The sequence below is a fragment of the Pleurodeles waltl genome, chromosome 9 (genome assembly GCF_031143425.1).
Source record: "Pleurodeles waltl isolate 20211129_DDA chromosome 9, aPleWal1.hap1.20221129, whole genome shotgun sequence".
NCBI classification, from domain to species: Eukaryota; Metazoa; Chordata; class Amphibia; order Caudata; family Salamandridae; genus Pleurodeles; species Pleurodeles waltl.
In genome coordinates this window covers 236,638,054-236,782,232 of record NC_090448.1, presented here as the reverse complement: position 1 = coordinate 236,782,232, position 144,179 = coordinate 236,638,054, and positions in this window count along the sequence as shown.

The window sequence follows — 144,179 nt, the reverse complement described above, 5'->3', positions numbered from 1 at the left end:
AAACTCACCATTGTTGAATACCCACACACTGGAAAAGAAAGATATTTACTTGAATACTTCAGTGTCATGAGCTAAGTGCAATAGGTATGTCCAGAAGTGGGTGGCATGCTCGCTGTGTCACTGGAATGAATCTACACCCGTGTGAAGAGCCCCACTCAGGGTGAATGTGGTCCTGGATTCGGCTGTTCTCCAGTTCAGGGAGAGCCTGGTCTGGCAGTTCAGGCTGGACTGCTCTGACTGGAACAGGGTCAAGACTAATTTGCTTATGGCTGGGTCCAAGCCCAAACTGAGGTGGTATAGTGTGTAAAAGAATGATGGACTTCGATGTGTCCCGAGTAATTAACAGACTGATAAATTCAAGCATTCCATCCATCACTTTCTTGTATAGTTTAAGGACAGGTAACCCTGATATCAATGCATGGCTACCTGATTTGAAAAAATGGCGAGTTAGTGGAAATAAAAGAACAACAAAATAGGTGGGGAAAACACTCATAATGACTGGAAAATGATCCTAATAGCCATGTCAGCAAAAAGGTACTGACCTTTCTAAGACTAGTAGCTTGGGATCTGCTTCTTCTACAAAACTGAAAAATTAGGGGTGCACATCACGGGTGTTATATAGTACCCTACCTGGGAGGCACTCACCTAGAACATGCCAAATAATAAGCATAGAAAAGAATCTGGTAATGATGAAGGATGCAAGACACAATACCTCAGCACAGTGCCTGAGTGGGCAGACCTGTAGACACCAAATGCATTAGCACACTTATATGAAATTATTTAGGAAAAGGAATCAATCACAATCACAGTCAGACCCCGCCCTGGCACATCCTGGACATGACCCTCCTCCGTCATTGGCCTCAAGATATGTACTTTTGCTGTATCCTTTCTCATTATAATGCAATATTGTCATTACTCTAGTGTAATCTCATGGAATTTAAGGGTTCCACGTGATGACGCAGAAAAAGAGGGTCCAACATATATTCATACATATCATGTAACCAAAAGTATATAATGTAGTGTGATTTTAGTAAAGAAAATAATGTACGAGGGAAATTGTGCCCTCGGGGTAGTTCGCCATCGTTATAAACGAGATTTATTAATCATGAAGAATTGGAAAATTTAGTAAACCGCCATAATTGCCATGATTTCTTATTTGAAACTGTTTTGCTTAGCTTAAATTTAGTAGAGGCTTTGGCCTAGTTGCCTGGTTTCAAATTCTAACTGCGTGGCTTTTCCTTGAACTAATGAAACATATATTCTTGCTTGAAGTTGTATTTTTCCAGCAGAGATGACTAATACACTTATCTCCAAGGTTTCGTACTAGGCCGGTTTCATCCCCTTTGATACAAGGTCAGTCTCTGCAGGTGCGGACAATGAAGGTACAGATAGTAAGATAATTGGCAAACCATGTTACAACTTGTGTTCCAAGGCTCCAAGGACAATGTATGCATAAATGAGAGCTAGTAAAAAGATAGTTTTCATTGGACAATTTGAAGCCAACCTATGAACCCTCCAATGGAAGACCCTTCAAAATTTGGAATGTTCCTTATTTAAACCCACTGGACAAAGAGAAGTCAGCCATTTTTCTTGATGCCAGACTCCATTTTGGACGACACCCTGATGCCCTTTTCTCTATCTGAGAGAAAGAGACTTTAAGAATTCTCACCCTAGAGACTTTAACTTTGATTTGCCCCGTCTTGCCCATGAAGTAACTTTGCCCCATTCTCCTTGCCGCTGCAAGGAAGCTTGCACTTAACTTTGCCCCTTTAAACCTGCCCCATACTGATCGAACCGGTACCTGAGAGACGAAGTCTTTTCTTGAATGCTGATTGTATATGGTAAATATGAAAGGATAATTGTATTATGCATTGTGTTTTTCCTTTTAGGTACCAACTGCTATTTTGATAGTGTCTAAGCTAGAAGTTTTCAAAATTTGTGTTGACTAAATTCGTTTTGCATGAAGCCCCACATGCCAATGCTAATTAGAGATTAGTCGAGGTATTCATTCGATGTACCATGCTAATTTGAAATCTTGTCATGCTGACCAATGTATGAAATTAGTCAAATACAGTTACTCATATTAGTGATTTGCATTGCCATAACTGAATGTATCATTATCCCGATTTTGCGTAGATTGCGTTTCTTCCACCGCTTTGGACAGCTAGTAATGTTCATATACATATATCATTTGGTTTTGAGACTTATATATATATCGTGCTAGCTTTGTTAATATAGGGAAATAAATTCACTAACTTTTAATAAACTGGTCTAGTTATTCATGACTGAAAGGTCATGGTGCGCCGAAATACCAACTGTTATTGATTTCTGATTTGTTATTTTGATCTATTAATTGGGTATTGATTGTCGATTATAATAGTTATTGATTATTGATCTGAGTGACCCGACTATTCTAGGTTGAGGAGAGCCCGACTCGGTTAAAAGATTCACCGACCTCCAACGTGTCCAGGTACAGGTAATTTATAAGGGCTGGACGCGTTATCAGTAGATGGTAGCAGAGATTGATGGTTTAGCCCTTTGGGACCCCATCCGAGCAATAGACGGAGTTAAGTTAGAATTTTCTTTGATAAAACAAGTTGGACGGATGATGATGCCCTAAGTCCCCAATGACTTTCCCGGAATCTCGGAGCTTGCGAATGGAGGACATGGAGGTGTGAGAATGGTTTCGGCGGTTCTAGTGACGGTGTGAGTGAAGTTAGGGTTTTTGCGCTTGCACAGCTTATTTCCGCAGATTAATTGAGAAGTTTGTGAGGATTTTTAGGGGGTTAAAAAGATATTAGAGGAGTGTTACTCCAAAGTGAGAGAGTAGGGAAGTCGTCGAACTTCACGTGTGTGTAGCGCTTCGTGCAGAAAAATTGTCCACGTGGTTGTTGATGTTGAGACAGGCCCTGCGAGGTCAAGAGACTCCGGAGTATGTTGAAAAGTGTATGAGACACTTGTTTGATGTTGTGATCTGGTCGGTTTAATAGGTTGATCGGGCGTGGTCAACAAGTCGGTATGAATTCTGAGGAATGAAAGAAAAATTTTCGACTTTGAGATTTGACGAATTCTAAAGTGCACTAGAATAGTTCATTGATCAGTTGAGGGTAAAGTTTGAGGGTCTAATTTTGCTTGCGAAAGTGGGAAACCGAGAAAGATGGAATAACTGCCGAGGCTAGCGAAAAATCCCTAAGGTTTCTGAAGCGATTGTATTACCCTTCCTGTAGTAAACCGACAGATTTGTTTTCTTCTTTTGGTTAGTGCTCGCGTTATTTTGCAGAAATTAGTTTGTGAGTGGAGCCGAATGAAAGAGGACAAGCCGCGGGACTTTGTCAGCCGCAGTGTGTGAGTGTGACGTCACTAGGAGCCGCGCTGGGATAGGTCGGTTGGTGAGAAGGGTCGCGCACGGATTGGACACAGTCCGTGAAGCGCAATTGGAAGGGGAAAGGCAAGCGAAGAGTATTCCGGGAATTAAAGTCACTTATTGATTACATATTTTAGAAAAACAAAAGACGGAAAGATGAAATTTTTCAAAGCATTTAAGAGTGCCATGAGGGGAGACGTTTACATTAAAGCAAATGTAGGAGAAGAAACACCGCTTGAGGGTACACCAGCTTACATTGTGATTGAAGAAAGGGGCGTAGCACCATGTCTATGGCTAAAGCAATGCTGCAAATTAACAGAGAAGCATGGAAGTGTAGCGTTCCCTATCCATGGGTCGTTTAACCTAAGGGTTTTGGAGAATCTAGGATTTGCGTTGTACGACATGAAAGTATCTCCAAGACCAGCACAGTTTGAGGCACTAGCAATTTGGGAGCTAATAGCTAGAAACCAACAACAAAAGAAATTTGAGACAAGAATAAGAAAAGTAGAAAAGACACTAGCGGATGCTAGATGGGACAGCACACAAAAGGTTTGGAGATCAGATGTATTGCAGGGGATTAAATTGTTTCCAGCAATTACTGATGAAGTGGAGATGAAAGGAAGGAAAGCTACCTATAAGACAAACAGGAGTCTGTCTAGAGATAGAGAGAATAACAGGAACTCGAAAAGATCAGACGAGTCAGACGATGAGGAGTTCATTATACAATTGCTGAATGATCGCCCGCCACCATATGTGGAAAGCGAAAAAGGCTCAAGCATTAGTACTGCCCCTCCAGAACCAATACAGGGTAATGTAACACCGAATTTGAGAATATCTCAGAGGCCGAGCAGCTCCGATATGCCTTTCTCACCACAAATATCACAGATTCAGAGAATATACCCAGACGTGCCTAAATTGAAACCTGCTGATAATTATCAGCCACAGGTTCAAAGGCATTGCTGTGATGGGCATAACATGGAAATGACTTCTGATTGAATAGCGCAGGGAGGACAAAACTATCAAAGACCGACGTAGATTCAAGCCGAATCACCACAGTTTTTGATGTCTCAAAAGCAGGCACAAGAAGGGCCGAAGTATACTCGAGTTACAGAGAGCCAGTTAGGTATGCCAGCAATGATGAACCATAATGTGGGGATTAACATGCCACAGAATTCGGGGAACAGGCAGAATCCAGACGCGATATCTCTGCCTATCACGGTAGGTCCACCAGTACCACTGTACATACAGGCAAATTCAAGCACATGCGACCAAGGGTTAATGATACAGAGTGGGACAGGGAGAAGATGCATAGAAACAACTCCAGAAACAACCCCGATAGCGACACTGCCAAATGGATCTGGGTCCTTGTCGGGATTTAGTCCAATTCCAATTTGTGCTCCGTCAACCGTGGTAAGGTCACATCCACCACTATTAGTACCGTTAACTTCAGAGACTGAAACATTACAGAAACCTTCGGTGGCAGTTGATTTAAGTGCCACATTAATGGGACTGAATGCGCAACAGTTAACACAATGGTTCAACAGCCTGAACTCCCCACAGAGTACATCCAGCGGGAAGGGAGAAGAATACCTGAATAAAATAAGATTGGGCATGGAGGCAGATGAACTGGTAGAGGGAACTATGGGTCTGAATAGATTAGAATCATACACAGAAGAAGAGCTGAGATATATGTGCCCTAGAATTACAAGAGAAGTGATCAGCATACATAAGAAGTTACAAGAAATTGCAGACAGAAATGAGATCGATATAGGCAAGACTAAACACTTTAGCAGAAGTTACAGGTTAGATTTTGAGACAAAAGACTTTGAACACATGAGATCCGCAGGGATGAAAACACACCTTAAAGAGATACTGCAGAGCGCACAGGTCTGGAGATGTTTAGACAAGTGGGAAAGCAGGTGGGTTAAGAAAAAGGACAAAAAGAAAGAAAATACCCCAGAGCGAAATGAGAAAGCACAACAGAATGAAGACCTGATAAGTATGTTACCAATGAGAGAGACAGTAGGGGGAAAGCTTGTACATGTACCATGGCACAGGTGCGATATTAAATCCTTTACGGATGATTTCCCTAAATTAAGGGAGAAACCGATCGAGTGGTATCAACAAACAGATAGATTTGTGAAACTTGCAAAAAGTCTCTGGGAAGACCTAAACACTTTATTTGAAATCGTGGTTCCAGCAGATGTGTGGGAAGATTGTAAAAGGGTTGTAGGTTGGCCGACGAGTAAACCAGAGAGAGTCAGGCACACAGGTGCGCCATCACCTACAGTAATGAGTTTGTACCACAAGGTGATCGAGCACTTGAAAACCAAAGTTGCGTCGAAAAATGTGGATTGGCAGAGGATTGACAGAACAGCCCAAGAGGTTAAAGAGTCTATACATGCGTACTATGAGAGATTGTTGAAAGCGTTTAACAATTATAGTGGCACGGAAACGATTGAGGCAAAGGACATGCTCCATTTTGTGTTCAGATTTGTGGAAGGATTGAGAGCCGAAATCAGCCAGATGATTAAAACACATTTGATTTGTTGGCAGTCAAAGTCGATCGATGAAGTATTGAACTACGCAAAATACTGCAGTGATGAGATTGAGACAAAGCAGAAAAGGTTGAAAGAAAAGGTGATGGTGATGCAGCTTAGAGCAGCTCAGACAGGTTTCCAAGGTTTGCAAGGTTTTCAACAACAGATGCCACAGCAGCAGCAGCAGGGAAATGCTATGTTTCAGCCGCAGATGAGAGGCAGAGGCCGAGGAGGTTTTGTGAAAAACGGTCCTGATTTGAATACTGTTAGGATTCCAAATGGTATACAGGCAATGAAGAAGGTGATGCCATGTCACACGTGCGGAATCGTCGGGCATTGGAAACAGGAGTGCCCAATGATGGTGCAGGAAGGTGTAGGTCAGCAAAACAATGATGTCAATGCATTTCAGAATATGAGAGGACTAAAGCTGAGAGGTCCAAATCCAAATTATCAAAGTAATGTGAACCAGATGCAGGGTTTACAGCCCATGCAATCGCAACAGGTGCAAATGCCCTGTGTGCAAATGGCACAGTTGCAGCCAATGCAACAGCAGTTTCCTATGGTACCTAATCAGCAAATGCAAATACCCTTAGCACCAATGAATCAGCAACAAGCAATGCTTCCTCAACAGGTCACGGGTCAAGGAATTAATCAAAGTGACACAGTACACCAATTCCCATTACATAGTGAGAATGGAATAAACGATGCATGGGAGAGTGAAAGTTCAGATGAGGAGGGAAATTGTATGCTTGCAGCATCTTTGGAAGTTGATCAAAAGGGTCCGTATGTGGAGGGAAGAGTTATGGGTCACCGCGTTTCATTCTTGGTTGACACAGGAGCTACACGTTCTACTGTTAGGAGCATTGAAGTACCAAATTTGCCACTTTCAGGGAGAACAGTTCAAGTAGTGGGAGTAGCAAATAGGTACCTGACGAATCCAATCACAGATCCAGTTCAAGTCAGAATTGGTAACTATCAAGGGTCACATAAATTTGTGGTGTGTGACTCAAGCCCGATATCGCTATTAGGAAGAGACTTATTGTGCAAATTGGGGTGTTCGATTATGTGTTCAAATGATGGAATTAAAATTCAATCAAACAGTGATGGGGAAGAAGAGGACAGTGTAGGAGGGGATGAAGTGGAAACTGTCGATGAAGAGTATCCCCTGATTACTCTTTATCCAATGATCACTGAAGCAGACATTCCTGCTGAGTTACAGGAAACAGTCGGAAAGGAAGTGTGGGATATGACAGGGAAAGAAGTAGGATTGCTCAAAGGAGTGGAACCAGTGAAAGCAACTGTAAAACCCAATGTAACTTTTCCCCAGACCCCACAGTACCATATGGCGCAAGACACCCTCATGAAAGTCGCCCAACTCATTGATGAGTTTGTAAAGCAGGGAGTACTGAAGGAAGTGTTAAGCAGTCCGTGTAATTCACCAATCATGGGTCTAATAAAACCAAGTGGAACGGTCCGAATTGTTCAGGATTTGAGGAAAATAAACGACATAATAATCAAATGTTGTCCCGTAGTACCAAATCCAGCTGTGATAATGTTTCAAGTTCCCTGTGATGCTGAGTAGTTCTCAATCATCGACTTATCACAAGCATTCTTTTCTGTGCCTCTTCATGAGGACAGCCAATTTCTCTTTTGTTTCAAATTCCTAGACAGAGTCTACAGTTGGTGTCGAATTCCTCAAGGGTTTTCGGAGTCACCATCAATTTTAAATCAGATTCTAAAGAAAGATTTGGAATCATTGGAATTACCGTTTGAGTCAACCTTAGTACAGTACATTGACGATTTACTGATCACATCCAAGACAGAAAGTGACTGTACAGCCGACACCATTGCCCTATTGAACCATTTGGGAAGGAACGGACACAAGGTGTCCCCTTCAAAATTACAGTTCTGCCAGAAGAAAGTGAAATATTTGGGTCACCAAATAGAGAAAGGGTCACGAAAAATTATGGAGGAAAGAATAACAAGTGTACTTCAAATGAGTCCCCCAAAGACGAGGAGGGAGGTGAGAAAGTTTTTGGGAATGGTGAGCTACTGTCGCCAATGGATTCCCAATTTCTCAACCCTAGCAAAACCTTTACTGAAACTGACCCAGAAGGATGCGTTGGATAAAATAGAGCTGAAAGGAGATGAGATGGATGCTTTTATTGAATTGAAAGAATGCGTGTGCAGGGCTCCAGCTTTAGGTATGCCTGATTACACAAAGCCTTTCACATTGTTTTGTCATGAACGTGATGCATTTTCCTTGTCTGTCTTGACCCAAGCCCATGGTGGCGTAAACAGACTAGTAGCATATTTTTCAGCTACTTTCGATCCGGCCACAGCAGCACTGCCAGGGTGCCTGTGTGCCGTAGCTGCAGTTGGTATCAGCCTAACTCAAAGTGAAGGAATAGCGATGGGACACCCTTTAACAGCCATGGTCCCTCACTCAGTCGAGATACTTTTGACACGTTCCCGAACACAGCACATGACTGGTGCTAGACTCACAAGGTATGAAACCATAATTCTGGGATCACCTAATGTGCAGCTGAAAAGGTGCACTACGTTGAATCCAGCAACCTTGTTTCCCAGTGAAAATGCCGAAATTGAGAACGCTGAAGACATCGAGCACGACTGTCTTCAGGTGACTGAATTTTGCACCAAACCAAGACATGATATCAAAGATACCCGATTGGAAGAAAATGATCAAGTTATTTTCGTTGATGGTTCATGTTTGAGAGATGCACTGGGAATATTGAAAGCAGGATATGCTGTATGTACGGTAACAGGTGTTCTGGAAGCATCTTGGCTTCAAGGAGTTTACTCTGCACAAGTAGCGGAATTGGTAGCCCTTACTAGAGCTTGCCAACTCTCCGCGTTGATGAAAGTCACCATTTACACTGACAGTCAGTACGGATTTGGAATAGTGCATGACTTTGGACAATTGTGGTCACAGAGAGGCTTCATGACCTCTTCAGGATCACCAGTGAAAAATGGTGAAAGAATAAGAGAATTGTTACATGCCATCCAGTTACCAGGAGAAGTAGCAGTGGTAAAATGCAGTGCACACTCGAAGGGACAAGACTATGTTTCTCTGGGAAATGGATATGCGGATCAAGTCGCAAGGTTTTGCGCATTGAACTGTATATTGCTCAGGGATGAGTAGAACTTGATAAATGAGCCAGAACTTGAACCAAGCGAAATCTTTGTTCTAAAAGTTGTAGATACAATGGACAAATTGAAATCCTTACAGAATGATGTCAGTGAGCATGAGAAACTCTCATGGACCAAATTGCAGTGTGTAAAGAGACTAGACGAATTATGGGTTTCAAGTGAATGGAAATTTGTCCTGCCAAACAGTCTTTTGACACAGTTAGCCAGATTTTACCATGGACAAGCCGATCTTGGGAGGGATGCCATGATTAGACTATTTAAAACTGATTGGTTTAAGCCCAAATTCCGTCAAGTTGCTGAAGCAGTTTGCCACCGTTGCGTCATTTGCCAACAGATGAACGCAGGGAAGGGAACCGTAGTAAATTTGAGCCACATTGGAAGAGCAGGGGGTCCCTTCAGCAGGATGCAAATGGACTTCATTGAGATGCCTGTGCATGGAGGCTTGAAGTATGTGTTAGTGGTTGTGTGCATTTTTAGCCATTGGATTGAAGCATACCCTACACGCAGGAATGACAGTCTCACAGTTGCAAAACTGCTCTTGAGAGAGCTAATACCACGTTTCGGATTCCCGATCTCCTTAGAATCAGATAGGGGAAGTCACTTCAATAACGAAGTAATAAAATTACTTTGTGCAGCGCTGAACATTGAGCAAAAGTTGCATTGTAGCTACCGCCCTGAAGCCTCAGGTCTAGTGGAGCAAATGAATGGCACACTGAAATCAAGGATGGCGAAAATATGTGCATCAACAAACCTAAAATGGCCTGACGCATTGCCCTTGGTGTTAATGTCAATGAGAAACACCCCTGACAGAAAGACTGGACTGTCCCCGCATGAGATCCTCATGGGCAGAGCAATGAGACTTCCAACAGTTCCTGCAAATGCTCTTTTGAATATTACAGATGATATGGTGTTAGACTACTGCAAAGGTCTAGCTGATGTGGTCCGCTCTTTATCTCACCAGGTGGAGGCAACCACCTTGCCACCGATCCAAGGTCCATGACATGCCCTGAAAGCAGGTGACTGGGTCGTGATAAAGAAGCATGTGAGGAAGTCGTGTTTGGAACCCCGTTGGAAAGGACCTTTTCAAGTGATTCTGACAACTACCACCGCTGTGAAGTGTGCAGGAGTTCCCAACTGGATTCACGCCAGTCACACAAAGAGGGTGACGTGTCCCACAGAAGAGGAAGTTGAAGCGCTGAAATCACCTGTGTCTGATAACAAAGTGCCAAGCGCCGAGACAGAGCGAAGAGGAACCAGAAGCGAACAGGTAGAAATAGAGGAAGGAGAAATATTTTCTGAGGACGAAGCAACCGATTCATTTGGGGAAGACCAAGGAGGAGCCTCAGAGAGTGACGAAGGTCCTGAAGGTGACAAAGAGCCTGAAATAGCTGAAAGCGACAGAGAGCCTGAAGCAGGTAACAGTAGCAAAGAGCTCGAGACATGTGAAGGAGCAGGAGAGCCTGATCAGAGGAGGGCTTTCCCAGAAGCAGACGATACAGGAAAAGAAAAAGAGAACCTGATTGACTTCCCAGAAGAAGACAAGGCAGGGCAGAACGAAGCTGTTCAAACTCCTTCAGAAGAGGTTGCAGGTTCATCAAGTGGACACAGTGCAAAAAGAAGACAAAGCATATCGCCAGTAAAATTAAGAATCAGAGAAACGTTAAACGACAGTGAAGGGCCAAAGGTGAAAGAGAAAAGAAAGGAAGTGTCTGTCGCAATAGCAGCACCAAGTGAAGAGAAGGACTTGGCCAAGGAAGAAAGTACCAGCGAGAGAGAGTTGAAGAGAGATGCAAAATTGAAAAGAAAAAGAATACAGAGCAAAAGATATTCTGGTCCGGAGTGGGCATACTTGGCCACTAACGATTGGTCAGACGAGTTCGTATCCCTCAGTCTCGAGAACGAAGAGGCAGAGCTTCACTTTGGCACTTGAGGAGTAAAACTCCATGAACTTTACCAAATAAAGACATTGATAACCTGATTGACTTTTCAACCGGCTAAGACATTGCTAACTTGATTGACTTTGAAACCGATTTTGAGACAACGCTGCTAACCGATAAGAGACTAAGCTGCTAAAAGAAAACTGTGTGAACATTGAACTCGTTCAGCCTTGTATATATCTGCAAATCCGCTTTGACAAAGTGTCTTCAACTTTCTGATTCTATACAGATCATGAAAGGCTACACTACACAGGGGCATAAAATGAAGTGTTGTAAATACATGTGTATAGGTCTAATAACCGCATGCGTACTAATCATTGTAGCAATAGTTCTTGGAATGCATGGGAAGAACAAGAGTGAGACGAATTATGCTTCAACTTCTAAACCTACTATTATTACTGAACTAACAGCTCTGAAGAGACTCGAACAAGACGAGAGACATCTGCATGATAAGAAGGAACTTTTGTCTAACGTTTTCTATCGCTTGTTGACTGAGTATGTTGAGACGATGGATGCGAAAGATTGTTATGTGTGTACACAAATACCTACCTCAGTAGTGGAAGGGGTGACGTATCATAGCATGCCTCTTACGTACAGAATTACATGTAGTATAATAATGTCCAGATTTTATGGTCAACAGTACATTCATTATTTTTACTCTAATTATGATGTTACATTTGCATATGTCCCCATAATCGAGTACCTGGATAAAATAGCTAGAGATTATTATTTCAAGCTAATGAGAGACTTCTTTGAGCCGTTGTCACCTTTTCACACAGCTCACGCGCATAGAGAGAACCTTACATGCTTGCTTTCACCGGTAGAAATAAACTTCTTAGACCGCACTGACGATAGGAGGAAAGAAATGAAGGAGGAATTAGAAAGGGAATTACACAAAAGGACATCTGTAGATAACTATGCTTTTGCCGCAATAAAGACACAAGGGAAGATAGCTTTAGATACATTGCACGAGGGAGATTTTGTATACATATACATAAATCGTATTATGACACAGTTTTTGTGGGAACGAGTGAATGTAAACACACGTTTTTGTTTCAACCTAAGTAGACGTTCATGCTGAATGGACAAGACCCAGTTATTCCTGGGATATATTATATCTGTGGACTTAACGCCTATTATCGTCTTCCTAAAGGATGGTATGGGAGATGTTATTTGGGAATAGTGTTCCCAAAGATTTACCAACTGGACGACTTAAAGAAATTTCCAAAGCTGTCTGAATCACATCATGTACAGAAAAGGGAGGCAGCTTCTGGTGTGGTAGGAGACATATTTGGAGCACTGATTCCTTCAGTGGGAGTCATATTGAATTCAATCAAAATACGAAAGTTGTCTACTATTGTGGAGACCATGCTGACAACATTTTCAGGAGCTATAATCCTGATGGATGCTGAACTCGCTGCAGAAAGAGCTGTGACTCTTCAAAATCGGCTTGCCTTAGACATTCTTTTAGCAAAGGATGGCGGCGTTTGCAAAATGCTTGGTACACGTCACTGTTGTACATATATACCAGACAGCAGTGGAAAAATTAGAACGATGCTTACAAATGTAACTAATGAAAGTATAGATTTAAAGGAATTGAAAGAACCAGGAGTCTGGGAGAAAGTTGGAAAAGGATTTGCCTCTGTGGGAAATTGGCTCAGCAACGTTTGGAATGGATTGTTACTAAAAATAGTGAAGGGAATGTTAATAATATTAATTTGTTTATTAGGCTCTTGGGGAATATGGAAAGCTATCAAAATATTGAAAACAAGGCGCAAAAGGAGAAGAGAAGAAAAAGAACAAAGCAAAATGGTAGAAATATATAGAGAAAAATCTAAAGGGATTAAAAGAAAAAGGGAATTGACTGAAGTGCCAAATTACTATACAGAATTTTAATGGAATAAAATTTGTGGGTAGATTTGATGTGATGACATAATTAGTCATCAGAGGAGGGATTGATGACGTAGAAAAAGAGGGTCCAACATATATTCATACATATCATGTAACCAAAAGTATATAATGTAATGTGATTTTAGTAAAGAACATAATGTACGAGGGAAATTGTGCCCCCGGGGTAGTTCGCCATCATTATAAACGAGCTTTATTAATCATGAAGAATTGGAAAATGTAGTAATCCGCCATAATTGCAAATGTATGCCATGATTTCTTATTTGAAACTGTTTTGCTTAGCTTAAATTTTGTAGAGGCTTTGGCCTAGTTGCCTGGTTTCAAATTCTAACTGTGTGGCTTTTCCTTGAACTAATGAAACATATATTCTTGCTTGAAGTTGTATTTTTCCAGCAGAGATGACTAATACACTTATCTCCAAGGTTTCGTACTAGGCCGGTTTCATCCCCTTTGATACAAGGTCAGTCTCTGCAGGTGCGGACAATGAAGGTCCAGATAGTAAAATAATTGGCAAACCATGTTACTACTTGTGTTCCAAGGCTCTAAGGACAATGTATGCATAAATGAGAGCTAGTAAAAAGATAGTTTTCATTGGACAATTTGAAGCCAACCTATGAACCCTCCAATGGAAGACCCTGCAAAATTTGGAATGTTCCTTATTTAAACCCACTGGACAAAGAGAAGTCAGCCATTTTTCTTGATGCCAGTTTGAAGCCAGATGCCAGACTCCATTTTGGACGACACCCTGATGCCCTTTTCTCTATCTGAGAGAAAGAGACTTTAAGAATTCTCACCCTAGAGACTTTAACTTTGATTTGCCCCGTCTTGCCCATGAAGTAACTTTGCCCCATTCTCCTTGCCGCTGCAAGGAAGCTTGCCCTTAACTTTGCCCCTTTAAACCTGCCCCATACTGATCGAACCGGTACCTGAGAGACGAAGACTTTTCTTGAATGCTGATTGTATTTGGTAAATATGAAAGGATAATTGTATTATGCATTGTGTTTTTCCTTTTATGTACCAACTGCTATTTTGATAGTGTCTAAGCTAGAAGTTTTCCAAATTTGTGTTGACTAAATTCGTTTTGCATAAAGCCCCACATGCCAATGCTAATTAGAGATTAGTCGAGGTATTCATTCGATGTACCATGCTAATTTGAAATCTTGTCATGCTGACCAATGTATGAAATTAGTCAAATACAGTTACTCATATTAGTGATTTGCATTGCCATAACTGAATGTATCATTATCCAGATTTTGCGTGGATTGCGTTTCTTCCACCGCTATGGACAGCTAGTAATGTTCATATACATATATCATTTGGTTTTGAGACTTATATATATATCGTGCTAGCTTTGTTAATATAGGGAAATAAATTCACTAACTTTTAATAAACTGGTGTGGTTATTCATGACTGAAAGGTCATGGTCCGCCAAAATACCAACTGTTATTGATTTCTGATGTGTTATTTTGATCTATTAATTGGGTATTGATTGTCGATTATAATAGTTATTGATTATTGATCTGAGTGACCCGACTATTCTAGGATGAGGAGAGCCCGACTCGGTTAAAAGATTCACCGACCTCCAACGTGTCCAGGTACAGGTAATTTATAAGGGCTGGACGCGTTATCACACGTTAGGCTTGTTATGTGAAATTCCCAAAATCACACAATTAAGCCACTTCACATATTTTTAAGGGGTTCTGTTAGAAATCCTGGTAGGAGGATGAGAAGAACGCGACTCACACTACAAGAGCAGCTTCTGTTTGTTGCAATTTTGATTGTTGTGGTTTTTTTTTGTGACACATTTTGGAAACAAGGATGCATTTTGAGCTCAAATGCTGCTCTAAACGCTAGATTTGTGTACATTTCTGAAATTTCCCACTATTACCCAAAAGGAAATTATATGAATTTCACACACCTATAAATCTGATTCAGGTGAGGCTTCTCAGAGCGTTATTATATTCTGCAGTATTTTGTAACTTACTGCCACGACGCACGCAGCCTTGCACAAAATCAAACATACTGTCAAAATAATCCTTCAATTGTTTCATCTTTGATGACAAACTTGTGATGTGGTATGACAGGGCTCACAAAGCAACAGGCTTGCTTCAAGGATGAGTGTTATTGGCCTGCCAGCTAAAGAGATGTTTTATGATTCAAAAATGTCTGAAAGTGTCATGTGAATAATGGTGTGAACTGAAGTTTTACTGTCCTTATCAAGCCTAGTTTAGGACTGCATGCAGCATCCATCTGCTTCCAGAAGCTAGAAGGTACAGCACCAGTCTAGAAGTCACATACGAGGCCAGGAAGATGCAGTGTCAAGCTAGAAAGGGAAGGCAGTTATCTAAATGTGCAAACCAGTGGGTTTTGTGATGTCAGAGTAAATTCACATGATCACTTTCAATCTAATGCCATTGCAATAACAACATTCATTCTTAACAGCATTTAAAAATATAACATACTAGTCAGTGTTTGTTAAGACTGGGGTTACTGGCTGTCAGAGTATGCACCCCGTACAAGCAGGAACCACTACTTCTATGTAGGGTAAGCTAGATACACACTTAGGGGTAAATTTACTAAGATTTCACTCCATGTTTGCATCCACAAAAAGTGACCCAAATAGACGCAAAATCTTTTTTTACCTATTTGCTTTCCAGCACAAAACCTGTTTTTTGCTGGAAAGTACTTTAAAACTAATACAAAGCAGTGCAAAGCACCAAGGGGGCGTTACATGGGTGAAACATAGGCATTCCCATGCAACCACCAATGTCTTTTGACACAATACCCTATCAACAAACAATAGTAGAGAGGGTTTTGCACCAAGAGTTAACGCCATGTGGAAGCAGGCATTAAAAGGAGAAATGTTTTCATTCCGCCTTTCTTTCTCAACTTTCCATGCTTGCTGCACTGTGAAGCACACATACAACATAGGAAAAGTTTTATAGTGTGTCTAGTGTTTTGTACTGGAAGGGTACATTTCCATTAAAAAACCTATGCTACACACACACACACACCCTTGCACTATGGAGCACAGCAGCAGATTTCTGTCCCAGTGCTAGGAAGAGGGAAGGAGAGTGCCATATTTCTGTAAAAATAGCTCCTGCAAAGCAGATCATAAGAATCTAGTAAATCTGGGCCTAAGAGATAACTTGTGCTCACCCTCTGGTAGCTTGGCACAGAACAGGCAGGCAATCTAAAAAGGAAATTTGTAAAGTATTTGTGCAAAAAACACACACACATACACACACAATAACACAATGAAAACACCACAAAAAGACTTCAAGAAAACTTTTAAAACTATATTATGATTTTCAAGGGTCCAGGACTGATTTGGAACCACTTGGCAGAGCAAGGCATACAACAAGTAAAGTCCAGGTGCTGATTTGAAGATGAAAGGGGAAGTCTTTGATTTCCTCGAGGCTTCAGAAACAGGAGGCAAGCCAACAAGCCCTTGGAAATCACTTGGAGCAAAAGGTAGAATCCAGCTCCCTTTCAGCAGGGTCAGAGAGCAGCAGGCATCTGGGCAACAAGCAGAAAAGCTATCCTTCCAGAAAAGCAGTCCATTTGAGTCCTTTAGGCATCACAGCAATTCTTCTGACACAGCTTCAATTCAAGATCCAGAAGTGTCTGATTTGGTATTGTAAGAGACCCAGTGATTTTACCCAAATGTGCCTTTGAAGTGGAAGTGACTTCAAAGCAGCTCCTTGAAGTGCATAGGAACCCTTTCATCCCAGCTCTGGCTACAGACTATCAGTAGGGGGTAATCAGTGCTTTGTGTGGGACAAAGACACTGCCCATTGAAGTGTGTCAGCTCGCTCACTCTCTTCCTTCCAAGGAAGAGCTATCAGAATAGGGATACATTCTTTGTCACACTCAGTCTTCCTATGTTCGGGGCTGTCTAGAGGGAATGCACAAAGTGTAGCTGTCACCTACCCCAGGCTTGTATTGGAGACAGGCTGCAAGGCACACGGAGCAGTACTAGTAGAGATGTATCTACCTTCTAAATGTTAAATCTGACTTTACCAGTAAAGAAGGTTTATCATTACCATTCCAAAGATATGAAACATGAGTAGCTTCTCCGTTCTGATCAGGAATTACAGTTTAAATGTGTATTAAGGAATTCCTAAAGCAGGGCTGTGAGAGGAGTAGTCCTCCCAGTGGTGAAAAATGACTTTGGGAGTTTTTCACTACCAAAACATGTAAAATGTAAAAGGTAATGCCCTAAATTTTACTTACATAGCACCCTGCCTATATGGATGTATAGGGCCTACCTTAAGGGTGACCTAGGTGTAGTAAAATAGAGAGTTTAGGTCTTTGCAAGTAATTTGAAAAGCCAAGTCAATGTGGCAGTAAACTACTCATGCAGGCACTGCAGTGGCAAGCCTGAGACAGGTGAGAAAGGCTACTTCTGTGGGTGGCACAAGCAGTGCTGCAGACCCACTAGTAGCAATGAATTTACAGGCTCTGGGTATATGGTATACCACTTTTCAAGGGACTTATACATAAATTAAATAAGCCAAACCAGTGTAAATCAATGTTACCATGTTTAGGAGAGAAACATGCACACATGCAATGGTCAGCCGTGGTAAAGTGCTCAGAGTCATAAAGCCAACAAAGACAAGGCCAGAAAAAGAGGAGGAGGAAGGCAAAAAGATTGTGGAAATCCTGTCAAAGGGACATTTACAATAGTACTGCTGTGTACAGCTTTACTATCTAAGCCTCAAAGCACTGTAAAAAATGAGCAGAGTCCCACTAGCAAAGCGGACAGCTGTAGAACCAATAAAGCAATTGTTCTAAACCACATGACCATGCTTTTGTGAGCTGTCTGCTTTTGGTTTTGGATCATAACCATAGTGTCTCTTCAAGTGTTTTTAAGGAATTTGCTGTTTTCTGTTTTAAATAATGTTTGTAAATTACTTAACCTAGTAGACAAAGGTAACATCTGTTAATTGGAAATGTTTAGTGATTGCTTTGTAGTTTGATAAACCGAAACAAGTGCCAGAAATGTGCCTGCACTCCTGTCTGGTGGATTGCAAGGTCTCTGTTTCTTCCAGCAGACACTTGGCATAAGACCGAATTTAGGGCCATATCCAGTGCTTAATGCATGCTTGTGTTTTGCTTTGCTTGACTCACAGTGTTATTTTCTGAGATTGGCACTTAATTCTGAGTGATGATGACCGTGTGGCACAGTATAGGAGACTAGCACTCTGCCAACCAGATTGTGGTGCTGTGTGTTCTTTCACTGAGCAATCTCACTGACTCTCCCAAGGCTACTATGGTACCCTCTAATTTCTCAGTCCCTCTCATCTGATTCTATGTTGGCTTGCAAATGGTCTGGAAGGACTTGCAGTGCCATCATTGAGCAGTGGTTCATGGGTGTGGGTAAGGACAGAGGATGAAGGAATTGTGCCAGTGTTTAAGGAGGTGCAGGGAGGTGTGACCTCACATGGAATCTTTCTCCATCCAACGAGCAGCTGCACTGAAGGGTGATGAGCTTCATTTGCACCAAAGATCCTAGATAAATAAGTCTGCATATACTTTCACCAGATGGTGCTTAAATTGTGCTAAATTTTAAGATAAAAATTGTAGCCTCTCACATGCCGCTGCAAGTGACGGTGATTGCACTCTATGTTCATTTTTGGGAGTACAAGGCATCAGTGATTGCAGTTTGTTTTCTTGCATGATGCAAAATTGTTGCTTATGTGAAAGGACCTTTTTGCTGAATAACATTACGATTACCTAATAGCTTCTTAAGTGGTATTTGTAATTGCATCAACCATTCAGACCTGGGTGGACACACGGTCTCCACCGGGGGCTAATCCCTGCCACCATCCTGCCATTCCACATTCTCAGATGCTGTTGGTAATTGTCTTTGATTGTAGGGGTATGCATACAGTTATTTGGGTTAAGTTAACCAAACTAACATACTATTACAAATTACTGCCATAACATAGCCAGGCTTTTATCTGCCATTGCTCCAGAGAGACTCCCCCTATCAAATTAACACTCCTGTAGATGGTGTGCTAGTTCAGTGTGGTAGGGTCACAAGTAGTATGTATGGGACTGCTGTTGACATTCTGTGATAGTGGCATTCTGTACCCACAGCTGCCCCATATAATACCATCAGCATTTATTGTAAGCTGTTACATTTTGTAGCATTTGCTACCACTATGTAGACCGCTAACATGCTACACTGTGTAGGGTTGTGCTTGGAACAGTGTTGCCTTTGTTTTGACATTGTGTAGCAAATGTTTTCATGTCATGTGGGATGACCACCAAGGGGTTGTTATCATATTGTTGTGATGGATGAAGCATGAAAGAAAGCCAGGCAGTTTACGGTTTCCAGTAAGCTGGCACTGTGAACAGCTCTGCAGGTACCTTTATGGTATTTTTATTAACACAGTGCACCAAGCTGATTACAGGTAATGGTTGTCCATCTGAAATGTTTTTTTATGTTCATGATCCTGAGCAAGCATTGGAAGTCCACTGGGATGAACCTTGATACTATCGTCCGTAATGTGGTTATCGATGTGAGATAGCAATGAGTGGTCATATTATGTAGTGAGTTGGAACATGTAGTTGTAGACTAAGTTAACGTCCTCCAGTGGCCAGTGGTATGTAGCCCTTCTCTTTGGACATTCCATGCCTGTCAGTTGATGATGGGTTTTTTATTGCTATGGACTGGAACAGTACAGGGTGATAGACATGACATGTAGTGGTTTTGTCTTGTGTGAGTGTAAGAGGGCCAAGCAGTATAAGAAAATTACTATGCAGCCTGTTAGAAGTACAATCAGCTGCATGACCTCTGATTCTTATGCTATTAGTATTTCTGAAGGCCAGATCAGTTATGTATGAATGTACATTACTATATACAGTGCCACAAGAATTATGGGGCAGGGTAGGGCCAGGTTATGCTGTAGGGTTGAGTAATTATGCATAAAGAAAACGCAACATATGCAGTGTGATGTGGCATATTTTGTGATAGTATTACTTTATTATTTTGTCATTTTTACACTTGTTAACGTTCATTGGGCATTGATTGCACCTCATTCGTATCACTTCATCACCAAAATATATCAATAAGCATCATGAAGGTGACCAGTCAAACTTTGCGATGGGCCATTCACTGCTCAGCAACACGTGTTGTTGCATTTTTATTAACTTTTCAACAATTTAACCCGGTCTAACTCTACCAGAAAGCCTTGATTAGTGGTTTATGCTTTTAAGCACTACATTTCTGTTTATAGTTTAACAATTTGTATCTCGACTTCTACGTAATGGATTTTTGTCATTTTTATCTTGTTTTGTTCATAAAAATATAATCTATTTTTCCAACCTGGTGTGATGTTTTCACTGTGTTACTGTTTGAAGTGTAGCACAAATACACATTGCCTCAAGTTAAGCCTGCCTTCTCTGTGCCAAGCAATAGATGGTGAGCGAAGGTTAACTTATGGTGTCTATTGGACTCATCCTGCCTAGGATTGTAGTTCCCGTTTGACATGGTGCATAACTCTGTCAGCCAGAAACACAATTTTTAACATTGATGATCAGCGGTGAGAATAGGAATTGTGTTTGTGCAGTGCCATGCAGTAACATAGTATACACTGCCATTCAATACCTAAGCCCAATTTGAGTAAATTATCCCTGATTGGCATTTTGATTTTTCCAAATGTATTCTCTCTCACCCTGCCTGTTGGATTTGTGATTGCACCTGGAAAAATGGAGTTTGAGCTGGCCAACCTAGAGAGCTACACAGTGGCTCTAGGAGTTTTGCCAGGACAAGTGGCGGCCTGCTAAGAGAAGCATAAAAAAAACAGAGCTGGAAAAGGCTTTAAGGGCATGGGCAGAGGCCCAGCAGGCTCCCACAGACAATAAGGAGGAGGAGGAGCTGGATACTGAGGAGACATTGGACCAAGACTTACAGGAGAGTCTTGGACTGCTACCTGCAGAGGAGGGGAGCAACATCCTACCAGGATTAGAGATTTCACTCAGGGAATGGAGCAGTGTGTCATCCAGAGGCCTGCCCTCAAGGGAGCTGGACGACAGGAGAGAGGAGAGAAAGATTAAGCTGGAGCTTGTCAAGTTAAGATTGAAGAAAGAGCAAGCTTTGGAAGAGAGACAGCTGGCCACAGCAAAGAACAGTATGGTCTATGAGCTGAGTCTCAGACAGCTGGACATCAAAGCCATACAAGTGGAGTATAGCAGTACTGATGGCAGCATACTTTCAGTGTCCATTGGAGAAGGGAAGTTCGCATCTCAAATTAAATTGGTACTCACTTATGTGGTTGGAGATTACATTGATAAGGGTTCTCTGCATATCGCTTTGGGGGCAAGCAGACCCCAGGGGCCGTCAAGGACCATGCCCTGATCTTCCTTAGTTGGGAGATAGACTCATAGGGAGAGCTGGTGATCCCTGAGAGTGGGAGTTGTCACTTCCATAAGGTGGAGTTGAATGGGGTCAAAGTCACTGCTATGAGGGTCACCGGGGCTAGCCACATCATGATAGTGGAAAGGCTAGTTTCCTCAGAGCAGTACACTGGGCAGGTGTGTATGGTGGGCCTGGCCCATGGGCAAAACCTTTTCCGCCCTATGTCCCGGGTATCCATGGAGTGGGGTGGGGAGGTGACTCAAAGGAGGGCCATAGTTAGTCCCCAAAATGCCCATAAACTGCATTCTGGGGAATGAGTTACCAATGGTGGAAGGGAAACTGAGAGGGGCGGCCACCAAGGGACCCTTGACAGTTCAGTTGTCTGGAAGTGCCACTCATCCCTGTACCCTACCTGTACCTAACAGTACAGACCCTGGGGGTCATTCTGACCCTGGCGGCCGGTGACCGCCAGGGTCACCGACCACGGGAGCACCGCCAACAGGCTGGCGGTGCTCCCGAGGGCATTCTGACCGCGGCGGTTCAGCCGCGGCCAGAAAGGGTAAACCGGTGGTCTCCCGCCGGTTTACCACTGCCCTTGTGAATCCTCCATGGCTGCGGAGCGCGCTCCGCAGCCATGGGGATTCTGACACCCCCTACCGCCATCCTGTTCCTGGCGGGTCTCCCGCCAGGAACAGGATGGCGGTAGGGGGTGCCGCGGGGCCCCTGGGGGCCCCTGCAGTGCCCATGCCCATGGCATGGGCACTGCAGGGGCCCCCGTAAGAGGGCACCGCAAAGTATTTCAGTGTCTGCTAAGCAGACACTGAAATACGCGACGGGTGCAACTGCACCCGTCGCACCCCTGCAACTACGCCGGCTCAATTCTGAGCCGGCGTCCTCGTTGCAGGGGCATTTCCTCTGGGCCGGCGGGCGCTCTTTTGGAGAGCGCCCGCCGGCCCAGAGGAAATGTCTGAATGGCCGCCGCGGTCTTTTGACCGCGGTGCGGTCATTCAGCGGCGGTACCTTGGCGGACGGCCTCCGCCGTCCGCCAAGGTCAAAATGACCCCCCCTGTGTTGAAAGACCAGTTTCTGGCTACCACCCCTGAACCTGTGGGAGGAAGAGTGGAGAAAGGGTGCAAAACCCCTGGGGCTACTGTCCCACACTCTGAGAAACCACAGAGGTCTGAGACCCCTGGATGGCCTGGGAGCTGGTTGTTGAGAATGACAGCTGTCAGTGGCCTCTGTTGGTTATTGTACTTATGGACAGAGTTTTCCTTGGGTTGGGGACAGAAGTCTGATCCAAGAGGTGGAATGGGCCACATTACTTTGTTGGCCACGGTGGTACTGTGTGCCTACTGGGATGCATCTTTGAGCAAATTAAGGTTATGTGCTGCACAGATGGGGTCCACAAGGGTCAGTCCAGCATCTCAGGTGAGAACAGACAGGGGATACCACTGAGTTCAGTGAGGTGTAGAACTGGCAAGTGCCTGTCCAGTAGAGAGCCATTGCCCATGTTCTATCGACTGAGCAGGGAAGTTTTCATCAAGGGTTTGAAAGTCTGCCATGTCTTTAGGCTGAAGGGGGATCATGTTGGAAATGGCCCTTGCTGCAGACACCCCCCCCCCCAAATGTTTTGCCTTTTTCCCTCCACTTTTTGCTGAACTCGGTTTTGCAGGCTTTAGGACTCTGCACAATTTACAGTATGATAACTAGTGCTAAAGTGCTTGTGCTCACTCCTTAAACATAGTAATATACACCCAATTGGCACATTTAATTTACTTGTAAATCCCTAGTAAAGTGGTTCTACATGTATCCAGGGCCTGAAAGTTAAATGCTACTAGTAGGCCTACTGCACTCATTGTGCCACCCATTACATAGCCTTTTACACATATTTCTGGTGTGCCACAGCAGCCTGTGTGAGCAGTTTTAAAACTGCCATTTTGAACTGGCAAGATAAACCTCTTATGAGGCCCAAAACTCCCCTTTCATTACCTGTAATTTACCCCTAGGTTAGGCCCTAAACAGCTCAGAGGGAAAGGTGAAGTGTAAAAGGTTTGGCATGTACCTGCTGGACAGGTTTATGTGTCCTGGTAGTGAAAAATTCTTAAATTTGTATTTTCACTGCTGTCGGGTCTGCTTCTCCCATAGGATAACATTGGGTCTCCTTATTACATTAAATAAGTAATAACCTTCAATTGGGGGCAGGTAGGGATGTCAGATTTGGTGGTTATGGAATTACAATTAAAAGCCCTCTTCAATGGTGTAGTCAGATTTCTAATGACAATTCTGAAAATGCCACTTATATAAGGTTGGCATGTTCTTGTCCTAAGTATTTGGTGCCTGCAGTCTAATCCTGGGTCACATGGTTAGCTGTAGCTAGCAGTTGGTCTTTGTGTATTGCTCCCAGACAGTTAGATAAATGAAAGCTAGATGTGGCAGGATGGGCCTCTCTGAGATAACAAGGGGCTCTGCCTAGGCACTCTCACAAATGGTTTGTCACAAGTCTTTTGTGATCCTAGACAAGTTTGGGCCAGGACCTGGAGGAAGGGAATGTCTGACAACCTAGGGGGTGAATAAAGCTCTAGATGCTTTCTCACTTCAAAGTGGGTACCAGGTGTAAATGTTGGACCCTTAGACCTAACTCTTCATTACACTTCTGGGCCTGTGGAAGACAGTAAGGAGGCCTGCTGTGCTGCTGAAAGGACTGTGGCTCTGCTGGACTGCTGACCTAAAGGGCTGCTGCCTTGTTGACCTGAAGCCTGCTGCTCTCCTGCCTGGGTGAGAAGGACTAGACGTGCATGTTGTACCCAGGGCCGCTAGAGTGACTCCAAAGACTTTGTGCGTTTTGGTATTATTTTCACTAAAATCTTTAAACTTGCATATCTTTGGTTCTACTGATTGTTTTTTGCCTTTTTGGACTTATTTCATTTATTAACTTTTACTCTATTTTTCTAATTTGGTTTGGGATTCTTCTTGTTGGTGTCTCCATTTTATTACTGTTGGAAATGTTGCACAAACATTTTACACTTTGCCTCTGAGTTAAACCTCAATGCTCTGTGCCAAGCTACCTGAGGTTTGAGCACAGATTAATTTAGAGCTTACTTGTAACTTCACTCTTATTATGTTTGTAGTTGCTGCTTGAGTAGGGGTTCACCACCCTCAACCAGAAACCCAATATCTTACATTCACAACCTCGTTTCACTTTCCTTCTGTCCACCCACCCTAAACAAATTGTTGTTCCAATTGTTTTGTATTGCTGCATTTTCAGTTCTCTAATTCAATTGGATTTTTGTGGTCATGCTCGAGAATTTAACTGCTTGCACGTTAGCTGTATCCAATACTCTGCCAGGTATGTTTCCCTTCTCTGTGGGCCAAGATCACAATCTTTTTGTATGAGTTTCTGCTGCTGATTAGCTTTTTTCCCCAAAAATGCTTTCATTGTCTTCAAATGACTGCATGGATAGGTGCTAGTTTTCAATGATAAACTAGAGTTTTATTCCACCTAATAATAATTAGCAATATCAATAACACCCTGGCAAAGTAGAGCATAGATAACAATATTTAGAGATTTTTGCTGAACATTTGTTTATGTAATGTGTTGATAAGCATTGGAATTTCACGCTTATGTCAAATCAAATTCAAACTCACAAAATGGCTCAAAGATCCTAATTCCCACAGAACAATTTGCTTTCATAAAACAAATCATAGTTAATTAACGTAGTAATCATGATTTTTTACTTCATTTTTAATAACACACCCTCTATCACTATTAAAGGTGATGTTAGAAGTTGGAAAGCCAACAAATTAACAGGAAAGAGCCAAGCTGGATCCAACTCAATGATCCTGCTTGGCTTTAAGAGCCTTTGTAATAGCTTAAACCTGAGAATAGTTAGCATGTAAATCATGAAACAGTCATATTGTAAAATAACACCCTGACGACAATGCCATTAGTGAACTAAGAGGCAAGTCAGTTGTCATCTGTACCCTATACATGGAAACACACTCTATTTCAATAAATCAAACACAAGAGGTTTTTGTACATTCCACATCCTGTCCTCACTTCATAAATATGCTCCCTTATGTGATAATGAAGAAAAGGGAGGCTCAGTGAAACAAGATATTTGCCTGGGATCACACAATTTAATCAAGTGGCCATGCCAGGATTGATTCCAGGCTTTCGGGATTTACACTATGAAGTTCATCCACTAAAAGCTTTTTTCTCTCCTTTTTAAACATCAAATGTTTATGTGTTATTTTCAATTCTTAGAGTTTAGGATTGCTCAAAAATGTTTTTCTGGGTGGCAGAGGTATGCACATTGTCCAAGCAGGAACCACAATAGTAGCCAAGGTGAGTCAGCAAAAACAGGAGGCTGGAAGGCAAAAAGCTGGCGGAAAACCAGGTCAAGGATTACTGGTCCAACAGTGATTAAATATTATCATGGTTTACAGATTTGAATACTATCTGCTGAGTTGTTTATAGTCATTATGCTCATTTTGATGCACATGACTTGTAGACAAATACTGCATATTAAATATATACATAATAGCAATATACAATTCATTGTGTATGTGTTCTAATTTGAGGTTACAAGGGCTGATATGCTCTTTTTCATTACCTGCACATCTGAGATTCTTCAACAGATTTGTCTAACTCGTAACACTGCCTGGCGTACAGAGTGCAATTTGTTTCACAGTAGGCAGTAGATATCTGCAGTTCTTTTCTCTGAAAAAGCCACATTTCCTTTTGGGCTAAGGTGATCTACCAAGTGTGACCCCAAAAATATTTAGATGAATTCAAGTTTGGTATGACTTTTAAATTCAATACTATTTCTTTGCAGCTAGGATAGATACCAACATGAGTCCTATTCCACAAAGATCCCCAACTCACACATATGCTATGTGCTATGTGAATCCATTATCTCAGAAGGAAGCCTATCGACAGGGTGCTCCAATCTGTGAGCATTTAACTCAAACGTATCCTCCAATGTTTTAGTCCATAAGATTGCTTTGACAAGTATATATTGGAGTCACTAATAAAACAGCCACCTAGCTGAAACCTGGGACTTGGCGGAGAGCAAACCCCAACAACAAGTTTAAGTTTATTGACGCGGTTAATTAAAACCATCGCAATTCCAAAATGCATAATAATATAAATACTTTGCCTACTCATTATATTAATAGAGACCCAAAATAAAAACATAAAAGCTTATTTGACTAAAACATATCATGGTAAAGAGTTGTGCATAGCTAAAATGTTCTCCACTAATTCCAACCTTGATCTTGAACTTAACTTTTAGGACTTTCTAGCTCCCTTACGAACACTATAATAGTAGATGAGTGAAGCTGAATGAGAATCCAGTAGTAGTACCTAAGGCTGTTTCCTGGCTGGAACTAAACTTTCGGAGCTTTACTAATCATAAAATGATGGCCCTTGCACACTCGGCTTCAACTTTATTCACTAATTCTTTCTGAGCCTGTGCCATGAATTTGGTCCCTCGACAAGAAAACGGGATTGAAATTCCACTAAGCCAGCTTATAATAGCCGGTCTTCATGAGCGTATTTTCAGTGTCTTAAAAATGGTTTTCAGAAATAGGGGGTCATTCTGATCTTGGCGGGCGGCGGGATCCGCCCGCCAAGCGGGAACCGCCAGAAGACCGTACCGCGGTCAAAAGACCGCGGCGGTCATTCTGAGTTTCCCGCTGGGCTGGCGGGCGACCGCCAGAAGGCCGCCCGCCCGCCCAGCGGGAAACCCCCTTCCACGGGGATGCCGGCTCCGAATGGAGCCGGCGGAGTGGAAAGGGTGCGACGGGTGCAGTTGCACCCGTCGCGATTTTCAGTGTCTGCTATGCAGACACTGAAAATCTTTGTGGGTCCCTGTTAGGGGGCCCCTGCAGTGCCCATGCCGTTGGCATGGGCACAGAAAGGGGCCCCCAGGGGCCCCACGACACACGTTCCCGCCAGCCAGGTTCTGGCGGTCAAAACCGCCAGAACCAGGCTGGCGGGAAGGGGGTCGGAATCCCCATGGCGGCGCTGCCTGCAGCGCCGCCATGGAGGATTCTTCAGGCCAGGGGAAAACCGGCGGGAAACCGCCGGCTTCCCTTTTCTGACCGCGGCTTTACCGCCGCGGTCAGAATTGGCCTGGATGCACCGCCAGCCTGTTGGCGGTGCATCCGCGGTCCTCGGCCCTGGCGGTCTGTGACCGCCAGGGTCGGAATGACCGCCATAATGTCCGGTGGCCTAGCAAGGCCGGGCACACACAAAAAATATGTTCTAATGATTCTTGTCGGTACCCACACAGTCAACAGGAATGTGTCTGATCCTGCTGTCTCCATGAAGGGATCATATCCTTTGTTTCCATCAAACCAAAGTGGAAAAGCATGAACCGATGTTTCAGCGACTGGTTGAAGGTTGCTGCTAGATATTCCTGTGCCAGTAAAGTTTTGTATGATGTTATTATGGTCCAGGCATGCTGTCTGCTTGCCAGTTTTTGTTTGTCAGAATTTAAAGATTTCTTCTTAGTGACAGCGTTTGCATTCCGAAAAATCTCCTTTGTGTCCGGGTCACGGTCCCAGGCTTCTAGCAAACCTAGTATTTTAATGCAGTTATTTAAGTGATGACCCCAGGTGCTTTTATCATTGTGACGCTGTTGCTCCTCAATTTCCATCCAACAAAGGTTGTTTAGAGTACCAGTCTCAGCTGCACGCATCCTCCAGCATAGTTTGATGAAGGCACATCTACTCTGAAATTCATAGTTTTTCAGACATAATTCTAAACGGACCTGAGCTGGAGATGCTGATCGTGGTGTCCGAAAAACTGTTTTGGAATCCTTCGTCTGGACTTGATTGAAAAAAACTGCCTCCTTCCCCAGCATGATTTCGGCGCCATAAGTGATGGTGGGCATTAGCTGCGCTCCCATGACAGAAAGCAGATGAGTGTATGAAGGACAGCTCAGTTTTTGTTTTAGAACTTTAAGACCATGAGAAGGCTTTTGCTTGAGCGACAGCAAGCCGTGGCTTGAAAGTCAGGAGGTGGTCCATAGTGAATCCCAAGTACTTATATGTGGGTGCAACCTCCACCTGGGATCCGTTTATGAACCATGAAGCAGAATTAAACTTCCTGTCAACTAGGCGGACAACCTTAGTTTTACTCAAATTCAATTCTAGGCCTTGCATTGTTATGTATGTATAAAATGCATCAATTCTGTGCTGTAGCCCAACAGGTGTTTGGCTGAGTAAATCTATGTCGTCTGCGTACTGTAGCCATGCAATTCCTTTCTTGGCCAATACTGGTGGTTGGCTATTTACGGGAGCTAGAGCCTCGGCTAGGTCTGCAAGATATGAGTTGAACAGCGTGGGAGCCAATACACACCCTTGTTTAAGTCCTTTTGCTGTTAATGTTCTGTTGGTGAAGTGGCTGCCCGCTCCAATTTTTACTTGCGCCCAAGTATCTGTGTACAAGTCCATCATTGCGCCAAGGAGGCTGCATGGTAAGCCCCACCCTTTCAGTTTCTCCCATAGGCGGGTTCTTGGTACGCAGTCAAACGCTGCCTTTAGATCAATAAAGCATGCAAGTAGCCTTTTTTTCTTAAGCCTGGCTTTGTTTCCCAGCAGAGCCAGGGTTACCAGGTTGGTGGAAGCACCCATACCAGCTCTGAAACCTGTCTGGCATTGTGGAATTAGTTGTCTGTCATGAATCCATTCTGCTAGTTGTTGCAGTAGGCAGGATGCGTAGAGTTTTGCTTCCATGTCTATCAATGCTATTAGCCTGTAGTTTGAGGGATTTGCGGGGTTACCTGCTTTGTATATAGGGTGAATAATGCTGCCTTTCCATGCATCTGGGAGCCCCTTAGTGCCTTGGATATCGTTAAAAAGCAGCGCCAAATAATACACCCAGAATGAAGGGTCTCCTCTAAACAACGCGTTCGGAATACCGTTCTGACCAGCTGCCCCTTCCATTTTTAGTTTCTTGATGAGGCTGATCAACATTTCTATGTCAATGGTCATTAGTGCGTGCTTTCCTTCGTTTCCGTTTAGAGATAAGTCTGTTTGTGTTGTCACTCTGAAGCCAAAATTAATCGAGCTTAAGTCATTGGCTATCTGTGAGGCCCCCTCCTTCACATGGTGCTCTGTGAGTGAGAACATTGTCTGTACGTGGGCTTCCCATGTAGCTGCATCGATACCTGCATTCGTGTGTCGATTTTTTCCCTTAGTTAGTCCGTTTATTAGTTCCCAGAACTTTTTGTTATTTTTCTGTTTGTTGGACATAAGCAGCTTGGTCCATAGATCCTCGTGATAACTCTGTTTTGCCATCCAGCAGTTTTTCTTATATTTGGCTCTTAATTCGGAAAGCCTTGTGTCATCAGATTTCCTCCCCCAGTGTACGTCCTTTAGGACTTTTTTGATTCTCTAGAGATTTGATTTTTCTGATTGCGCAATGTCCTGTTAAACCATTGCTTTTCTCCTTTGCGACTCTTGATTTTGTTTTTTTACTCTATCACCGAAATTGGGAGACGTTTTTTGATGAAAAATGTATTTATTAGAGAATCGCACAAGTACGTCCTAGCGATCACTCGTTCTCCTTGGGGGTGGTCTTCTAATTCCTGCACTCTTAGTGATTCTTTGAGCTCTTTAGTTGTGCCTGCACTACGGTACGCTTCTTCCATTACTTCTTCAAGGCCCGGCCCCTTCCATTTCAGTTTTTTTGTATCATAAGTCACTGGGGCTGAAATTATGATATTGGCGGTGGGGAGCTGATTCCATTCATTCCGGTTCGTAATAAGTTGTGGAAAGTGATCGCTCTCTGTGCGTTGTTGGATCCTATATGCTGAGACCAGTGGCAATGCGGTTTCATTTATTACTGTAAAGTAGATGTTGGATTTTTTTGTGCCACTTGAAAAGGTTACTTGTGCGGTTGAGGCGTCCTCAGGGAGAGGAGTCAGGCAGCGCAAACTCAGGGTTTCAAACTTTATGCATGTTCTGTTAGGGTATTTTGTGCTGCCTTTTCTCAAATCGAGGTTGAAATCACCAGACAAAATGAGGATTGCGTCCTTGTTTTGTTTCTGCAGCATTTTAAGAATACTGGTCAATGTTTCAATGTTTCCACTGTTTCCATTGTTAGGGTGTACGTATTCGTTGATCAATAGTAAAGTTTTGTTGTTGCCTGATGGCCCCCGATGTTCCAATTTTATTGGTAGCAGCCAGTCAATTCCCAGGTCGATCTGTTTGATCACCCAGTTGATTTTTGTGGAGCAATATGTTGTGAGGCCCCCCTTGGGGTGTCCATGTTTTTGAGGTTGTTTTGCAGAGCCGTCTATCCCAGATTAACCCGAAATTTGTATCGGCTCCATGCACCATGTTTTCTGCAACATGACGATTTCAAACTGCTGAAGGAAACTCAGAGCTGCCCTGTCGGTAACCAGATTTTTTAAACCATGAGTGTTCCAGGAGCAGATGTGGATATATTCTGGGTTTTTGGCAGGACCATTTGTGATTGTTTTCATTTAAATTTTGCCTTCCAGCCTGTTTGACTGTTGAGGGAGTACCAATGAAGATCTGTTGGTGCATGCCAGGATGGAGCGTGCTTTGGTGCTTTACAATTGTTATGTGGTCCCAACTGCTTGGGGAGGTTGCTACTCCCACGGCCCTTTTAGGATTGAGCCGCCCTTCCTTTGTTGTGGTACCAGAAGGTTAGGGTATCTGGGCGGTTCAAGTTTTTGCAAAACGATACCCCATGCGCTAAACGTATCTTAATGTGCTAGAATTTGATCAATAATGGCAGACGTGGCCCAGGATGTCAACATTGCCTCTTTATCTTTGTTGTTTGGATATGGAGTGAACTCCACAGTCATCAATTCTGTTGTTGAAATGTGAGCCAGGGTCAAAATCGCATTTGTTAACTTCAGTATGGTGCCTCTATTTAGAATGTCAAAAGCCCCCTTCGAATTATAGCAAGGAATAAAAAGTAATTTATTTTCCTCTGAGGCCGTATTGTCCTGCGTTATCTGGTGTCCTGCGGTTCTTTTTTGTGCCGCGCTGTTTGTGCAATCATCTGACCTAGGATGGTAACCATGATCTAGAATCTGTTTATTGTTTCCTGCAGGTTGATTTGTTACGGTCATGTTGTGTGCGGAGCTTGTGCATTGAGGGTTATGTTCCCAGGGTTTGCCAGTTTCCTGCCTATCAGTAAACCGCTGAGTTCCCTGTTCTGGGCACTGCCTGATGATTGATCTATTTCCCTGGAATTCTCTTAAGGCCATCTCTCTGTGCAAAAGGCTGCTGCCCTGCTTGTTGCTGGAGCGGGGGGTATTCGGAGACTGTTGCTGTGATGTTGATTGATTGACTAAAGCACTTGGTTCGCCCGTGGAATTGTCCTCGCTGGCTAGCTGTTCTGCCTTGCTCTGTCTAGATTTGCAGATCTTGTTTCTGTTTTCAGTGCTTTCTTTGTTCCTTGGACTGCGTGCCATTTGATTTAGCAAACAATTTCCATATACAGCTTTGCTGGACCCCCTTTGTTTTTTTCCGTGCCTTCCTTTTTCATTTCTTTTCCCGTTTCGTGAGGGATGATTCCTCCACTATTAATTGTTGGGAATTGAGTCCTTCGATCAGCCCGTGGGGGGTCCCAATTCTTGTGTACTAAGGCACGATCTGCCCTCTGTGTTGCTCTGAGACATTCCCTGTCCGGATAAGTGAATATCCTTGATATTATTGCTTTCCTCATGGGATTTCTTTGCATTTTGTGGGTTATCCTTCTTCGTTAGGTTTTTGGGGATCTTCTCGCCACTACTACTAAGATGCTCTTCAGTTCTAAGGGTCTGGATTTTTACCTCTTTCAAGATGTCATTAAGGATATCCAGGGATCTTTGTGAGTTATCGCCTGTGATGGAGCACTGACATGTCACCTACTGAGTGTATGAGTGGGTTTGAGCCCTCTTTATCAGATCGCTCAAGGATTGTAGCTTCTTGTCGATGCTCACAATGTGGATGGCCAGAATGTTAAGTAAATCTACCTGAGTGTCTTGCTTATCTGCTTGAAATTGGATGGCTGCTGATATCGCGTCCATTGTTGCCTTCCACGAGTCTCCAGATGTTGATGGTTCTACATTTACTTTAGCCCCTGTTGTATGGTCTAGTGAATCTTCAAGTTCCTCTAGTTGCTCTGGTTGCTCCATTGCCATGACTGCTGAGTATACATGCGTGTCGAATGTTGTTGTAGTTGTTATATTACAAGATGAGAGATCTTTTCGTGGTGAGCTTGTACTACAGGTAGATCTTGTTTTTGTTTTGTTGTTTGCAATCTGAGTGCCCTGAGGTGTATCTGAGCCAGTATCTGAAAGGTCTATCAGCGGAAATTCCTCAATTATGAAACAGTCTGTGTCGTTCTCTACTTGCGAGGGTTGTTTGGAAAAAGGAGTGCAGCACAGACTCTCACCCCAGTTGTTCCAGTTACTGAGGTTTAAAGTGGAAAAAGTATCATCTAGGTAACATCTGTGAATTTCTGCGCTGATCGTTAAGCCGGTTTTATTTGGCTGGGGAATTGGTATGTTGATTTTTCCCAGGTCCGCACAGGTCCTTTCAATGTCCTGCGCAGTCTTCACGTCAGCTGCACATGTTGTCTCGGAGTCGTCGGCAGGAGCAATACCCATTAAGACGCTGGTGGAATTTGATTCCTTCTTAGTGAGCAAGAAATCTGTGATTTTGTACCCTGCTTTTTTTCCCCTGCTTGGAGATTTGCAAGGTGATTTCTTTGTTTGTGCCGGGTTTGGGGGTACCTTTCTGTAGATTCATTTTTTAGCTCATGCTGGCCTTCCCCTGGGAGCCTTGACTTTGCCTCTTTACTGCTTTTTATCTTTGACGCGTTAATGTCATCCTTACTGCCACCCCTGGGTTGACAGGCAATGTCTGAGTGCTTTCGACTGGTGATTGGTTTAGATGGGTTTAGATTGTGTGAGTGCTAATCGCGATGATCTATTTCTGGCTGCTTCAACGCTGGAAGGGCGGCGTGCAGCCAAGTGGTTTAGGTGATTTCTGCGATTCTGCGATTCTGCTCCTGGCAGCAGTTTGTGGATTTCTTCTCTGGTGCGGGCTGCGCTTCGTGTCCCCCGCAGACGGATGCAGTGGAACCAGCAGGGCCCTGCGGTCCCGCTCCTCTGTGATCCTGTCCTGCGATCGGTCTCTGGGCGCTGGAAGAAGGGGCTGGCTCGGCAGTCCGCTCTCGGAGCACAGTTCAAACAATGCACCGAGCAGCACTGCCAACTCTCGCGGCCAGAGGGAGCCGCACGCCTCGGGAAAGAAAGAAGCCCAAAACAAGCCCAGCCTTTAAGGACAAAAAAAAAAAATCTCAGGCCCCTGGCTGGGGCGGGTTCTGTCGCGCAGGGCAGGGGTTAATGCGATCAGCTCCTCACTATGAAAGGGGAGTACAACGGGTCTGCGTGGAGCCGGTTGTGTGGGGCCACGATGTGAGAAAGGTGGCTGGGGGGGCGGAGCCTGGTCTGGCGGCGGCTCCTATTGCGGCCGGCTCACAGCCCCCCTCCTGCCCAGCGCTCCCTGGTTCTTGGTGTGTGGTTCCAGCGAGTCTGGGAGCCCGCAGTGCTTAGCAGTTGCAGCCGCGGGTCTCCTAACCGGGGTGCAGCCGCTGCTGTGGGTGCCGTGCTCGGCGTGCGCGGCTTGGCTTCGCTGGAGGCTTTGCCGGAAGACTGGAAGACAGGCGGAAGAGAGGCAGCTGCACACGACAACAGAGAAGGGCACTACAGGGTCAACTGCAACACAGTAACATGAAGTACAAAATGCTATCCACACCAGAGGCCACATGCCATATAAACCTATACAAACCACAGCACGACATCGTGCCCACTGCCGAGCACAGCAAATATTTTCTCAACCATACGCTTCAGCACGCGTTTCACACAATTACTGTCCTTTGCCTGTGGAGGAGATGTTTTGGAAAAATGAAACTAATGGCAGCACTGCCACAAAAATCAATAAAAGAGTATTTGCCCATCCTTCTAAATAGGTTTAACCTTTAAACAACTACAGCATGTGTTTAACGTCGTTTGGAGAAAGCCTTCTCCTAGGAATGTTCATTTCTAAATGCAGCACACTGAGCAGCCGAATTTTGATGGAAAATATCACTTTAGTCTGTTCACATCCTTCACTGATGTAATTCTTATCTCCAACCCAGTTTTCAGCTTTAACACCTCCTCTTGAAGAATTGCAAGGTAAGCTCCACATCGTATATTTTTTCATTTTATGGTTTATGTGGCATGCTGCTCATCAACAATTAGAAGCCTCACTGGTGTATACAATGGAACAAAATATGACCTCTGGAAGGCTTGGAGTAGGCAGGGGATTTTCAACTCAAATCAAAAATAGACTTTCTAAAGATAATGAAAAATTTGGCAAACTCTTGAGTATTATTACCTGATTGGTTTAAGGTGCTTGACCTGTAGTACTGTAAAGTAGTTTAAGAATATAGTTTCTGGGCGATTATATAATAAGGACGCCATGGAGAAGAGGAGAGTCTTTGAAGATTTCCTGAATTTGAACTGATCCTTTTCCAAGCTCAGGTGATTAGGTAAGAAATCACGGAGAGAGAGACTTTGAAGAAGAAGGGTTTGGATGCTAAATTTTTTATACCTGAATTGAGGTGGTGTCAGCAGACTTTTATTAGTGACCTCAGAGACCGAGATGGTTGCTAGGGAATGAAAAGACTGGTAATAGAGTTTGAACTGCATTTACACAATACAATGAGTTTTGAACGTAAGGGTATTTTGAAGGGGGTAAATGGAGAAATGTAAGTACAGTTTTGTACTTGTTGACATTTAAGGGGAGGTAAAAGAAGGTCACTGTACAGAGCGTTAAAATAGTTCAGGTGAGCCTTGACTACTACAAGGATCAAGGAAATTTCCTGCATAGAATAAAGCAATAGTAGTAGTAAGATCCTCTTCAGTAGATGGAGGTGAAAAATGCATTGCTGCATGCAAAATTTATCTGTGGAGTGAATGTGAGATTGTGGTCAAAGTTTACCCCCAGGTTTCATTCTTGCTTCACTGAATTGGGAGAGGAAGCCAAGTTCTCCGGCTAAGAAAAGGGTATTTGAAGGCTGTACGAGCCAAAGACCAAAGTTTCAGCCCTTCCCCACTGAGGCATAGACAATAATTTTGCATCCACTGGAGTATGTTTTGGCAAAGCATGAGAGATTTTTCAGGGTTGTCCTCTAGTTTCAGGGAGAGATGGGTGTCATCAGCATACATGTGGTACTCAAACTTGTTGGAATCCAGGATGTCTAAAAAGGGGGCACTATGGATGTTGAACAGAATGGGGTACACAGTGGAACCATGAAAAACACTGCAAGGGATGGTGGCCATTCCACAAAGGAAAGGACCCAATTTTACGTATGCACAGTTTTGTAAGAAGGGGGAGACCCATACCAGTGCAGTACTACCTGTGTCTGCTGGGGTTACCAGTGTGTTCATGAGTACATTGTGGTCAACATTGCTGACAGTGGCAGATATATAGTATCAGTGCACAAAGGAGCCCTTGATTGTGGGCTGATAGAAATTCCTCTCTTATGTTTTACAGAGTGATGTCAGTGCTTCTTCTCAGCAGGAATACTAATTGGAAGTCACTGAGGAGGCATTTAGACTCAAAGTAGAATGAGAGGTGACAGAGTTCCATGTACTTTGCCAACAGAAGGGAGGCCTGAGATGTGTCTGTAATTGAAAGACTGGGGATACCCTTACTAGCTAAGGAACAGTTTATGTGATTGGTAATGATTGATGTTGATGCTGGAAGTCCAAGAGTGATGGCTTTTGCATTGGCTGTATTCCAGGGTGAATTATTGAAGGAGGACAGAATTTACTGATTTTCGGTTCTGTGGCAGGTGCAAACTCATCTATAGGACAGCTTCTTGCAGTGTGGGTAGCAGGGTGGTAGCGCTCTGGGTGATGTTTTAATGACTCGGTGAGTTGATATCCCATGGATTTAATTTTATTGGTACAGATTGTTCCAGAGATGTGATGAAGGGGCAATGGAGTTTTTATGAGTGAAACCAGAAAACAATTTCTCGGAAATGTAGAAGAGGTCCTTGTTAAAGTTGGAGTATGTGGCAATGCATGACTGATACTATTCCTTTTTTGCTCTTGGACATTCAGCCTTGGTGCCCCTGGAATGTATTCGGCACGGAATACGGTCCATGTATGACTTGATTTTCGGCCATCATCTTTTTGGGTGCTCTTCTTGACCTTTTCAGTGGATGCATCTTATCAGTGTATCAATTAATACGTTTTGAATTATGCTAATTCCTAAATGTAGTGGGAACCCTAGTGTCCTGAGCCACAGTCAAGTTAGAGAGCAGATGGTTTAGGATATCTGTTGTATTATTGAGTGGAGGGTCAGGGATTGCTTCAAATGCCCAAAGGCATCTGACTCAAGTTTGTTTAGCTCGTGCCATCGAGCGGGTTGGCCCTTGTGGTGACAAGCCCTGTATATGGCAGTTTCTCTATGTTCTTATTAGGATGGGGAGGTAGATATCAATCACTTGGAATTCAGTGACCATAGTGACGAGTATGCCAAGGCAATGGCCACTTTTGTGGATGGGATCCTTTATTAATGAATTGCTGTAATCCAAGGGTCTTCATGTCTTCGATAATGCTCCAACAATTAGTGCTTAATTGTCAGCCCATATATACTTATCTCCCAGAAATATGGGCCCCTGTCACATATCACTATCATATTTGATAAAAAAAAAGGTTAAGTGATTCCACCTGTTATTTTACAACCATTTGGGTTTGCAATCTTATCTGAATACCAGAACCTCACAGCATCTGGCAACCACAGCTTACCACTGTTGTTGGGTCTGGTTTGTCAGTACAGCAGTTTGTACAGCCTATTATAACCAATTCTTTCAAATATACGGGGTGAGGTTTGGCTTCAAGCAGAGAAGTATTATTCGCTCACTGTAATCAATTGGTTGTAAATAAGTATGTCTCCTTTCAGGAGCATGCATTGCTATACAAGAGGGACAATTTTACATTCCAGAAGTATACTGACTCATCACACATGAAGGACCAGTTCGAAACGGCCTGATTTGCAGGACATTTGTGACCGCAAAAATGCTTCTTTAAATGTACAAAAGGTAAAATGATTTGCATTTCCAATTCGGTATTTGGAATGGGTGTATCTAGGAGTCCCTTCCAAATCCCGAATCAGTATGAATTTTGGTTACAAAACAGTAATACTTTACCACTAGTTTAAAAAAGGTGTTAATCCATTTCAAATGGAAGGGATTCCCCTGGGGACCCCTTCCCCTTTCAGAATGTTAAAAAATATTTTTTAGGAGCTGCTCTTAAAAAAAGAAACATAGACGTTTCATTTTAGTTTTTTAAATGCATCCCGTTTTGCTTTAAGGAAAATGGGATGCATTTAAAAACAAGATTGCTTTATTAAAAAGCATTTTCAATGCAACGGGTCAAGCATTTGCTTGAGTTAGAGCTATTAGCGTTGTGAAGAAAAAAAAACAGCACGATCGCACTATGTAAAATGCAGCGCGATTGCACTGCGTGGAAAATAAACAGATAAAATAGTCCAGACACCACGCTGAAAACATCGAGTCTTGTGTGTTTTTAGTAGTTTACCGGTGGTGAGTAGGTGGGCTAAACACCGAAAAAGGCATGACGTATGCATGCCTGTCACAAATGAAAGCAAGCGGATTTTAAAAGGCAAGCCCACAAACCAATGAAAGTGACTGACGTGACCTGGGGTGGTTGGGAGCCCAAAGAGAGATTACAGAATGGGACGGAGAGCCTTGCGCTCGCCCATAAAAAGCAATCACAGGCATGGTGGCACGCTAGGATGGTGGCAAGTGTTCAGGAGTCCCAAATTGCAACATACCTCCATAATATTCATGTGGTAGGTCAATTTGCGATTTACTGGGAATAACTACTCAGAATACAAAAATTCATACTTTAGGAATACTGATTTCCTAATTGCGATTCAGAGATAATTGCAATTAGGAAATCGGTATTGCTAAGGTTTGTAGATCTGCCCCTCAGTTCTTTATCTTTTCGATGCAGCGTATACAGAAAGTAATGATTTAATGGTTTTTTTTTTCCACAGGTGCAGGCTTCTCTATGACTCCAGAACTAAAAACACAGCCAGACCTATTGGTTTTTCCAATCTGTTGTTAACATTTAGGTTGCTGATTTTTCTGGATATTTTCAGTCATCATAACATTGAAACATCTGTCCTAAATATCATGTTGCTACTGAATATTTGCATAGAGTTCCTATGCTCTCTGTTTTAGGTTAGTGAAATAAGAGGAGGATAAAGACCTTTTCCCATTTGGCAGCTCACTGGATCCTCTGTAACACCCTCTGGGCCATTCTACCAGCTGTATTTAATCTGATACACACTCCTGTGATCGTACTGCAGGACTCCAGAGAGAGGGCTTAGAGGCCTAATGACCAGGAGGGAGAAATAACCAGGATGTATTACGAGTGGATGAAGGGTTCCTACTTATGCTCTCCTCCTTGTAGGGGGTGTGCGACATTCACACGATTTGCTTTTGCTAAGTATGCAACATTTCAGTAGAATAAGCATAATTATGTGAACTGCGAATCCGTTAATTTAACGCTATATTTTAGCATGAAATGAATCCTTGCATCATTCTTTGGTGCGAGGGCACATCTTGCGTTAAAAAAATGGTACTAAAACCACAATTGCCTCGAACAGCTGATCGAGTTCTGGTTGCTCACCTTGTTTCTGAGCTTTCCCTCTATATTTTTACTGTGAACAGCGGCATGGTTATGTAACTGGTGTAATGTCAGGAATTTCGAGTAATTAATATAACATGAAATTCCCAAGATTACACACATTAGACTGGCACACACTTTAAATTTTGTCCGGGCCTATTCAGTAGTCACTTCAATAACAGCTGATCCATTAGTCCATTTTTTAGAGGTTTTCACATCTTTCAATAAATTAACTTAAAATATAAAACAGAACAGACTATTTTTTACAGAAATCTTACTGTGATATATTGGATCAATGAAGGCAGGGGAATGAAATTATTGCTTGGGTTTAGCGGTTTAGGGTGAATTGATTTCACTTTGTTCGAATGAATGAATGAGCTTGACATTTATATAACGTGACTCTTTGCATCATTGACATAAAGCGCTTAGCTACTCACGCCTTGCGTTACTTCATTTAGTTTGCGCTAGTATCAAATAACAGAGTGACTGCCTTTCCAGCATTTTCTACATCCATCAACTTTTCATTACATGGGCCTGAAACACTCTTAGGATCTGGATTGTGAATGGTTACATCATTTTTGGTGCGTCTGAACCCTTCTGCTATCAGTGACACTGAGAGCAGGGGCATTCTTAAACTTGGAAAAGGGTACATTGAAAAAGAGCTGAATGCGTTTTTCTCTTTATTCCGGATAAGTAGCGTGCCTTTAATCTCCTTAATGAGTACGGCCAGCCCCATGAAAGCTTTCCTTTACCAGCCTCCTCGCTGATTTACAACCCAGTCTTGTCTCATAACCCTGAGGGTTGGAAGCTGCGTTTGCTCGGGTGTGCCAGAAAACACGATTCCCATGTGTTCAGGCCGCGCAATCAAGCTTCAGAGCTGGATGACTGGTGATGGCAGCCAGTGTATTATCAAACACGTGGAGGGATTAAAAGACACGGTCTAATATATGTACTAACACATTTTCCGATAGACACAGAATAGGATAAACCTCTTGGTACATCAGGCCCAAGGTAAAATATCCCTTAATACTTGGGCCGCACAAACCACTGTCTGTCTGTGTGTTTGGGGGCCATTCTTTGTGTTTCTGTGCTGTGTAGATCATTGCTGTACCAAATTATGGCATGGGAGCTCAGCATTTTCTTCAACATTTTTTAATACATTAGAAGCTAGACTCATACAGGTATATTTATCAAGCATTTGCACCACCCTTCCACCACGCAAGAGGACGCAAGAGCGATGCAGAACCTAAATGAGATTTATCAGTCCATGCAAGGCCACCTTAGGTGACCCTGAGTGGCTTGATAACTCTACAGTAACGCAAGGCAGCGCAAATCGCTGCCTTGCGTTACTCTGCATTAGGGAGTTGTGCCACAGGTGGAACGTGGGTGTTCTCAGCATCCACCTAATCATACTGACACATTTCATGATGCAATGGTGCCTGCATTGACTCTATGCAACCAAAAGTCCACCAGCGCTAGGAAAAACATGAATGTGCTGCCCCATAATGGTAACTACGGAACACTCTTGCCGTTTCATGCAGCACAGCAAGGTGGCTTCCTGCATTGTACTGCATGCATTTTTGATGAATACGGACCGTAACGTAAACATAATAAACAGCACTCTGAGGGGCATAGAGGGGAAAGGAAAGCATGAGAAAATGGTGATGTGGCAGATTGAGATGGACAGAGAGAGAAAAAGAATTAATGAAATGTGTGTGAAGTGGAGATGTAAACAAGTGGGAGCAAGCAAAAGAAGAAAAAGGAGAGACAAAAGGATGAGATGGAAAACAGAAGAAGAATGCAGGGATTAAGTGAAAAAGGAGCAGAAAAAAAGGAAGTAAGATATAAAGAAGGGAGTAAGGGAGTGGAAGTAAGGAAAGGAGGCTAAAAACAAGGAGAAAGCAGTTAGGGGAAAGAAAGAGCTCAGAAACTGTGAAACAAAAAATGAGGCTGGGGGCACTAAAGAAGAAGAAGAAGGAGGGTGGTAAAATGAACAAATTTGATACGACTGAGAGAGCATCAAAGAAGAGCAGACACAGGGAAGAGAAAAGGACAAAGAAGACAGAAATAACAGTGAGACTGGAAATACATGGGGAGAGAAAATGAGAATGGTTGTAAGGAGTGATAATGGAAAGTGAGATGTGTGGAACAAGTAAAATAACTAAGGACAAGAGAGTGAAAGCAGATAAGAACAAGCAAAGGATCAAGTGTCGTATCGAATGGTGGCAGAATTAACGATGGAAGAGAGACACAAGCGTAAAGCGTAAACATGAGAGTGAGAGAGAGCAAGTGACAGATAGGGAGGAAGAGATAAGTGAAGACAGTGGGCCTGATTTAGAGTGCAATGGATGAGTTACTTCACCACAAACATGACCAATATCCCATCTGCTTTATTACAATTTCATTATTTCCAGTGGCACTTGTAAAATGAAAGATGTGATATCTGTTATGTTTGTGATGGGTAACTGGTCCACCAAACTCAACAACAGGCACAATGCTTAGATATGAAAGAGAAACAGAGTTAGGAACAGCCCTGAGAGTAAAGGACAGTATGGAGAGAGTATTGTGGGACTTCGCTAGCAAAGAAAGGGGATGGTGAGTGAGAAGTGGTGGAAGTGAGGAACTGGAAAAAATGGAAAGGGAGCAGGCACTACTCGAGAATAACTAAAGAAAGGGAGGAAAGGGGTAAAGATGAGTCAGAACAGGGAAAGAGATAGAGAGTGGAAACGGATAGGTAGGAGAGATGGTGAACGGGAGAAAGATGATGAGAGGAGAGAGGATGGAGATACAGACAAGACAGGTAGAATAAGGAACTCAAACACCCTTATAAATGCAACAAGTTAATTCCTTAATCTGTGACAATGCCCAAAACGTTACATCTGTTTAACTGCAAACAACACATTTCCATTGCATGTTGTTGACCACTCTTCTTGCACAACCATTACATCCATTCAGAATTTATGCATGCATAATGTTCATGCGTGATTTGAGACTGTCTGCACAAGTGTAACAAAATTTAGTGCTCCAATAAAAATACAAAGCAGTCTGCTGTAATACTTTTAGACCTTTTGCAATAAATTTCCACTGCGACTGATAGGCACCCTTTCCTTTCCTTAACGGAGCACTGGCCTTTATACAAACAATGAACATTTTAAAGTAAACTACATTTTTCTTAATCTTTGATAATGACATGCACACGTTACACATACTTCCACTAGGATATTTTATTGGCCTAGGTATAACCTTTGCCAGGAAAAAAGATAGGCCCATATTTATACTTTTTTTGCGCCACCTTTGCGTAATTTTGTGACACAAAAGCGGCACAATCTTACAAAACACAATGATATTTTGTGAGTTTGCGCTGCCTTTGCATAAAAAAATGACGCAAATGCAGTGCTAAAAAAGTATAAAAATGGGCCATAGATCGGTAGTACTCCATCATTATTTCTGCATCGAAAACTAACAATACAGAGCATTCTTGTGCGACCCTGTGGATCCATAATAAATGGGACATGACTGCAGAAATATAGAATACTACACCCAATTGCTTTTGTAATTCACCAGTTTCTGACCCATTCTCACCCAGGAACATAGTAAGACGGGATACTCGTGCATTCCTTATAATTCTTGATTTGCCGATACACAATTTCTATTCGAATAAGGAATTATACCGATTTTATAACTGTGGCCACAATATTTACAGCTAAGATGTAAAGAATTTGATTCGCAGATGATTTCTTTACCATTGACAGCGTAACACAGCTGTGTGATCTGCAAATCCAGTTAATAGTGATAAATGCTGCTAACATTTAAAAAAAAGTCGAATTCTGAGGTGAAGCAACACCCTCTTCTCTAGAAAATGTTATTAGAAGCAAATATTGGTTAATCAACATAATTGCCAGGGAACTGCAGTGCTGATACCTTGCGCAAATTACAGTATCCTCAGAGCAGGGTTTAAGGATGAAACAAAGGCTCTTGCTTCTGTTCTGCAAGGAGATCTCATGTACTGTCTACACAAAGCTACCTGCATCAAGGCAAGCCATGGATCACAGGTTATAAACAGCTATGGGGAGCAGACAGAGCACATTAAGAGGAAGGAAGCAGAACTACCTTTAAACCCATGCAAGATTTATGTACTAAGCATCCAAAGACAGCAGTGCCAATCCCTGGTTTGAAGGGATACTAAATCTTCCTGCTCCACTAAATTGGAACCTTAATTCACAGGGGTTGACTGTCTGGATCGACACAAGAGGCGAGGCAGGGAGATGAAAAGGAGGCTGACAAATCCTGTTTTCCACTGATCAGATTTGCATGAACAGAGATAGAGAGAATTTTAATGAGCAACAGTTGCTGCTGCTTTAGATGGTGACTTTCAATGCTGGCGAATCGGATGCGTGCAGGGATGTATGCATATTTCAGCATTTATATCATGCTTTTGCCAAAAGCAATTTAGAAAGAGTGCGGTAGTGTAAATGTGAAAAGGCATCATGCATAAGCATCATACAAAAGAAAGATGTAGGACTATCACAGGTGTCCTGTCCCAATATAGCTCGAGATTGTGAAATACTTGGAGCCCAGTTAGGGCAGGTTCTAGGGAGGGCCAAGGCCAGGTGGCCCACTATAAAGCATCACTATTATCTTCATTATTTTCAAAGGTACATCTGCCGCATGCATTCATATAGGAAATTGTTTATCATGGTCCACACATCTAATGCATTTATTTCTGAGCGGGCAGTCGACAGGAAAGTTCTGTAAGAGATGCAGTTTTTGAACATTTCCATAAATGGCACTGTTTCTGTCTACCCAAGGCAGATGCTCAGCACTTGTTTGTGTTCCCCAGGGACTGGGGAAGAACATTAATGGAGAAACAGTTTAAGCAGAGTGAAATAGGGATTTGCATCATTAACCTGTTAAAATGAAACTAGAAATCCACCATTTTTAGGGACGAGCCTGCGTAGCATGCGCTTGAGCATGCATATCGCTTGCGAGACGCGGTAGTATTTAGAAAAGGGCTCGGAGCCCTGCCCATGTCACGTCAGTGTCTTTCATTGGTTTGTGGGCTTGCCTTTTAAAATCTGCTTGCTTTCATTAGTGGAAGGCATGTCTTTTCCGGTGGTTAGCCCTCCTTGAGCGCAGCGACCAAGTACTGAAATCATACAAAGCGCGCTGCTTTCCGTCCGGTTTGTGGACTACTTTTTCTCTTTTTTTGAAGTGCGATCTCGCTTATTTAGCAGCGCGATCGTGCTCGTTTTTTTCCATTTAATGAGGCAAGAAAAGTCCGGTTGGGAGTTTACAACTGCTAATAGCTCTAACTCGGAGAAATTCGAGACCAGTTGCATTGCAAATGCTTGTTCTGATTGGTGTGATAAACTGAGCAAATTCTGTAAGTCAAAAATACTAGACTCAAAGAATATGAAAAGGATTCATGTAGGAGTACATGGTTGGAGAACAAGAGAAAGCCCAGTCTAAATTTCCGTTATACGGAGTTAATCTTGCTTAATTTGGGAAATTTTTTATTCCTCTTACAGTACAAAATGCTTAGAATTACGCTATTATCCCACATCACGTATTTATGAGCCATTAGGTGCAAAAATTAAGCAGGAGCACACTGGGAAATGCTTATTACTGATTTCTTTGGTAAAAAATAAATCTTTCACTCCGTGCTTCTGGGGTAGAATGACAGACGTTTGGGACTGTGTTGTCTCTTTCTTTAATAAGAGACGTTTGTCCGTCAGATATTTAGGGGCCTGATCCAAGATACATTTGTGTAAAAGCGCAATCATTTAAAGTTTACACTAAGTCTTTTTCGTCAAAGGTGAGCCTGCTTGGCAAGAATGGCATGATCCACTTTGACTGACGGGGCTGATTTGTTATTTCCTCTCAATGGATGCCAACATTTTGACCACCAATTGTTATAGAAGAAATAATATAAAAGTCGTATGTGCAATAAATGTTGAACACTTGTAAATGAAGTACACTGCATTTTTTGAAGCCTAATGTCAAGGAGGCTTTTATGTAAAAATCTCTAGCTGCGCTCTAACCACTCTGCAACTGAAGAGATAAAACAATGTCAACGTATTATGCTCTCTGATTGAAGAATCATACATGCAATTAAATGACAAAGCAGGATTTCATGAAATTGGCATGCATTAGTTGCTCCTGTGATATACACATAACAAATTGCAGCCAGCACCATACTGAACCCTTGTTTGCTTAAAAGCTGCAGAACTCCTTTCTTTCTTTCCTTTTTTTTGCAGCGATGTAGCAATGACAAAATAGAATAGCATGTTACAAAACAGACTTGATTACAGCAATAATAAATACTCTTAAGAATGTAAAAATTGATTGCGCCCATATAAGCCCTCTCAAATCCGTAAAGAAGGGGCTTCAACCAAAAAAAAACCCACTCAATGCAAAATACCAAAACCCAAAATTAATCTTGCATTCCCAATTCCTTCATAGCCTACTAAATTTAACCATGGAGCCCATTCTTTTTGCATTTGACGTTTCCAGAGTAAAAACTCTATCCATTTTAGAGATCTATTCGGACATTATGGGGATTTTATCCCGTCTCCAGTTGACTAAAATCAGAGATCTAGCTACTAACGCACCTATAAATACCAATTGTTGCTGCCCAATGGTCATCTCCATCAATGGCCCCATATAGCAAAATAAGGCCATGTGGGCATCAGGAAGGAGGTGCAAACACAATCTTTGTCTCAATTCCCCCAAAACACCTTGCCAAAATGTATGCCGATGCAGACATGTAAATATTAAGGGAAGCCAATCCCCATTTGCCCGATTACATCTGCAACAACCTAATGCAACCCCAGTAAACATTTTATGAAGTTTGGCTGCGGTGCAATATAGCATCCACTTGCTAAAAAATGGCATTTGCCTCAAATTCAAAGCTCTAACTGCTTTATAACTCATTTGATTGAAAAGTTGCCAATGAAAAATAACAAGGGGACATCTTGTAGAGTTAGCAATGGATTGGAGATGGTCCTGAATCAAGCTCTACTTTTTCTGCCCGAGCAGTAGCTGATACCAGTTTCCTATACCTTGGAGTCAAGAGATAAAATAAGCCTTCCCCAATTTATTAGCTGCTGTCTCATCCCCCTTGGCATAGCCTGAACAGAAATGCGTAATCCGTACGTAATTAAAAAAGAAGGAAGCATTTAGGTCAGAATTTAAATTCATCAGCCTCTGCCATTGTGAAAAGTGACCGATATAGATGAAATCCTGCAACCTGTGCAATCCCAAGTCAGACCAACGAATACATGACTGAATGCCTGTACTCAAACCCAAAGGGACACAATTCATTAATTTCAACTGGAGATGAAAACCATTGATCCCTTAGCCTTCCCTAATTCTCTGAAAGCGGTTCAGGATAACTCACTGAGTCTTATATTTCAATTTTTTAGGCAGCCTAGGAACTTTAAGGAAAGGGAACAAACCTATATCTGACTCCTGTAAAATTTGTTTTCGTTTGAAATTTTCATCCTGAAGGATCATTGAAGAAGAAGATATATTTAACCAATCAAGTGAAGACACCTGGTAATAAAGTTTGAAATTGGGTAAGGCTAGACCTACATCTTTGAGACTCAGCTTTAAAGCTTGAATTTTAAACCCCGGTTTTTCCCCTTGCCACAGAAAATATTTAATTTCCATGTCTACAGCATCGAAAAAGGACTGTGGAACTTTAATCATGAAAGTAGAGAATAAAAAAGGAAAAAGGGGAAGAATAGACATTTTAATAAGCGCCACCTGTACAATGATTGAAAGAGGAAGATCACACCATAGATGTAGCAGATTGGGTGTCTTCTGTAAAGTTGACATAAAATTGAGAGTGAATAGATCTTTTAACTTAGAGGACACTAGGATCCCTAGGTATCCTACAGGTGCTGTAGGAGAATAATGTACCTGCATAGGCTGTTCTTCCTTGTTCCTCCATCTAGGGCTCCAGTCTGCCGGTCCGCCCTTTCATGCACCCTTTCTTTAAATGTGCCAGCTCACCTTCAGAGTTGCTGTGCCGGGCACGTCTTCACTCAGCCAGCCCCCCTTGCTGCTCCACCAGCAGCAGAGCACCAGCGTGGCCACGTTCAGCCTCGTGCTCCAGCCCACCTCAGAGGGTCACTCTGTCGTCATAGACCACCTAAACATTTATCCGGCTGCAGGCACAGTGGCCCATGAAAGCTGCAGGGCTCTAAGGCTGCTCCCAACAATCTTGATACCTCAGTCTTGCTCTCACATCTCTCCCAGCAGCAAAGCCATCAGACGTCGCATTGAAACCAAGCAGCGGTTCCCCACAGAAGTGGCTCTTTGCACACTGTGCATGACGGGAACTCCCTCTACCATTGTCAAACTGCAGCATTCTTATCAATAGCAGGAAAATCATACTTATCATTGTGGCATGTCTGCCAAAAAGAGTCATTCACTACTCTTGTGACCATAGCTCTGCCTTTACTATGGTTCGTCTCCTGTGTCTTCATTTCAACAGAAGGCTACTTATGTGACTTATGGGTGGTGGCAGCAATAATGCTGCATTGCAGTAAAGAATGCTCAACACATATGGCTTGCTCAGCTATGCTCCCATAAGAGAGATTATAGCAAGAGCATGGCACTTCCTAGATGTTCCTTAAAATTTGGTGCCCAGATGAATATTAAAGATGAGTGTATAATGAACTGTTCAGATAAATACGTTCCCTTTCCAGCGTCACAGTTTCAGGGCCATATGTCATCACAGACTACTTGTCCCCTCCTGTGTATCAAGTACACATCCCTGAAATAAACCAGAAATGGTAGATCCACATTGGACAATTGATAACTGTAAAAACCAGGAACATACACAAAATGACCAGTGTGCTCTCGTAATGGCCTTAAAGAGTAGTAAGCCTATTAGTGTAGCAATGATACAATGAAACATATACATAGACAATTTTCATGTTGATATGACAAAAAGGAGAAAGGAAAGGCAAAAATCTCAGCTGATGTAGCTGAACATAGTGATAGAATATATAGGCTAGTGACAGAAGGCATGCAAGCGGCAGGACAACATGTAGATGCTTTATATATTACACTTCAACAAGTGCAGTTAGTGGTAAGTGCATTGCAGGAAACAACTCAGAATTTTAGGAAAGGTAAATAATAACAAGGGAACATCCAGTCAAACTCCAAAGATACAAGTCCAGCTGTGTCCACAGGCCTTAACTACACACACTGCACCATCCGAGGACAACCATTCAGCAGAACATCCAGAGTGGATTATTTGGGAACACTTTACATCTACTGAAGTGGGAACAAACTAAAAGTCTTTTGTGAATGACTTAAAATTAGGGTATTCCCCCCTTGCATTCCTCTCACAAAGGGGGAAAACAGATTGACTATATTGCAGGTTCTCAATTGGGTACAAAAGCCTGCTGCTGTGCCAGTTCTCAACTTTCAGGCATATGGGTTCATGGCCAAATAAACATAGGTATGCCTGGAAATTCCACCTCTCATCCCACTGAGTAGTCCCATTTATGATCCAGACTGTAACAGACACATTCTGTGTGTAAAAAGAGATCTCTGGTTGTGTGTCTGTTGAGTAAATTCTCACACTTGTGGGAATACCTTTGTAATTTTCCCTTAACACTTCCCCAGACATGAAGGCACGAGAATAGATGCCATATGTTCTAATAGTTAACAGACAGGAAAATACATGGTTGTCAGACACCCTTGTGTAGTGCAGGTGCAGTGACACATGCACAAAGGGGAGATCTATTGCAGATTGAAACACACCACAAGGCAGCAGATCATATCATGGATAATGAGTAGAAGGATAAGGGACATACTGAATTAGTGAGGATTGGATCTTTGGTCCTATAAAAATGCTGTAATGGAAATATGCATACTGGGGACTCCACTCTCATTCTACATGCCAGAGAAGTCTTAGATCAAGCTAAGATGTTATAGACGAAAGCTGAAAAGGAAGCAAAGATGTCATGTTGGTCATGGCTCTGTTCCTCAATGTCATCCCTGTATTTGTGGAACATCTTAAAAACACTTTTCTGCATTCTACATGCTGCTACACTCATGCTGAGCATCTGTACATTTAGTCTAATATGGTCTAGAAAAAGAAAGGAGAAGTGTGTCAAGCTCTAAAGTAGGATTTCTTTTCTACGACATACAGGAACAAGGGCAAAGGTCACTAAGTGAAAAATGCTTTTCGCTGCTAGAAGAACTATATGTTGTGTATGTTGAATTAGTTGCTTTTCATCGCTCAGATTAATAGCCTGTTTGCAAATATTTTATGCTGTACAAGTTTACTAAGTACATTATTGAGTTGAAGGTGCGTTCTGAGTTACTCTTCAAGACAATGTCAAACAAAACTAGAGACACTGAGGCCCTCATCACGACTTTGGCGGTCTCTGTCAAAGACCGCCGAAGCCGCTGAAGTCAACAGACCGCCAGTGCTGGTGGTCTGCTGACCTCCATACTAGGAGACCTGAAAAGACTTCTGCCCATTTACGGGTGGAAATCTGACTCCGTAGGCCTGGCAGATGGAGTTGAAGAGGCGATTCCACCACCAGCACCGCCACAGCAACAAGACACCACCCACCGTATTACGATACATAATATGGCATGCAGAATTCTGTTAGCGGTGCGGTGCTGGAGGTGGAAAACGGCAGGACCCATCCCCTCCTGGACGACCAACTCACCGGAAAAGGCAAGTTGATTGTCTGAACAGGGAGGGTGCGGATGTTGGGTGCATGTGTGTGGTGTGTGCGTGTATGTGTGCCTGAATGGGTGTGCGTGTGTGTATGTATGTGTGCGTGGAGGCTGTATGTGTTTACATGTATGCGGAGAGGTAAGGGTATCTGTCTGAGTGTGTGTATATGTGCAAATGGGGGTGTCTGAGTGCGTGTTTGTGAGCGAGCGAGTGGGGGTGTTTGGATGTATGCGTGCGGTTAGGGATGTGTGCCTGCATGTATGCACAGGGGAGAGGATGTCGGGGTGTGAGTGACTAGGTGTGTGTATTGGGATGCATGTGAATGGGAGTGCATGTATGCAAGTCTGCGAGTGAGTGGGGGTGTCTGTGTGCAAGTATGCAGATGATGGGGGATGTGCAAGTGTGCGAGTGAGGGGGTTGTGCAAGTGTGCAGATGAGGGTGTGTGTCTGCAAGTGTGTGGATCAGGAAGTGTGTCCAAGTGTGCGAATGAGGGTGTGTATGTGCGCAAGTTTGCGGATGCAGAGGGGGGAGCATGTGAATGTATGTATTGAGGGGGTGGGGTTGTGCATGAATGCAGAGGAGGTGGGGTTGTGAATGATTGCAGGGGGGTGCCTATGTGTGAGTGCGAGTGGGGGTGTGTATATGTCAGTGTGAGAGTGGTTGGGGCTGTTTATATGGATATGTGCAGTTGGGTAAGGGGAGTGTTTGCAAGTGTGTGGACGTGTGGGGGGTGCATGGAGGTGTGTGGACTTGTGTGGGGGGGGCTGTGATGGCGACAGGATTGGGGATTCCTGTCATCGGGTACCTTTCCGCCAGGGTTTTCATGATGGGGCAACCGCCACAAAAATCCTGGCGGTTTGCTGCCTCATAATGCAGGCAGCGGCCTGAGGCCTGCCGCCAGCCTGGAGGAGTTCACCGCCAGCCATGTCAGTGCACCGGCAGGCCAGGCGGCATTATGGCTGATTGGCTTCAGCCAAACCCCACAACTTGTAATGCTGCGGTAAGACCGCCGCCGCAAGACTGCTGGTCTGATTACAGCCAGCCTTGTAATAAGGGCCAGAGTGTCAGTTCTAAGTGGTTTTGTGCAGGACCTTTGTACTGAATGATCTAAATCATCTCCAAAGAAAACAGTATTATATGTTTATTCTGGTCTCTGTGAAAGGAAAGAAAGATGTTTTAAATCATGAGTAATAGATCACCCACTGAACTGAGCGCATGTATCTGGTCTTAGTAATGGGTTAATTTGCCTTACATTCTTACAAAGAAACAAAGCAGGATATAAGCAAGTAAGTGTGAGGTCATCTCAGAGCATAAGCAAGTGGTTGTCATAAACCTTCAAGAAGAGTGCAACAAGTCTACTGCCTGCAAGCAGTCTGCAAAAATCAAATGTGTTTTCACCGGCACGTGCACCAAATCTTATGGACAGAAATAATGCAGGAGCTCTGCAAAATATAATGGACATGGCTGATTCAGGGCAAAATAAGGACAGAGGAATGAGCACAACTGGTCCCCCTGGCAGAGTAACTCACCAGCTCATGACGCGCTATGAATCTGAACACCAGACCACTTGGCGCTAATGAACATGAATCAAGGGCTGCCTGTGCCTTTTGAAAACAAAAGGAGACACCACTTCACAAGGGGACGGAGCTTCACTCGTGCTTCGGGCCTTCAAACGAAGGAAAATTAGACATCTCTGCATATTTCCCATTTTATAGTACGTGTCCTGGAACTTCAACCTTCATACCCTCAGAGACTAAGCACCGGCTCCCCGCAGCTGTCTGTAGTTTAAAGCCTCAGACACTATAACTGTGCCGAGTAGTCCTGCCCTGGCTAAGAATGGGCACAAAGTGTCCGAGACCGGGAGCAGGGGCCAAAAGGATGCCATGCAAGAGCACGAAGTGGGACACTTGGCAGGTGGGCAGGAGCCACCCCCAGGGCATTATACAGCTTTCTTTTTCTTGCTGATTACATATTACCTGAGTATGACAATTTTAGACGTGACTACGATTAGCAAGGCTGATTCTTATACTTGAAGAGTGACCGGATATAAAGCTGAAGGTTGTAAAAGCCTCATTGAGCACAATAAAAGAAAACTTGGTTATATGTTAGCCATTATTTTCATTGGAATAGGAAATCTACTGTGTTTTAATTAACATGAATTTTGTTGTTCTCAGTAACATGAGAACTTCTCTAACTTGTATGACTGATTGCTGAATCACTGTGTCATTTCAGTTTCTTACCCTGCCACCAAGGGTGGGGACATCACTTGCTTAACACATTCAAGTCTCCCTACACTGTGAACCACAAGGGAATGGACTTGATAATGGCAAGGCCAGTGTTTGAGGAGGAGTGAAGCTATTTCAGATTCAGCTTCCCTCCTGGAAAGAGAATGTATGTGACAACCTGCACAGCACCTACAGGAAACCTATCTTGGATGGACAAGTGGCCTGCAAGCACGCTCAGTGTATTTGACCTGTTTATCTCCTTGACCTTCTTGCCGGCAGAGGCTCATCCTAAATTCAGTATTGATGATACTTCTCTTCGTGAAGCATAAAAGGCAACATATCTGTTCATCAGGGGACATTGGCAGAGCTCAGGGTTTGTACCTATCAGTGACTGTATGCCTCTGTATGTTATTGCTGTATTCCTTATCTATAATACATGCTGTTTTTGGTAACCTGTCTCCAGTGTTCTGTTTCTTGAATCCCCTGGAGTGAATCATAGCAGTCTCCACCCATTGACCGTGGTGGCTTGCTCAGCCCTTTTATCCCTCCTGTGGAAAATGCGGACTGAGTTAGTCTGCCAAAAAGATATAGAGAGTTACAGAAAACAAAGTTATATGCCAAGTCCACCACATTTTAATTGAGACAGTTTAGCAGTCTGCAGATACTGTCACGGTGACATTTCTGAATGGAATTAGCCGCACCGCTGCCAGATGAGGCTGACACACTAGGGAGGATAAGCAAATTGACAATTAACGAGGATCAGTGTCCTGATGACGGCCACAAAATGTTGTTAACCACCCTATGAGGCAGATCGGAACCCTACAACATTAACGTTGCTTTACTAGAAGCCCTTGCACATCATTGGCTAAGTTGGAACGTTCTAGATCCCTCCCATTTCTGTTGTCCAAAACAACTCGCGTCTTTTTTACTGGTTCTCAGAACGTTTGCTGTAATTGTGTGGTTCTACGTTTGTGCTTTGGACCTCAGTTGTAATTTACTGGCAAATTTTAATTCATTCTTTAAAAAATCGATGTCTTTTTGTACACTTCCTCTTGGGTGTCATTGTTACAGGAGACTGAAATATCTTCAAACAAGGATAACATATTTGCCCGGTCTTCCCCTCTTATTCAATGCTAAATTTGATGCAATGATGAGTAGTAGACCATTTAAAAAAGTAGTTCATAAGAAACACTTCCAAAATGTTGTACACATCGGACAAAGCATGCAACATGGATACATCATAGGTATTACCTAAGAATGCTAATAGCAAAGCAAAAAAATCTAACACACGTTTGGTAATATGCTTTAAATCCGTGTTTTGGATGCATTCCACAGACGTGGCATGTGAATTCAACTTATGATATTGTTTTAAATATTGGCATCAGCTAGAACATGCACTTTCAAGTTGTTCCACATTGCCATGCTGGTTTTCATCTGTTAGGATAAGCAGTGATCTAGGTGGAACATATTAGCAGCCGCCAAACTCATTTCACATAGTCAACCTAACAGCCGGTAAATCATGATATAACTAGACCCGCTAAATCTGATTTTACGCATTTCTATGCCAACTAGAAGTGCAGTACGTGTGATGATGCATACCCAAATGTGTTTTATGTCAAACCTGTATAAAAATAGCTATTTCTGTTATTTTTAAAATCAATTGATACCGCATTAAGGATTCAGCATATTTTTAACAGAGATCAATGGGTATGTGTGTATGTATACATATATGATTTGTATGGCAGAATCGTAACTATAAGGAAGTGGACAGGTGTGCAAGAACTGGAGTTGACAGTAGAGCGACAGGAGAAAGGTATGGGGTCTACAGGGTTGAGCACTCAAGCTAAGTGGAGAGAGAAGGTGTCCTCTTCAAGGATGATGGCCAGTTGTAGCTTTGTGAGATTAAGTTTGAAAATATGAGCATTAACATATTTGCCATTAAGGATAAATGATAGGGGGCGCTGCTCTGGACCAGGGTGGGCTTCCAGGTCCTTAGTGGGTGCAGGAAGAATCCTGACATCTTGTAGTTTGCTTCTTGTATTTTCTGTTGTGAAAACTGGAGAACTTGCAGTGGGTGCAATCCGACAGAGTTCTTGATTTTGGCTATTAGGCATGGTGTTATGTTTGTGTTAACTACAGTGCGTAGGTCCACGCAGTTTGCACATTACACATTTGGTAGCAAGTATTACAGTGCATTGACTTTGTGGTGTGGTACATCTCATCAGCTCGTCTGTGTTCAAGATGGGCTCTGGTGGTCATTAAGCTCCGCCGCCCGACAAACTCTTCCCACCCTCAGACTGCCTACGCGCCTGAAACCCCGCTGGCCCTAATAGGACTTCACCGCAAGGTCGGTGGGTGGAAACAGTGTTTCTGCCTGCCGGCCCTGTGGTGAACAGGGACTTAATATTGATGCCGGCTCTTAATGGAGCTGGCGCCAATGTGGCGGTGCAACGAGTGCAGCAGCACCCGTTGTGCATTTGGCTGCCCATAATTCGGGCAGTGGAATGCACAATGGGGCTGTGCTTGGAGGCCCCTGCACTGCCCATGCCAAGTGCACGGACAGTGCAGGGGTCCCCAGGGGCCCCCGAGTCCCCCATTCTGCCAGCCTTTTGCGAACCACCATGGAAAGGCAGGCGGATGGGGACTCCTAATCCCCAGAGCGGCGCTGCCGGCAGCGCTGCTCTGGAGGATGTGAAACCACCCGGACCGCCAGGCTGCCGGCTTGTGGCAGCCTGGCGGTGTGCTGCAACTAATTCTGACCATTTCCCTGTGGTACAGTACAGGATTATTGTGTGTCTAATGTGTTGACCTTATTCAGTCCATTAATTAGGATTTTATAGATCCGGCTTGTTGCAATTCAAACTTGCTTGCATTTAACGTGTTTTAATGTATGAACACCTAAGATGACTGAAAATCAGAAATGCCACTGATAAACAGAACATTGTCCGATGTTTGAAGACTCCATATTGTAAGATACTGCTGAAACAGCTCGTTTTGTTCCGGAACCTCTGTAGGGAGTATCCGTGTTTTTACTTTTAAATGTGATCCACTATGAAAACATTATCATTGTATGTAGGACCACTGCTTGTGCAAACTCTTTAACGAACACATGCTTAAACAACCATAAATGGTGTCCCAAATCCACGTTGCTTTAACAATTCCTACAGCTTGATTGCAACGAATAAGGGAAATTCAGATAAATCTGAAATAGGACTTCGAATAATATATTTCTTTGGGTTAATTAAACATTTTCTGCATTTCGACTGAAATAAATACGTTGACAGTTTTTCAGACACGTGTAAAACAACTAGAGTTATTGTCGGACGTAGGAGATTAAAGAAATGGAGGTGGTACTAAGAAATAGATGGCAGCGATAGCTAGGCATGGTAGTTGCGATCCCACCAATGTATGCACTAAAAATGATATTTCCAAAGATTATAGCAAATAAGTACAATATCATAGCATTTTGAATTTTTCTGTGACATGGTTTGCTAACTTGGGTTTTTAATTTATTTCTTAATGATTTTTTATCAGATTTTGGAAAATCCATCAACTGATCTGACCACAGTATAATTCATTTAATTCATTATGTCCTACTGTGCATGTCCATCATTTCATCTTTGGCACATTTATGTATAATATTCTTTCCCGAGTTATTAAAGCTATTCTTGCTTGAAAGGCTCAAAGCAGTTCTGAAAAATGTCTTGGCACGATGGTGACAGTCTGTTTTGTGACTGCCTTTCTTCCTTGAAATTAGCAATCCCACGATGCCTGGAAACTACATTTCACAAATACGTATGATTCCCTATTATTTAAATTTGCAAACTGTTCAATAAATTGTAATTTCATAACTGTCAGTGCATATCAATGTCATAAACATTTACGTCTGGAGTAAAAAGAGCTATCCGGTTGTAATAAAGCCCATAGTAGTGATTTTTCAAACTTTCTAAAAGTAATATTGGAGTTTACAGTGCTGGATGTGAAAGCCTTATATCTTCTGACTAGCACATAAACCACATTAAACAATTTGAGCTGTAAAGTTGCATGCCAGGTTGAAATACAAGACTGCAAACCAAATAAATATAGAATTCTTCTGTTGTTGTAGCAGATGTTCATTGAAATCTGAAGTTTTCGATGGTTTCCGGTAGTACTCCTGCACAGCACAGACACATTTGGAGACCGAAAAGCAATTGTGCATCTGCAAATCCATGTTAGCAGTTTGTCTCCATACTGTTAACAACATGCATGAAAAATATCACTTAGGTAAGTTTTCTAGAAAATATGTATGTGGCAGACATGCAAATCCAAATCCAGTTTAAAAGTAGGAATGTTATTAGTTGTAATATGTCAAGTTCAGCTATTGAATTCACCCCCGTGAAATGAATATGTTTCATCGGGTGAATGTCACAGTGACATAGGCTTACATTTGCAGATGTAAAATACACTTTTCCTGGTTTTATGGCTTTTGGCGAAGCATTGTCCCTCATCAGGCATATGAAAGGCTGGCGAGTGCTACGGATAAGCATACTTGACACCACACCACATTCAGGCAGGAGACTCATAGCAGAAAATGGCCTTATTTTAGCAACCTCCCGTCTGAAATTGGATTCACTTCAATGGGAGCCAATGGGGTAATACTGCCTCCCGAATTGTTAAACCAAACCTCCGTATTTGCTTTTCTCAAATGCTGGGATATATGGGATCAGTCTGTAACATGGCATGCTGATTCTGCCTTGCCACTAGCAATGTTTCAGTGGCAGTGATGAGAAAGAGAAATGCAAAAGAGATGGGGCTAGTGATGGGATGATTGCATGAATATAGGCGGAGGAGTCACTTTTCCATTTACATTGGCAGAAAACAGGGTATGATGTGCAGGTGATTAGAAGTGAAAAGATAGGTGAGTTTAAAAAGGGAATGGAATGTACAGAAAAAAAGAAGCGAAAGAGTGTGATAAGTGGGCACTCATAGGAAAAGTGTGCCTTGAGGAGAAAATAAAGACATTGGCAGATAAGGAGTGCGTGGACAATGAAAGCAAAGGCAGGCAGTGAAGAGAGGTGAACTGTGACAGGGTTGTGTGGTGGACAAAAGGTATTGGGAGAAGAAGGGAACCGTGACAGAAGAGTTTGACAGTGATGATGAAAGTGGAAAGTGACAGACATGGCATGGCAGGCAGTGACAGTAATGGTGAGCAGTAACATGTGAGGTAGGCAGTGATTCGAGAGGTCTGTAGTGACAAGAAATGTGAGCAGTGGTAAATGACCAAAATATAGGTTCACAGATTCCATAGTGCAGCAGTCAAAAATATTGCCAAGTCAAAAGATCATTGGATAGACTATAAAAGATAAGAATATCTTTTTTTTATATATAATATTGTTTTATTAAACGTGGTATTTAATATTGCTTAATAAAGTTGTATTGAAATAGTTTTGTTAAATTAATTGAATGTGAATACTAGTTATTACTTTTATATGTTTTTACATTTTATAGTATACTGTACGTATGTATAATTATATATATATTTTTAGGAGACCCACATTCAGGCCCTTTTCACCGACCTCTTTGATCCCAATGATGACCAAACGGTGCTTCGAGACCGGACACATAGAGTATTTTCACCTTACCAGCAACAGAAAAGCCTTCCGCCAGATGTTCTCAGCAGGCCTACTTTTTCACATCAAGGAGTACATAATGCAAGCAGCCAGACGTCAAGAACCAATAGTCTTTAAGGGTGACAATTTGTCTATCTATCAGGATGTGTCATCCCACACGCTGGCCCGACATAAGGAGTTTCGTGCTGTTACCCTTCACTTGCATGAACAAAAGATTCCATACCAATGGAGCTTCCCCCTGCGCCTTCAATTCACCTACCAAGACGAACTCCTCCACACATACTCCAGAAGAGGCTGGTGAGACACTTGGCCTATCGCCTTCACGTGACACAGAGACTTCTCCTGCGGCATCAGCACTTTCATTGGTGTTTGGTGGAGAAGGATGAAGATTTCTGAACTACAAAACTACAAAGAAAAAAAGCCCGTAAACAGAAAAAGATTGATGCATAGGTCCACCGTCGTGCTTACTCAGATGACGAAACTCTCGCTTGATTGCTGGGCTTATTAACGGGCTCAAGACTGTCTATTGGAAATGACTGAGGATCACTTACGACTCCTACACGAAAACCTAGAACTCTCCCTACATTGAATGTGCTATCTGTCCTCCACTGGAGGGGATGGGGAATCGAGTTCCACTCCTGGGGCTCACCTCTTAATTCCCATTTTCTCCTCTTTGCTAGGAGACTTCTTCCTGTTCTATGCTACATTCTTATCTGTTATCATGTTGGCCCACACAACCCTCAGCTGCGTGGGGGCGAGTCTGGGCCCTTAAAATTTGGTAATTATGTTTATTTGTTGTTTGACAGATTGACACAACTCTGCCAGTATAACCACGGGAGGACACTGGGGCGGTCATTCTGACCGCGGCGGTCGCCGCCCGCCAAGCGGTTCCCGCCGAAAGGCCGCACCGCGGTCAAAAGACCACGGCGGTCATTCCGGCTTTCCCGCTGGGCCGGCGGGCGACCGCCAGAAGACCGCCGGCTGGCCCGCCGGGAAAGCCCCATCAACAATGAAGCCGGCTCGGAATGGAGCCGGCGGAGTTGAAGGGGTGCGACGGGTGCAGTGGCACCCGTCGCGGTTTTCAGTGTCTGCTGAGCAGACAGTGAAAATCTTTGTGGGGCCCTGTTAGGGGGCCCCTGCACTGCCCATGCCCCACGGCACCCATTCCCGCCATCTTGGTTCCTGCGGTGGTGACAGTCTGCAAGCAGCGCCGCCATGGCGGGTTCCCTGGGCCAGCGGGAAACTGGCGGGAAACCGCCGGCTCCCCTTTTCCGACCGTGGCTTTACCGCTGCGGTCAGAATCGCCAAGGAAGCACCGCCAGCCTGTTGGCGGTGCTTCCGCCGCACTCCGCCATGGCGGTCATGTACCGCCAAGGTCAGAATGACTCCCTGGGTGCTTTAGGCGCCCTTTCAGCTGCAAGTAACATTTCCTATTCACTCTACATACGACATTTAAGTTAGCTACCCTTAACCTACAGGGTCTTAATCCCCCCATTAAATGCAGGGCACTGACTATTTGGCTGCGTCGGCAGGAGATAGATGTCACATTCTCACAGAAGACACCCCTTCTCAAGGAAGACACTAAACGTCTACACTCATTTTGGTACCCCATACAATACCACTCTTCCCATACCTCTAAAACACGAGGAGTGGCCTTGCTATTCTGCAGAAGGCTCTCATTCCAACTCAATGTCACCCATAGGGACACAAGAGGCTGCCTGGTGGGCATTAGGAATACCTTGGGATCTTCCCTAATCATATGCCCCCACCATGGATGGCATCTCTTTCTTCACGGAGTTATTCCCCACCCTTTCACATTTCACACCTAGCACCATTATCCTTAGGGGGATCCTAATGCTACACTTGGTCCATGTATAGATAGGTCCAGTGAGCAGCTCAACAGGGTACACCAGCCTGCTGCTTTGCTCTGGGCACATCTGGCCTCTCCCTGATTGATGCTTGGAGACATTTACATCCTCGAAAGCATGACTACATGTTCTATTCCAATGTCCACAAAACACACTCATGCATTGATTATTTTTTGGCTTCAAGACGTTGGTTCCACAGGTCCTTGATCCTAAGATCGAAGTAAAAGTTCTGTCTGACCACGCATCTGTGCGGCTCAATATTGGCCCGGTGCCCCTTTCCTTCCTTCCCCCCATTCTCTAGTCCTGGGGGCTAAACAAAGTAGCTTTTCAGGATTCCTCCATCTGTGTCCAGATCAAAGGCACCCTTGAACATTACTTCACATGAAATGATACTGGAGACGTGTCTCCTGCGTCCCTTTGGGACACGGTGGAGGTGGTCCTCAGTGGTCAACTAATGTCACATACAGCTGCGTTTGAACTAACTGTCAAGTTACTCAAGCAAAAATTAGAAACTAATCTGTCAGAAGCAGAAAAGCGCCATAAACAACAGGTCATGGATCACACTCAAAGGGGCCTACACAACATAACAGGTGAATTGGAACACCTCTTTATGAAGGAGACGGACAAGAAACTCCTTTATGTCAGTCAGACATTTTATGAGCGAGGGGATAAAGTGAATAGGTTACAAGCCCACAAAATATGCATTCATTCCACACGTAACCATATTCGGGAGATTCGTGATGGGGAAGATCACTCTTTTTATTGAACCCCAGATATAATGCAAGTCTTCCACGACTATTACTCGGCCCTCTATCAGTCTCAAATCCTGTTAGAACACTTACAGGATGCCTATCTGGATGGCTACAATTAATCAGATCTCAGTGAGGACCTGCTACAGCTCGAGTCTGAAATCAGTCCTGAAGAGGTTATATCAGTCATTAATTCGCTATCCACACAGAAGGCGCCCGGTCCTGATGGGTTTCTGGCTACATTCTATAAAGCTTTTGCCCACATCCAAGCCAAGTCCTCAGCACGAGACCTCAATCATTTTTTGACTACAGGATGGGTCACTGATAGAATGATGGACTCCCACATCACATTACTCCTCAAACCAAAGAAACGTCCTGCCAGCTGCGCATCATACTGTCCCATCGCTCTCCTTTACTGTGACATCAATATCTTCACATCTATCCTATACGTAATGACCAAGCCAACAACAACACACGTTTGGCTGAAGCTCTCATGGAGGTAGCAGAACGCACCCACCAACCCCTGATCCATCTTTCCCTATATGCTGAAAAAGCATTTGACAATGTTGATTGGGTGTAGCTCTTTAAATATTTGGTCAAATTCCATAAGGGCCCCAAACTGCTAACCTACATTCAGGCCAGCTTTCGTTATCCTACAACAAAACTGAAGATCAATGACACACCTCTCCCTGCCTATCTTCCTCACAAGGGGGACTCACCAGGGCTGCCCTCTTTCTCCTTCTATTTTCCCAATTTCTATGGAGCCCTTAGTGGCTAGAATCCAAATCAATCCCGACATCCAGGGCATCCCGGTGGGAGATAAACAGCACAAATTGGCTTTATTTGCTTATGATGTTCTATGCTTTCTCACCCATCCTTAAACCTCAATACCAGCCTTAATGAAGGAATTAGATGTCTTCTCTGAAATTGTTGGGTTCAAAGTAAATTTTGCAAAATCCTGGGGTATGGAAGTGGCTGATACATGAGGCAACCGTGAACAACCCATATGACAGGTGTGGTTCCAATGGGCTACACGCAGCATTACGTATTTAGGCATCCAACTTACTTCAAATACCACGGCCCTGTGCCAGGGCAATATACCTACCTTGCTAACCGCCTTATTTAAAGACCTTTATAGATGGGTCAAGCTAGAAATTTCATGGATGGGCAGACTCAACTGCCTCAAGATTAGTTTTTTGCCACGTCTCCTGTATGTCCTCCAGACCCTTCCTATTCGACCTGTCCCTTTTTACAGAGACATCCCCAAACTTTTTTGCCTCCTTCATCCTACTTTTTCTGACCTGTTTCTGTTGGCTTTAGAACTCTGGGCACTTTACTACTGCTAACCAGTGCTAAAGTGCACATGCTCTCTGTTCTGTCTAAAATGCATTGGTGATTGTTTTTTTTTATGATTGACATTTTTGATTTACTGGTAAGTCCCTCTTAACATGAACTATGTGTGCCCAGTGCCTGTAAATGAAATGCTACTAGTGGACCTGCAGCACTGCAGTGGGCCTGCAGCATTGATTGTGCCACCGATATGAGTAGCTCTGTAAACATGTCTCTAATCTGCCACTATGGTGTCTGTGTGTGTAGTTTAAACTGTCAATTCGACTTGGCAAGTGTACCCACTTCCCTTTTACTAGATATAAGTCACCCCTAATGTGGGCCCTAGGTAGCCCCATGGGCAGGGTGCAGTGAATTTAAAAGGTTGGACATGTACTGGTGTGTTTTACATGTCCTAATGGCGAAATACTGCTAAATTTGTTTTTCACTATTGAAAAGGCCTATCCCTCTTGTAGGTTAACATGGGAATTGCCTTTAAATATATTTTAAGTGAAGTTTCCCATTGGGAGCAGATAGAGATGTGGAGTATGGGGTCTCTGAACTCACAATTTAAAAATACATCTATTGGTAAAGTTGGTTTATGAATTGTCTGTTTGAAAATGCCATTTTGAGAAAGTGAGCATTTTCTTGCTTGACCATTCCGGGCCTCTGTCTGATACACATCAGACTGATAGTTGGGCAGTTTGGGAATTCACTCTAGACAGTGACAGAAAGGGAGATGAGATGTGTCCTGCATATCCTGATGAGTCTTCCTGGGCTAGAGTGCGAGGGAGGAGCTGACACCTGTACGTGAAAGGGCTGTGCCTGTCCTCTCACAATACAGTCTCCAACCCCCCTGGTGTGTGTCTGAGGCATGGCAAAGAACAGACAGGGTCTTGTGCACTAAAAAGGCTTTTCTTTGAAGTTTGCCTACTTCAAAGGCAGAAATGAGTATAAGTATTGGACTGCTGATCCCACAACTTTAGAACACTCCTGGAGTGAGGACATTCTGCCAGGGAGAAGGGCTGGATTCTTCAGGTGGACCTGCCACTCTGCCTGTTGATTGCTGTGCTGGCCAGCTGCTTCTGCCCTGGGAGCGAAAGGACTGTACTGTGCTTTGTACATTCTGCTTTCCAAGGCTCTCTAAGCGCTTGAATTGAAGATGCCTCCTGTTGTGAAGTCTCAGGGATATCAAAGACTTCATCTGCCAGTGCCTGGGCTCTTCTGTTGAGAGTCCTGACTTGCCAAATGTTGTCAAATTCAGTCCCTGGGCCTTGTGAAGTGGAAGCTGGTAACCTGAGTGAAAATCCACGCACCAAAGCTGCTGTGGCAGAAAAATCTATACAGTGCCTGTCTCACGGCTGCGAAATCGACGCATCATCTGCTTCAGTATGGATCCATTGTTGCTGTGCATCTGGATTTTCCATGCATTGTCCCTGGGTGTCAAATCATCAACATCACTGCATGGACCTGAGACTGCGTGTCTGGAAATTGATGCATCATTCTCCTGTTGGGAAAGAATCAGCGTATCGCCAACCTGGCGGGGAAAGAATCGATGCACGGGCTCACTTGTGAGTAAGGAATCGATGCATTGCTTACTTTTCTGATGCATTACCTCCCTTGCAGCTTAATTTTTTACGTTTACCAGGTACTTTGGGCTAAAACAACATAACCATTGACTCTTATGGATTAAGACTCTTTTAACTTTAAAAAGTGATATTTTCTTGTGTATGTTGGATTTTTGTCGTTTTGGTCTTGTTTGATATAGGTAAATACTGGCTATTTTTCTAAATTGGTGTGGAGTCCTGTGTCGTGTTTTCTCTGTGTTACTGTAAGTGTATGTACAAAAACTTTACACATTGCCTCTGGGATAAGCCTGACTGCTTGTGCCAAGCTACCAAGGGGATGAGCAGGGGTTATCTGAGCTGTGTATCTCCCTTACCTTGACTAGCGTGAGGTTCCCTACTTGGACAGGGTGTAACTGACTGCCAACTAGAGACCCCATTTCTAACACTTATTCTTTCAATCCCCAAATCAACGCTGGCCTACATCCATCCAAAAATGTTTAGGTTTGTCTGCGACAACAAATCTCCAAGGGTGGCCAGGGTGACCATGTGCAGTACCAAGCTAAACGGGGGCCTAAGGTAACCTGACGTAGGTACATATACACTCGCTGCACAACTGTGTCCCTCACTCGATTGGAATTACAATCCAGCTGATAAACCATGGGGGCAGGTAGAACAGTTCTGGAACATATATGCCATGGAGAACCTCACTGCAGTACTTAGGGGTAGACAGGCTAAATTTGAGACTAGTTGGCGCCCTTTTCTTACATACATCCGCCGCCTAGATAGGTTGGGGGGCCTGCATCTCACCATGTCTAGGACACTCCGAGTTCTGACATGTGGGTCCTTTCATCCCTGGAGTCCGCGGAAGACCCCTCCTAACACATTTACCCCACACTCGGCCCTGGTGCAAAGCCTCAACTGTTCCTCCTACACCACTCCAAATACATTGAGATAGCTGCCCTTTCAGAGGCCTACGTTTTCCACCCTTGGTATAGGGGGACCAATCAAATTATTTTGGACCTCCTTCTATTCCGTCGCAACTCAGCCTTTCACTGCTGAATCATGCCATAACTTGTAACAATAATTGCCTTCTTCTTTCATTTGGAGTACCGATTCACTTCAATGTATTCTGGATACTCTGATTATTTTGTCTTGTTTGTTTACTATTAAAACGAAAAATAAAACTTAAAAAAACAGAGATTGATACAGTAGAAGTGGGCAATGTTGGAAGAGAAGGGCAATGATGGGAGACAGAGACTGAATTGTAGGTAGTGACAGGAGAGGTGTGCGATTATCCTAGACAGGGCTGTAATAGGATTGTGTGACAAGAGGGATATTTTCAAGTAAGGGAAGTGGTAATGTGAAGAGAAGAGTACATATAGTAAGAGTGCTAAAGGAGGAATGGCCCACCCTTCTACCCCCTGTATCCCAATATGCAAATTATTATAAAGATTCTCTTTTCAAACTCACCCAATAGTCTACCATAATTTAATCCCTGCTCTCAGCATGCCACAGTGTCAGGAGATACAAAGATTGAAGATCTCTGTGAGACAGAACCCCTTTTACATGGTTACTTCTATTTCTTTACTGATGCTGCTGTGAATTTTGTTTCATTCTGTGCAGTGGGATACTGCATTCCAGGCTCCAGGGCATGGGCTATACCCACTAAAACATGCTTAAATTGCCTAACTCCTAATTGGCTTATTTACCTTTTTTTATTCTACAATAGTACATGGTGCACAAAATTCATCTACCGCATTGAAAGTTAAATGTCACCAGTGGGCTGCAGCACTTATTGTGCCATCCATTAGTGAAAGCATAACGCTGTAGCCTGGCTTGTGTTGTTTAGACCTGCAGCATGACCTGTCAAAGTAACCCTTTATGACAGGGAAATATCTTCCTTTTAAATATTAATAATTCACCTCTATCTAAGCCTTGCAGCCTTCAAGGTAATTTCATATTACCATATCAGGGACAATGGCCTGCATGTGAAGAGGTGTTTTTCTTCAACCCAGCAGGACAACCATTTGAGGTGGGCCAAGGAACATAATAAGCTACAAAGGGGCCTGCATGAAACAATTAAATATCAAGTGCAACATGGAGAGGACCAGCCTTTGTCCCCCCTAGCCAGGCTGGTACCAAACCCAGTGGAAGGACATCTATCTCCAGAATCGAATCTGAGTGATCCCAGAGAAGGGGGCTGCTCATTACCCTGGGCCACAACTCCGTTTGGGCTTTCAGGCTCTGCACAAATGTAGAGGAGTTTCCCTATTTTGGCATTTGGAAATAAGGTGTACCTATGCCATTTTTGAAGTCGCGCACAGAGAAATCACTGCAATATGGTTAGAGGTAACCTCTGGAACGTTTACCGCATTATCTAGGGAGGAGTCACCCCACCCACTTGCTGTTGCCAAGCACCATCCTTAGAACACATTCTAATAGAAAAATAACTGCGCCTGCTGTTTGAGACCTGTGAGGTGACCTGAAGGGATGGACCTGCTCCCTCTTGTACCAATGATAAAGAAATGGCAATATAAATTGTGTATCTTTAAATTCAGCATTAGCAGAGACATTCACACAAAATATACAATCAGCCAAGAGCAAATGTGTAGACAAATTGGTTTGCATACTTCGAAGGAATAACTGGAGATATAGTCAGACAGTACTAAAAATAAGCCTAGATGGTCCATGGAGCTTTCTAGAAAACGGAACGAAAATTTAAATAGACATAACTAGTCTTGATGCTCCAGCATGGAGTGCTTATAAATTTCTGACATTCAAAAAATATTAATGAGAAAATAAGATTTGTTATCAAATTGATTTATACGTCTCAATGTACCCACTACCCTTGGGTGACCTTTAACCCATCTAGTTCTTTGGCCAACAATAGTAAGCATGCTGATGCTCATAGTTATATCGTTCCATTGTTAAGTATGGGCACACAAGTCCCAGCATGTTTAGTTTGGTTCGCTGAAAAACTAGGAATGTTTGTACAGGTGACAGCTTTTTGGATTATTGGAAATCTTGAAGAATAAGTAATGAGGAAGCACAGGTTGCACAAAACTAATTGCAGAAGCAAGCTGGCAATAGTATTGTTTTACATTTGGATGTGTGGTGGTGATATAAACATTAACAATTTTCAGACAATAAGCACTGCAGTATATGGATGGTAGGTCACCGTGTAGAGGCTGTCATTACTGTCTAGTAAAGTCAGGATAGGCCTCTGTAGTGAGATCTTATCTTACTGAACAAATTCAAACCCTTGAATCCTGATTCTGGTTAATAGCTTTGTTAAAGCAAATTGCTCATGAAATTTTTTTATGGCATAGATCATATACATAGATTCCCAGTGTATAATTTGCTATGCTTTCCCTTTGTTGAAGTAGGGGTGGGACATCATAACTCACTTGAGCCACACTCAACAATGATAATGAATGGCATATTATGTGGTCGCCAGTAGGTAGTTATAGTTAGGATCATATTTCCATAGAAAAAACGCACCATTTGACGAATCTTCACAACTCTTTCCAAAAAAGTTTCCAGGTAATTCTTGTTGCACTCGGAAAGTTTTGGGGTCATCAGTCAAGCAGGGGCCAAGAAATAGGGGGGGAAAAAACGTGTTTTTCAGGTTATTTTCTCTAGGACCTTTGATTCCAACTACAGCCCAAACCAGTGGACGGAAGTACACAAAATTTGTCAGAAAGCTAGCTTTTGGCATGTAGATTACGCTTTCCCTTATTTGGTGTAAATCTGTCCAGTAGTTTTGGAGAAATTAAAAGGAAAACACATTTGTATGTTTGAGGTTGCAACGTTTTTGCGACGATAACAACATATTCATGAATGCCCGTGTGACAAGGAATGTTGTGATTGGCTGGCCACAACCTGACTACAAAGTTGCAGCCGTCATTTTAGGGAATGGGAGACGGTCCCCGCGGCTGATAATTGACTGAAAAGTGTGATAAGGGGTCACAGTGGAGTTACCCTGACCCCAGAAATGTGATATAGGAGTCTTTGAGGGTGAAATTATAAATTTATAATTATTTTTTTCCCACAATGCGTGATATTCGCGAATACATTGCTACACCCAGCGAGGTCCCTCTGTGTCATGTCATGACAAATTCGCAAATATCGGTGACAACTATTGAAAGAGTTATTTGTACTCTAATTGATTCAGTCATAGATGTAGTCAGAAACCCATGCACCTATTCACTCACCCAGTCACAGACTCACACACCCACTTATAGACCCACCCAGACTGTCTTGCACACATTCACAGATCCACTCAGACACTGATGCATCCACTCACAGACCCACTCAGAGCCTCATACACCCACTCACAAACCAGTCAAACCCACATGCAGCCATTGACAAACCTTGTCACACTCTCATACACTAATTCACAGACCCAGTCACACCCTCACGCACCCATTTGCAGACCCACTCAAACCCTCACGCACCCATTCACAGACCCAGTCACATCCTCATGCACCCATTTGTAGACACAGTCATACCCTCACACACGCATTCACAGATCCAGTCATACCCTCATGCACCCATTTGAAGACCAAGTTGCACCCTGATGCACCTATTCACAGACTAACTCACACAGACTCACTCATACCCTCATGCACCCATTCACAGGTCCACTCACATCCTGACGCACACAGTCACACCCTCAGGCACCCATTCACAGACTCACTCACCCTGTTACTCATCCATTTAGAGATTCACTCACACCCGGATGCACCCATTTGCAGACCAAGTTGCACCCTGATGCACCCATTCACAGATCCACTCACACTGATGCACCCATTTGCAGACCTTGTCACACCCTCATGCTTCCTTTCGCACACCCAGTCACACTCTCATGCACCCATTCACATGCAATCACACACCTATTCAGAGACCCCGTCACATACAGTCAGTGAGTTGTATACTCAATTAACCAAACACCTAATAACTAACCCTATTTTACAATCATACAAACATTTTTTCTTGTACACATGCACACGCATATATGTCATCTTTTTTTTAAACTAAGAAAGGAGGTTCTAAAGAGAACTGTTTTCTTTGGGTTTTTTTCTGGAACACTTAAAAAAATGTTTGTGAATTTCAGAAACTTTTACAATTTTTTTTATTTGTTTTAAATAAAATGGTAACTAGACCATAACAAGGTCCTTAAAACTTTCAAAAACTGGAAATGAAAATGAAGAAAACTTAAGAAAAAAAAATTAGCACTTGTGTTTTTTTTTCAGCATTCTTCATCAAAGTGGCCGACTGCTTGCCTGCAGTCAATAGTTTTTACAATCTAGACAGAAGCTCCTGACTGTATGAAATTCTGGAGCAATGTCTGCAAGCTGCGTATCTAACTCTGGTGGCACAACTTCTCTTATAGATAGTCTTGGTCTATGGAAGGTGATGTTTCTGCAGCTCTTTTCTCCCTTACAGCTCTTTATACTGCCTACAGTGGGACGCCTTCAGATGGTAGAGCTTGCTTGTTGTTAGGTATAAGTACTTCTTGCTTGATCCCCTTGAAAGTATTTTCTCACATATTGTACATTTCACCAGTTTGGCCACTGTCTTCTTCTTTCCTGAAGGGATTTAAAAAAAATCTCCAAGCAATTGACCGTTTATTTTAGGGAGGTTCTTCATCAGAAGAAGATTCTTCATCTGGGTGTTTCTCAGACAGCTGAGAAGTACTAGATGCCATTTTATAAACCAAAAAAACAAAATATTGAACAAAACAATGAAAACAGCAGTAGATTCATAAGAGCCAAAAACAGCTTCCTCTCCCACTGCAGGTTGAGACCAAATGGGAAGCCTGGGTGTGGTCTTCCCTACAATGTAACCGAATAGTTTCTTGTTCAAAGAAATACATTTATTTCAAGATCACATGATAATCGTGAACAACGACGTTATCACGACAAACGTTGAGTTTAAACGAAAATAAATCTAATAACATCTTTACAATTTAATTACTCACAGAACTAATAGTTTGAATACCACAACAATGAAATCCTGATGTGAAAGGTTAGGTAGGAAATCTATTTACATGTAGTTCAAACTTTCTGAAAACATACAAAATCTCGAATAAATGCAGGGAACGTTATGACAAATGACCTCAAAAGTAACCAAAAAGAAACCAAATACCATCTTTACAATGGAACTAGTCATAGAATTAATAATGTCTACATCAGAACAATGAAATACTGATGTAAAGGATTATGTAGGAAACATGTTTATATATATACTATGAAGTTTCTCAAAACACACTAAAATCAGGATTAATCGCGATGACCGCTACACAACTTTTTGTTTTTTAAACATGATAAAAGAAACATTGAAAAAGGTACACACAGTACCCAATACAATCCTACAAACTACCAACTACCTTCTCTTAAAGTAACAAAAATTAGAATTTTCCATAAGATTATGGAATCTGTAACTTTTTCTCACACAGCTGAGTACTGCAGAATCAAACTGAGGTGTGTCTGCTTTATTAACATTTCTTCTACTGTAATTTCGATGCACATGGAGTATATCAACCATGTATATATTCATCCTACTGCCTAGGGAAATAACCATCATTTTACACAACATATAATTTACTGGTACACGTGTTCACTTCTATATACCCGTTGGCTAACTCTGATAGACTCACTCATTTAATGTTACATCACTCACACAGTCACTCATTCAGCCATATAATCGCTCACAGATCCATGCACACTCTCATGCACTCACCTACTCAGATACTCAGACATCTGCTCCTAAACTTAAAAGACACACACTTATTAATATACCTACTAAAACACTTACAACCCCACTGTCAGACTCACTCACACACTCATGTACCCACTCAGAATTCCAGTTGAAAAATTACATAGCCACTGAGAGACCCATAATGCTACTCATAGAACCACTCACCTACCTATACATCCAGTCACACAGGCACTTAAAACGTTCCAGTTTGTACTTACTGAATAACATTCTAAAAAGTATAATAAATTCACACAAAAAAGGTTATAAGGGCGTAACAGTTAGGAAATAAAATTGAAAAAACCTTAAAAATTCATGAAAAAACCCAAGATCACAATAATATTATAGTTAGGAAATAAAATTTAAAAAACCTTAGAAATTCACTGAAAAAAAGAAAGGTTACAGGGACCTTACATTTAGCAATTAGAATTAAAAAAACATTAGCAATTCTCTGAAAAAAACCTAAGGTTACAGGGAAGGTATAGTTAGGTTCACATTACACATGTACAAAACCATAGAAGGTTAGCAGTCATAATTACCTGAGCTAACTATAACTTGCGCCCCCCTAATGCACTGCTTATGCCTTCACATATTACATCACTCATGACATGGTCAGTGACATCACTGCGGACATCACTCATGACATCATCCACTGAGTGTAAGTAGTTATCTGAATTTCTAAGGATTTTTAAATTCTATTTCCTATCTATAACATCCCTGAATATATATATATATATATATATATATATACACGCACACACACACACACACACACACACCAATCAGTAGTTGTACATGAATCTGAGTTTCCATAGGAAGAGCATTTTTTTTTGCTGACGACTTTGCTAAATCTAACTGAAAGTTTTTTTTACAACCGTTCATTAACTACAGCTTCGATATTTCTGGGTGATCCGACAAGCTGGGATATTTTCCAAAGGAAAAATTACACAACAAGGAGAAGGCTGAAAAGTATACTGCAAATTTGGCATTTTGCAGAAAGCTAGATTTCTACCCAGAATGAATGCTTTTCAGGATTTGGAGTAAACCTGTTTAGTAGTTTTGGAGAAATTAGGGTTCAGAATTTATAGATATATTGGCATTTGATCTTGGGGGACTCCCCCAGGAGACCTGCAGTCTGTGAATTTAAAAACTGGAATGATCCGATTGATCGTGAACGCTGCCTTCCCTTTAGCCAGCACACTCTAACAAGACACACAGTTGTGCAAGGTGAGCAATCTGATTGGTTAGCAGCAACATGATAGGAAATGTCACATCTGCCATTCCAGGATAAGTTGACTCAGTCCCCATGTACTGAAAATAAAGAAAAATAAGATAGTAGTAAGCAGGGTTAGGGGACCTGGAACCCTGAGCCCTTCTGAGCGGATTTTGAATGGCCCACCCCTTGGGGCTAAAAACAAAAAAAGAGGGGTTGGTAGTCTGTGGCCAGATAGCCACTAGTGGGGGTTTGGACCAACCATGGGAGGTTAGAAGTAGGGTCTGGCCTGGATGCCAGTAGTCAAATCTCATGAAGGCTGTGCACAGTGAAAGGATGGCTGGTTACACGGTTGGGGGGATTGGGTGTGATCAAAACACAGCTTTGCCATGTACAGGTGAAGGCTGTGTGCAGCGATGGGTTGGACGCAGGCCTAGCAGCAGGCCAGGCCCTGTCCTCAGCCCCTTCATTGAGCATAGGTGAAGGACACATGCACCAATGGGATGGGAGCTGGGCCTGGCCGCAGGCCAGGCCCCTGGAGTTGATAATTTGAGCAGAGTGCCTGGCAACAGGCGAGGGACTGGCAGCAAACATAGTTTAAAAAGCTGTTACTTTTCATTAAAAAACATAGAAATTTATGGAAAAAAATGAAGGTGAAAGCTGAGTTATAGATGGTGAAGATAATGACATTTTAGCTTAGAAACTGACTGAAAATAAATTAGGTTGTAATGCAGTAATACACAAGGAAGATAGTAAGATGTGCATTTCATTAATTTTCATAGTGTAATGTTTAATAAAAGCGACTGTCTTAAACAAACTAATAAAGTTTTATGAAAAAATTATCACCATGTCTTTAAGTCTTTTTTTCAACATTGTTTGAGTTATAAATACTACTGTTGTACAAACCACAAGGCGGGTCTGCACTGCAGGTAAAGAGCATAAAGCTCCAGCTGAGACTGCTTTAAAAATATGGTAGGTTCACCTGTGTTCTTGTATGTAATGACCTAGGAGACTTACTATTTTTTTAATGTTGCTCAGTGGCTGCTGCACTCCCCCACAACACAAAAAAGGATTGGTAGTGCCCGTCCCCATTCAATAAGCATGATCAGCTCCACAAATTATACCAAAAGCCCTTGCAGGGCATTATGGGGCTTTCCTTTGGGAAGCAGAGAATCATGAATGAGTGGCTCCTGACACTCATTTAGTATTTAATTGTTTATGATTTTTAATAATTCTAATTTTTGCGTGCCCTGGTGCCCCCTGGGCCACCCCATCTTTTTTTTATCTTAGGGGAATGGGAGAGGCCCCGGCGATCCCGCATCGCCTGCTGTCTCCCCTGCCGGTATTGTGGGGAGAGCCATCCACTTTCTTATTTTATGTGGTATGGATTGGTGCCCACTCGGGACACCCACAAGCTTCATTTTGTTTGGGGCAGCAGGGGGAGCCCCAGGGCCCCCTACTGCCCCTGTCATCTCCACTGGCGGGAGCCGGACATTTTCTCTATCTTTGATAGGTGCTTTGAAGCCCACCCTGGGCACACATAATCTTTTCTCTTTTGGGGGCTGTGGTGGAACACCCAAGGCCTCTGCAGCCCTCGGCAGCTCCCAAGTCAGCACCACACTGGATGCTGGCAGGTGCAAACACCTTTCCTTTGTTCCCACTTGGGCAGGAGCAATATTTTTACTGCGCCAATCAGGTGGGGCAAACTTCAGTTTTCTGTCTGGGAGACTGTACACAGATTGGACCCGTACTCTCCCGGGCAGAAAACAGCAGTGTCCTGGGGATGAGGTCCCTGGGATACTACGGCTGGGTCACTGCAGTCGTATTGGGCCCGAAGGAAGGGGACCCCCATAGCTGATCATTGGCACGAGGAGGGGGAGCCCAATACATGCCTTCTCCCCTTTTGCAACTTACAGACCCCAGGGGATGGGATCCTCAGGGCCTCTCCAAAGCTTGGGAAGGAGGGCCCATGCCCCTCTCGACACACTTCCCTGCTCTTAGTTATCAATCAGCCCCAGTGGATGCAATCCCTAGAACTTTATTAAGGCTTGGGGAGGGGGGACACACAGCCCTCTCCCCTCGTTAAAAAATCAGCTCCATAAGATGGGGTACCCAAGGCCTGAAGAGACTTGGGGAAAGGGGCCACATGCCCACTTCCACTTATTAAAAAATTTGCCCTAGGGGATGGGGTGCCTGGGGCTTGAGAAATCTTGGGGACGCATGCCACACAACCCCTTCCCTTTTATGTAAATACAGCCCCAAGGGAAGTGGTCCTCAGGCCTACAGAGGCTTGGGTAGTGGGGTCTCAGAGTCCCCTCCCTTTTAAAATCCTTAAAGCCATCCCCAAATCCCTGGTGGGTTTGTATTTGGAAAGCACTGGCACTCACACTTTGTTCTAGTTTGGATATTGATTTACAGATTCAAAATTTGCAGCACAATATAAAACAAAATGTCTGGCCCCACTGGGGGTCCCTCTGGGTCCCCCTCTCCAGGAGTTGTGGGGCAGGGTATCCTTATGCTGCCTCCTTATACGTTTTAACTTTTATTTCTGGACTTAAGACTGAGTTCCAAGTACTAAAATGGGTGTCAACACATTGTTGTTGATCTGGTGGCAACTAATCAGATATCATCTTGAGATCTGTTGGCTCCATGGATCCTCCACAGCATGACATATACAACATTTTTTAGGCTTCATTTCTCAAAAACGAATAAACAGATTTACACCAAACCCAAAAAGTAAGCTTTCTGCCACATTTTGTGTAATCCCGTTCAGTAGTTTATTTTTGCTATTGCTGTTTAATTTTCCTATGGAAAAATGAATAGGAAAAATGCATTTTGGGACACCCCCTTTATATTGGCCCTGCATGATGGATCACCCTGAAACTTTTCAGGGAGGAGTTGAGGTGGAAGAGGCTGTTTTTTGTAAAGTTTCATGACAATTTGTCAAACAGCACCAAAGTCAAAAGGAAACCAAAATATACTTTTCCTTTGGAAATATGATCCTATTTATACCTACTCAGGAGGATAAACTGCAAATGGGTAATATACACTCTACAGATATGTTTTAGTGTGCATAGGAAGCATGAATATGGGAACAGATGCACTCTGCTCCAGGGACTGCTGACTCTCCAAGCCCAGGATGGGTGCCAAGACCTCTAAATCAGTTCTTGCATATAGAAACCATTTAGGACCAGTGCCTCAACCCTAGAAGGAACCAGTAGGTCTTCTAGAGATGTGAGCAGATTACTCAAGAATCTCCATGATACTCAGTCCACTCTGACACAGCACACAAAGATGCAGAGGATAGAGGAGTGTTGCTGGACCAGATCCTGATAATCCCTTCCTCAGGCAGTAAATAGCATTGTGCAGTGATTGACCATTAAGGGGTACCTAAGGAAGCATGACCGTACCCCTGTAGGTTAGACTCACATGGTAGGAATGGTACCTAATGGACACAGAGAGTGCACCAGTGGGAAAAGCAGATTATACAGTTGAAATACAATACCAAGTTTAAATTCATGTTGAATTCAATTAGTTTTTTTCTGCTCACTGTAGTTTATTGTGACATTACATTTGCAGTCCGTTCGGTCTAAAGGTATATGTTTATTTTCTGAACTTTTTGGTGTAAACACCGCCAATATTGTTCATGATATTCTATGATAATGAGTAAATGTGGTCAATCACAGGATATCAAAAAGTTTAAAATCATTTTTTAATTAAAATAATACTCATTGTCCATATTGTATCAGTGATCGAAACACACCATATTTGCCTCCGTCTACTCGACCTTTGGTTTTGTCTAGTCAGACTCATATACTCATCCTCCCTTTCTTCTCTTCGGTCTCCTAATTTTAGCTGGTTCCAGCATGACCAATCAACTCCTAAAACCACTTTGACAAATCCCTCTTTCTCAATCCGAAATAGTGTTATGTCCCCTCATCTGCAAGATATGCAGAAAGGGTGTGACTCCAGCTTCCTGACCCTGAAGTTACCTCTCTTTGCTTTTGAGTGTTGAAAGAAACTCAAAGATTCATACGTAAGCATTGACAGCTCCTCCGCTATCGCGGAGAAGCGGTGCCCCCTCGCCAGCCACAGCAGCTGCAAAACTTTAAAAATAAAACAATATTAAACAATGTTTAGTATCATTTTATTTTTAAAGGGGTGGGCCATGGGGGATGACAGGGACAGAGGAAAGTGGTGTACACTCCCCTCGGTGCGCCTGTGTGTTTTGCCGTGTCTCAGTCAGCCAAACACACATGCGTACTGAGGTTTCTCCAACCCGTAACTGTGTTGCCAGGTTGGAGACAGCAGGCCCAGGCTCCCAGTCTGCCTCGGAGTGCAAAGCCAGGGCACTCAGGCCAGTCCTAATGCTGCTCTCATGCTGCTAGTAGCATGAAAGCAGTGTTAGGATTGGCTGCAGGGCAGTCTGGGAGCCTGTGCCTTCAGTGCAGCCCTTGAAGACCGGCGATGCGACGCGGCGGGGAGTCAGGTACGTTTTTTTTTTGTTGTTTTGTCATCGTCGTCTGCTTATCCCAGGCTCCCTGTGACCTTCCACAAAAACTGTTCATCTCTTCTTCAGGATTTCGAAAGAAGCTCAAAAGTACCCGTTTCAAGCCATGACAAACAGTTGTCAGATGCGAGCTTTAACAAAGAAACATTAGTTCATGCAAGTGGGGTAAAATTAGCAAATATGCATTCGTTTCTTCTTTCACGTGCAGTACTATCTGTCTACTATCACAAAGGAAATATTATCAGCACCATAATTTAAAGATTGCTATTGCATACATTCTTATCACCCACATCGGAGAAACAATTTGAATTTGACTTTTAGTTGTTACTTTTTTAAGCACATTTTTTATTGTGGAAAGAATGAATAACGTTCAGTGATTTTTTTTTTTTATATACAACTTTGTTTTAAAATCAAACTCTTGTTTTTGTGCACGCTCTGACTTGGCAGTCTGCAAGGGCTTTTCATAAATTCTGCGTCAAACTGACTTGAATTTTCCTCTTTCTTACGAAATAACTGACCTTCACATTCTCCGGAGTTGTTTTAAGACATGATGGCAGAAGATTAGATATTGAATATCACCGCACCAAGGCGCCCTTAAGACACCGCCTCAGGAGCTAATCTTAAGAAAGAGACTCGGGGTGCCACAGAGGTGAGCCTCTGTGCCCTGCTTGGGAGCAGGCAACACACGTGGAGACGTCTCTTCAGAAGACAAGCATAATTTGTTGCTTATTTCACCTTTCTAGCCTGCCATGTTCTCTATGCACAGTTTTGAAGTCTTATCATTGTTCTTCGGCTGACCCATATTACATTTTACTATGAAAACTGCTCGAACTGTATTGCACATTAGGCGTATACAATTAGTGAACTGCCTGGACCTAGCAAAGTAACTCTTGTTGAGCAGATTTCTGCGTAATAACTGTTCAATCACAACGATTAACATGCTCCCGGGTGTAATTTGAAGTTGTGTGCCTGGTGTGGAACTCTCATGTGATTTGGTTTCATGTAATTCGAAGAAATTATAGCAAAATATGGATAGCTCTGCATAAGGCAGCTCTGTCAATTCGTGGTATTTTTTAGAGCAATTCCGTCCTTGCGTCAATTTGTACCACGAGGACTCATTAAATTTAAATAGAAGCACCGCAAACAGCAGGCGTTCTGTTGCTGTGCATTTGTGGTAAAGTCTGAATTGCACCGTTTGCTGTATTTTTTTTGCTGTGGATGGTGCATAATTAGGCAAATTGGCTTAATGGTGTAATTGTGGAATTTTGTGTAAGAAGTTAAAGCGAAATTCCTGGAAGTACACAAATTGCGCCGGCGTAATTACAATTTTACCTGGGCGTATTTTACACATGAACAGAACATACAGCACATATCTTTGGGCATTTATTTCATGTTGGAAGCTAACCCTGACTCAGCTTGTAAACTATTGTACAACTGTTCGCATGCATCCTAAATTATAGGAAAGAAGCAATCAGGATGGCATAGATATTTAATTGGCACTAGACCACATTTTTCTTTCTTCTACTTTTCATCTTGGGACATGTTGAAATATATATGTATTTGGGATCTTGGGATACATTTGAAATCAGAAAATTGCATACAGTATTTGCAATTCTGTACTGATCCACCAATGAAAATATCCTTCTTTGCACAGGCCGCGCCGTGCAAATGTTCACGCAGTTTTGCTAATGTATATAACCTGAGACCCATTGTCTAAATGACAGGTTGCAAACCAGCTGAGGTTTTTTGCACACCGCCTGGTTTGTGACCTGTGTTTCCTGCAAGTGACAGAAGACCTCCATTTCTATTCCACGTATATGGATATTTAAAAAAAAAAAAAAAAACTTGCCTTTTAGAAACAAAAGATGGTATGGACTATTGCTTGCTTCCCTCTAGGCCACCCCTTCCTTTTTATAAGTTAGAAGCTTTCCCTTTGTGAATGGTTTAGCAGCCAATGTCAGGTACCCTTTATCTAGCAATGGTTACCGACTGCAATAATATCTCAAAACATTCATGCATATCATTGCGATTTGCATTACTGAGGGGCCACCGATTCATTCCCCATTCTCTTTACAGTTCCGAACAAGTAGAAAAATGCACCTTATGAGTGAGAAAGACTCTTCTCAGTAGCATTTACATTTGGTACAGAGCAACTCTTGCGTCTGCAGTTGTAAAGCCTGTCATGTAATGAATCACAAGCTTACCAACTGCGAAAGCACTTAGTTCATCAGACCGCAGGCCCCTGCTCTCTGTCAAGACTGCACTCAAGTAGAATTTCGGTGTATAAAAATCATTATTTATAGGTCCAATATTGTAAGAGAAACAGCATAATAGCCAACTGTGGGCTGTAAAGCTGCATAGCTAGCATTAAAGCAGACCCATTCTGGTACACTGGGAAAACCATCAGACAAGGGCATTTCATAGTCTCAATCCTTATGGTTTGCCCCAGGGCACCTGACACCAACAGAAGGGACCTCACAGCCACTGTATCTGCACCCAGGAAAACAGTTCATAGGGTTTCATTACACTTCCTCACAAAACCGAATTCCGGTATGAACAGGAGTTGGCTCCTGAATCAGGAGTCAAAACTGTGTGCAGTTTGCTGCATCCTCACAATTTTCTTTTATATTTTGTCAGGGTCAACCTGGCGAAAATGATCAAAGGAAAAATGGTTGTAAAGAGAGACACAGGGCCTGATTTAGCTCTTGGGGGATGGAATACTCCATCACAAACGTGACAGATATCCCATCCACACTATTCCGATCTCCACAGGATGTAATGGGATTGTAATACGGCTTACGGGATATCCATCACGATTGTGACGGAGTTTTCCCCTCCACCAACATCTAAATCAGGCCCATGACGTGGTAATCGGTTGCACACGCTCCAGTACCATCTTATGCCTTAATTCAAACATATTACCTAAGAATAATGCTATAATGGAGCACCAGGAAACTACGGGACCCCGTGGTATTTACAGGCTGGTGTTTTCACACAAAATAAAAGGCAACCCATTACGGTGACCATAATATGTTAAAATTTCCCATCATTGCTGTGACATACGAAACCCTGAAGGCCCCCAGTGATTGATACAGGGAAACCCCACCACAGGAGGAGCATACAATTAGAGAGGCACATAATTGACCAGGGGCCAGGGGAGGTATCAGAAGGCACAGTAATGGGGGAATCAAGCTTGGAAGATAATGAAGGCAGACAGTGTGCTCATGCGGGCACCAGAGTTGCAGAGTTTGTATGGGTTGCAAGGGGTTACAGGCAGGGGAGGAACAGGGAGGAATAATTGTTAACTTTTCCAACACTTTATTCACGGAGGACTAATATTACATCAGTTACACTTCACAATGTTTCTACACCGCGTTCGGACCTTTTTACCGTAGCTTCTGATCCCATATTTGTTTTTGCCTGAAATCTGTAATATGGTGTGAAGAAAAGGACAGATTATAGGTTAAGTGCAGTAAATACATAATTATGTGGAATATTCATCTGAATCAGACAATAGTAATGGCGCTGCCTGCAGTTATTTGGCGCTTTGCTGTTGGTTACAAATTACAGCATAAACATAACTCATTGGTAAAATAGCTCTGCGCTTTTATCTTCCATCTACAGAAATCAGTGTGTAACCTATAAGCGACCAGTTTAAAATGCTTTTAGTTTCTGCCAATCGCTCATTCTTCAGAGGTTGATACAATACCTTTCATTGAGTTAGATAACAGGTTGGCATCTTGTTTCTTGGAAAATCAATTATCAGTATTGAAAAGCATTTTCACTTAACTCGTTTCCGCTCAATTTTCAAGGTGAATTGTGTTCACCACCTATTAGAATCCCATTTGGGGAATCGTAATCGTAATCGTAATCGTATTTATATAGCGCTTACTACCCCTGACGAGGCGTCGAAGCGCTTTTCGATGAGTAGCACGCTACTCCGGTACCCAACAAGAATTAGTGATGGATTAGTATAATTTAATAAGGAGTACAGTTTTAGTATTATTATGAGTTAATTTGAGTTGCGGATATGAGAGTTTGTTAGTTAGATTGACTGGAGTAATGGAGGGGTGGAGGAGGAAAGAAATCCAGAAGTGTTAATTGGGAGTTTATCCTTCATTTGCTCAATCCAAAGGCTTGAGATGAATAAAAGGGGGGCGGAGGGGAAAGAGGATGTGGAAGGGTTAGGGAGAGCATAGTAGCAGGGTGAGATGAATGCAGGAGAATTTAGTAGGGTTGTGTGGGAGGTCACAGAGGTAGAGTGAGGTTTGGTGAGTTAGATGTGGGGGTGGAGGGATGAGCTTAGGCAGAGATATTTAGGAGATGGAAGTGGTCGAAGGGATTTGGGATGAGTCCAAGTGAGAATGGAGGATAGTTTGATAGAGACATGACATAAGAGCGATGAGTAGATAAGTGTGATAAAAAGAGAGCAGAAATTCATAGAAACATGCCAGGCACAGAAACAACATATACACATATATATATATATATTTATACCGTATATATTTATAACGTTTATCGCTCTATTTTTACTCCTTTTTTTCTTACTGCCTCCTCCCTCCTGCCCCTCCTACCCTTCCTCCCTGCTGTTGTCTTCGTTTTTAGGCTTTTAATACATACAACTGTTACTGTCAAAGATCTTATGTTAGTATTACAGTACTACATACATATTGCATACACACACAATACAGAGAGAGTAGAGAGTAGTCCTCGCCCATTAGCTCGTAGCAGTGCTTGAGTGGGAGCCATGGCATTTAGTAGGAGAATACACGTCTTGTGCATTATTTTTGCATTGGCAGTTTGATAGTGTGGGACTCTAATTAACCCCATATAGTAACCTCGCCCTTAATTCCTCTGTCTGCTCTTCGCTGCTTTCTGCTGCTGTCCACCGCCACTCAACACTGCTCATGCTTTTGGCTTGGCCATTTCTTGCTGATTTACATCACAAGCATTGGCAAAAACAGCTGAGCATTTGCATTGAAAACATAAATACAAGATGGCTACTGAGCTTGTGCATGGGCACACACACAGTCAATCAATCAATCAGGATTTATAAAGTGTGGCTATTCACCCAATAGGGTATCCAGGCACAGACATACAGTGGCCATCTTTTCTTCACCTCGTATACTTTTGCTATTGTTCTCATTAACACTCTAGTTTTCAGGCGAGTTGCTTCAGAACTACAACTTGAAACAATGTTTAGGGTGAAGTGCAAAGCACTCTGTCCCTGGTGTAATTTCTCTGTGGGCTTTCAACCATGCTTATGTCACGCCCATCAGTATCTTGGTTGGCTTGTGGGTTTGCCTTTTAAAATTCGCTTGATGGGGTGTGGTCTTGCCGCCAATGAATATGCCCGCCTGATCGGAGAACTCTGCGCACCGGACTGTGCCCAGGGTCACGGAGGGGTCATCAGTTGCCAGGGGTGCTCCCCCTGCTACGCTTTACCCACCTGCACGGACAGCAGGAGCTGAAAGATACCAGCCTCTCCACTCCGGACATCGAGAGGGCCGCTGGGATGCTGCGGCCCACCGCGCGGGTGCAGCCATGGTCCACAGTTCCCTCTGAGGGCGGGGAGCTTCGGAGGTGAGACAGGCGGCAGGGAAGGATCACACCCGGTCACTTGAGACGGATTAGGACCCGTCCACGCTAATCGATCCTTAGTGGCACAAGCGGTGGGAGCTGAGAGAAGTCAGCCTTTCCCCTTCAGACAGCGGGAGGGCGGCTAAGACGCCGTGGCCCATTGCAGCACATAAAGCCACGGCCTACAGCTACCCCGAGGGCGAAGTGCTTTAGAGGTGAGACGGGCGGCCGGAAAGGATTGCACCCCGCTGCATGTTTCGCCCTGGGGCCTGCCCACGTTACCAGATCCTCAGCGACCTGACTATGGCATTCCCCCCCGGCTCCCGGAAGACGAGAGGGACCAGGGGATCAAGAGGGGAGCACCGGAGTACACCTGCTGGCTACTTCCCGTGCCGGGGCAGGTGCTGCGCCCCACTGCGAGAGAGGAGGGCTTCCCCGACCCTGCTGGCAATACGCCCTCCCGGCGGTTTATGAGGAGAGGTGTGCCTTTATCACCCAGACGTGCTTGCCCCCTCCGCCACAGGTGGACTCAAGGGCAGGACTTTATTCAGGTAGCGAGCTCCCGTGGAACGGGGGGGCCTGGAGAGCGGAAGCCTGACACCACGGAGTGACAGGCGCCATCAGCAGAATGTCGCTGAGGGGGTGGCTCCACTATCAGGATCCTTTGAAGAAGCGACCCGGCTCCAAGCCAGACATGACCTCGGGGTCAGTATAGCCGGCCCATACCGACAACAGAGCCACCCTAGCGCACTTCACCCCACCACCTACGGCTAGGACTGGAGACTCACGTTGGGCCCAGGTCTAGCGATGACAGGCCCCAGATGGACTGTGAGTGAAGCCTGAAATCAACCAGGCATACTGGCACCTGTGAGGAGAGTCCGGCATCCCACTTCTGAATGCTCCTGAAGCCACATGACCCCTTCACAGCAGGTGCTATTTTATTTTAGATCCTGACTTACTTAGTGGGACACGCACAGAGACCACAGTGCCGGAGTTTCAGGCAGTAGCAGAAAGACACCGTTGCTCACACAGCTGCGGCATAGCCCCCTTGCCACGAGAATACTTTATGACTCTCCCAGGGACCCTTCTCCCTGGGGGCGATGTCAAGTGGGAAATCATCAGGCAAACATTCCTGTCAACTGCTATTCTCTGAGGCAATTGCACAACTGAAATCCGTGGCTGCGCAGTCGGCCCCTCCTTGCCCCGTGACCTCACTAGCCGACCTCCGCACAGCCGATGCCACGGACCGCATACTACAGGAAATTACTGCGGTGGGTCGGCGCTTGGAGGCAACGGACTTAAAGATTTTGGACCTCTTCGAGGCCTCTACCTCCATACGTACTTATAAACCACAGAGGGTAACCTATAAACCCCAAAGGGCTGGGTGGAAAATAATCATTACATACAACAATGCCCTTAAAAGGAAAAACCAACAAATTATCTATACAACATAGAACAACATAGGTGAAGATAGAAAAACTATTTATTAATATAAATATATATTCATTCATATACTTATGCATCTAAAAATCATCTTAATATATTCATTCTTTGCGGATAACCCATCTAATAAACAACACACCGAAGGGCAGACAGTGTGGGAAAAAGTGCTCGTGATAGATAGAAAGAAGAATAATACATATTCAGATAGATCAAAAACCTATACAAAAAAACATTAAAAACAGTTGGTTGGTTCTTTTTTGCTGCATTGACTCCATTCCAAATCCTCAAAGAGTCTAAATCACTTCCTTCAGTCCTCCAAAAATCCTAAGCAGAAACCAATCCGAACTATGACATATACGTCCAAACAGACAGATATAGCCTGCTTCCAAGAGACAGTAACGGACCTGGATCAGCGCCTCACGACCGTCGAGGATCACATTGCGGCGTTGCCAGAGCAATACGCAGAGCTGCAGTCCCTGTGGGCAAAGATCACTGACTTGGAGGACAGGAGCCAGAGGGACAACGTCTGTTTTTTTTGGCGTACCGGAACACAAAGAAGGCTCCGATATCAAGGCCTTTCTTAAAAACTTCCTCCCCGAGCTCACTGGCTTGGATTTCTCACCACCACTGGCGTTTCAAAGAGCCCATAGGATTGGCCCTCTACATAAGGTAACCTCTGGACGGCCCGCCCAATTATCCATGCTTCCTTGCTTCCTTCGTCACAAACAGGCTCACCAGGTTATCTCAACGGCCAGGTCTCAGGGTCCGTACTCCCTAGAGGGCCATCAGATCAGAGTGGTAGCGGACATCTCCAGGATAACAGATGAGAAGCCAAACGTATTCTTGGTCCTTCGGCCTCAACTCAGGAAGCTGGACATTAAATTTGGTCTTTTTGAGCCTGCTCGTATGTGGATTATGTACAATGGAAAATCAAGAGACTTTATTGAACCTGCGGACTTTGGCTCCTTCCTGGATGACCTCGCTCAACACCCCATGGACTACGCCCCAGCACACCCGAGACCTGAGTCCCCCACCTTGGGTGACCCTCCCTCTGTTTATCTTTCCCTGTCTCAACATCACCTCGTTTCACAGAAGAGGGGTAGGACATACGATTGCTTGCTCAAATCGCAGGAAGGCTGAGAACATGCTCTTCAAGCGGTGATTGCCCACACACAATATCAAGGCAGAGACAAATCCCAATCCCCTCTGAAACCACCGACCACGGAACACCTGTAGTGCTGGACTTCCAGGCATTCCGAGAATCTTTGTCCTGCAATCTGCAACATGTACCCCCTCGCTGGACAGCTAAGTGCCTTACTCACCTACCTCCGCTATTATCCTCCTCTGATAGGGCGGGAGTGGCCGGCGTTGTAGTTGTAGTAGTAGTTGTAGCGCTGCTGTTTGTGCTGTCTACTCCCACACATGGGACTGCTCCCTTGCCGGATTCACAGGGTGCACCCAGTCATCCCGGGAGTTTGCCATGGGCGGGGCTTCTGGGATGCAGTGTGATCAACCTGACTCATGTCTTTCTCCTATGTTTCTAGTTGCAGTTTCTCCTGGCTAGTTTGTTCACCATTAACAGTACTGTACAAAATACCTTGTCTTCACTTCATGATCTGCCTCAGGATGAGGTACGTGGACCCGCCTCTGGGCACCTTTGGTTCTGCCCTCCCTTGTGATGCTTCTCCGTCTACCCTATTGGTCCACGACCACTGTGGATCACTGCGGGCCATGGCCCCCGGGAGACTACGACTTACTGCCCAATTCGGGTACCTGCGAGATCCACCTTCTATCCCTCACCCATACCCGTCATCATGGGGAGCTACCCAGGCAGTACTCGCTGTGGGCTCCCTTGCCTCTCGACCCCAGGTCCCCCCTTAACCTAACCCAACCTACCTCAACCCAATTTAATCCACCCGGCACACTCCCCCCACCGTGTTACCTTCGCAATCCTCAGCCCACAATTTTGTCTGTCTCAGTTATTGGCCCTGTCATAGGTTCCCTCCCTTCCACTCTCTCAGTTCTGTCCCATGCCGCGCTATGCTCCTCCACATGCTTTACCTCTTCCGTACCCGCATATATCACCCCGTGCTGCTTGCCTGTGGGTGTTTGTTGGTAGCCCCAATGGACTCCACCCCCTCTTCTTTCCCCTTCCCCCCAGCGCTAGTCCGGCGCGCGGGCCTTACAGGTTCCGACCCACAGTTCAACAGGGCTCCCCGTAGTGAGGAACTGCCTTATCTACTGCAGACCCCATGTCTGTATTTCTTTTTTGTGTCCCTAGATTCTTATTCCTCCCTCCCTGCCTTCCCTATCTAACTCTTCCTTCACTTCCTTTTACCCCATCTTTTACCCTCTGAGCTTGCTAGCTTGCACCCTTCCTTCGCTCTCCACGTCCCCGATCTGCCCTTTTCTGTTTTCTTTTTCTTCACACCTCTTCTCTCCCCTGACTGATCCTCTTCTTTTCTCTGACTGAGGGTTCCCCCTACAGCCTCCCCATACCACTTACCCTCTATCAGCACACGCACGCTCTGAACTTTGCTACTCCCGTAGTGCCCCCCATAAGGTGTATTAACATATGGGAGGCCACACGCCTCCCAAAACATGATCAACTTAGTCCGACAATGGGTTCGACAGCCCCGCTAACGGTCCTCTCTTGGAATGTCCATGACATGACGCATTACATCAAACGGCAAAAAGTCCTCTCCTACCTATGATCCAAAGGAACGGATATTGCCCTCTTACAGGAAACACATCTGTTTCATCAGATTCAGAGAAACTGTGTAGGGACTGGGTGGGCAGAGCGCTCTTCAGCAGAGCACCGTCCGCGCACAGTGAGGCGCAGGGCTCAGGCGGAGATGTGGGGTAGCGATTCTCATCCGTCGATCCCTGCAGTTCAGGCTCCTCAAGATGTGGTGTGACGCAGAGGGACGTTATTTCATTGCCAAGCTTATATTGGGCGCCTCCACAGTTTGTGTTGGCTCTATCTACGCTCCCATGGGTTCCAAACGTTCTTTTTTCCTCTCTTTTAATCAGCTGTTGACAGAGATCGGAGCCTCTCAGTACCTACTTGGTGTGGACTGGAATCTAGATCAAGACGCCATTCTGGATCGATCGGGTGGCCTTGAAGTGGGCACTAACGCTGGCCGGGCCCTCCTAGGTGATGTTCTGTCGGACCACAGTCTGCTAGACCATTGGGGCCTCTCCCAACCATCCGTCCGCGAATACACTTTTGTCTCCCCAGTTCACGGGACTCAATCCAGACTAGACTACTTCCTTGTCACTCATCGGCAGTTGCATGTGATTAGAGAGTCCAAGATCCTACCGGCCGCATTGTCTGACCACTCCCCGGTTTTATTGGCCCTGGAGTTGGGACTGGCATCTCCCGGACGTAAGCCATGGCATCTCCAAACTTACCAAATACCGGAAACCGAAGGGGAAGGAGCAGCTCAGATCCCACGTCACCACTTATCTCCTAAATAACAGGGGTTCGGTCTCTTCGCCTCAATTGCTGTGGGCTGCGGCGAAGGCGACGATCAGAGGGCAGCTCATCAGAGATGCTGCCATTGCCAATACCCAGGGATGTGACAAACAGAGAGCTCTGGAAGACTGCATAGCCCAGACTACCCGCGAATACACCCCAACCCCATCCTCGTCCATCCGCCGTCACCTAGAACAGGCTAAAATGGAGATTAACACCCTCTTTACATCACACGTGGAATACGCATTACAGGGACTGAGAGGTCGCCACTACGAGCATAGAGAGAAGGCGAGACGATTGCTGGCCACCCAACTCCGTCAACGTGAGGCGGTGTTGGCCATACCGGGCTTGCACAGCGCAGACGGCACGCTTATTACACATCCCCAGGCAATCGCGGATGAATTTGGTCGCTTCTATCAGACCCTCTACACTCCAAAAACAGTGGAAGGCCAGGACAGGTTGACAACCTTCTTTGAGAAGGCGAATATACCCTGTCTCTCGGAGGAGGGCAGGGCTCTTCTGGAGGGAGTCATCAGTAAGCAGGATATCCAGCAGTCAACCTCCCATATCATAAAGCCCCTGGAGAGGACAGCTACCCGACAGAATTCTATAAATGGACAGGGGCGGATACGGTGGATGCCCTATATGAGGCCTTCCACGGGGCAGACCAGACAGACTCTTTTCATCCCCTCTCCAATAAAGCTTCTATAATAGTATTACTCAAACCTGGTAAGGATCCTCTCCTTTGTGGTAGTTACCATCCCATATCCCTCCTCAACGGAAATGTCAAAATGCTGTCGGGGATTCTAGCGGCCTGCCTCAAGAAGGTCATACCGTCTCTCGTTCATCATATGCAAGTTGACTTTGTAAGAGCCGTTCTTCTAGGAACCTTCTACGTACGCTGCTCCACGCCCTTTGGGTGGCACGAGACTCCCGGGAGGAGGCCCTTGCCCTCTCTCTGGACACGGAGAAGGCATTCGATCGAATAGAGTGGTGGTACCTCTTTGAAACGCTAAAACGCTAAAACGTTTTGGTCTCTGGACTGGTTTTATTAATAGGGTGCATTTGTTATATGACTCACCGACAGCACATTTCAATTGCGGTGGGTTCCTCTCCGATACCTTTTCTTTTAGTAGGGGGACCCGCCAGGGCTGTCCCTTGTCGCCGTTACTATTCCTGCTGGCCGTTGATCCATTAGCGGCAGCGATCCATTAACCCAATCTCATTACCGGATTACCACACCTTCCGCCACACTATGCCCACTATTCCCACTATATCCACTACATCTCCTTTGAACATCCCCCTTGACCTCGCCCCCACTCCCATTCCTCCCAGTTCCCTTCCTCGGTCACTTCCATCTTCGCCTCCACTTCCACTTTCACTCTCCCCTTTTACTTTTACTCTCACTCTCACTCTCACTCTCACTTTCACTCTCACCTTCACTTTCACCGTTATTACTACCCCACTGCTGTATTCCTCTCCCTCTCTCTTTTCCTACTGATCACACATGTCTGAACTCCATGTTACCCTCTGTTAATTACCCATGGCGCATAATGTGGCAGATGCGGCCCCTATCCCTTGTTCAGTCTATCCCTTCCTCTCCCTATGGACTCATTCCAGCTGCCCTGCATCCTGATCCCCTCTATTGCTCATCTGAAACACTTCCTCTCCCCTGCTATATTGTGTGCACTCCGCCATCTCTCCCTTTTCCTCCCCCTTCCCCCTCCCCCACATTCCCTTCTTTCCCTCTTGTTCGGTTCGTACGTCACTGACCCCTCTCCACCGTCCTGGCCCTTTCTTCCTGTTACCGGCTCATGTCTTCCACCTCCGTGGACCCACAGTATTGCCCCTTTCCTTAAATAGTCACCCACACGGGATCCCCCCATTCTTCTTTCTCAGCATACAACCCAGACAATGAATAATGCAGTTTTGGGAGGCTTGGGGGAGGGATGATTGGCGGCGCATGCCCGGACTCCAAGAATTCCCGCACCCACTACTGCTTGGGCATGTGTTGGGACACGGGTAGTGTTCCATATTATGATCAGACCACCTATTCCAGTTGCTGCATTGAGCTTCAGATATGTACCAGATTTTGTTTGGCCCTCTTGGCTATCGACATATGTCAGAATATCTCCTCTTCCCTGTATGTTTGATGTCTCCTGTAATGTAATACTGGAACTCACAGAGGTATGTACCTTGCCTCATTGGACAGATCTGTGTAATGTATTGTTGGTTTTGAATCAAGAATTACAACACAAAAGAAAAATGCTTGATTTGATTAATGAAAGGCATGCATACGTCATGCCTTTTCCAGTGTTTAGCCCACCTCGAGCGCACCGTCCAACTGCTGAAAAGATACAAGGTTCCATATTTTCGGTATGGTTTCTGGACTACTTTTTCTCTTTGTTTTGTAGGCAGTGCGATCTCACTGGGCAGTAGTCAAGCACTTTGCATGACATCAACCCTGTTACATGGATATTTGCACTTTTGCCTGTTACATGGATAATTGCACTTTTGCCAGTTACATGGATAACTGCACTTTTGCCGATACGTTTCACTGCGAGCGAACTTCTGTTTCCTTTTTTGTGTCTGCTTTTCGCTAATGGCGGCCGTCGGATCGCTTATGTGAAACTGTTTTACTTTTAATTTTCAGTTTTATGTGGCAAGAAAAGTCTGGTTAGTTATGTAAAACTGTTTTACTTTTCATTTTCAGTTTATGTGGCAAAAAAAGTCTGGTTAGGATTTTACAACGCTGATAGCTTTAACTCAAGCAAACAGGAGATCCATTGCATTGCAAATGTTTGCTACATTTATTTTCATTTGTTCCCTTTAAAAAAACAAACATACACAGTGTTTCCATTTCCTCTTTTATATAGAGTTACTGGTGCTTTTTCTAAGACTGATTGAATGTTTTAAAATGATTGTCATCGTCATCATCATCAACAAACCTTTATTAAATTATTTAAAAACAATTGTAAAAGCATCACAGTTGTTAAAAACACCATCATTAATACACTAAGGATAAATTACATTTATTAATAAGGCAACTAATCAAATAGTTCAATGTTTCCACTTAAAAACGGCTAATTTTAGAAAACATTCAACATTAACACAGACATGAAAATTGGGCAACGTATGTCAAAATTACAGGGCAGGCTTTCATTGCCAAAATCCATACATATTTAGAATAGGTTTTATAAACTTTCAGGTTAGTGGTAAGTAATGTTTGCAAAAAAAAAGACAAAATGCTCATGGGATTGCACAGCAGACTCATCACAATGACAAACTGAAATTGCGCCATTTGTCATACTGGCCCAAGGGAACACAGAGTAAGGATCCAGTAGTCCCTAAATGGATTTAGCCTAAAAGTGATCTTTCCCATGGGCTTGGGGCCCAGCTCAGGTATTGGTCAAGGCTGGTTGTATTTTGCATAATTACATAGTGAAGCAATATGGATTTCCTCAGCTGGTCCTGCACCGTGGAGGTTTCAGCGAGATTTAAAAATAAGCTGTTTAACCTTAGGGATATCAACTTTGCTAGAGGAGGATGGAGATGAAAACATATCCTTCCAGCCAATAGCTTTAGCTATAAATCTCTGATAGTGCAGCCAGGGGATAGCAAGGCCCTTCTCTCAGTTCAAGAAATCAAGAATCATCTCTCTAATAGAAAGGGAAGCTTGTTAGCCTAAACAGAAATCCAAAGGATGAGCTGGGCCATCCTATTCAAATCTGACACATAGGTAAATCCCAATTCCTCAGAGAGGAATAATGCACAGTTGAGGGTGGTAGCCCGAGGAGTCGATGACAAAAATGATACTTTTCAGCCTGAATAGAGGTAACCTCTATATAACCCCACACCACCACATCATACGTTAATACCAGTAGGTATTTATGTTGAAATCCTTCAAGAGGGGCTGAACTGGTTTGTTAGCCACCCTCTCTGCAAAGTCAAACAGCGCACCCACAGAGTGATTTAAGTGGAGTCACAGGTTGGATATACAAGGCAGCCATGAAGATTTCTGGTCAAACACAACCCCCAATTAATGGAAATCTGTAACCCTTTTAATGGACCTACCTTTGATCCAAAATGAGCCAAGGGTGACAAAACTGCTAATTAAGGTCCTCAGGCAATTCGGATTGTCAGAAATTAACAGAGCATTACAAGCAGGGCTGGGATGGGTGTAGTCCTAATCATGGACATGTCCTTCCTTACAGTTGCTAAACAAGAAGTTAGTCTACTAACATACAATAAAAATAAGATTGGAGCAGGGCACATCCCTGGCAGTCACCATGTTGTAATTCAAAGTAGTCAGTAGATTCCCCACCTGGCAAAAATCGAACTGGTACTTTAACTCCACAAAGTAGGGTCCGAAAAAAAGCAACCAGGTCCACATCAAGCCCAAGGTCAGGGAGGATGTAGCAGAGCTTGCTGCGGTTGACTCTCTCAAATGCGCTACTGAAGTCCATAAAGGAGAGGAATAGAGAACCTCCCTTAGCAAGTGTACATTTACTAATAACTAGGTGGAGGTTAAGGCATTGCTCAATAGTGCCAAGACCTTCCCTAAATCCAAATTGTGCGGGGAAAAGTACATGGTTAGCACTGGCCCATTCCTAAACCTCTCTAGGAGGTATTTGTCCGATAATACTGACCATCAAGTCAAGAAGAGAGATTGGTCTGTAACACCATGGATCATCTCAGGAACCTTTTTCATATCCCGGGATAATCAGGGCATTGTGCCAAAGCTGGGGAAAACCACATAGGGTTGCATTGTTAATAACATTTGTCATGATCAGGGCCCAAAACACCACATTCTCTTTGTAGAGGTCCATCGGGACACTACATTTTTTTTTTTTTTAATATGTTCTTCTGGACCCAGGATGTAATAATAGATCATGATAACTTTTCTAAATTGTAGTCATTTTCAAAAATGAAAAGTCCCACAAAATGTTTTTTACGTTTTGTTTTCTCATGTTGTATTCTGATAACTCCCTTTTCTGTTTAACTATGTGCTACAGTTATTTGCTGTTCTTAAAGTGCAAAACACCATAATTGCCATCAATGGTTCATGTCTTGAACAAGACATCTGAAAATTGTGTGCAGCTATAAACACAGGACACTCAGCTGCATCTGCATTCATCTGCATACTGATGGGTCTTCCTGGGCAGGAAGGGGGGAGGGGCTCTCACCTACCCTTCAAAGAATAGTAGCCTGACCCCACACAAAGGACTGATAAGCCCCCACATATCTCCTGGCAGACAGGGCTGGGTTGACACGGGAAATGGGGCACTTCAAAAACACTCTTTGAAGTCTTCTCCACGTCAAATGCACATTTGAGTTATATACTGGGTTTGTGACCCCCTAAAGTCAGACACTTCTGGACCTACAACTGGACACTGTCAGCAGGACTACAATGTTGCCCAAAGGACACATCTGGACTGCTTTTCTGCAAGGACTGCTCACCTACTTGTTGCCCTGTTGTCTGCTACTCCCTGACTCTGCTGGAAGGACTTTTGCCTTCCCATCACACATGATCCCCAAGGGCTTGTCAGCTTGCCTCTTGTTAAGAAGTCTCAGGGCCATCAAAGACTTCACCTAAGAGAGAAAATCCACTGCATCGGAAAAATCGGCATAACACCTGTAAAATTGACACACAACATCTTTATTATTGATACAACCCAAGTACTTTGTGCTAAGGGGGTACATCCATTGATTCCTATGGATTAAGGCTTACTTAAACCTCTAAAAAGTGATATCTTGTCTTGTGCATATTGAACTTTTGTCTTTTTGGTCTTGTTTTATTCAGATAAATATTGTCTATTTTTCTAAACTGGCGTGGAATACTTTTTGTGGTGTTTTCAATGTGTTATTGTATGAGTTATTGCACAAATACTTTACACATTGTATTCTAGGTTGAGTCTGCCTGCTCTGTGCCAAGCTACTGGAGGGTGAGCACAGGATAATTTAGGTTGTGTTGTGACTTACCCAGAGTAAGTTTGTGGTCCCTACTTGGTGCATACCTCTGCCAACTAGAGACCCAATTTCTAACAGTCAGGTTATACAGGCCAGCAGACTTTGGATTTAGACAGGTTAATAGTTCATAAGGAGACTCAAACTCATGGTTTCATTCCTGACTCATCAGAGCCATTGATTTGGCTGCACACCTCACATTGGCATTAGCTTTAGACTGCAAAGCTATCACTCACATTAAAACTGATCTTCCAGGCATTGACTTTTAGATATGGCAGCTACAGCCCACGTTTCACAAAAATTACATGCTTAACAACATGACAAATCGGATGTGTCCTTTACGTCACACGGAATGTATATGCTTCGTCTCATTGAAGCTGTCTATAAATTGCAAATGTTTTTTTAGACAGCAGATCTATCCATCATGTTGCACAAACTTCTAGTTGTTTTCCTAACATAACGGTGTCTTTTCTCGATCTACAAAGCTCTTGACGTTTTATGCCTTGGTCAGCAGCGCTAGCTCTCAGTCTGTGTAAATCTTACCAGCCAGGACTATAATAGCAGAGCTGCCACTCTTGTGACACAGGAGTTACAAGCTGACGTCTGTGTCACATGCTCATACCTCAAACAGAAGAGTTATTTCTCTCCTTAAGAATTCTTACAATATGGTTCCTCTACAGCAGAACTATTACTCAGTTTTCACAGCTTCTATTGCACGCCTAATTAAACACAACATATATCAACTGAGTCACTTGCTCAAGATCACATTCATTATCAGCCAGCTGCTGGGACCTTGTAAGTTCAAGCCCAGCACCTACACTGCCTATTCCCTCTCTCCACCTTCTGTAGCTATTTTTGATCAGTGGCAACTCCTCTGCTATGGCGGAGGGGCAACAGCAACCCCTTCAAGGGCCAGATGTATCAAAGCGTTTTACCCATTCTGTGTCTATGGTAAAATGTGTTTGTACATATGGCCCCAAATCCTTTAACAATGAAAGGATAATAAACTAAGTTTAAAGGGGTGGGGCATTGGGGATGACAGGGATGAGCGGAGTGCACTGTGCACCCCCCTCAGTGTGCATGTATGTTTGGCCGGCCTTCTTGGGCCGGCCAAACTTACATGCACAGTCGGCTGTCTTCAGCCCTGCACTGTGCTGCTGGGCCTGAAGAGAGCTGGCACAGGCTCCAAGTGTGCCTGTGAGTGCCCTGGATAGGCACTCCCAGCCAATCCTTATGCTATTCTGAGCAGCGTCAGGATTGGCCGCAGGGCAGGCTGGGAGTCTGAACCTGCAGCCTGCTGAGGAGACGGGGAGCAGCATCAGAGCACAGTGTGTAGATAAGTTTATCTTTTATTTATTTTTAAAATTTTATTAATATTTCCCCCCTCTGGTATCTCCCTGCAAACCTCCCCCGTGCGCTGCCTCGCCCCCTTTAACACACACAAGCTCTCTATAAAGGATTTTCAATATTCAGATTTCCCCTTGGTGTTTTTGATTGCTTGGAATGAATGAATACATGAATGAAGGAATCAATAATTGAGTTTCTTGTAATTGATTAATTAAAATCGATTAAAAAAAGCTGATAAAACATATGTATTGACTCTGATAGCACAGTAGTTCAACAATAACAGAGAATAATCAATAGAAATTGAAGTACAGTATTAAATTAGGTCATTTGTAAACGTTTTTTGAAAACAGATTGTAATAATTTCGCACAGCCACAAAGTTCAGATATATTTTTGGTGTTTAAACTGTGACCCAGCGCCTTGGTACAGCTTGCCAATTTATTCGTGAGCATAATCTGCTTTAAGTATGTGCGTTGCTTGGACTGCACCATGGGACAGCAGCATAGACGGTACGCTAGAGACTCATGTTTATAGTCACAAGGCCTACACCTGAACAGGCCTACAGGCCTACAGTTGAATCAATTTAAGATATACAGCAAATCTGTCTCTGTCTTGCATAGTGCGTTAGTGATAAACTCTAATAATCTCTCACAAACGTTCTCACTTTCACCTGTACCCAGAATGTCTTCCTCTCTTTCCCTGTCCTCTTTCTTTCAATTATGAGAATTTTCGGACGACTTCGCTGGAGCAAAGTTTTCTGACTACGACCTGCTCTCTGAGCCTAGCCAGAAGCTTACAATTCTTTAACTTCAGATAATATCATAAATACTGATACTGCCATCCACCTCAAGATCTCAAGTGAAGTTTGGCGAACATAAGATACATGCGTAGAAGAAAATTACAAATATTCTCCCCTTAGTGACATACAGACAATGGCCAATACTCCACCTTCGTGTTTACGAATCATACCTCTCACTGGCTTTCTCCACCCCTTACCCATTACCCCAATCTCCATCCCTTTCCAGTTGTTGGTCTCAGAGGGGATACCAGTGCCTAATTTGTGCTTGTTGTTCCCAGTGCGGAGCACCAACACTTATTTTTGAGGGCTGACACTTATTTTTCAGTCTCAAGCATTTACTGCGAGCAAAAGACTCATATGGCAAAGATGAGGAAGAGAAAAACGAAAAAGCGTCACAAAGGGAGAAAGCAGAAGACTGCAGGAGTGAGCTGAAGGGGCAGGAAGTGGCTTTTAATGGATTGAAGAGGCTCGAGATGCCTTCAGGATTATGCTGCCTAAGTATTTCGAACTCGCATATTTAATTGCAGCAGCTGCGTGTTTAAGAGGAGGACTTTGTTCACCGGTACGTTTTTATTTCCAAATTAAGCACTGGGTGATACACTCATATAGTACACAATACATAAGAGACTATACATTTGATACAGACCAGAGACACACTCATCTCATGTCTCAATTTCTATGTGTCATCTCCTTAATACCAATACACTTCACAGGATTATAATAATCAGGCTTATAATTAGTCTCAGGTATGTTGTCTGTATATCATATGCTTTGCATTATCGTTTTCCTTCCCCCTGTCTATGCATTGCAGGTTGTATTCTACTAAACCTGTATGCGTGTATTTTCCATCAAAAAGTAAATAAAATAATTACAACACAAAAATCTTGATATGGCCATAGGTTGAGTTTTCTGAGATAAATGTGAATAACTTTGACTAAAAAAGTTAAAGCATGTGTTTCAGCTGTGTTGTCTTAAGCATGTATGGGACCCTGGGAAGACATTTTGGAGCCCTCTATTTGTATTTTTCATGCCCATTTTCTGCTAATTGAAGTCCACACGATACCAAACAAACTTTCAAACCTGGTGTTTACACAAAAACATTGAACAACGTTTTTCCAGGGCCACAAAAATCCTTTAGATGCCAAAGGGCAAAGTGAGATAAACTCAGAAGATAGGCAGAGGGGATAAGGGTGAGATACTGAAACAGACAGAGGTGAATTAGATAAAGAGAAAGCTGACTTTCCCAGCTGGCCCCTTCGGAGGTAGGGGCCCTGGACAATTGCCCACTTTGTCCATGCACTAAAAACACGTCTCCGGTTTCAGCATGTCTGTGTGATTCGGTTTCCAGAAACCATTTCCGGGATCACCCTAAAACAATTTACATTTTTAACACACAGCTTCGATATCCACACCAAACAGAAGGCAACTCCCTTCCCTGTGAAGACAGTGACCTCCTACAAACCTGCAAAGCCGAAATGCATGAATGTCAACATCATTTACACTTCCATCGCACTGAGCAGGGCAACCAGTAGTCATTCCACAGCGTATGAAACACCCGTCTAAAGAAAGAGTGGTCTGTTCTTTCATCCGGTGCCAGGACTAAGAACCCCTGGGACTCCTCCATTTCAGGATCCCTAACCTGCACTCAGAAATGTCTATGAATAACGATCACCCCTGGTACTGCAGGGAGCGGCAGGAGTGACACGCGCACAGTAACCGCAGCCCTAGACTTATTAACAAAACAGTAACTACAGGACAGAAGTGCGATAATCTCGCTCAAGATTAATGTCTTTCCCAACCTTTGCAAAGCTAAGGGCTTTTGAACATTCCCAGGAACTCTACATTTCAGGTATTAGGCTCCCTCCTCTTCTGATAAACCTCCACCCACAGAGACTGCTTGCCACTGAACTCCAGTTGCAACAACTGGTACTTTCTCATAGTCTCTTAACTGAGGCTAGGAGGATAGAATGTGATACATATATCAACGTATTATAAGGATCTATGTGCACCTTACATGAAATGAGAAATCTCAGATATGTACCGCCCTCGATTCAAAGTCATTCAAGGGAGTGCAGACCAGCATCACATACTGTCCTGTGGTGCATGGTGACTGTGATAAGAATGAATGCCTCCGATATGCTTGGGGATCGTAAATAAGATAATTGGTCACTTACAGAACAGATAGAGCAGTTGTAGAAACCCTTTTGGGCAGTGATACAGCACCCATGTTTTTATTAGGATCTTTCTGTGGGAGCTGATTATCATTAAACTTTGGACCTCAATATCGGGGTAAATTCTCTAGATTCCATAGCAAGAGTGCATTGGAAAAGACAATAGGTCTCGTATTTGGGACCTGTTGTCTTTGCCAAACCCTCTTGACAATGCTGTACAGCTTGAGAGACATGCTGTGCAGCAAGGACAAAAGACAAATAGGCACGAAGATGCAGCCACAGTGGACACGTCAATTTGTGGGCTAATATAAGTGTTATTACAATATACACCTACAAAATGATCCAGGTAACATTTTCTTTTACTTACTGATCTGAGATGGACATTTTGTTTAAAGTAGAGAGACTGGCAACAATTATTTACCTGGTACTCCACCCCCACAAAATGAAAAAGACATTGGATTTGGGGGGTATTTTTCTAAAAAGTAGTAATACTTCAGTCGTAATACTGCTAAAATAGCAATACTTTAGTAGTAATATGTAGTATTAGTAGTAAAAAGGTAGTTCCCTAAAATTGAACAGTGGAAGGATAGAAGCCACTCAGAGACATAGTAACTAGGCTAACCTCTTGATGGGGGACAAAGGAAGATGACAAATAAATGCATCACATTGAGTGCCAATAATGTCAACCAATTATAAGTAACAGAAAGGCTTTAAGCCAATGTAAGATCACGGTAAGCTCACAATTGGTCTTTTGCAACAAGACAGCTTGCACTGTTTGGTAGGCTCAACTTAAAAATATGATTGAATGAGTTATGCATGGAACTGGGAAGTTTGAGAGCTTTGCTGCTAATATATGGTCTAAACCTGAGCCCAGGCATTAAGCACTTCTCTCCAGGAAGTATCTTCACCACCTGAGTTATTATAGTATTATTTTATCCCGTGGCTTTCTGGGTATAAAAGCTATCTGCAGCCCGTGCCTTAACCTCGTAAGCAATTTAACATTTGATCACCTAATTAATGAAGAACATCTTTACTATCACATTCTCTTGCATTTCTGTTCCTAACAGAGCAGTTTTTCAAAATATTCCTATTGGAAAATAGGTTACTGGTTGGGGGAGGTGAAACCCTACTCAAGCAGGAGCCACAATCTCTGTAGGGTGAAATACAAGCAACCTCCCCAAATTAACCTGTACTTAATTCTCTCGTAGCTTGACACAAAAGCAGACTGGCTTAACTTAGAGGTGCAGTGTACATTATTTATGCAGCAATTCACACTGTATTAAAGTGACACACAAAAGAAGAAAAATCTCACACTACTTTAGAAAAAATAGTAAAATATATTAAATAATTTAAGACCAAAACAACAAAAATCCAATCAGTAGAACCAGCGCTATGTAGTTTAAAAAATGTAAGTGGAACTAGAAGCAAAAAGCACAGAGCTCCAACTATGGTTATCTCAGTGTCCCAAACCAGAAAAAGTCACAAGTTTAGGTCAAATGCAATGGAGTGCCAGCCAACTACAGGGTCTCAGTTAGGCCCTCTGAATGAAGTACCTTAAATCCTGGTTGCAGAGCAATGGAGTATACCCTATTGAGGTTGCATCTGGCAGCAGAGTCAATGCAAGGCCCTGGTGTGGACATGCATTGTGCAGTGGCGGCTCTGGGAAGCTGTGAAGCTGCGATGCAAGGTCTTGCATCATCACCGAGGATGCCAACGATGAGGGGCTTGTTATATCCTGAACTGAAAGATGCATCATACACGAGCTGGTTCTGAAGAAGTTGTGGGGCTTGCAATGTGGAGTCCTACGTTGTTGTCAATGATGCCATTGACAAGGGGAATGCGATGCAAAGGACTGTGTAGAGGCCGCAGTGTCATGTATGCGAGTTCGAGCTGCAGGGCTGCGATATGAAATCCTGCATCAGGGATGTGTCGCAAAGTGGTTCTGATGCAGAGTTTTGCAAGGCAAAGCATCTTGCTGCATCGGTTCTTCTGGGGCTATGGCTGGGCTGCCAAAGCACTCTCAGACCCACTTTCAAGGGTACAGGACTTGGGGGTACCACTTGGAATGGCAGAACTCACAGCTGGAAGAGTCCAGGTGCTAGGTTCAAGGTTCTTGCTGCCTATTCTGTCCCTCAGGCTCAAACCAGGAGACCAGCCAACTAGCCCTTAGAGCCAGTCTGGTGTTCCTGGGTTCAAGGTGTAGGTCCAGGACTTCTCACTCAGGCAGGACGGCAGCAGGGCAGCAGAATGGCAGTCCTTCTTGCAGCAAGCACCACAGCAAACCTTCTTGTGAGTATTCAGAATGTCTGAGGGTCCACTATTCATATCTGGTACCCACTTTGAAGTAGGAGAAGGTTCTGGAGGTTACCACCCCTATGAGGTATATGTCAGGCCCCCTTCCTCCCTGTCCTGGACCCAAGGTATCTGGAGACACAGAATACTGACAACAGACCTTTTCTGAGTGTCTTTAGACAGGGGCTTTCTAATGTGCAAGTGTAGAAGAGGAACGTTCCTCCCCTCGTTCCGTCATAGTGCCCAATCCTGCCAACACCTAGCCTCCCATTTGTCTCAATGTCTGGGAGCAATACACAAAGACCAACTGTCAGCTGCACCAAATCATGTGACCCAGGGATTGGCTGCAGGCACCAAATAATTACGGCAAGAAAATGCCAACTTTCTAAAAGTGGCATTTTCAAAATTGTAACTTAAAATTTGAGTTTACCTTTAAAGAGGGCTTTGAATTACAATTCTTTAGACATCAAATTCGACCTGTCCACACGCTCCCAACTGAAGGTTATCACTTATTAAATGTAATAGGTTAACCCAATGTTATCCTATGAGAGAGGTAGGCCTTGAAATAGTAAAAAACTAATTTAAGAGTTTTTCATTACCATTGTCCATCTTTTTAAATACATTGCATTCTGCCCTCTGGTCTATTTAGGGCCTACCCTAGGGTGATATGTGTTATAAACAGGAAAGTCTAGTCCTGACTAAAGGTTTATTTTGTCAGGTCAAAATGGCAGTTACAATGGCACACACAGGCTGCATTGGCAGCCCTGATACTTGTCTAAAGGGCTACTTAAAGGGTGGCACAATCAGTGGTGGAGGCCCAGGAGTATCATTTAATTTTCAGACTCTGGATACAGGTAGAACCACTTTACAAGGGGCCTACATGTAAATGAAATATGTCAATTGCATCTAAACCAAGGTTACAATTTTTAAAGGAGAGAGCACAAGCACTTTAGCATTGGTTAGCAGTGGTGAAGTGTGCAGAGTCCTGAAAGCCAACCAAAATGGCTTCGGAAAACAAGAGAGTGAAGTTAAAAGACTTGGGGATGACCCTGCAGAAAGGGCTAAGTCCAGCAATTCTCCTTCAGATGCACACATTTTACAATGTGAAAATTTGTTTGCAAGGTGATTGTCCAAAGACACAGAAAAAGTCCCACAGTTACCCACTTCCTCCCATATCTGGTGATTGATCTTCTACTGAGCAATTAAAAGATCAGCACGATATTCACACTTTCAGTGCTGCGCTTTCAAATCTATGCATTTTGGGAGTTATAGTCCAGGATTGTTTCAATTGACTAACACAATAAATACACTGATTTCTAAAAATAAAACCTAAGACTGGAAACACCTTGACAGAAAATACATGAAGTTAAGGTCTTCAAACACAGCATCCCTGGTCCAGACCTACAGACTGGATCTATGTTTTAATAGTAGTTAAAATGGAGACCCCTAATGATGTGTTTAGAGTTAGAATCACAAAAAGAAGATATTTAAAGCTGTCATCTTACTCTGGGGTTTTCTGGTACTTGTACTTCTTAAAAAGTAACTACCAGTAACACGGACTAGGGTAAACAACAAGTCTGAGTGAACTGTCCTTACCTGAAATGCAGCAATATGAACTTTGAGCACACAACTTCCAGAAGCTAAAGAAAATCTTCTGCAGCTATGAAGCACCTTATGACAGCTATCGCAAAAAGGAAGTCTTAAGCAAACAATACTAATGAAACCCAATAAACTATGCCTAAAATGTTTATCCTATATTAATTAGGATAATAAATGCAACAGTCTAAACATAATATGATACTTTTGTATTTTTGCAATTACAATTAGATGGGCCTCTCATTACTGAAGATGGCTGCCATGCCCATTTGTTTCTATATCTGTAAGGGTGCCACCACAGGAACCAAGATGCAGCTAAGGCAAATAGTGAGTGCATGTTCTTGTAGCAGTAAGGATACTAACAGGCAGCAAAAGTTGGTTGCAGGGAGCAACGCATGGTCTCTGTATCTTGGCTACGAAAGGTCTCTGTATCCTGGCAGCTGTAGTGCCTTGCCCACCCCAAGCGTGAGCTATATCCACATCACACAACTGCTAGCAAAGCAACTAGATCTTGCCTTTGTGGCATATTGGCTTTGTGAACGCTTTATGGTGGTGCTGAACAGCATTGGTGAAAAAAGCAATGCTTTTTGCCAATGCTGTTTGTTACAAGTTGGTTTTCTGGTTGGCAGAGGTATGCACCCTGTCTAAGCAAGAACCACAGCCCTAGTCAGGGTAAGTTAGATAAACACCATAAAGTAACCTGTGCTCACCCTCTGATAGCCTGGCACAGAGCAGGCAGACTTAATTTAGGAGACAATGTGTAAAGTATTTGTGCAACAGTTAAAACTGTAAAACAGTGGAAACACCACACAGAAATAATCCACAATAGGTTAGAGAAAAGTGCTTAATTTAATGAACAAAACAAGACCAAAACAACAAAAATTCAATAGGTAGAAGTCTATATATGAATTTTCAAAGCATATCTGCCAATGTAGTGCTTAAAAAATTAAAGCGCCAACCGGGCTATCTGGTCACGCGAGACCATAGTAAATCTAAAAGTTCATACTGACCATGATGGACCTACAGGGACCCACCACGTCCCACTGAAAAAGTACCTTCTGCAGAGGATTACATCAACATCGAAGATCTGATGCAAGCAGCAGAAGGGACTATGAGATGAATTGGTTCTGAACCGTGCAGCCAGGGATGTGTCGTCGTTGAGCATCACAGTTGTCCATGCGATGTCTGTTGAACCCTTTGCGATGAAGGTGATGCATCGTTGTTGAGGCCTGCAGCCGGTGATGTGAAGGTGATGAATTGGGACTGAGGGTGATGCACCAGTTCCGAGCCGCGCAGTTGGTGCTACGATGTCTTTGTTCTCAGCGTCAGATGATGAGGCATCGACGTTGAGGAGGGATGCAGAGGTTTTGATCGGCGCAGTGAGAGTGATGCATGGATTTCTGGAGAAACAGCTGTAGAACCCACTTCCAAGGGACCAGGACTGGATTGGCACCACTTGACAGAGTAGGACTTGCAGTTGGCAGCGTCCATAAGTTGTAGCAAAGTGGAGTAAAGTCTATGATGTCCCTGAAACGTCAGAACAGGAGGAAAGTCAGCAAGCCCTTGGGGTCACTTTGGTTCTGTGGCTGTAGAGATGCAGGTCTAGTCCTTCTCATCCCCAGGCAAGCAGGGCAGAAGGCAACATGTCACACACAGAAAGGCAGGAGTCCAGCAGAGTTCCAGCAGAGTGACAGTCCCTTCAGCAGCACAGCAGTCCTTCTTCCTGGAAGAATGTCCTCATGTTCAAAAGTGTACTGATTTTGTAGGGTCAGAAGTCCAGTTCTTTCACCCAGTTGTGCCTTTGAAGTGGGGGAGACTTCAAAGAGAGGACTTTGAAGTGCACAAAGTCCATGCCCATCCTGCCCTGGCTCCAGGCACACTAGAGCGGTTTATGCAACCCTTTGTGAGAGCTCATGACCTAGACTATTCAGGTGTCAGCTCCTCCCTCCTGTCCTACCCAGGATGGGCCTTCAACATGAAGATGACCACTCAGTCACACCGAAGTTTCCGTAGTGTTGTGTGTGGATGTCTGGAGGGAAAAACAAAAGCCCAGCTATCACCCACCCTGATGGGTATTCAGAGACAGGAAGAAGGCACCAGATGATTTAAAGTAAGAAAATGCCAACTTTCTCAAAGTGGCATTTTCAGAATTACAATTTGAAATCCAACTTCCCCACAAATTGTGATTTTAAATTGTGATTCCAGAGACACCAGACTTGGGGGTCCCATCTCTTCCCAATTGGAAATTACACTTCTAAAAAGTAATAAAGCAATCCCAGTGTTAACCTAGTCCTTGCTGTAGTGAAAAATGCAAGAGTTTTTCACTTGCTGGACATGTAAAGCTTAAAAGTATGCCTGACTTTTTAAATACACTTCACCCTGCCCTTGGGGCTGCCAAGGGCCTGACTTAGGGGTGCCTTACATGTATTAAAAATGAAGGATTTTGCTTGACAAGAGGATTAACTTGCCAGGTCGAGGTGGCTGTTTAAAACTGTTCACAAAGGCTCTACAATGGCAGGCCTGAGACATATTTAAAGGGCTACTGAAGTGGGTGGCAATATCAGTGCTGCAGGTCAACCATTAGCATTTAATTTACAGGCCCTCGACACAGGCAGTGCACTTTACTAGGGACTTATAAGTAAATTAGATATGCCAATTGTGGATAAATCAATGTTACCATGTATTAAGGAGAGAGTGCATGCACTATAGCACTAGTTAGCAGTGGTAAAGTGCCCAAAGTTCTAAAGCCATCAAAATGAATACAGCAGAAATTGGAGGGAATAGGCAAAACGTTTGTGGATGACCCTTCAGAAAGAGCCAGGTCCAACGCTGTTTAGTATTGGCAGAAAATAAATGTGCAATGATGCTGTTGACTGTCATCTCAATTTGTAGGCATATGCATGCTTGCCTATAGAATGATGTGGACACCTTTTTCTTTTATTTTTTAATGACCTATCTATGATGGCGCACACCGCTTAGATCAGTCACTGAGAAAAAAGAAAGTGTGAGTGTATAAAACCCTTTCTTGTATATATAACAAAAGAAAGAATGCTTTGGATTGAGGGGTCAATGGGGAAGTGGGTTGGGAGACGTTACACACAGTGAGAAGGGGCATGGGAGAGAGTAAAATAGGTGGGAAATAAACACATGAGGAAGACAGCAACATAGGTGGTGGGAGAAGCACATGATGGGGACAGCAATATGGAGCACAGGTGTGGGGGAAGTAGTGAACAGGAGAGACAGTGAGGAAGATACCAAACACTGAAAGGATGGCGAAGAGAAAAACACAAGAAAGAACAGGTAAGAAAACACAAGTGCTCTGATGAAGTGTTTAACCAAAAAGGAAAATGTAGCTTTGTATAAGTGAGCAGTGCACAGTCCCAATTGAAGTGGCTGTGCTCCAGAGAAGTCACAAACACAAGATGGACACGAAGGAAAAAGAAAGCCTTTAAATAAGAAGGAAGTAAATGAGAGCAACAATAAAGCCAACCAATTTTAAGCAATGCGCAGGATAAAAGCCCCTACTAACTCTAGGCTATGTTCCAGAGGAGAGGCAAACACAAAATGAGAAAAATAAAGGCTTTGAATAAAAAAGACTTAAATGAGAGCAACAATAAAGCAATCAGTGTTAAGCAATGGGCAGGTTAAAAGCCCCTACAAACTCCTGATAATCCCACATATAGGGGGTCATTATGAACACAGCTCTAAACACCGCTGTGTTCAGGCTGGCGGTCTTTCCCTAGACTGCCCGCCCCCCTGAGACCCTACCGGCTGCATAACGAACATTTTGCTGGGCCGGCGGGCGGAAACATTGTTTCCACCCGCCGGCACAGCAGAATGCAGTGCCGGGACAATGCCGACGGCTCCACATGGAGCCACCGTCAATGCCGCTGTGCGGCGGGTGCAGCAGCACCCGTCACGCAGGTCACTGCCTGTAAATCGGGCAGTGACCTGCGCGACAGGGCAATGCACGGGGCCCCAGCACTTCCCATGCCAAGTGCATAGGCAGTGAAGAGGCCCACGGGGGCCCCGGAGCACCCCTTCCACTAGCCTTTCTTTGGTGGGGGAACCCGCTAGGGAAAGGCTGGGGGAAACAGGGTACATTATCTGGAGGGCAGCGCTGCTTGCAGGGCTGCCCTGTCGGATAATGTAATCCGTCATCGTCAGGCTGTCTGTCTGCGGTAGCCTGGCGGTTTGTTAATAATATGGCGGTTCAGACCTCCATGCCGGTGGTGGTCTTTTCCGCCGCCGCCGGCATGCCGGTCTGAACCACCAAGTTCACAATGAGGGCCAAAGACTTTTGCAACCAGAGTTATGCTGTCTACTAGTCTTGACCTTCAAAGAGGCAAACTGCTTCCTTAAGGCAGATTAGTGGTGACAATATGTTTCACAAAGGTGAAACATAATGGCGCATCCATTGCCTGGTATTTTATTACCATCTACATTCTTATAAAGTCTATTTCTTTCATATGGTATAGGACCCCTCTCCTAGTAAAAGTCACAAGTGAAAGTCTCCAGTCCTTGGTCTATATGAGAAAGGGGATGTCTCTACACTCAAAGAATAGTTTTTGTCTGTGGACTAGTTAGGCCTAGTAGGAACTGGACCCATAATGACCAGCATCACTTTTCCTTGTACTTTCAGATTTCTCACTGTTCCTGAACCCTGTTTAACTAAGCCTAACCTAGTCAAACTTCAGTCCATGCATGTATGCCTTCTATCTTCAATAAAGAATGCCACTTCAGTGCATCTGTGAAAGTGGAATGTTATTCACATCAGAAAGTCTTGCTAGCAGCAGTGTGACTTAACCACACAACCTAAAGACAAGTTCACTGGCACACATTGAATATACATTAATACATTAAAGTGGCCATAGGCTAAAAGTACTAGAGGTCGGTACATATTTTATTCGAGGAAAACAATTCTGCATTTCGTTCCGTTTGCGTTTTTACTTGATGGACAGGAAAGGGGGCTACACTACAGCAACAAACACAAGCATTGTAAGATCTGTATTTTTCATGATGTTCTTTTTTCATGAGTACTCCCTGCAACACTTAATATAGACCCTGAACGCAGGGCTTGTGCGCAGGAGAGCTTAAAACCCCTTACGTTTAAACTAATTGATTACCACCCCTGCATTGCCCGAACAGCGAGGGTCGACTGTAATGCATAGTTCATTTTCTTTTTTTAAGCAATTTAATAGCCATATCTAAGGGCTAAGATCTAAGGGATTTTTAGAGCCTGGCGTATAAAGCTATTTTGTATTTACAAACCATGCATTTGGATTTATCCACTACTTCAGAATCACAATTAGGAAATTGTACAAAATGAGCGTTCCATCTTGTGATTTGCAATGCAATAAATCAATGGTCTGTAACTCCAATTGCCGACGTAAATGCAAAAATGGTTGTCTGCTGCTCCTTGCATGCCTCATTTGCCCTGTTTGCCGCCAATAAAATGGGGTCATAAATAGCGGCTTGCTCAATTAATATTTATTGATCAGGTTGTTCTTCCACATCCTTGTGACTGGAGATTTTGTGTCTCTACCTCTTGGAACACACAATAGTTTTAGAAGCAAGTGGAATGAATGCAAAAAGCATGACTCAAAACTCCTTTATTCTTTATCCTTTAAACACAGGGGAGCACTTCGCTATCACGTGCTTCGAATGCAAGATTGCTTCCTGAGGGCCACTATTCCATTACATGATACATTAATACTTCTTTAACTCAGTTCATTATACAAAGTCGGTAGCTTTCCCTCAGTAAAGCACCCATGTGCTAAATTAAATTCCTTTAAGGTAGTTAAGCATAGCGACTCTCTTGAGAGAACAGGAATGGATAAGATACATTTATTCTTCTTATTTGTGAAACATTTGGATGTATAAGAGGCATTAGGATATGCAACCTTGTATAAGTAGAGAGAGCATTACCTTGTTCCATGTTTTTAAACATTGATCATTTTAGAATATTATTAATGCACAGGTTACATTGTAAAATCATAAACAGGTTGTAGTCAGTACACAGTTTAACCACTATTGCAACCTGCCCCTTCTACATGAGGCCTGCAAAAATTGATATACATGCTACAATGCAAACTTTTGCACCAATTTCAATGTTGTATAATTAATAGGGGTGGGCGGAGCTCTACTTTGTGGAATTCCGAGGAGTTGGTAAACAACTCCATGAAATTTCACAGAGTTCCATGCATGGTGGAGTACTGCCTGCCGTGGCCTGAATGTGCCCAACCTCAATAGCACTAAGTATCGTCAGCCCTGCTTAGCACTTCTGAGACTAGGCGCATTCAGGCCAGGGTAGGCAGCAGCGAAACCTGCCTTTTTTAGGCCTCTTGAGCACTGGCCCGCCCCGTTTTCAGTCAGTGTGCAAACGGGGAAGGCTCGTGCACAAGAGGCCTAAACCAGCAGGCCTATGGCCAGGGCCGTAGGCAACGAAAGCTGCCGTTTCCGGCCCCTTGTGCACCAGTGGGCACAACAAAGAAAAAAAATCTGGGACTTATCTAGTTCTCCCAGGGGGTCCTCGTTGCCAGCGGCCTGGCTCCCTGCCTTCTTCTGCCTCCCTCTGCCCCCTACCCCCGCACTGGCATTCACATTCGGAGAGAGGCCTGGCAGCAGCTCCGCTGTCATCAGTGCACTACAGCCCTGTTATGGGCCACATAGAGCAAGCGCAGACTGTCTGTGCTTGCGCTGTGTGGCCCATAACTGGGCTGCAGTGCGCATGCGATGACCTCCACTGGTGTAGCTAGCGGAGTTTTAGGTCAGACTCAGCGCTCCAAGCAGAGCGTGGCATGCCAAAGACTCTGTCAGCTCCCCCAGCGGAGCAGAGCTCGCTGCTCACCCCTAGTAATTAATGACAATTGGTATTGATATGCCCGCTTCCTGTTACCATAAGGTTCGCTAATAGATGATGTTCAGGACTAGTTTTCTGTCATTGCCCTTCTCTTTCTTCTTGATAAATTATTCAGTACAGCAAGTTGTTTTCTTATGCGTTAAACATCACTGTAAAACTCAAGTTTAATTCCTGACACATTATCTAACTGCTGTCCAGACACGGCTTTTTATGTCTCCACCTACACACAATTTTGAGTGCCTGTTGTTGAAGACCTATTGTCTACAGTACAATATACATATAGTGGACATTGGGTCAGTCCTTTGCTCATTCCCGTCTAAGTTTCCTGCTCCTTAGTCAATGGTTTCTCTCCCTACTCTTGTGTTGGTTGCACACTTGGAGCATATCTGCTGTCCCATGCTTTTGACTGGCTGATTTGTTTATTTCCACTGCTGACTTGAGGGGAGTAGTTTTCTGCTTTGCTTGCATCATTCTATGGGAGTGCATTGTTTTCCTGACTTTTGCCCTCACCCTACAGCAGTCATCTAGAGAAAAAACATAGATAAAGCCAATTTGTGTCACTGCAGGGACATATTAGCTTTGCTAATGTTTGCTTTTCTTGCTATCACGAAGGAATGTGGTACCTTGGGATAGGTTGAACTGGTGTACTGAAATCAAGGGATAAACGACCATCAATTGGGATTTAGCAATGACTGCAGCTTTGAGACAACACTACTCTATATACAGTGCTTTAAATGGAAAAATAGAAGTGCAGGTACTCTCTATCAGAGAAACTGCTGGTTTCTGAGAAGTGCCGGTACTCTCCAATTAAAAGTATTACGTTTTTCTTGAGATGTGCCGGTACTCTCCCTCTCAAAATAAAAAAGTGCTGGTACTCAGTACCGGACAGTACCGGCCCATTTAAAGCACTGTCTATATAATAATCCATGGCTTATATCCTCTTGAGATGATAGGAGAATAGTTAGGAAGGAGAAAGGTGACGCAAGTGTTAACTTTCAGCTTTCAAATTTGGAAAAAGGTGTTAGAAGTCAAGTTTGAAAAAGTAAAATGACTATGTGACTCATGGATTTTCCATTGCACGCCATTCAATTCAGAGTAAATGCTTTGGGTATAGCCCCATACCCCTTTGACGTATGACAAGAAAGTAATTTTCGGTCTATTTCTAATCATGTACATTTTGACTGAACTGAAGCTGAAGGTCGGAAATAGGGCTGTGACTCCTGTCAATAAGAAAATAGACCACCATTGAGCCTGTGTGCCCAGTGCGGTACTCTTCATCCTTCCTCTAGGCAGGACCGTCCGCGACTCACGTTTACAGACGATTTCTATTCGCTCTGGGGTCCAAAATCACCCAGGTGTTTGTACTGGGTTCCATAAAAGTAAGTGCTGTTTACTTTTATCCCTTTGTGAGTTAAACCTCACGATGAACAACAGGGAGTTGGGGAGTCAACACGAATAGGATAACAGCTGAGATACAGCGGTACCTCCATTATTAAACTCTAGGCAGAGCTAATGCTTCATGATGTGGCTCCAAAGAAAAGCTACCACAAGAGGGACCCAGACAGCAGCATATAGCCTTAAAATGCCTTGCTAGGGGAGGGGAAGTTCACAAATGTGTAATTTTGCCCAGGTCCTAAAAAAGTCTTGCACCAGAGCATTTGTTCCTGACAGCATTCTGGCCCATTTGCCAAATAGAAAATGACTTTAATAACTTTATTATACAGAGATTAAGGAGTAAAGTGCTATGTTTTCCAGAGTCAAAATTTATGACAAGAGGTGCGTTGGAGCTGGAAAAATATGTAAGGTAACCCTGCAACAGCTACATCTGTTTTTCAAAACAAACAAAACAAGCATTTACAATGCAACGGGTCTCCCGTTTGCTCATGTTAGAGCTGCTCGCGTTGTAAACTCCTAACCCGACTTTTCACCTATCGGGCAAAAGTGCATTTATGTACATAACCCGAAAAAGTGAAATTAACTGTGTAAAGCGCTCGACTTCTGCCAAGCGAGATCGCGCTCGTAAATTAGAGAAAAAGAAGTCCACGAGCCCGATGGAAAACAGCGAGCCTCGCATGTTTTCTGTACTTGGTCGCTGCGCTCGAGGAGGGCTAGCCACCAGGAAAGGCATAGCTTATGTGTGCCTTCGACTAATGAAAGCAAGCAGATTTTATTAGGCAAGCCCACGAACCAATAAAAAACACTGACGTGAAGTTGACAGGGCTCCCAGCCCTTTTCTAAATACTAAAGCGTCTCGCTGCGATACGCATGCGCGAGGGCATACAACTCAGGCTCAACCCTAAAAAGACCATCTGTTGTACTGTGTTATTGCAGTGTTGGTTTCATTGATTCCCTGCCTTTCCCGCCTATCACAAATACCACCATTAGGTGTTTTATAGGTCATACCATGTCTTAGGATCCCTGTTTAATGTTGATGCACTGTTCCTTTACACTGCATTGTGCGGCTGCACTCTAGAAGCAGTTGTATAATGCTGTGCTGGATACCCATGCACAGCTTAAAGTTCAAATGCCAACTCATGAATAGTAATAAGCTATTAAGGGCTACTCCAAGTTACCATCTAGTGTAGCCTACAGAGGCTAAAAGACAGAAAAAGAGCGAGCGTATCAAGCACACGTTTATGGATGGGTGTGCCACCATTCCTGGCGTGTTGATGCTTGGCATACTTGGCAGCTGCAACCATGGGGAGACTCAAATTCATGATGTCAATGACTTTGATTTGCATAGGCACATCTGTAATGAAGTCATCATCCAGCATTGAAAGCCCTTCGGTAGAGTAGATTTTCCAAACAACGCTCCTTCATTTAATCTCTCTTTCTATGGGTAGCATATGCCCATTTGACCCTCATTACAAGTAAGGGGGGGGGGGAAATACGATTATCCCAGGGTGAGGTATTTACCACCCATGGTGAATAATTCCTATTCCAAGCTTTCTACTTACAAATGAGGCATAACATCTGGAATTGGTATTTAACACACCTAATTGGACATGTTTTATCTATTTTTACAGACCTTCTCCCTAGATAGGTTTTAGATTTGACTGCCCAGAATTTATCAGGGGAAAACTTCGAGGGTGTGCATTCATAAATCTTGGTTTAAACAAAGGTGGTTATGTTTTGTAATCACTACTAGTAAAGTGCTTGTTCACCCTAAGGTTTCATAGCACTCCCGGGTAGATAACATATAGAGGTAAACGAAATAATAAGAGTTTGCTTGAAAAGCCATGCTTTTAATGTTCCTCAAAGGAGAAGGTAGTTAGATTTCGTAGATTGGCTGGGAGACAGTTCCAGAGTTTAAGACCACAAAAGGAGAAAGTGTAGGCACTCTGATAGTGCTGTTGACGGAGAAACAGAGATTCAGGCTAGGACACTATCTTTAACCTCATTTAAATTAGGTATCCTAAAGCATAATGGCAGCAATAGATAGCCCATGGTCCTCCATTAAGGATGTGAGATTCACAGAAACCCTCACCCATAAGTGCCATATTTTCAGGACAGTAACTGTTAACGAGTTCCATTTACATTCACTTTAGTTAAGTGTATTTCGTGTGTCAGTCCTTAAAATCTAGCATGGATTCGGCCTCCCCAGAACTAGTTCGGACACCTCTGTCCAAAAATGTTTTCCTCGAAATGTGTTTTTCTACGACTTTTCCTCCTATCCTATTCACTGTTCGTGCGGCCTCCCAATTGCCCTTTTATCACAATAATGTACTTTTCCCCTCTCTCATATTTTATCATGATCGAAAAGCAGGCATCGTCAAAGCATCCGTTAATGTGCATTATTCAACCCATCCTGTTATGCCGGTAATATTATTCAACTTTAGATTCATAGGTCTAACAACGTTCAAAAAAAGCCATATGTTTACTTTATCGATCCCTTCTATAATTGCTTACTGCCTAAATACGTTTGTGAACAAAAAATATTGCTGAAAATATGCTTCAGCGATTAATTCTCCGCTTCTCATGTCCTCATTCACACGGTGTCTCGGTAACCATACGGAGACCTGGAGGGATTTAGAAGTAGGCACGTTACAAGCTGCCATCAGAGCTATCGGGACCTAAACAAAATCACTTTTTCCTGGCTCGTGCATCAGCATTTGAGAAAATTCACAGTACTTGAACACAATGGGCTCTACTCATATTAGCACTTCGGAGCGTGTAAAGTAGTATTCCTGTAGTTCTCTATTAAATATTCGTGCATGCCTGCGTGAATGGGCTCTGAACATCGAAAATGGGAATGAAATCGGACTTCAGGGAATATTTGCGTAGAATTAAAAAGAACAGTGTGCTCTCTTTACACTTTTATCAATGAGTTGGATATTTCCGTATCACTACGTGGCATGTTCATAAGTGTTTTTGTCAATCTCGGTTAAATACGTGATGCTATTTTTAGACCTTGAATATGTGAATGTGGAGATGAAAGGCTGTCAAGCAGTCTGTGTTCATTCTCTTCATCTAGTCTACAGCAGTAAATCTTAGGAAAAATAGCATGTATAGATTTAAGTTAGAATGATCGGAAGGCTCTCCATGTACCCCAGCATCACATCGCCAATTGTATTACCTTTAGGCAGTGTCCAGCACCAATACATAGCATCGCACACAATCAAGCAGAAATGCTCTTTCACAGCCGCCTCTCATACGCGGATTCGTTTGCTCCTTTCAGATGTACACCCTCCCATCTCTTAATTAACCGAAATGTTTTGCCAGCCTTTTGAAAGTTGAAATCAGCTTTTCGCAAAATGAAGAAAAATTATCCTGAGGGAACCTAGGGATGGCAGAAGGCTTTGATCAAGAATAACGGGTCTTTCGAAGCTGCAGAGAGAATTCTCTGATGGGAAATCGTCAGAGTGAAAAAATGGCTTCATTGGTAAGAAGAGTGCCTAATGAGCATGTATGCATCTCTCGCTGTCAACAGTAGTGGCAGATGTACACAAAATATCATTAAACTGTGTCTCATAAGGGGAACTTGGTGGCTTGCCTGACACTGTATAGGAAGGGACAAATACAGTCATAAACTTTTGTCTCACTTAAAGTTCTTCAAAACTGAGATTGCAGCACTTTTGGGCACAGCACTCCTTCAAGATGTCATCATCCCCATGGGAAACAGCTAGCACTAAAGGCTTCATCATTGGCCTCCTAGCCCTGGCAACTATCATCACAAATCTCATAAACTGCTCCTTAGTCAGTGGGAGCATCCCACTTCACTTAAGCATGCCATTATGACCACTATCATAAAGACACCCTCATTGGACCAAAATCACCTTGATAATTCCAAACCCATCTCAGGCTTTTGATGTGTGGCCAAAGCACTTGAAAATGTAATCTCACTCCAACTATCACATTACATTGAATCCATTGGCATCCTCTGTGATTTCCAATCAGGCTGCAGGCCGATTACAAGCACTGAATCCACTCTCCTAAACATTAGAGAGGAACTCCTACCTGTGATACTACTCGACATTTCAGCTGCATTCAACACCATTGGCAATGTTGTAATTTTAAACAGACTGGCCTCAGCAGGCAGAGGAGTAATGGCCCTTTCATGGTTTTCCTCTCTCCTCCAAAATCACACGCATCAAGGTCCATTCCTTTCTAACACAGCTGACACTTTGCGTGGTGTTCCACAATGTTCAGCACTGTTTCTCATCCTGGTCAATATTTAGATGCCCCCCTCATCTGCATCCTGGATTCCGACAACATCGGGTACCATATGTATGTAGAACACACACAGCTCTTCTTGAAGCTAGAGCACAATCCCAGCAATTGCTCCTTGCTCTCTCAAGGCCTATCACAAATTCACGTTGGATGCAAAATAAATGCCCATGCCTCAACAGGGACAAAACGAAGGTTTTGCTCTTTGGTCCAGACAGCCCCTCACTCCCTTTTGTCCACTTTGTCTGGCCAGTAGAAATGGGCTCCTCCCCCACTCCTATGAAGCAAGAACGCTACATGGGCATTATCTTTGATGGAGATCCATCTTTTATCCCACAGCTAAACGTGTCTGCAGAAATACCTTTTTCTCCTCCATCATCTGAAGGGGATCTTCTCATTGCTGCACTGGATGAAGAAAATTGCAATTGTGCTAGCTGTGGTCATGCCCAACTTGGACTATTACAATGGCCTCTTTTACTGGACTTCTTACTAATGCCCTTAAGAAACTCCAGCATGTTCCATCCTTCACACCTCCAACTGATCCGCAACCTTAAATAACACAGCCATGTTATCCCTGCTCTCAAAACTCTCCATTGGGTCCCAGTTCAGGAAAGGAGCAAGCTCAAATCTCATTGTCTCATCCACAAGGCTTTAAATAACCGCCAATCTCTCTGTACAATGCCAGCTAACCTTGTCTCTCAAAATCCACTGACAAAAGGCTGCTAATACTCCACCAATACAGATATTAAAGATGTGGCAGTCGAACCCTCCTCCATAAAGGTACCTCCCTACCAAACATCTTACCCATTCACCTGGAACAGGATCATTCAAATTAAGGGAATCCTTAAAAATTTTCTTCTTCAACGTGGCTTTCGGACAACATCACCTCGAACATTTTCTTCAATTTCTCCTAGCTGTGAAATGGCTAAGACTGGTCCCTCAGTTCTGGGGTAAGGCTTTAACATCTTTACCTTTATTGCTATCCACACATTCTGAGTCCCCAGTAGGTGGTGAGCATTGTGCTACACATCCCCAAAACATAAACAAACTGGAGTTGACGGATCCAAGTCGCAGGTCACATGTTTGACACAATGTTTTTCTTGAGGAAGTCATAACTCTTCCTATGGCTCAGATACTCAATCTACTCCAAAATGGAAGTTTTTATGTTAGAGGCAAGGAACAGGAATACAGGTATGAATATTGAGGCCTCTTTACACTACTCAGATAATACCTTGTACTTTGATGTTGCATCATGCAACATATACCTCAACACAAACCAACTTAATCACTAGAGTGGCAAGTATTGCCTAACAAACTTCACTGACAAGATGATCAATCACACCACAAATACACTGACACCTACACAAGGTTATAAGTCCCAGTCCACTTCACACACTTCAGAACTTCTTTCATGGGAAACCCATTCTCATGCATTCTAAGAAATAGGCACAGCTGACTTCCCGGCCACCCCTCTTGGTTCAGCAGATGGTCACAAGACCATTCACCCCCATTCTTCACTTACACTATCAGCAGCACCCAAAGAGCGATACACCAATACATCACCATACCTTGAGTCGCATGTTGTAAAATAAGTTATGCTCAAAGGTAAGACCAAATACTGTAGAGGACAATGCCACAATAGCACTAAGATGCTAATCAACTGTCAGTCACTCTTCAAAAACACCTAACACAACAGCGCAGTTGTTCTCAAAATGTATGCCTATTCTCAGAGGTAACTGAAGAGTTCAAAATCAGGGTTAACACTCCAAAAGGCAATGGCTGCATGACACCTTCAATACCAAGACCTCCCTTATCACTCCTTCTGGGACATCAGTGGTCACCAGATTTCCATAAACACTGTCAAGATTTAACTCACCACTTTGTAAGTTGTTTCACTCTGTATGCCCTAAGTAATCATGGTGGAAGCACAAAAAAGTCCATCATAAAAGTTCACCTTTCACTCTAAAGTGCGCTAATGTAGAGTAAGTCAAGTGCTGATTGCTAGGAATATGGTATCAGCTCAAAGATGTATGCTGAAGAACATATACAAAGAAAGTAAACCCATGTTGTACTTAGTAAGTCCAGGCTATGTTTGGTACCATTGTGGTTCTACTCAGGGCGCTGAAACCATTAGTTTGCCAATGTCATAAAGCTTGTGCACTAAAAAGTCTGTGAGGGAGAATTTTCACATTAAATGCAGTTTTGCAGGTGTTTATCCCCTATAATTTACTATGGTTTTGAACTTTGCGAACTTTAAAATTTCACTTTTGAGCACTTGTTATTCAGTAAACCCTGCAACACAATTTGGTTCTTCATTGCCACATATATCCCCTTGATCAGCCTACATTGCACTGCCTACACTGTTTGTTTTTCCTCATGCACTGCATTCGCTTTAGATTTTCCAAATAATGAAACACACGATATAAACTTTGTACCAAGGTAACAACATGTTAGACTTCACTGCTACCATTCATCTTTGCTGTGATCCCCATCTTCTGAAAACTATCAAAATGATGTGCCAAAATTGACATTATTGTGTGATTCTTGTCAATTAAATACCTACGAGTCTAATCATAGATTTTAATGCATGTGCCTAAATTGGAGTGGTTGCTGGTCAATATTGTATTATAACAGTTCTGGACTGTCCGCTACAGTAACACCTAAGATAGAATGTAGTTAAAACGTAATAGTAGCATGTATTGGTTCAGAAGAGAGATTAATCGTACATAAGTATCTGTGTAATGAAATGTGATTTATTTAATCGCTTTAGAGAAGGCTTTGTATACAACAGTGAACGCAGTTATTTAGTAGAGTGATTTTGTCTCATTTATCTGAACTCCTGGTTTGCACAAGTCAGTGCCTTAGGGGACAGTGCAGGATGCTAAATAGCAGAGCTTTTTTGATTAGTTGAGTCACTATTCATTTTCCATAAAGAGTGGATACCTTTAAGCCCCATCATGAAGTATTACATGTGGCAGAGAGTAGTGACATTAATAATGTTATATAGAAAAGAATACAATATAAAAAAAATATTTCATATTCATGAGCACTTCCTCCTCATACAGGAAAGAATAATCTTACTCTAAGGGCCATATTTATACTTTTTGACGCAAAATTGCGCTAACGCAATTTTGCGTGAAAAAAATTTGCGCCGTCTAACGCCATTTGGATGCGCCATGCGGGCGTCAAATTTATACTTTGACGTACGGCGGCGCAACCAACAGGTGGGAGTCATTATTTCGTGACGCACACAGCGTCCGTCTGTCGTAAAGTAAACCAACGTAAATGCGACGCACATCACTGTGGGTCGATTTACGACAGCGCAATCGTGAAAACGCCGTTTTTTTTCACGCAATAGCGTCACATTTTTGCGCGAAAACTGCCCTTTCAGGAGAGGAGACCCAAAATGGATCCTAGATGCCCCAACAGACCCCAGGAGGATGAGAGCAGACCAGGAACCAGCCAGGAGGAAGCATACAGTACCCAGGACATTTTTTTTAAAAAAAGAAAGTGTCGCTTCAGTGCAGAGGAGCAGGAAATCCTGGTGAAAGAGGTGACGGAACACCAGCACCAACTTTTCATCTCCTCAAAATTGCCACTCAGTAGGAGAGAGGCCATCTGGAAACAAATAGTGGACAAGATTAACAGTGTGGCTGAAGAACGCCGGACAGTCACCGAGTGTAAGAAACACTGGCATGACTGCAAACGTAGGACCAAAGAGAAAATGGCCAGGAACAGGAAGGCAGCAATGCAGACTGGAGGGGGGAGTCCAGCACAACAGGAGGCCCTGGACCACATGGAGGAGATGGTCGCAGCCGTCATCCCGGAGGAGATCGTCACAGGGATTCAAGGACTGGACAGCGCAGACTACCACGACACTACGCACATGCAGGGTAAGTCGCATGGGGAATCATAATACAATAATGGGGACTGTAAGCAGGGGGGGATACCTACTACACAATGCATGTAAGTCAGCACATATATGAAGTGGCATGGGGAAAGGGGCACGGCAAGGGGGCATTCCCAGTACTGACCGAAGCTGGGGCACGACAAAATACAGCAACCACAGCAGTCCCACGGGGACATCCTGTAATTACAACAAGAGAGCCAAGGGAAAGCAGTGACAGGTGGGAAGGACACTACCTCAAATCCACATCCAGGCACTTGTATTGCAAAATCTATTCCCCATCAACTAGCTCCCTATCTGTAATGCAGTAGCAAATACACCAACTGTAACTTAACTGCAAACACAGTTGACAATAACACCTCTCATCTCTGTGCAGCTATAGTACCAAATGGCAGAAACCCCACCCTGGAACATACATACCTAAATTAGGGGGTGAGGGTGACATCTGCAATTACTCCTAGAAATAAGACAAAGGTACCAGTACACTCAAATGCCGAATGTCCATAACTGACACATACATAAGCCTAAGTAAACAGCAATAGGAGCCACACAGCACTAACGATACACACATGCTGCATACGTCAGGGTCCCTCACGTGCCTGGCTAACAAGGCTACATCACTAATGTCATACTGCTCAGACAACAACATTGAGGAGGGGACACAGGCAACTGGTCACTGAAACACACCTGCAAAGTCGGACAAACAAATAGGACCTTCATACGATAAACAGGCCAATCCAATTCAAAACACATCACCCAACACCATCTCAAAACATCAAGAATGTTTACATCCATACCACATCCTAACATTGACATGCATAGGTAATGCCACGTTACATGTACAGATCATGCAATGTGAATAAAAAGTGTATGGGGCAGGGCCTGAGAGGCAAGTGTGCTGGCAGGGCAGTCACAACACCCACAGTCAGTCAAAGTGTAGTGTGGCAAGTGAAACATATACTTTGCGCATTAGCCTCAGGCTGGAGGCCTTTGTGCATCTTACCCTGAATGTACTTATACTCATTTGCTCACATCCAAGTGCCTCAGAGCAATTTGCACTAAATGATTCTCATTGCCCTTCCTATCAGTTAATGTAGCAAATAGTCAGTCCTAAGGTGTTGTCAATTAGTCAAATCACACTGTTTTGCCTACTTCTGCACTGGAGTTTGCCAGAACATATTCACTCTGTGCCCCAGTCAAGGATACCGTCTGGTACGTTGCTGATAGATGTGGTAGGGGTCAAGGTTTGGCATTCCTGCTTAGGGAAACTTTGTCATCACCATGACATATGTCTTTTACATTCACTCCCTTGTCCCAAGACACGCATGGGGGAGTTTCCAAACAGAAAATAACAACTAGATGCTGCCTGCCTTGCTGCTGATGCACAACCAGATCCTAGCCCATTCCTCTGATATGAGGGATGATGTCTCCCCTGTGAGTCTGACAGGCAACCTCCAAACTTAACAAGCTGTGCTATACATAGAACATGCAGGGGGAGAGTAGAAACAGTTAGGCACCATGAAAGCTGTGTACTAATGTATTACTCTCCTGCGGACTATTTCAATTCTAACAGTGTGTATTGTTTGTGTAAATGGGGCTCACACCTAAATTCCTACAAGTCAGTTGTACAATGAAACTTCATATCAAACTAATACTGTCTATGTCATTTGTGTATGGGAACCTACCGGATAAGATACAAATGTGTAGGACCTGAGTGACCACCACTTCCCTGAGAAGTTCCAAAGATGTCATGCACTCGGATGTCTAAACATTCCTTTGATGTGGGAGACCAGAGGCACTGCTAGTTAGTCTTAGCTAAATTGAATATCTGGGTGACAGAGTTATTTTCAAGTGGGTCAAACTTAGTCCCCCACACCATTAGCTATCCTGCTGCCTAGAAAGCCAAGAATCACATGTTGGATAATGAGAGCCCACCCTACAAAATGTCCCTCCATAACAATAGTGAAACACCGAGTGAGGAGTTGGAGAAAAAAACACCTATTCCTAAATAATTACAAAGCAACACCTAGAGGCGACCTGGCAGACATGTCTGAAAGATCCATATCAAACATGTGACACACAGGTGGGCCATAGGCCTACAACAATGCCCTATGACGGACAGCAGATACCTAGACAAACACAGAGTACAATGTTAAGGCATCCAAAGGCTTGTATCTTACTGCAAAATTGTCACAACACAGAAACACTAATTGTACCCTGTTTCATTGCAGAGGAACACGGATCTCCTGCTGATCTGCCTGTCCATGAGTTCCCTGATGACATGGATGACGACACCATCAACCTCCCACAAGAGACCATTGACATGGTCCTTGAAAGCCTCCAAACCCCACCTTCAGTCACAAGGAGGAGCACAGAACAAGCAGCCACCACAGTAGAACCACCCGCCACCCCAATTGTAAGACCTGCCAGCTCCAACACAGCTGAGGACTCTGACGACACTGGCACCAGCTTCGAAAGAACTGTCGTTGGGGTCCAGCGGGAGCTGGCCAAGGAGGTGCGGGTGGGGATGCAAAATATGGCAGCCAGCCTTGAGGGGGTGCGTTCGTGCATGTTGTCAACTGCTGATCAGGCAGCTGCAATGCAAGCCAGAAATTTGCTCTTGGAGGACATTTCAAAAACACTGAAGGAAATTGGCACAGCTGTCATCCAGTTGACACAACAACTCAAACTGCAAGCCACTCAACGTGTGCACGAATGCAACATAGAACCCCTCAGGGCCGACCTGGCTGCCTACCATCGGGATGTGGCTGCCATTCTGAAAAACCAGCAGGCCCTCCTTGCTGCAGTACTGCCCTTCCTTACTCAACAGGGATCAGCCCCCGGGATGTCTGCCTCCATGTCTTCTAACACTGAGGTGTGTGTTGCCCCTTCACAACCAACAACAACAAGGACACACCAGGCAACACACACATCAGAAGAAGAAGACATGGAACAGATAACATTCACACGCAAGAGTACCCGGAAGCCCTAGTCCCTGCACCATGCCCTACTCTGACCAAGGTCCTACGTTTTGACACATGCCAGTCTCACTACAACTAACCTCAATGACTGTTCGGCAATCCACTGTCTGACTTGTCCACCTTGCCAGTGAATGTTTCTCTCCTACCATTTGGCATTTCATGTTCCTCTGCACTGTCTGTGACATCACCCCAGCATGTCAGGAGCATCATCCACACCCCTTCTGTAGGATCACCATGTAATAATGCACCAGAAAGGAGTCAGCAAACATGGTGAATGGACATTTTGCACAACACCACTTATAAATAAATATCACTTGCACACCTATTGTGTCTCTGTGTCATTTCAAAATTCAACTGTGCAGTAGATAACTCCAAAGTGGCTGTGTGGAAACCATGTCGATTCTCTATACTACTGTCCTGATTACATGTATACTGAATCATCTGTGCAGTGGCCAGGATTGCATCATAGCTTTACTATACTGAGGAAAATAACTGATGAAGGGACTAAGCATACACAATCATGCTGTGTTGGTCAGAATGATGCACCATCTATAGCTATTCTACACAACTAATGGTGGCTGAGAAATGTAGGTACCATGCAATACTAAAATTTGAATTTATGCTGTAGAATGAAAGGAATGATAAACAAATTACACTGCATCAATCACCCTTACGGCGTATACTTCCATGAAGGAAAGTCATGCTGAATCAGTACACACATGATGTAGGTCAGCAATGATAGCAACAAGACAAGAGTGTGAACAAATCATCATCTATAAAGCTCTCCCTGAACTTCACAATGCTGTCCGACCTATCTATTTACCTACAATAACAAGTCTGGAAGCACTCTTTGTGAAGTAGGATACATACCAACCCCAAACCTTGATGATCAATGCACACTACCAATGGTGGCTCTCCAACATGGTGGATACTTACCAAGTTAGCACACGGGTAGCTGGCATGTTAAACCTCATAAGCCTGGGGATAGGGAGCATGGAACACAAATGTCAGACTTAACATTGCTGCTACACTGATGTCAAGGCCATGAAAAGGTAGCACCTAACGCATCAGGTAAAGGGTTAACAATTTTTTTATTTAAAAGTAGTAATAAAAGAGGCAACTAAGGGAAAGGTAAACCTACACTAATCTAACCTGACTACTACTAACCCACAACTGTCCCTAACTAACCTAAGCTAAACTTACTCTACACATGTAACGAAACGATCTAAACATCAACCCCCCACCCACCATTAAGAGACAAGACACATGCAGGACAACACTTACTAACCTACACACATACTATACTATCCTAAACAAACATATATTTTTTTGTATTTTTTATTTTTTATAATTATTATAATTTTTTTTTTTTATTTATTAAACAGGAATCCCAACATTGCCCCCCACCCACCCACCCACACAAAACTATTAGATAGAAAGTATAAGGACCCCCCACCCTCTTACCTAACACTAACTAAGCTAAATACCTATACTTATCCTATAACTAACCCCCCAAACCCAACTAACAGTATGAAAAGAGGAAAGAGGGGAGAGGGGAGGGGTAAAAGTTCAGGAGGGCAAAAGAACTAAAGATTTGCCCTCTGAAGTGTGCGCCGGATGGAGCACACCTTCTTTTTCACCTCCGCCATGTCCTCCGTCAGGTTGTCCACCTTTTGAATTAACCTGTCCAGTTTCCTAGACAATGCCTGGAAGGCTGCAGGGTCAATTGGAGGGTCACTGCTGGTCTGCGTGCCGGTGGAGGTGGAGATTGTCGCTGGAGTGGAGTGGCCACGGGACAGCCCTGCTCCCAACACACGGCTGGGTCCAGGTCTTGATGAAGATGGATGGTCCGTCGCTGGGTCCCCTTGGGCAGACCTGGTGGTTGTAGGTGGCACCGTTGGTGGAGCCTGTGGTGTGGCATACCACGCCCCGGAGGCCCGATCGGAATTGTATCTGCGGGCCATCCTCCGATACCCACACTGCACCTGCAGGATGTGCCTGTACCTCATTGCCCTGTGCTCAAAATGGTTGCGCTCTGTGGCACTCAGGTTTGCAGCTGTGAAGAGAAAAGGGAAATATTGAGCATTGAATTTACAGTGGGTTGAATCCCACAATGGCTCATTTGTCCATTACTAGAAATATATTGTATGCAGCAATTGTTACAACATAGTTCACGGAAATGCTCAGAGGATGTGAATCATGCATCCCTAAGGTCATATCACACCTAGCATATCCATGTCTCTACATGATGGATGACATCACCCTAAACTACTCATCCAAATCATACCTAAGGCATTTGACATTATGGCACTAGCTCTTCCGCATACTGACTTCAGTACATATGTCATTCTATGTGATTACACTCACACTCCTCACTCAATAGCATTTTTAATTAGTTGTGTGCTAAGATTGAACCCCTGGCCCAGAATCATGTGTCCACACTAGGTGTCAGATGTAGGAAATTAGGAAAATCAACTAGCAAATTGCAAAGCAGAACGGTGTCTCTGACACCGTCTGCGAGTCGCTATGGGGTCCATAAAACCCACCTCATGAACATCAATGATGTGGGTTCCAAGTTGCCCCACCTTAGCAACATGGGCACTCACGGGGATGGTGGCCTGCTGGGACCAGCAGAACTCCATAGACGTGACTGTTTTTAACTTAAGCAAGTTATTTCTCCCCAAGTGTAGGCCGTTTACCGGAAAGAAAAATGAGCAGCAATTATTTTCAAATCACAACAATTGTACTTGGAAATTTTCACGGTAATTATTGGTCCCTTAGACCACTGGCTTTTTTGCGCAGGATTCTTTTAGTCCACTCACAAAGGCTGAAGCTTTACAATGAGGACCCCTTCCAGTCAGCAAGGTGGTTACCATCCACTTCAAGTGGATGATAACAGCTACTCACTTTGCAACCACGTACTCGGTTGCAAATGGGATTGCCTACCACTGTGATTTGCAAGTAGGTCTGGTAAAACCCTTCATTATATCAATTTTGAAAAGCATTTTACTCATATGTACATGACCACCAAAGACATTTTTGATTAGGAAACAGACGTTTGCAAATCCCACACAGATATTTATGCCATTTGCAACGTGTAGACATTTTTCTCACTCTGGCCCAAGGTACGAACTCAAGTCACAAAAGGTGTTAAGTACGTGTAACATACTGGTTGCTACAGTCCTAGGTACCCTGTACAGTAACATCCCAGTCTTTGTGGGTGGTGTGGGAAGAACAACCAACAATCCCATGTTCAATGCACACCCAGGAGTGTACAGAAAGTGCAACAATTATGTGCCTTCACACACAACACCTATGAAGGGCTAGCAACACGTTGTAGTCAGCCCAACCTTGTCACATCCCAGGTCCACACATGTCAAAATGTTATGACTTAGCCCAACATAACATACTATTAGTGAGGCATGTCTAACAACACACACAGGGGAGGTAGTACACCCATTCACATGATTCAACTGAACACCTAGGGCATTGCACTCAAGTCACACTCACTTCGAGTTCACCTTGTGGAAGTACATGCCCATGGAAGATCCAACCTACAGTGTACACAGTCCATCCTCAACTAGGAAGAAGCACTTGTCATCAATGCCATGTGCCTAAGCTATCTGGGAGACTGTCAGTCTGATATGCAGACTCAGTTCATGGCAAGTCCCTGACCAAATCTAACATTGACCAGTCTATTCGAAATGAGTCATACCATTCCCAATTGCCGCCCTAATTGAATGGGCTACAGCCCCTCAATCTGAGAGATGACTACGTATTGCTTGGCAGAAACATAATTCTAATTTGATATCACACTAAAAGAACAAAGCAAATGAACGGCCAGCACATCAAATCATGAATTCTCTTGAACACACAGTAATCCATCATGCGTCATTACCAAACAATGTAAATAGCACTCAGGCGACACTCACTGTAGGTATCGGGGTCGTCAAAATGGGCCACCTCTCCCACGGTGTACGGGGCTGGTCCACCTGTAAAGCATGAAACAAAGATTATACTCAGACTGGGTGAACGGACAAAAGATTTCTGTTACAATGACACTGTGTGAAAATGACATGGTAATGATAGACTTTCACACATGCTCATCCTGCATGGATCACTTTGTATTCAACATTAACATTGGATGAGTCTCCTGCTCCAGTGTCACACCCTACTACACTCATGCAGTGGTCAGGACAGTCAGGTGTCGTCCAAGTTAATCCTCCATTAGTATGCCCCAACAATAATGTTATCCATACATCTCAGCATGTGCATCCCCGATAGACATTCCAAAACTGGTTCCATGAGGACTGCATGACCACTCACAATAAAACAGGCTATTTGGACAGGGTCAACAGACAGCAACCAGACACACATGTGACATATGTGTGAACAACATGACTGACTTCATGTGACGTGACGGCAACACACATGTATAGCATCATCATGTGTTTCCAATTTTCTGTCTAGCTATGGCGTCTGCATCTGTAGGTATGTTGTTTCTACATGACGTACTCACTGGCCATTATGACCAGTGGAGTACAAATGGAGCCGTTCACGTGTTGCATTTCTGACACAAAGGCAACACTACATTACATGCAGCTACAGGCATCTGGTATGTGTTGCAAAAATGATCCATCGGACTGGTAGCATAGGTCTTCATACACATTCTGCAACAAATACACATTAGGACACATATGTATACCTTTGTAGCGCAGCATTTAAAACATTTTGGGACGCAGAGAGGGGGCGACTTAGCATAATACAAATAGATGTTGAATTTATAAAGCTGTCATTGCGTGTACATGTGTTGCAAGAATGGGGATTAATGTGTATAACCATGGGCCTAGGTTTCCCTGGCATTACACACACTCAGCTACTTATTTTGCAGATTCGCTAACAATCATCACATGTTCACACACCGATTTCTGTCATTCCCATGTAATTGTTTTTTACTCACCAACATGGCCACCAATCTGGAGTCCCAGGTGGTCCAGCAGGTCCTGTTCCCTGGTGATCAGATCTGCCCAGCGGTGCTTGAGTTGGTGTACATTCCTGAGACTCCCATAGACCCGGACCAGGTGATGGCGCACCTTCTCCCACCGGATTTTCCTGGCCTCCGTGTGATACCCCTGTATCACACGGCCCCCAGCTTCCAGCATTAGTGGGAGGAAATGGCTTACGAGCCATATGAACCCCCCCAATTCGTCTTCCCCCATCCTGGACAGGCGAGGCCTACCTGACATATTGAGAGGGATAAGAATGTACCAACAAAATATAAAATATAAAGGGGGAAATGGGGAAAGGTAGAGGTGTGAAAGAAAAAGGAGAAGTAGAAAAATAGCCCAACTAACCCCCCAAACTATGCTACCCACAACAGACTCCCACAGACAATACAAACTATCACAGGTATAGACAAAATAACACTAAACAGACTGAGACAATGTGATACAACAATAATAGATTGACATTAAGACAATATACAAGGCACACAGGACACTAGAGCAGTAAAACACAGGACAACATCTTTCACACAACCACACAGTCTAGAGAAATCTGAGACTGCAAAGTGAAAGTGAAAGTTACCTCCCAGTACAGATTTTGTAAACAGGATATCCTATTACATCACTTCCTGCATAAAATGGCCGCCGTTTTTATTTTCCCGTTATGCGTCATATTTTCACGCATACACAGTTGTGCGTCAATTTTTATGACGCATTACAGTGCACATGATGCGGAGTGAAAAAATATGAAGATTAATAATACTGTACATGAAATGACCAATATATTGTGCATGTAGCGTCAATTTCACCACGCATACATCATGGGCGTCGTTTTTTTTTCACGTACAGTGGTGCACATGATGCGGAGTGAAAAAATATGATATGAAGATTAATAATTAATACTGTACATGAAATGACCAATATATTGTGCATGTAGCGTAAATTTCACCACGCATACATCAAGGGCGTCGTTTTTTTTTCACGTACAGTGGTGCACATGATGCGGAGTGAAAAAATATGATATGAAGATTAATAATTAATACTGTACATGAAATGACCAATATATTGTGCATGTAGCGTCAATTTCACCACGCATACATCATGGGCGTCGTTTTTTTTTCACGTACAGTGGTGCACATGATGCGGAGTGAAAAAATATGATATGAAGATTAATAATTAATACTGTACATGAAATGACCAATATATTGTGCATGTAGCGTCAATTTCACCACGCATACATCATGGGCGTCGTTTTTTTTTCATGTACAGTGGTGCACATGATGCTGAGTCAAAAATATTGTGGATGTAAATAATAATTTGAAGGTGAAATATCAAGACACTTTTGGATACATTTGTATCTGACTCTGCATTGTGTGCACTCATGTACGTGAACAAATGATGACGGCCATGCTGTATGCGTAGAATATGGAGCAAATTTATCCAAATGTCTTCATGTGTTTAGCTTTGGAAAGGTGATTTGTCATGGTAAAACGGTGCGATGTGAGACACATTTGTGTTTGTATATGACAAATGTCCGTACTTTTATGTATAGACGGCCTTCACACTATGATGTTTGGGATACGTTAACTAATGTATTGACCATATTTGACAACATATTTGGTGTAATTGCTGATGGCTATTTTGAAATGATGTTTTTGATACCATTATGTATTCCGTCTCCAAAATGTCCCCACCTTTATGATGGGGATGCTTTTATCTGTAGTCCTAACAGGGAGTGGGAGAGTCACTTTCAGTTTTTATGGGGCTGACCATGTCCCATAATGATTTTGTGTTTCATATTTGTGTAGGACTTGTGACATGGAGGCCACACATGTGCCTTATGCATGTGTTTATTTCAAAAGTACATGATTCTTGTATGTTTTGGGGGTGGTAGAGGTGGAGTTAGGCCCCCAGCACCCTAGGATTTGACCATCCAGAATAGCTACTGTATCCATAGAGTATTTTTATCATATCCTGGCAAACCTGCAGCAGCGGGCGAATGTAAGGCCATATGGTATGAATGACTGTTGACCATTCATTCATCTCATTAGCCCATTTGACGTTTGCAGTAATGATGATTTGGAGCTAAGTTGCATACCATTTTCATATGACTAAGGGGGTCATTCTGACTGCGGCGGTCGCCGCCCGCCAAGCGGTTCCCGCCGAAAGACCACAGCGGTCATTCTGGCTTTCCCACTGGGCTGGCGGGCGACCGCCAAAAGTCCGCCCGCCAGCCCAGCGGGAAACACCCTTCCCACGAGGACGCCGGCTCAGAATGGAGCCGGCGGAGTGGGAAGGTGCGACGGGTGCAGTTGCACCCGTCGCGAATTTCAGTGTCTGCAAAGCAGACTCTGAAATTCTTTGTGGGGCCCTCTTACGGGGGCCCCTGCAGTGCCCATGCCATTGGCATGGGCACTGCAGGGGCCCCCAGGGGCCCCGCGGCACCCCCTACCGCCATCCTGTTCCTGGCGGGAGACCCGCCAGGAACAGGATGGCGGTAGGGGGTGTCAGAAACCCCATGGCGGCGGAGCGCGCTCCGCCGCCATGGCGGATTCTCAAGGGCAGCGGGAAGTCGGCGGTACCATCCGACTTCCCGTTTCTGGCCGCGGCTGAACCGCCGCGGTCAGAATGCCCATCGGTGCACCGCCAGCCTGTTGGCGGTGCTACCGCCGACCTCCACCATGGCGGTAATTACCGCAAGGGTCAGAATGACCCCCTAAGTTTGCAAGACTCTCAGCGTTCACGATGTGATAATGCGAAGATTGTTTTGCTTGTCTGTGTCCCTTTCTGCTTAAACTGGTTTAGTGTCATGTTACAATCTTCCTGCTAGGTTCAAACTGGGACACAACTGTGATGGTCTACTTTCAAATATTAGGTTGGTTGTATGACATATGTGTACATGTGTGTGGGAATGTGGATCCAGTATGCCCTGTCTGTGTGTATGTTGTCACTGTAACTTCAAGGTCTCCTCCTGAGTTAGTGGCAGCTGATGTTGTTGCAATTGTGTATTGCTCACATCATACACTTGAGAGAAGCCATTGATGACATGTTCACGTACACATGGATGGTCCCACCCTGTCTCTGAACACGTGTGATGTGACTTTCAAATGATCTCCAATTTTGGGCTGGATGAGAGACTGTTTCAGTTGATTGGATCCGGCATGTGTAATTGTCACATTTGTACTCTTGTTGGGCTCTGTGTATGGTAATGTAACATGTCACATCCTACCCTCTGTGCATACAGTTGTGATGTTTATTTTTGGTGTGATGAATTTTAATGGCATTCTTGATCAATGAGACGACATTCATCTTCAGCTATTTCAAACTAAAGGTGGTCAGAAATGAATAGGCCAAAGCATGATGTGGTGTTTGTGATCTGTGTTTATTTACAAGTGTGGAATACAAGTGATTATAATAACTTAAGTAAAAAAATTGTTCACAAGCTGTTGGCGCCTACGCACTCCTGCTGCGGTGTTAGGTTGTTCCCCCTCCTGTTGCAGGCCAGCATCCTCCTCATCATCATCCTCAGGCATGTCTGGGTCCGGTTCAAGGAGGGGAATGTTCCTCTGTACACAAATATTGTGTAATATGGCACAAGTGAGTATGATTTTGCAGACCATCTCTGGGGAGTAGAGTAGGCTTCCGCCAGTGATGTCAAGGCAGCGGAACCTTGACTTTAGGATCCCAAAGGTCCTCTCCACAATGCTACGTGTCCTCTTGTGGGCATCATTGTATGCCCGCTCAGCAGCAGTATTTGGGTTCCCACATGGTGTCATTAGCCAAGGCTGGATGCCATACCCCTGATCAGCTGAAAGAGAAACACAGAATGGTATCAATTAGATGTAGGAGGCACTGTTGTACGTATCTTTGATGGCAGTAGTTGTGTTGTGTTGTCTGTGACTATTTTGTGTACTAATGTGACAACCTATGGTTGTTGGTGGAAACTTTGGCATTGTTTTTTTTCCTTGGCTGAGCAAGTGTTTGTTGGCTAACTGTTTGTCAGCAGGATGTATCGGTTTCTCAAGTACAGTGTGCCCTCCCTTGCATTGTGACTTGTGACACAGGTGTCCGTGTGTCCTCACTGGGGGTGTGATGATAGTTCCATGCAGAGTTGAAACATGAAAGTGTATTAGAAACGTTCATATGAACATACCCAGGCCATCCCATCCCTTAAAACTTATGCATTGTATTAGTGTACAGGTTATTGTGAGACTTCCAATTTGCAAGGTGACATTTAGGCAACCACAGTCATGAATGTCTTCACACTAAGCTGTGGAGTAAATTCCAATGTGTGAGAGGTTCAATGGTGACTTGTGACACATGGCTAGTGATGTGAGTACCTCAGTGTGTTCCTGTCTAGGTGTTGCTATTGTGGTGTATGTGTTGTTTATCCTAGAGGGTGTCTGTGCAGTGAGTATATAAGTAGATTTTTGTCCTTACCAACAAGTAGTCCATTGCCATACCGTCCATCCTGGAAGTGTTGGTTGATGGTGGAGTGACGGAAGATGAATGCGTCATGTACACTCCCAGGATATTTAGCCACAATGTTGCTGATCTGTCCTTGGTGATCGACTATGGCCTGCACGTTGATGGAATGTGTGTGCTTCCTGTTGCGGTAGAGGTGTTCACTCGCAGCAGGTGGCACAAGGCGTACGTGTGTGCTGTCGATTGCACCAAGGACGTGCGGAAAGCCACTGATGGCGTAGAACCCCTGTTTTGTTTCCTGCTGCTTCTGCAGTGTGTTAGGGAAGCAGATGTGGCGGGGTGTCAGTCCAATGATGGCATCCAGTACTTTAGGCAGGAATGCGGAGAAAGATGGTTGTGAGATTCCACCAACCAGGGCACCAGTTGTCTGAAACTAGCCACTTGCCAGCAGGTGAAGTACGGCAAGCAGCTTTGTTTCGGTTGGGATAGTGCGTGGAGTCACTAAAGTGGGGGCCAATTGCTGTTCAATATTTGTCAGCAGCCGCTGAATGGCCTGCCAGTTCAACCGGTACCTCTGGATGATGTCCCGTTCCCTGAGGCCATGCAGGGTTGTTCGTGGGCGGAATATCCTCTCCTGCCTTCTGCGCTGTCTTTGGGGTCCCTGCTGTTGTTGTTGTGGCTGTTGTTGTTGCTGCAGGACTCTGCGTCTACGTGCACGTTGAAGAAAAAGCACCTCCATGTCTCCCTGTTGCTGCTCTGCTGCTCTGCTGCTTTGTTGTTTGTTCTGTGTGTTCTGATTAAGTACAGGTGTGTTTGCCCCATTTTAACGCCTGCCCTGACCCAGGCGTTAAAATTTCACGCTATTCGTGCTTTGCGCCATTTTTTTGCGCCGCCTGCCGCGCGGAAGTGATTTTTGCCCTGGAGCATAAATACCACGCACCGCTATGTGCGTCTGTTTTTGGACGGGAACGCCTACCCTGCATGTCATTAACGCAGGGCGGGGTGCTGCTTCCAAAAACTGGCGCACATAGCGCCATTTTCCTGGTGCGCCGGATCGGGCGTCAGGGTTTAAATATGGGGCAACGTTTGCGCTGAAAGTGCGTCAAAATTTTTGACGCACATTCGGCGCAAACGGAGTATAAATATGCCCCTAAGTCTTTTAAATAATTAAAATGTGATCAATCAAGCTTGTATCTTTAATATAGCTTCTCCATCTGAAACCCAGACCCGGCTTCATTAAACTATAGCTAGGACACTTATGGGAGGATAAGGGATGCAGAACTGCGCAAACCACAGCACATAAAAATATTTTATCCCCGAAAGCACAGTGCTGGCACAGCATGGCATCACAAAGTGCAAACCCCCATTATTAAATTGGGTTATTGTTTGAGGGGTTTAAAACCCTACTCAAGCAACAACCACATTCCTTGTCAGGGTCAACCACAAAAAGTCACTAAATTAACCTGTGCCTAACTCTCCTGTAGCTTGGCACAAAGCTGTCAAACTTAACTTAGAGGCAAAGTGTAAAGTATTTATGCAGCACAAAACAGTAATAATTTGAAAACACAAAATAAGAAAAAAAACTCTGAAACATAGAGTACATTTTAATAAACAAAACAATACCAAAATGACAAAAAATCAGTAGAACCAGAGATAGGCAATTTCCAAGATTTAGGTAGCTATAGGGAACAAAAGCACAAAGCGCGACTTGCGGTCATCTGGTCATGCTAGAATGGGGGAAAGTCACAATTTCAAGGTGACTTCAATGGAGAGTGGGTCTGATACAGGGACTAGAATAGTGCAAAGACTCTAGAACTTCAGGATTTCTCTTTTTCTTGTAGAGGAGTGCACTGTAATGCCAGCCGAGGGTCCAACACCTAGGTAGCCATTTCTTGAGGATTAGGTCCTCAATGTAGCAGAGGCAGGTGCAGGTGCAGTAGGTCTGCTGGCAGCTGCAGAGAGGCCTCTGAAGCTTGTTATGTCCCTGTAGACCAAAACAGGAGGTCATGCACTGACACTTCGGGTCACTCAGGTTGCCTGTGATGAAGGGGACAGGTCCCATATTCCCTTGCAGAGAGCTGGGCAGGCCTCAAGCAGCAGGGCCGGCCTATGGTGAACTAGACAAGCCTCAAGCAGCTGGGTAGGCCTCTGAAAAATAAGGCAGGCCTCAAGCAGAAAGGCAGTCCTCAAGCAGGGGGACATTGCTATGGAAAAAAAAGCATGCCTCAATCACCAAGGCAGTTCTCTGGAGAACAAGGCAAGCCTCATTCAGCAGGGTAGTCCTCTGGGGAATAAGGCAGTTCTTTTTTTCAATATCGCCTTGTTCTAGAAAATAATTCCCTTCTCCAGCCAAGGGTCCAAGAAGTCTGGAGTGGCAAAAGACTAGTGTCAGGTTCCTTTGTGTGTGTGCTGAAGGCAAGCCCTTTGAAGTGTAAGTGGGGCAGGGAACACTTGCATTCCCAACTGTCTTAGCAGGCTGCCCCCCCAAGCTACACTCTGGACCCATTGTTTATGGGTGGGCCTGATAGGCATTCTTAATAAGAGATCCATTAAAAGGTCCAAGCAGCTAGAAACTCCTGGGAGACGTTAGAAGATGTTTATGCAGTTAAATACCAACTTTTTAAAAGTGGCATTTTCAAAATATAAAATCTGACTTTACCATCAAAGATAATTTCAAATTAGAGTTCATTTGAGTCCAAATATGATACTTCTACCTGCTCCCAATCAAACGTTAGCACATAATAAATGTAACAAATTAACCACATGTTATACAGTGGGAGAGATGGGCCTTGCTGTAGTGAAAAAAACAACTTTAAGAGCTTTTTACTACTAGGCCATGTAAAACTTAAAAACACATGTCTTCTTTTTTAACTACTATACACCCTGCCCTATGGGCTGTTTAGGGCCTACCATAGGACTGACTTATATGTATTGAAAATGAAAGATTTTGTCTGACAAAAGTTTTGTTTTGCCAGGTCGAATTGGCATTTAAAACCGCACTGCAGACTGCAATGGAAGGCTTGTTTTAAAATACTACTTTAGTGGGTGGCACAGTGAGTGTTGCTGGTCTACTAATAGCATTTCATTCACAGGCCCTGGATACATGGAGTACCATATACTAGGAACATAGAGGTAAATTAAATGTGCAATCAGGTGTAAGCCAATTTTACCATGTTCTCAGGGAATTAGCACACTCACTTTACCACTGACTGTCAGTGGTAAAGTAACAGAGTCCAATTGCTAACAGACAAACTCATAAAATAGGAGGTGTGAAGGCAAAAGGTTTGGGGGTAACTCTGACCAGAGGGCCAAGTCCAACACCATGCAAAGTGGTTGGTTTAACAAAAGCCAAGGAAAATAGCACATCCTGGCTTAGCATGTAATCCTAGTGCCAACTGAAAACATCTGTAAACAATGGGCAAAGGAAAAATGGGGTGATATTTCCATGTGTAATGTGTGTAACTTATGCAAAATATCATTTTTATGAATATTGCCCTTGAATGGTTTCTGCACCAAGACATTTGTAATAGAGGGTGTGTCTCGAGTACAATACTCTTGTAAGGCACCATTCACTCACTTTTGTGTATTGATGCAATGCTAAGTTGCATTTAGCACAGCACTAGAAGGGTATATTTAGTACAAACATTCCAGTTGACATCAGCACCAGTAAATATGAAGCTTGTCACTTGAAGCAGCGCTGCAAATTTCTTCCCTGCATGGCATGAATTCTGGTAATCTGGTCACCGAGTCTTTATGTTACTACTACTTTATCTAAAAAGACTACAGAACGAAAGGAGAATTTTCATTTCTGCTGTCAGTAATGACCGCAGCATAGCACCGTCCACCGTCTCCTCCTCATTAGAGACATGGCAATGGATGTTTCAGGCCCTTAGCTTGCTCTTCGCTCTGCTTTACATCTGTCTCTGACCCATGCTAGTGTATGAACCAGGACCTTTACTATTGAACCAGTCCGGTATGGCTATTAAAAAATTGTTTGCAAGCAATCATTCATGTTCTGGCCACATTTATTAATCCCTCCATCGGTGAGGGAGATGTTCCAGTGCCCTCAGCCAAGCCTTTCTTCCATTTTTCCTGAAAACGCCATTTGAATTAGCGCCTCAGAACTGTCTACAGAGGCTTTCTTTCAGCGTGAAGTACAATAGGTGCACAGTGTTATCAATGTTCTGAAAATGTGGAGCAGCTAAGCACCTCAATTTGCAGGCAAGGGCGTTAGGATTCATCAGCAAAAAAAAGTGTGTGATCATTTCTACATCATTCACACCTGCCCTTCAGTCATTATTTTCTACTACATCACGTGAATCTTTATGTTGGTTCATCCAGGTGTCTTGCACACCCTCCCAATTTAAGAAACATAAAGGCCACGGCCAGTCTGGAAATGTCTTCTAGCTCACTTTTTCAAAGAATAGCATGTTCTCTTTTATTGCAACCTCTGTATCATTAAATTGGGTACTGCTTTCCAACTGTACTCCAGAAAACACATACCATTTCTAAGATTCCAGGAACAGTCCTGGAAAAAAATAGAAAATTCCTAGTGAAGAGTCCTTAAGTATTCACACTTAGACACAGTGAAAAATTATACTTGTGGAATAAGCGTATGCAGAATGAATTGCCACTTTTATTTTTTTGCTTTTATTATTTTCTATTGTGAAAATATGTTTTGCTATGAAGACACTCTTTCCCCTTAATCCCCGCCAATTGTTTTGAGGGGAGTGGGGTCCTTTCACATTATCAAATATGGACAGAGAACTGAGAGGTTGTCCATTGTTGAAATTATATATGAACGCGATCCGCATAGTCATACCCAGTGATGGACTTTCTGGGTGATAACAGTTTAGTGCATCAACATACATAGGGAGTTGATGATTTCTTATTCACATAGCAAGGAACGCTTTGTCATACAGCAGGAATAGGACTATCCTCAAAACAATGTAATCTTAGAAAAGCATAATGCACAAGCAGTTTGGGCTGGTGATTGGTAACAGCATGCATCATTGCCTTTGTCTCTTAATGTAGCAAAAGCTAAATTGGCAACATTTGAACAATTAAAAGCAGCAATGGGAGAAACATTGTTTCAATTCTGTGATGAAGCGGGCAGTGTATTAGCTTTAATGGCCAGAGAATCAGCTACAAGAAATGAAATCCCTCTTGTTCATAACTTCTACAGCCAACTACACTCAGAAGCGAATTCCATACCCCAGCCTTTTTGGTACTTCTATACGGTGAACGAGAATTTCATACGCAGGCCTGAAATGTATAGAACTATTAGTATAAGTGCAATTAATGGGTAGTCGTCCTGATTCATCAATAAAAAAAAGAAAGAAATTACTCTACATGAACTTCAGGACGCAATACTGTACATTTGTGCACAATGGTAAAGCTTCGCATCAAATGGCCTACTGTGAGAATTATAAAAGGAGTTGATAACACAGATTGCCCGAAAACTCTTGGCAGTTATTAAAATAATATGTATCAGTACTGAAATTCCAAGCACGTGGAATGATGCTAGAATTGTAGAATTCCTAAAAATGGGATACCCACAACTAGCTGCTCCCTAATTGACTCATGTCTTTTCTAAATGTTGCTACTAAGACATATGTCACTTTCTAGCCAGTAGATCAGGGAAATTAAGATGTGCTCCAGTGGTGGAATGGCAACCTTGGTTTCCCCGCTGAGCAGAAACTACATCCCATACAAACCTAACTATGTATCTATTGGAATAAACAGAGACATTATAATAAACTTTACCTATGACACTAATAGACACTGACAAAGCCTTTGAATTTGTCTCATAATTTTCTCATCGAAAGTTCTGAGTGTAGTTCGATTTAGTAAGAAACTTGGCAAATAGATTGAGCTACTACATTAACAACCGTGAAACATAAATTATGCTAATAGTCGAGACTCCTATCGGTTCTGAATTTTACGTGTAACACATCAGATGTATTGTCTCGCTTAGTGTATGCCCAGTACATGCAACCATTACTGCAGTGGTTTCTAATTATTCATCTGAGTCAGACAATAATAACAGACGAGGTAAAGGTCAAAGTAACTGCATACACGAAAGACATTGTAATTTACACATCAGGACCTAAACAAACGTTAGTTCTTATAAAGTATATTGCTGCCAAACTTGGAATACATTCGGGTTTTAAGCTTAACGCAGCTAATGCCCAATTTAGATTAGACATACATCACTTTGAAAGTCTTTGGCGGGGCATTTATGGTAAATCATAGCAAAAACTAGGGGAGTGCGTTAACCTTTGAGATGATAGGCTCACCTGCCACTGTCTTTAGTAGGCTGAACAAAGCTGTTCAAAATGATAGTACTTCCCAATTGTTTATATTTATTGAAAACCCTAATTGTTCATATTTATTGAAAACCCTATCATTTTATTTTCGAACGTAATTTTTATAGAAATTAGATGCATCATTCTCTGGTTTCATATGTCATGAAAACAACTACGAGACTGTGGATATTTACAATGAGCTCCTATACTCACTCATTTCAAAATGTACTTAGGGGCATCCAAAGGGAAATGCGTGATGCAAATGAATCAAACCTGCCCTGCAAAATCTCGCTTTTTATATATTCTGTGCCACGATGAAGGGGCATTTGCCAAAGTTTGGTGGTCTGAGAGATTTGGTCATCAATTAAATGAGGAATTTGTATTTCAGACAATGCTTTTTCAAACATGCACAAATTAGATATTATTTTCCACACAATATAATTTCAGCTGAGCATCAGGGTTATTTTCCCCCCAAAAAATGGGGTTAGAAAACAGTGTGCAAACTCTGAATTTTATGCTTTATGGCAAGGCTTTTGGACAGTGTAAGTGTATGAGTTTAGGAATGATCCCAATGCCTATCTTGGAGAGCATCAGTTAATCAAATATGCCAATCATTATTTAGCATACATATAACACCAACTGCTTCTAAATATAGAATTCACAATTTTGAAACATTATTTGATACTTACTATACACGAGATAACATAACTAATAGAAGTGAAGCAAGGGTGAATTATCCCAGGTGTAACTCTACCGGGACAGACAGAATTCACATGCTTGCTGGTTGTCTAGCATTAATAACTCCTCGGCAACAAAGGAATAAATGTTTATTGCAATATCATATTAGATCAGGCAACTATGTTGTTGGGAATCAACCCTGGCAAGTATGAGACTTTTGTGTTTTAGATCTTAATTAATGCTTGACTACTGATAGACAAGAGATACTGCTGCAGTAAGAACTCCCCACTATAAATAGCCAGTGTATGGAGGTACTTGAAGCCTACACACTGAAAAAGTATGGTAGAAAGGTGGCTGGTCATCTGAAAGGATAGTCAACATATTTGATATGATATAAGTTTGGATGGCATGACATTATTATCACCTTAGGACTATTATTATTGTTTGCATTATCTATCTCCAGACTTATTTATTTATTGATGATTAATTCTACTTCATACAAAGATATTGTAAGTCAAGTTCAATATATATCACTGTTAAAATCAACGTTTATAGTGCAGACACAATTCCAATATGTGGATAGGCTAAGCTATGGTTAATATGGTGCAATTGTACATATTTTCTGTTCCACATTTTACTGCAATTACAAATTAACCAATCTGCCATAGAAGGAACACCACACATTTTTATATTAAGTATGATGCAATGGATCAAGGATGCAAAGTACTATGAATGAAAAAAACAGTGTGACTTAACTTAAAAAATAAACATTTCAATTAATGAATCTATCCTGTCATGAACTCTAAGGTTTGCCTCCAGTTCCCTTTGAATTTTGGAGGGGGAGAGAAAATAAGGACTGTTTAAGAGTTTCAGACTTATCCTGGTTGAAGGCGTCTGCTGAACTTTATGAATCTAGAAAATTTCACGAGGGCTGCAATAAACTGTGTGCCAAATGATTTCCCATGAAAGCAAGGTGGGAGCAATAAAGGGTGCATAAACGCTAGTAACAGTATATTTTAAGAATGTTACCTCAAGCTAGAAATGAAATTACTGTGCTAGTGATTCTCGTCCTACCGCAGAATGAGATACTATGTTTTCATAGAGGAGGGAGACTGCCAGCATTACATTAATTCTCTGGTCCATCACATGTTTATTGATCTTATTGTTTCAGTGAGTTCATGAAATGATAAATTTTCATTTCCTAAGAACAATACATCAGATTTTATTTTAATGAATGTGGGCACCTCATTTAAGTCAGACCAAAGTGCCATACAATCAGGTAGAAAAGCAAGTGGCTGTAGCAGAAAACTAATTGATCTTTTCCAATAAGCTGTAGCTCACTCATGTCTCAGTTAAACTGTCCTTCATCAGGTAGTGTTCATTCTACCACAAGACAACACTTCTATTGCACTCCTAAGAAACTTTTAACCTACTTGGATGAGCTCGTAGGATAGCTCACTGGACTGATGCACCTGCTGTACAACCTGAAGATCACAGGTCTAATTGCTATAAGGGATAGTTCTGACTATTATTCTAGTGATATCAATACATTCAGAGCAATGACTTGGTTAACAATTAGCAGATAGATATTATTCAGTGCCAGGAGACACTTTGCACAGGGATTTGTGTAATACAAAATCCCAAAATTATTTTTTTGTGTATATGAGAGAATGGTTTTTTGCGTGGTCATCCACAGGTTTTTCTGCTGAATTGTGTTGTGAAAAAGGAACACATGGCCTCAAGCCTACCTTTCTAGCCTGGCTCTTACAGTGTAAACCTTTCAGAACATTCTATTAAACAAACATTTGTAACAGGTACAAAACCTCCAATTTAAATATTAGTAAAATCACCACTATGCGGGCCATACAGCCCATCAGATAGGGTGCACAGCATTTAATAGGGGGGCATGCAGAAAATGAATTTTACATCATCCATAGAGTGAAAGGGCCTCAAAGGCTATTGTCACCATGGCAGGTATAGCTGTCCTATCTAGGAAATCAGAACAAAGATTAAAATGCTAATTTTGCTATCACTGGTTTCAGGCCAGCTAGAAAATTAATAAAATAACTGTTTGTAAAATGTATTAAAATCCAACAAAATTGTGAAATCAGATTATATATAAATAATTATTAAGGAAAAGCAAAGTTTAAAAAGTTATCTTTTCTCTGTCTGTAGTTCCTGGAGTATGATTTACATTAACTTTCCAGCTTCTCCAAGCCTATACTTAGCCCTGGACCAGATGTGAAAGAGTTGTGAAATGCCTCCCAGGAACCAAAAATTAGCTGATCCTCTGAACTCCACAGAATATACAGAGTGGGGACTATACCCATCTTGTTGACACTAGGCGTTGGTCTTAACAGACTTCTGTCTCTGTTTTTTTTGTGGATACAGTGCCTCCCTCAAACTGGAATTCAGTGTTAGACACTTTGATTACCATAATACGTCCCTGCGTACACAAACACACACAGGCTTTCAGTCCTCAGAGTCCAAGTTCATTATGGTCAAGGGTGTTACCATTTTGAAAATGACTTAGCACTTGACATTGTGTGCTTGTTTGTAGTAAGGCAAAAAGGAAGTACTGCAAAAGTAGGTAGGTCTGGGTCTGGGAACCTTTACACCATTAGACAGAGATAAACTAGTAATGTCTTAGAGTGTTTCCTACACCCAGGATTGTCAACCGCTCTAATCTGAATCCTCGTGCAGCCTTCCTCAGAACACTGCTGGGCTAGTGAAAGGTGTAAACTGTGAAAAGGATCAGGGGAGGGTTGACCCCCTTCCACTTGAAGTTCAAGTGCAGAAAGTTCTCCAAGAGTTATAAGGCTGATCCCCTGAGTACCCACAGGAATATAAAAAAGCCAAACAGGACATTTCTGTGAAGAATCCCAAGTGACCAATGGCAACTGGATCTGGACTGAACTTTGCTTCTGCACTCTGCCTGACACCCTGGGATCCCGAGGGATTATAAGTGTACTTCTGTAGTTGTGTGGGCACTAAATGAAGTTTGGAAACTTTTTTGAAACTTTTGCTCCAGAGTTTCAAGGGGACTGACCACAAAAACGTATTCAAATGGTTATTCCAAGCTATTGGACTGAATTCCAGGTTAGCCCTGCAGAGGATTTTTTGTCAGAAAATCAACAAATTCCCTTTTCAGATTGGACTTTTTTTGAACGTCCCTACTTCCATGCCCTAGTTGTACTAACCAACTTGGTGTATACTACTTACCTTCCATCGCAGTCAGCCTCAAATTGGGCCTAGGTCTGGGTTTACCACAGCCGTTGATTGCCACTTTACACTTCTTGATGATTTTCCCTTTAAATCATTAAAAAATTGTATCTACGGTTTCCCTTATTGCACTTTTGTCTTTGGTGGCATTGTGTTTACTAGATTTGTCTTTCTTTTTGTAAATTTTACATTTCATTGTGCTGTGTTTTCAACTTTCTATCTGTTTTGGTACTTCAAAATGTTTTACACATTTTCTCTAAGCTAAGCCTGTCTGCTCAGTGCCGCAGCTACCAGGAGTTGAGCTCATGTTTAAATTACTGAAACCTTTAACTGGACCTAACAAGAGAGTGACTTTATTACAACAGCCACTCCAACTAATACACCACTTTCACACAGTGTATAAAGCAGTTTCACAGATAAAGACTGGATTAATGTACATTTGGTTGTAATGGTGAAGGTTACAAGTGTATCCTCCACCAGAGAAAAGGTGATCCTCATACTTCACTTAATACTAAAAATGCCACTTTCCAATATCCATTGTACCTTCATAATCATTAGCTTGTAGTGTATTGTTTTGTACCATTTCTACTACACTACCCTACCTCTTGTGAAGACCCCAAAAAGCACAACTCACCCTGGAGGGTTGTCTGACACTGATTCCCTTGGCTGATGCCACTGCTTGCCTAGGTATTGGGTAAGTAGTTTGCGATGTAGAGAAGTTGTTGATTTTCTTTTTTGTTTGTTTGCTGGGCCTGGAGTGGTTGATAAACATATTGTCCAAACCAGGGAATGCTTAGTTTCCAGCTGAGAACAACATGGCAGCAGAAGTGGCAAGTATGGTCTAGTGATGGTATTTTTGTTGTGTTATTACAGTATGCCTAGAAGACATTTTACTGGGTTCAAGTATATCAGACAGGTAAAGGAATTGTGTGTCTTCATACAAGTGTGTTTGGTGCATGAGTAAACGGTGAGGTATTGGTCCAAAGCAGGTAGGAATACATTGGGGGTGCAGAGAGAAGAATGATAAAAGTAAACTTAAGTTTAGGGTAGAAACCTTTGGCATACAGTTTCTCCAAAATTCTATTAATAAATGTTGCTCTAACTCTAACCAATGAAACACTCACCCTTGTATACATTGTATACATTGACCCAAATTTACAAACACTTTGTGTTGGGTTTGGGTTTTGAATGCAGGCCCAACGTAAAGTATTGGGTAGGTATTTACAATTCAGTGCAAATCATGATTTGCAATAAATTGTAACCTGAAGTAACGCAAGGCAGCATAACGTGCTACCTTGCTTAACATTGTGGCAAGGGTGCACTCCATGGTTGGTGCATGGGTGTTCCCATGCATCCACATATCGATTTTCATGCACATCCATACAAAAATATGCAATATTGTGCTCCCTGAGGCTGACATAACAAGGGGAAATATTTTATGTCTCCTTTTTTCCTCTCTGCCTTTGTGCTGCATTCTGCAGCTCTCGTACAAAGAGGAAATTGCATTAAAGCATAGTAATTACGCAGGAAGAGACCTCTTCAGTCCTACAAATGAAGCTGAGCACAGCGCTAACACCCGTGCACTTTGGTGAAATGGTGTCTGCATTGGCACATGGCCGCAAAAAGTGCACCAGTCCAGGGAGAGAGAAGAACAGAGCCCCTTCCTTTCATCCAGCTATCCAAACACAGAGCAGCAACTTCACTTTCTGCTCAGCGTTTATTGTACACCTGGGGCCTTGCGTGATAATCTGCACATTGTCTTAGGACAGAGCCCTCTTCTGCAGCCGCTCCTGCTTAAAGAGGAGCCAGAAGCAACAAGATAGTAACACCAGCTGGACGTGGAGCCGAATAGACACTGACACTTTACACAGAAGTAGCCAGACTAGAACTGTCTGGCGATCCTTATCTAAAGTCTCCATCAGACTTTCTGTTTCCTAACAATTTCTTATCTCACAACACATCGAGCCTATTAAAGGTTCCTGAGAGCACGTTCTATTCTACTGGCCAGCCAGGCAGAGGTTGCCTGTGGCGTCCATCATCCACGTTAATCACCTTTTCGTTCAGGAAAAGGAATTCACCAACTGACCTGTCTATTCTGAGAAAGGCTACCTAGTGGCCGTGAGTCAGAGGGCTACCAGGGGAATCAGAGAAGCTTCCTTTCTGAAGGCTTGGGATCAATAGCTCCTACTGTGTAGGCTTTTGTTGAGGGGACACCTTTTTTGTGCAGTATTTTCACCTCCACCCTGAAGTAGCAGGATTTCGTTTTCTGTGGTTCATTAACGGAACACTCAGCAGTGGCTCAGAAGCACCATACAAATAGATATTTCTGTGAGTTGTGCACAAATCCGGCTCTTTCCACATGTCGGCAGCGAGTGGAGAAGCACTGTCACAGCAGAGTTTTGAAGCAATGAGTGCTGAAATCGATGTGAGAACGAATTTAAACCTATTCATCACCAAATGTCACTATTTTTCATGGAATTGCCTATTCTAATTTACACTTCAAAATAATGTAATCAGATCATCCTATTTACATCTTTTAAACCCAGCACTGGGTACAATGAAAAGGAAAGGCCTTGATTGAAAGACCTCATGTAGTTGAAAGAAATCGAACACAGGCAGCAAGTTCCTTTTTTTGAATAAATGCATATGATTTGCAAAACAAAAAAAAGCTGAAAAGGCCTACAGATGAGAAAACAAACATTTGCTTTCAATCTATTCTTTTATACTAAGGCAAATCTCAGTTACCAAGCTCTTGTTGTTTGGGATATGTTGTTAAGTATTGCCATCAAAACAATACTGAAGGAAATGCCTGGTATTCGAGAAAGAAAATGTATCCGTTTTGTTTCCTTAAGCAGTGGAACAGCACCTGCGACTCATACAAGGACGAGTGAGACTGAAATGACCCCACTTTAGAAGAATGAGTGCTTCTAAATCACAGACGTCAACAAATAAGCTGAAATTGCAGAAGCATGGCAACATCTGAAGAGAAGGAAATCTCCCCAAAAGCTACAGTATAAGGCTTGCAAAGGGAGGAGCATCAAAAGATGAGGTGGGAGCCAACAGACAAATGAAGGATGCGGGTGACATGCTGACGACGAAATACGGGTTCACCTTACATGGGCGAGCAGAAAAAGCGGGCAGCAAATTCTTTCGTAAAGAAATGCGAGTTTAATCTCTGCATCTCCCTTGGCCCACAGTGTCTGAACTTTTTAAGCTGTACATTTTCCTGCAAGCCTATTTTCTGCATCTTTCTTTCTTTCCCAAATGCTCAAGCTGCACATCTCACTTATGGTTATATGTTTCTAGCTACTCTCAAAAACCAAGGTCAACCCATATGGCAAACAAACTGCTTCAGGATCCTAGTGCACATCTTTTCAGACAAGGTTGGTGCCCATGTCTCCTCTGTCACCCACTAGCATCCATATTAACATTGTTAACCCTCTGCCACTCAACAACATGAATTTGACAGATATTGCCAATGAGGTGATATGCCCTTAACATTAAAATGGAAAACGACTTGACAATTGTATTTACAGCTCTTCGTAAACAAGTGATTGCCCTCTTAGTGCTCAAGAAGCACTCATGAACCAACAGTCTGCCCCCGACATCTTACTTACATCCTACTGTCTCTGTTGAATGAGTTGTGTACCGCAAGACCAGAAAGCATCAGCAGACAGTCACAGAAAAAAACCATTTGCTGTAGTAGGGCATGCCTTGAGCAAGGAAAACGCGACTAGTACTTTTCAACAAAAGGAAAAAAATCAGAGACGAAATATTAATATATCAGTAAGCCACCAGGCATCGTCTCACAGTCATAAGTCCAGACAATAAGTGCCCAACTCTCTACTTTACATGACCTTAAAATAACTGTTGGAGACATTTGGCCCTTTTTAGACCTCCAGCTCCTTGGGAGACCCTGCCCACACTTTCATGGGAAAGTCACCCATCTACAACATTGTCCTGGACAGTTAAAATCTTCATGTAGCAAAACACTACCGACCTAGAAGAGCTGAGCCATTCCTATACCGCTTTGGTTTCACATCTTTTCAGAGACCATCGAAAGCTGTGCCTCATCACAATTTATCAAAAATATCTTAACTAGCCATTTTATATGTATAATTAAGTGTGACCCAAATCCAAACACTTATGATGGCAAAGATGGCAATGTTCTCAAGTTGCTCACCTCCTTCCTTCATAATACAGCCCACCCAGAGAACATATGTGCCCCATCCCTAGAACGTTTGCTTTCGATTCCTGCAAAACACTAAACTCTTACCTTGCCGGGTTCCTAGCCTGCATATTTTATGTCTAACACAAGAATTGCAATTTGCTTGTTGTTTATGAGGAAGGTGAAATTGTGTATGCAGGTGGTGCTCTAGAAATGTTATCAAATGATTTCGTGACAAAAGCAATGTGTTTATTTCGGTTGATATTTACAGTTTTTCAACAGTTTACCTGAATTTGCTTACCAAACACTGGCTTTCTTTGACATGGTACATCTTTATGGTATGACTCAGGGCTGTTCACTATCATTATACTACAGATGCGAGTACTTCACAAGTGATACCTACACAACTTTGCTTCTGTTGGAAACGAAGGACTCCTTTGTAGCACCTGAACTTGTCAGCATAGCGAGGCAGAGCAGGGCGAAGCCTATTCAGGGGAGGTAGGCTAGCACTCCACTGAACAAGCAACAAACAGCCAATAAATCACTGTCCATTTTACATATAAAAAGAAAAAGTATTTTATTATGTACACACTACTCACTTCTATACATTAATTTACAGACATATACAGGATGGCAGGTGGAAATGCCCACGGTGACATCCTCCTAAAAGTTCACACCCCTAATGAGCCCTGAACCTTAAGAACATGATAAACTCT